General features: G+C 42.9%; 1 protein-coding gene and 1 long non-coding RNA gene across 2 annotated transcripts; both read right to left on the reverse strand.

The window, feature by feature from the left end:
- Positions 1–4113: 4113 nt before the first annotated feature.
- On the reverse strand, positions 4114–65376 carry LOC104913502 (mitotic spindle assembly checkpoint protein MAD1-like). The gene is made up of 4 exons (XM_031555878.1): positions 65311–65376; positions 62310–62454; positions 26633–26773; positions 4114–4245 (listed from the first exon to the last, which is right to left on the reverse strand). Exons 3-4 carry the CDS (start codon positions 26759–26761, stop codon positions 4129–4131), a joined length of 246 nt encoding a protein of 81 aa, XP_031411738.1. The 5' UTR covers positions 26762–26773; positions 62310–62454; positions 65311–65376; the 3' UTR covers positions 4114–4128.
- A 40663-nt stretch (positions 65377–106039) lies between these two features.
- Positions 106040–110296, reverse strand: LOC116217249. Its single transcript, XR_004161520.1, has 2 exons — positions 108309–110296; positions 106040–108077 (listed from the first exon to the last, which is right to left on the reverse strand). It is a non-coding gene; the product is annotated as an uncharacterized LOC116217249 (long non-coding RNA).
- Positions 110297–110590: the final 294 nt, after the last annotated feature.

Raw genomic sequence — 110590 nt, forward strand, 5'->3', positions numbered from 1 at the left:
AAGTTAAAAAAATTGAACCTCGTTTAATATTTCTCTTAAGTATCAAAAGTCACAGTTCTTGGTGCTCTGGAGGTCTGATGCAACCACTAGGAAGTGAAGTCTTTCAAATGCAACTCACATGGTCTACGACCAGTGTGCATTTCTTGTGCCTTGTGCATTTCTTCTGCTTTATGCATTGATGCCAGTTGTGATGTTCCCAAACTCTTTCTGCAGTCTCTCCATGCTGCCCTCCAGTTAGCAGCCTGTTCCCAGCCACATCACGCTGTGTCCTCTGAGCAGATTTATTCCATGTATCCTCCTTACAGTCTTCATTATTTCTCCTGATAAGCATCAATGTAGCTAGTCACTGACATTTAAGTTAATCCCAACACTACGATTTCAGACTGAACACACGATTTGGCTCCTTAACTGTTCCTGACCTGCTGCCCTTAAATAAAGGTCTCCTGTTCCTTGCAGAGGGTTAGCAAACACATTCACTGAAGGCAAGGGGAACTCGTTGTTTTCATTTTGAGAGGTCTTTATTTCTTCTGTAAGGACACTCAATTTATGTCATTCATTTTGTGATGACTACATCTTTGGACTTCAGATCTTCCCTCCCACCCCGCGAAGCAATTCTCATTCTTATAGCCATCCTTTTTAATCTGCTGGAGGATGAAATATCATTTGGTCCAATGAGCAGTCTATAGATTTCAGAGTCCACCTGAGTCAAGCTGCTTTTTGAAGATGAAAGCCAACGATAGCCAGATCACCTCTGGGCAATGAAAATACATGTGATACTTCTATAATACCAGGCTCGCTTCCCTCAGGGATTAATGACAGGAGAAAAAAATCTTGACATTAATGCCCTATGCTACAGAACCAGTCTGAAAGAAAGTGTGAGATCAGGGATCATAGTGGTAGCTCGGATGGTAAGCTTGAGCCAGTTTTCTCCTGGCCATAAGGAGAGATGAAAAAGGCAAACGAAAATTAGAAAAAGCAACTATCTTCTGCTTCCCTCCTCCGGGGCAAGAAAAAAAAAAACAATATAAAAGAGGAAAGCATTTTCCATAAATAATACTTGAGTACCAGTGGAGCTGGCCCCTAGCTCTGCACCCGTAGAGCACTAAACCAGCATGCCATAAGAACTAAGATCCTGTGACCACAGGTAGGCAGCCACAGGTACAGATGCTGCATGGAACCTCCCAGCGTGTCCTGCAGAGAAAGTTACCTGAGCACTACCCTTAGGAGAGAAAACTTCCAGTGCTGCTAACATTGTCAGAAAGTGCACGTATTTACACAAAATAAAGAAGTGAGCTTAGGGACCAAAACGGATTCACAATGGCAATAAATAAAAAACAAACATTATTTCAGCCAATAAGAAAAAGAGAATATACTCAAATCTGAGAGATATGAGCTACATCATGTGAGCAATGACCCTGATATGTACCAGCCCTCAGAAGAACACACAGGTACTGCTCCCTCCTAACAGGAAGGCACTGAAACTGAGCATAAAGAAAAATAAATAAGTGAAGGGTTGCAAGGAGAGAAAAATCAAAGTTTCATTCTTATAATTACACAGCACAATGATAAGGGTAATTTTTCTTAAATCAGAAAATGAATTTGAGGTTCAGATTCCCTGAAGGATATAAAATATTAGAGGATTTTTTATGGTTGTAATCACAAACTCATTTCTCCAGCCACTACTGGCCGTGTCTAATTAGGGTAAGGTATGTTAATGATAGAGCGGCACAGCCCAGAGACGGCTTCAGTTGCAATATTAATTGCATTTAGGGAAAGAAGCATGAATTGTGCTTATACAAGCTAATTAGTACGGGTTTGCTAATTAATACTGGAAAGTCAAACTGCCTTTGTCTTGTCAACTGCAATTAGCTGAAGACATTTAAATTTCTTTTCTTCCTTTTTTATTTTTCCTACTAGTAGTCAACTCATTTTCAGCAGCTAAGCAATGAAACTGTGTGCTGGAGTATTTCATGGCAATGAGCACAGCAAGGCCATCCCACCCCCCTGAGGCACTGCCCTGTCCTAGCACAGAGTCCCCTACAGCACACATTATATCGTCCCTATGGACACAATGACCTCAAACTGGGACCTCTTGTCCCATGGGCACAGACCACTCAGATCCCATCTTATTTAGGCCACAACCCTAACAGATTACGACGTATTTTACATCTAAATATAGCTGTGTGAAAAAAGATCTACCAGGGCATCGAAGATGCTCCCCGCTGCACAGGAGAATCCTCAACACTCATCAATGAGATTCAGCCAGAGTTCACCAGTCCTAGAACAAACTGCATCCTGTGCAGTGCTTTGGGGCAAGTAAGAAAGTCTTAGCACTCTTCAGCGTGGCAGCAGGGATGTCAGCTCTACGGAGCTTTATCCCCAAAGCATCCCAAAGACCGGACGATAGCACCTGACAGGTTTTTTTCTCTTTGCCTAGCAGCCGCAGGCCTGTTTGCAGAATGGCTCATGAAAAGCAATATTCAGCACCTGGAGCAGGCAGATTTCTCTGCATCCTCCTGGCCACGGAGGCTTAGCATCAACCTAACAAGAAATGGATCACGGGTGAAAACCTGGGGGAGAGGTGAAAAGAAAGGAGAAGAAACCAAATTAGGCAAATGATTGCTGAAGCACCAGCTTTAACTGAGCCTGAAAATAAGGCTGTCCAGGTGAGGGGCTGATCTGGAGGGAGGGGGGAAAAAAAAAGACAAAAAACAAGGGAAGAACTTCTTGTTCAGTGGCAGGGAGGAGAGTGGAACTGACGGGATAATTGCTGGAGCCTGTGGGCAGGTGGAGAGCAGGACAGCCCCATCCAAAGGGGACAGACCTCTGCCACCTCACACTGCAGGAAATAAGACGTGACATCTTCTCCTACCAGGAAGGTTTCACTGGGGGATGGAGGAGAACCATCTACCCTCAGTGAAAAGGAGGAACAAGACTGTCAGGTTTTAGCTCTAAAGGGAAAAAGAGGAAACACGACAATTTTCTTACAATTGCTGAACAAAAATCAAAATGCAGAACAAAGTCCACACCCCCAAACCTGCAATCCATAGCTAAAGCACTACAGAATATAGCCTATTCATGTGAGATTGATGTAAGCTTTCCAAGGAAGATCGCAAGTCCTGAAGTTTTCCACCAAGTAGCCCTTGGGAATAGGTGCTGAACACTGACTGCTTCTTTCTTCTCTGCTGATGGATGATGCACAAGGCCAATTAACGCCTTAACACTGTAAGTTCCAGTCCCTCCAACTCTACCAGCTTGTTTAATGCTGCAAGCTTCTGAAGGCAAACAAGTAACTCAAAATCCAGGCTTTGCAAGTCAGAAAGAAAATCTTTAAAATGTTTTGTTTTTTTTTTAAATGCACATCAAACATAACAGCACATTTATCCTCTGGTACATCCAGTGAGGACAATACAAAGTTGACTGCACAGAATTTAGAAGTGCAACAAGGCAGCATGTAACGAGATCAGACGGTAAATAGGATTAATTCAGTCTTCTTTGGAAGTATCAGTTCTGAGCTATGTCACCACAGAGAGTGATGGAGCATGGAAAAACATAAATGTTTGCCCACAATAAAAGATCAACTCAGAATCTGAATCAATTACTGCTCCCATTATAGAAAAGGTGATGTTGAAACAGCAAGGAGGACCACAGCCAAATAAAAAAAGGAGAAAGTATGAGATGTATGACAATCTACTACTAGTGTGGAAGGGCACACCACTTGTGGCTTCTACTGCTTTTGGTCCTTGAGGGAGCTACCAATAAAACAGAGAAAACCAGCAGAAAATTAACACACGTTATAATAAACTAGTCTGTGGTAATTGCTGCATCTCGTCCTTTGCTCACTTGAGACCGAATCAGAGGTCCCCAAAGAAAGGAGTTAATTCAGTGTGAAATGAAATGCTTCCTTCTGATCTTAAATAGTAACCAAAGAAAAACTGCCAAAAGGTGGGTGGCAAATCAGCAGATCTCATGCAACACTTGTTCCAGGTAAACGAAGGACAAGCAGTGCCAAAACTAACAATAATACAAACTTTTTAAGAGTTCATTTGCTGTCCAAATCCAAATATTTGGAACCGATCCACAGTTCAAAGGCACTGAACTCTGCACACATTACTGCTCTGTGAAACATCAAGAAAATAATAATAATAAATGGGGAAAAAAAAAAAAAAACAAACAACCACCACTTACCATCTCTGCTCTTTGCTTCTGATTTCCCACTTCTTCCAGAACTTGAGACATCTGAACCTTCGAGACAAAAAATAAAAAGAAAACAAAGTTTAGGACATTAAAAGGAACTTTGATTTGACCATCCTCCTTCCCACTCCCAACCAAAAACGCCAAAGGCAATGTGGTTTTCACTGCATTGAAAAAGGAATTCTAAGTGGTAGGTCTTGATACACCCTCTCAGTATCCCATTATGAGAGGTCACTCTGCCCCAGAGAGCCTGCAGTACACCAGACAGAACGGGTTCACTGTGGAGAGGAAACCCACTGGGCTCTCCATCCCAGATTTTCACATTACAGCCAGGTCTGAGAGCTGAGCTTCCTCTCTGCTCCTTCCAAAGAAACTTTAGAGAAAGAAGATGCTCGCTGCACAACTGACAGGAGCGATGAGTGTAAAGATAACTTCACACAAAATACCTTGTTGAAGACTTTTGGGTCAAGTAGTTGATTTTAGCAGTCTCCAAAATTGTGGTAGAACACCAGAAAAAGCCTCTCTGCAACATAACCCAATGAACACCCATGAGAACACGTCCCAGTGCAAGGGTTTGTTTTTCCCTTTTTTAAAAGGAAGTTTGAAATTCAAAGGATGTCAAAACAGAGTAGAAACATCTTACATTATCTCTGTATTATTTCTAGAGAAATGGGAACATGACTCATAGGAGGAGCTTTCCAAGATTTTGTTTATGAGGAAGGATTTAGAAAGGAGATATTTCGGAGATGGCTGCGAGGAGCCGCGTTTCCTCCTTCAGTGCAAATTCTTCCCATGTCTTCTTCTTCACAGCGCTGCAATCTGCATTTCTCTGGTTAGCAGAAAGCCCAAAAAATAGACACAACCAATGACAGAGAAGCTAATTTAAACAACAGAAACAAACACAACAAGAGCGGGGGAAAAAAACAACTTTCCTGCAAACTAATTCATGTAATTTCAGGCAGATATTCATTAAAACCCTCCAGAGCCCCTCTAACAATCTCTCTCCACACACAAAATGGGTCTTTTGAGTACTACATCCAAACCAGAAGCAAACAGCACGCAGTTTATTACAACGAAAAGGAGAACACTGAGCTTTGCAGGCTAACGGCACTGAAATGCAGGCAAATAAAACACTGCATTCTCAGGGTTCAGCACAGCATAAGGTTAACTTTGCAAACAAACAACCCAGCAGTTCAAGACTGCTCTGGCCGCAGAGCTCAGTGGAAATGGGAAAAAAAACCCAACCATTTTCTTGCTGTGCGGGGCATGGGATGATGTGGTGTTACTTAAGAAACAGACACTCAAATAGGATGAAAGGGGTTTTAATAGAAGCCTGGGACCTGGCACAGGGAAATGAAACACACTCATTAAACACTGCAGGAGATGCCAGTCCCAACCAAACACGGAGTGCGTGTACGAGCAAGCAAGAAGGAAAAATGAAATTATCACAAGTTGGATGCTGAAACATCAAGAAACTGTACATTTGCAGACACCTGGGAAAGACCTTTTTTTTCCACTAATACTTAATCAGGCAGAATTACACCAGCAGGTTGGAGCCAGGAGAGAGTCACGTGGCAAAGAATTAGAAAACCTCCTCCCAGAGATGTTATTTATGAGAGAGGTTAGCATAGACTTTGTCCAACACTCTGGGACTGACAGAGTATTTTTGATTTAGAAAAAAATAAAAGGAATTTTTCTGTATTTTCATTAGCTTTATCTAAGTGAAGGTGTACATGACCTTCAAATGGAAAATGCAGCTCTGAATGAGATGCAGAGAAACATGAAGAATTACATATGTGCTTCCTGGAGCTATCACTCATATGACCCTCAGTGTGAGGGCCATTTCTCCATTCAATCTCCTGATGGGCAGCACAGGGGTCCATAATGCTGTGATTTAGAGTGGGAGAGGGCAGGTCAGTCAGCCTCCCCTCTGGAAGAAGGCTGCAAAAACTTTTGGACAGGAAAGAAATAATACAGACAGATGAGAGCCTAAGAAGGAAATATTCCATAATTTATCTGGTATAAGTCTTGGAGAAAACAACCAAATACAAACCTGTCACTTTGCTATGCCAGGAGAGACCTACAGGCAAACCTGGACAGCAAGTTCAAAGCTGCAGCTTGATAACAGCAGATCAATACAATTTGGAGAAGCGATCAGATAGGAATTAAATCAGAGTAGGTTCTCTTCATTGCATTCATGTCTAGGCAGCTCATCTCAAAGGGAGCAAGCAGCTGAACGAGTGGGAATCCAGAGAACAGCAACGAAGCTCACTAGATTGCCAGAAGAAATTATTTATGAAGATTAAAAGATTCTTAACTGTACGGTTTGGCTACGCTCTCACAGAAGAGCAAAAGGGACATATTTAATGGATTGTGAGCCATTACAGCGTGATGGAGGGCTGGAAACGAGGAGGCCCCTCCAGCAGAACTGCTCCTGAGAGCACAGGGCGCAGCCCCACGTCACTGGGGCCCCTGTGCTGCTCCCTTCTGGCTGTGCAACAGATGATCTGAATGCTTTATCACATCCAGTTTGTAAACATTAGCCCTACCCCAGACTTTTTATTAGCTTAAATCAAATATTGAACCTAGCTCAGCTGTTAGAGGACAGCTGCTTGCAAAGTGATTCACTGCCATATTCCTACTAGGCCACAAGAAAATACAACCTAATCACCAGCAGCATGACAGATGCACACATTTTTAATTATGAAGAAGAAATTAGGCTCTGAACTTCTCCCCACATCTCACTTAATCAGAGTGCTTTGGCGGAGCTGCCAGCAGTGCAGCACTGGGAGGCAGGAGCTGCAAAGGGCTCTGGCACAGCACACAGCGTTATCTCTTCGGATGTCTGCTGGGCAGCCTTGGAAAGGCCTGAAAGAAATATTGCTATACTGCATCTGATCATTTATATTTCCAGGAAGGGAGTGCTGGATTTCTTGTTTCCCTTCCATCCTCCCCGTCTGCTTGCAGCCAGGGTTGGTGTGAGTGGGGAGCTGCAGGTGGGTGGGAAGGGAGGTGGCACGTAGAGCCTCCCACTCCAGGAGCATCCCCTCCCCAGCAGGTATGGGGCTGGTAGCCACAGCAGTGCTGGAGCACTTTGCCAGCCCCATCTCAGAGCTTTTAGCTTGAACACATCCACCTCAGTGCCTTGGGAATCTCTCGGTAGGAAAGACTTGTGATGCATTTCCACAATATGCACAGAAGTTATCTTAAAGCTCTGAGGAAATTCTTATTACTTAATACCCATGTTAAATTCCCACAGACCGCTGAGCTCAAGCATTAAGAAATCTGATAAGCAAACAGATGCTGAGTTCAAGAATCAGATATACAAATACATGTAAAGTCCAATTTGCCCACTGAAGGCGGCATAAACAGGTAAAGAAAACCAAATAAGTAGCACAAGCAGAAAAAAACATCCTCTCAAGTGTTCAGTCAATTACTTTAAGCCCACGGAAAAAAGGGTTTGTCAACTCCAAACATTCATCTTACATGACAACGCCGTCTAATCTACTGTCAGCACTACTGTCATCCTTATAGGAGAGCAGTGGGGAAGGACAGATAACCCGTGCTCCCGCCTTGCTGTGATACAGAGCAGGGCTGCAAGGGGCAGGAGCAGTTTCCAAGGCGAGGAACTGATCTGGCTCCCAAGGAGACATTTCTGAATTGCTTGGCTTGCTTCCCTTCATCAATAATTAATCTCCTATACCTTCCCGCTGTAATTATTTCCATTGTATTTCGTAGCTCAAATGCAAACAGGAAGGCAGCACGACAGCAGGTGTGCAGGAGGGAGGCACGGGGTCGGGCCCAGCTCTCCCAGCTCCACCAATGCAGGAGGGGGGCGGGTTGGGAAGGAAATCCAAGCAATCTGGCCATGTTAGTGCAGCTGTTGGCCTCCTGCTTTGCTCCAGACCGAGCCGTGCGTCCTGCATGATGGGTGAGCAGCTCAAGGTGAGCCTCGCTGGTCAGAAAAATGAGCTGCTCAATCTGTAATGAGCAGCCTCTCTCTCCACAACAATACCCTCCGCTCTGTGAGCAATTAGCAAATCGAAGCGCTCGCTTTGTGGACTGCATTAATGCACTCCCCTGTGCTGCGTGTTAAATAGCTCGTGGGTACGGCACGGCACAGCAGCAGCAGCCAGAGACACAAAATTAAAGTTTGTTTCCAAAAGCTATGGAAGCAAAATTGTGCTGCATACGGGGAATAAATCAAAACAATCTTCATTAGGAGACATCATTTTAGCCTTATGCTTTCATCAGAAAACATGATTGCCTTTACAGTCTCGCTAATACAACGCGGGTGCTTTGTGAAGGAGAAAAACAAGCAGCGCTTTCACTAACTCAAATTAAACCCCGTCATTTTTATTCTTTTCCATGAAATGCCTGCAAATAGACAGAGCTGCCTGTGCCTGGGTTGTGTGCTCACAGCCAGCAACCCAAACCTCAGGGGATGGGCACTGGGGGGGCTCAGCCTGGCAAAGCTGCTCCAAACCTTTGCAGTGTGCCACAGCCCACGGTGTCCTTAGTGGTATTTTATATGCAACAGTTGTCTGCAAATTCAAGTCAGGTGTGATGACTGGCAAATTTAAGTATAATGTTAATTAATAGCTATTTCATATTAATTGACTTTGAAGATAAATTCTCGCCTCTCCTCCTCAACAAAATTAGCAGACAAATTTAGAAGGACATATTTGCTTCCAGTCACAGAAACATGGAATCCTGGGCATTCCAACATGCCCCATCACCTTGTGCTGCCTGTCCTCCATTCATTAGCAGGGTAATTTCCCAGTAACTTGTATCTGACTGCTTACAAAAGAAGATGCACGATGCAGATGGCCTTAGCGTGCAGCTAAAGAGCGATGTGATCCAAACCACGTGATCCAAGCCAGCAAATTTTATCTGGTGGCCTCAGCTAGGGGAAAAAAGTGCATCCCCATCTCTTTCCTTTAAGCCAAGGGATGAAGGTAATACACCGAGCATCAAAGCTGTGGTGAAGTGCAGAAGGAAACAGCTGCAATCCCAGGGAAACACTGATCATAATGCTCAGAATTCCACCATAAATTTAGAAACGTAGGGCTCTATGCACCACACTTATCAATTATATGGAACAATGGAGGAATGTCATGAGAACAGCTAGAAGAGATGTCTGGAATCACCAGTTCTCTCTCACACAGAGATAAGATTCTGATTTGTAGTGAAAACAGGGAGAAAACTTTGATTTGACAATAAATGCCACAGCCAGCTTACTCGTGGGGGTGGCAGACTGTGACAGACGTAACTCAGCCACTCACAGTCAGACTTGGGTTTATTTCCATACTGTGATCCTGCATATTAAAATACTGTGAGAGCTGAAATGAAATTTTCATTAGTGTTCATACTGAAATCTCACCCACAGGACCCAACTTTCAGCTGTTTGCCTGTTTTTCCTTCCAAGCTATACGCCCATTTAGGTGAGGCCAGTCTTCAAGCCATCGGCACAGCACTGCCGCAGACTGGGAGCAGCACAGCACTGTCTTTGCATCTCTGTGCACCCTAAAATTACATGGGTCATTCCCAATTTAAAATGATGTGCTGGCACTTTGTAGTAGAAACGTTGTGATGCTTAACAAAATCGCATCACTTGAGATCACAGTCAGTGAGACAGAGGGCTATCACACACTGCTAAGTAACTTCCTCGCTGCTTTACACATTCAAGACCCCTCACACCTCCAGGGATTCGGGCTCCTGGGTGCCTGGTAGCGAACTGCAGCAGCAAGGGACTGAAGGTTGCTGCCCTGTGCACGGTGAGGAAGCAGCAAACAGCAGGAGCTGCTACCTGCGTGAGAAGCGGGTTCCCAGGGACGGATTGGATGTGCAGCAGTGAAATGCCGCCCCCCAGTGAGAGACAAAAAGCAGCTGGTGAACAAAATGAAGTGTGAATAAAGCAAAGGCTCTTGGGTGCCAAACAAAAAGCGACGCTGCAAATTGAAAAATTGCTGAAGTCATGGTTATAATTACTGAAATGCAGGGAAAATGTCTGCAAGACACGAGCTCCTGTCAAACAGGCTATCAAGATTTACTGGGCAAAGAGATAATAACCAAATCTTTCTGTTGCTCTTAAGTCTCAAGGACAGACCAATCCCTCTTCCCATGTTCTGTTTTAGCAGAGTCAGTCACTTAGTAACGACAAGAATTCTTGACAGGAGCTTTATTGGAATGAAATGACACCAAATTCTCACTGGTTATGCTGTAAGAAAGGACTGCAAGCAAAGTTACTGCGGAGCAACTCATACAAGGAAGATACAACTCCAAGGAAAAAAAAATACCCACATTTTTATTCCTGGCAAGTCACTTGACCCAGCTCCAAACGAGCTGCATAGTTCTGCAGCAAAGATCCAGCTTCCGTTCTCCCTGTGCCTAACAATTCCTGCGAGGCCCCAAGCGAAGTATTGAACTCTGTGAAACTCCTTTCCTCCCCCTGACGACAAAGATAAACTCACTCTGCAAAGCCATCCAAGGTCTTTGCCCAGGAGGTCAGCTCTGAGCACAAGGTGCCCTTAGTGACACACAACACACAGGATGGTCTGCACCACTCCTGCAGCACAAGGACTGAGCTACAGGATAAGAGCTGAGGTAGCCATACCCTCATCTCCCTGATCCTCAACGCAAAGGTGACCTTCACAACTGCAATAAAAGGCACAGCTTGGAGAAACATTCTAAACTTCTTACTATCTACTCCATCAGCACTGCTCATGCTGTCTCCCATCGGTTAAGGACTCGGTACCAAGGCAAGCTGGGGAAGTGGCAAAATGTAGAGCCTGCTGTTCAGGAAAGGATGAGTCCGTGGAGGTCAGAGCATCCTAATCCAGACAGAAACATTTGTAAGAAAGCAGGTAGGTGCAGGTCGTGGGAAAATAAGGGGCTCAGGTGTTTCCTGATCTTTCACATGACAAGAACTGTCAGATCTGCATCTCAAAACACGAGCGACTGTTTGCTAGTTTCACTGTGAACTGCAGCAGAGGTTGAGGCAAAACCAGCATGCAACAGCTGAGCAGCTGCTCTCCTCCTGGCTTTCCTTGATGTTTTCATCGAACGCCTTTCTAAGGCCAAGCACAGAGACCAAAAGATTAGCACAGCTCTGCTGGGAATAATACAGTCTTGCGACAGGTCTGCCTCCCTCCATCCTAATCAAATGGTGCTGCAGCCCTCAGGGAGAGAACACTGCCAAATACAGGAGTTTGCAGCTGCTTCCTCAGCAGCACAGGGCAGTCTGACTGATGGAGCTCTGCCACACCAACTGCTCCCAGCAGGAGACTCCCAGACCCTGGTGGACTCTCCAGAGGAGTTATTCCATAGAATCATGGAATGGCCTGGGTTGAAAAGGACCACAATCATCATCTAGTTTCAACCCCCTGCTATGTGCAGGTCGCCAACCACCAGACCAGGCTGCCAGAGCCACATTCAGCCTGGCCTTGAATGCTTGCAGGGATGGGGCATCCACAGCCTCCTTGGGCAACCTGTTCCAGAGCCTCACCACTCTCTGAGTGAAAAACTTCCTCCTAATATTCAACTTAAACCTTCCCTGTCTCAGTTTAAAGCCATTCCCCCTTGTCCTATCGCTATCTACCCTCACAAACAGCCGTTCCCCCTCCCGTTTATACGCTCCCTTCAAATACTGGAAGGCCACAATGAGGTCTCCCCAGAGCCTTCTCTTCTCCAAGCTAAACAAGCCCAGCTCCCTCAGCCTTTCCTCATAGAAGAGCTGCTCCAGCCCTCTGATCACCTTAGTGGCCCTCCTCTGGAGCTCCAAGAGCTCACTACTACAACATCCATTAGAGAAGATGCTGCCACTAAGATTCTCTTTGTGGGCTCAAAACTATTCTTACCCAAGAAAAACAGCTGAATGTGCAACCCCAGCAGGGAGGCCCTTTTTTTTTTTTTGCTGCTCCCCCAACAATGTCTTTAAGAACAGAATCCCTTGTTGTTGGATGCAATGACAAAGGTGGCTGGAGAAGGGGATAACAGTTGTTTGTACATCTGCTGGTCACCTTCTGGCAAAATTCTGAGTTCAGCAACTTTCATTTGTTTGTCTTTCTTACAACTGACAGAATAATAAGCAAACATTAACACACACTAAACTGAAAGAAAAACCTCAGAAACTAAAAGTGCTGTCCATACAACAGCCAACATCTCTACCAAAACATGAACTCTTCTCCCATCCATCCTGCACGGTACGCTTTTCCCAGTGCCACCTCCCCGGATCCAGGTTCTCCCTCCCTCTGTCAGTTGCCTCCAGCTAGGTTTGATTGTCAGGGGAAAAGAAGCGACATTCAGTTGATGAAGTGTGTGAATTAGCCAACAAAAGTGTTCACTCTTATCCATTCATCAGAAAAAAAATGGTGGAATTACATCTCTACCTAAATAAACCCTTCTAATTTCAGCCGATGAGTCAGCACTGCTATATCTCATCACTAAGAATGATTCATTGTCAGTGCACTTCTCAAAGTCAAGAATAAGAGCATTCGCTCTGTCATCTCCTAACTGCTCTGTATCACAGCACTCGGTTTCCGTACAGTACTGTGACAATGATTTATGCGATTGTATCACTTTTAATTTAAATGTATAAAAGGAGATTGTCAGACTATCAACGTAACGCAGCGTTGTCTTCCCAGCATGCTGACAACTGAACACCTGGATGATCTTCTTGCTTGTCAAGGAGAGGTGTGTACACCCCCAAGAGCCTCAGGGTGCCAATGCTTCTGAATGGCCCATGTAGTTTGAGAGAAGTATCAATACCTGGAGAGGAGCTGAAATAAGGTTTTCAGAGAAATTTGAATCTGAGCAGAAATTCAGGTATGAGTGGTACAGTGGAACAGGCAGAAAGCTTCTGCCAAGAGGGGAAGCAGTGGATTGGAAGAAGAGGGCTTTGAGCACAGATTAGACCCCAGCCTGAAGGTCTGTATCTGGGTGAAACACAGCACAGTTGTTCTCACACTTCTCGTACACCACAGCCTCTCCAGTTGTGACAAATCTTTTAACCATTAAAACAAGGGAAGTCAACAGCTCCCCCTGACCCTAACACCCCTAAAGGTTGAGGAGCAGCACCTTCCCCTAAGCTCAAGGCCTTTTAGCAGCTGGTGACGCATGATGTCCCTTCCTAAAAGATGCCTTTCATGACACGTGTGCCATGTTCCCAACAACTTCTCCCTACTGACCCACCCCACGCCCTGCCCTCAGCACCCTCACACACAGAACACCCATCCCAGTGTGACCACCACGAGCCAGCTGGCAACCACCACCAGGGAAGCGAAGATCCACCCTTAGAACTTCCTTCTCCTGGGTTAGTTTTAATTTAGCTTGATGTCTTGTCCTGGCTCTCTGTACTGCCGCACAGGTTGTGCAAGCTCAAATGAAGGTCAGGGAAGGGTTGAAGCAAGCACTGCCCTTGAAAGAAAGGCTTGTGAAATTACAACCAGCGTATTTTTGGCATCCAGCAGAACAGTGGGTAAAGTGCCTAAATCTCAGAGGGTCTCCAACAATTTTGAAACACTCCTGGAAGTTGCTAGGAAACAACATTCATCCTCCAGACAGAATTGTGCAATGTTTGCTCTGACAGAGCAATGCTTCTGTTGCCCTTGTTTCCCCATCAGAATGTTTGTTTAGGACCTGTCTCCTCTGATACATATTTGCAGCTTCTAGTCTGAGTGCGTGGCTGGATTTTGCTTAATAAAGCAGACATTACAATTTAAACACAGCTATTATAATTAGCAGAAGCTTGCTGCTTGATTCCTCTTCTAGACAGGGTTTTCCAAATGTCAGGGTGAGCTCCACACAGCTGATGGGCTCCGATGGCTCTGGGTGCAACTGACTTAGGGAGGAACCGAGTGAGGGGGAGATGAGGAAATGAATGGAATGATTCTCTGCTTTTGTCCTGCACCTTGATTTTCATGTATTGTCTGTATGATGGGGAGAAAGGTGAGTTTACTGGAGGGATTCTCCTTTTCAAAGCAGAAAGTTCATTGCACTTGGAGGCCAAGCAGGAATTTCCCTTGGAATTTCATACCTGCTCTCTAGTCAGACCCCAGAAGAAGCTGGCTCTTTTTGGTTGCCTTGCCGGGATCCCACGGCACAAAAATAAACAGGGTTGGTGGGAGTTAAATAATAAATACATGTAAAAAAAACAAAGGAAAAAGCTCACTGGTACCGGCTGCTAAAACAACAAAATAAAAATCCAAGTCTCCATTCCCACCACACATCTACCCACAACAGACTACTTCTGCCCTGCAGAAGAACATCGGCGCTTACATTCCCAGGCGTTGCAACATCAATGGCCGCCAGGCTCCTTGCAGACAGGCTCCACTTCAAAAGCCCTGGCAACACTCCACACCTCAGCACGTCTCGTGGAGCCAACAGAAACCCAGCTGTGTTTATTAGTGTAGGTTTCATGCACCATCTCACCTGCCATGTATTTGTGTCTCACCCACCGCCCTGCCTCACTGCTTGGGATGCGCCGGTACACATTTCCTACACCTCTCAGTGAGGTGCAGAAGATTTGTGCAAACACTGTTCAGCAAAAGGAGAAAGCAAAGCCCAAGGACCCCGTGTCCTCTGCAAGGCCACAGAGACAGTCACAATTTGCAATTATAATATTATACCTCATCATTTTTGTACTATGAGCTGAACGGGGTTTAGAAGCAGAATTTACGTAAAGTCGTGTGACTGTGGTTCAGGGATACCAGTACTCCTAACAGACAGTCCTTCCATTAAAAAGGTTAAAAAAATCTTCCAAGATAAAAACCTGGAAGGCAAAAAAATGTGTAAAATACATTCTTACCACCCTCAGATAACATCAGCATCCCTGCAGAATGTGGTCATGCTCCTCTGACTTCCTTAAAGAGGAGCAAAACCTTTCCGCTTTCATTTGAGAACATATTCTAAGTAAACAAATCCCAAAGGAATTTGAGCACAGTGTAAAAGCTGCAGCAAAGAAACATTAAAAAAAAAAAAAAGCAAATGAACTGAAAGGATCCTCTCTTGGCACATTACTGAAAAAAGGATTCACCACACTTCTAATTAACTGCCACTGTGGCTCAAATGAATGACTTATAAACAGGCAGCAAATTCAAAGCAAACACTTGAAGGCTACAGCAAGTTTTGGGGTTGTTTTTTGTTATTGCTTAATCATTTGTTAGTAAGGTGGAGGCCAACAACACAGGACAAATGTGGTGAAGGAAGGAGGGATGAAAAGAAACGATGTTCAAGTGTTTCAAGTGCACAAACAAGTTTGTGACTGAGGTTTTCCCTACGTGCCCCCAATCCTAAGAGGGCTTTTGTGTTATCATTAAATTCTTATCTGAAAACTCAGTCTCCTGTGGGCCACCTTGGACCAACTTTGAGTCTTGTACTGTTCAGAGCTCTCATTAAAGTACAGCACTGGAAGTGCTCGTGCTGGTCTGCAGTGAGGGCCATCCAAAACAGGAGTGGAGTCAAAGCCACCAAGGCTAAGTTACAAATCACATCGTAAGTGATACGATCCGTGGCAGTGAACAGCAAAGCTAGAGCAACACAAGCCATTCCCAGAGAGGATCTGGTTTCTGAAAAGCATTTGCAGGAAGATTTCTCATAAACTATAACTGTTCCTCAAAATAACTGGAACTTCTATTCCCTGGCTCTCATTGCCACCTGTCTCCTACCCCCTCTTCTCTCCTCCACCTCGTCTGGCTGCCCACCACATTCCCAGGCTGCAGCTTTCCAGCATCCAACAAAGCAGCCAATTTAATTACCCTTTTTTAAATGCTCCTCTTAATCCTGTGCTCCTTCTTTCAGAGCCTTTAGGGGACTCTCACCCAACCCGAGGGTTCTTTTCCAGGCAGCCCAGTGGGCACACGGAGCTTTGTGCCTCCTGCACTGCCTGTCCTGCAGGGATCTTTAACATCTCCCATTCCTTAAAAAAAAAAGGGTTTAGAAAAGGGTACCAAAGGGTAAAAAATAATGGCAATAACAAGAACAGAAAGAGCAAACAGACCATCCTTGCACAGCACAGGTGTGATGTATATTCTGTGCTTGCCAAGCACCATTTAATTTGCGTTGCAGAAACTTGCACTTTCCTTCACAATAACTGTCTTGCAGGATTAACCAGTCTGAGACTGAAGTCCCTTGTTTATCTGTAAAATAGACAGAGCAAAAGGAACAGAAATGCCTATTTCCTTGTGTTGCCTCATCAATGTTTCTCAGTTTTGATCTGAAAGCATTAGCCCCTCAGGGAGCCCTGCAATTTCATCCTAAATGCAGTCCATTCAGTCCTCAGCCCTTCTGCTGAGCCTGCCAACAAAGATGCCAGACGGGATATTGTTGAGATGCAATTGTTTGTCTTCTCTGAGCGAAGCAAACAGCAACTCATTTCAGGAAAGCAATCCAGCAACTCACAATCACTTCTCACTCCAGCAGATGCAGACGGACAAGGCAAAAGGTGACAGGTCCTATTCGAAACCCTCGAGTTTCCTCACACCTGAATCTCTATCCAGCAAAGCCATGCTACAGAAACACTGAAGACCTCCATTTGGCAAGGCAAGGAGTCAGAACAGATGCTAAGATCATCTCAGAGATGAGCTCCCACCACAGAGCACATGTTCAGTGGTGGCTGGGCATTAGGCAGGGAGTGTGAGTGCACAGCTAATGCCACAGGCAAAATTAAATCAAGCAGTGGCACCAGGGTAAGGCAACAGATCTGTAAATGTGAGCACACTTTTTCCCACGCTTAAATGTTCCTTCTTCTTACCCGAGCAGATAACAGCACTGAAGTTTCCCCTTTGCCTAAATGTGAGGAGGGCTGACCTCAGGGGATCACCTGCTTGTTCGTCCACTGCAGGACAATATGCACAAACTGCTCTTTGTTGAACAGGCCCTGTAGAAGCCCCCAGAGGTTCTGCAAAATGTTCGTTTGTGGTAGGAGCAGCCAGATTTGTGCCATGCAGCAGCTCCACAGCGCTCATGACGCGACCTCTCCACTCCCACTTCCCCTCTGCTGTTCAGAAACAAGAGCTTTATCCAAAGAGCAAGTGGAATGCAACAGAAACCAGTATCAGCAACAATTACAATAACATCATCTGCAAAGTGTTAATAGGCTGTAAAAATCAGCTACAGCGAATTTGGCTTTTGTCTGGCCTAAATAAAAAGGTGCTCATTATCTTGAGAGGAAATGCCACTTATGAACGATAAGGTCATGCTGCACCGTGCAGATAAATGTCAGTTCTCTGTATAGCTGTGAGCCTCGTCTACTGCATTCAGAAACACACATAAACAACAAAGCAACAAAATGCCTTTAGAATTAGCCTGGGATGCTATGTTATTTTAAGAGAATAAAGCAAGTCATCTGCATTTCCTTAGACATGCTTTCCTGAACAAGCACTAGGAACATCTACGTACATACACCTATGGCTACACTGTGCCTTGTTGGTCACAAAATAAACCAAAGCCTGGTGCTTTCAAGCAAGCTTCTAACAAGTATGGAAAAAAACTGAAGACCAATGGTATTTTATATGCAACAAACATCCAGAGGAATTACATACACCTGCATCTGAGGTCAGTACAGACCCCGGCAGCCTGCACCAAGCTGGATGAGCAATGCTCCTTCAAGGAAATCCCACATACAACAACAGCTTCCCTCTTTGCAAGAGCTCTGCGTGCTGCCACGTAGCAGCTGAGGAACAATTAAGCACACTCAGATGATCTCTGAGTAAACAGAAGAAACAAACCAAGCAGCAATTAGTGGAAATGGCAGCGGCAGAGCCCTGGAACCTCCAGGCATGTATGGTAAAGGCCTTTGGGTTTTGGAGCATCTGTCAGTAAGCCCAGTCCCAGCTCTGCATGGCACAGCATGGGCTTTGGGAAACAGTCAAAGCATCAAGAGATGCTCCCATGAGTTAAAACTGATACAGACATTGATCACTTCTTTGCATAAATAAATAAAGTACGGTGACAGCCTCTACACAAATAAACCTCAACAAAAATCCCTCCTTACCCAATACATTCTACTTTAAATAACCTCTACAAAATTATTACTCTTTTCTCCATTCATAGCTACTGAATCCATCACTGTTTTTTCATACACCAATAATACAATTTAACACATCTTTCAAGCTTCTTGTTGCCATCCTTTAAAACTTAAAAATATTTAGGATTACCAACTTGTCCAAGAAGGTTGGGCTTCCAAGGGGAAAAGGAACCATCTCCCAAAACAAAGAGGTGCTGCAAAAACTCTAGGTCTGTAAGTCTGACATTTGAAACACAAGCAAGAAAAGGCAGAATAGATAAAAATCAATGCTTTAAAACACACATTGGTTCAGCTTTTAATGTGGTTTTGAATTGAACTGAAACATGAAGGCATCACTACAGCCATTATGGCCATTTAACCAAACTGAAAATATAAATCAGCACAGTGTGCCCAATCAATGTGCTGTGCACTTCATACCAGTATCCATCCCTGGACCACAAGGCATGAAGAATGCAATGCTGCTTTCCCCAGAACTTTCAGTTCGTCCTGCTGCAAAGCTTTTAGCAGAGCCAAAGCATGCTTGACATTAGCACCAGTTAAAACAAACAGATAAATTGCAAAGCCTCTGAAAATAGAGAATTGCTCCTTACAGTTTGCTTGGACCACTTCTAAACAGAGGGGATCTGTATTAACAGCTCCATTTTTATTCACAGCTTGGTGAATATCACTATCAGCTGTTTTTTTCACTTCTGTTCCCAGTCTTTTCCAAGACTCAGCTGGCTAGTCACAGTTAAGTAAAGCAGAAGGGAGAAAAGTGAAGACAGGCACTCCAGCCACCTTCTTCCAAATGCTGCAGAGGTGCCATACTCTAATTCACGACCTCAGTATGGAACCAAATTGAAGAAAAAGAAAAGCTGCAGTGCATGGACAAAGCAGTCTGCAGGGAAAGTCAGGGAGAAGATGTGGGAGCAACTACAATGTGTAACCTGGAGAAGAAAGCATGAAAGGTGAATAATTATGGATCTTCTGGAAGAAAACAACTGCAATCGCCCTTTGCATGTAGGCACCACACCATTCAGCTAACCATGCTGAACCAGGCACTGAGACTAATTAGCTCCCTGAAGAAACAACCCTTCCGCTCCTGCTGATTAAGATCATAACTGGAAATAATCAATGGGCTTCAAAAAGAAAATTAAGGCAGCAACTACTGTTGTTTTAATTGCTACAATAAACAAAGTTAAGAGCATTAAGAAGGATCTTGAGATTCTGGCAAATTGCAAAGAGCAGGAGCATGGGAATGCATGGGAACGAGTTTGTGCTGTTACTGTCTTCTCAAAGCACTTTTCCTAGTGCATGTTATGACTATGAGGCAGTGGGAGTTCAGCGGAGCTCCGAGCCCAGGAGCTCAAAGGCAGAGATCCACTGCAGAGCCCTGCAAGCTGCTCCAGTGCAGCAAGGTTTGGGCACTGCCAGCTCCAGGACAGGAAGAGCGAGGCACCCAGACGGGCCCTGCAGAGATGCCATTGCAAGAACTTGGCTATAGATAAAAGTTGATGGTGTGTTTTCAAATAGAAAACCGCTGTTAAAAACATTAATTCCTGTTTGTCACAAGAGGCCATCGCTGTGAATTAAAAGGTGACGTGAAAACACTTATAAATACATATTTTAAACTCTAAATTATGCGGAGATCGTGTAGTTATCCTGAAACGAAGCACTAGAAATCACAGAATTCAAATCCAATCATTATAAAAATCAACTCACCTCAACAAGTTCAAAACATCTCTCAAGATGCCCCGACAAGCACTGTTCCATGTCATTAATGCAAGGCAGAGGCAAGGAATAGATCAGATTTCTGTGATGTTTTGTGGATGCACAATTTTCAATTCTAATCTTTTCACCAGATGCTGCTTCCTTGCTTCTCTCAGAACTGCTTAATTTCCATGAGCTGCTGCAGCTTTCATCACTGCCAAAATGTAACTAAGTAGTAGTCCTAATAACTAGAGAACATTAAACATTAACTTTACTTTGCACTTTCTGCCAAAGAAATTAATTCACCAACACAGTTCCAATGAGGTGTGATGCAATGGTCAGAGCACCTCTGGGACACCCAAAAGAGACGATCCTGGCCTGGACAGTTATCTTATCCTGCCCCTAATGAGCCAAGCACCAAAATACTCCTCGGGCTGAGCTACATGTAGATGAACCACACGCTTAAGGCATCGTTGGGCTGGTTGCATGTGGGAGGCAGTTCAGAGATTGGATGGAGCAGTGCCTCCAGCAGGATGCCATCACTCTGCTGCAGGGAGGCCAGGCTGTGTCCTCACGTACCTCGGAAGCTGTTGAGGAAGCTCTGACCATTCCAAGGATCACTCAAGCACACCTGAACACAAACCCAGCCACCAGGGTCTGCCACGGCAGCGTGTGTGGGCCACGTAGATAACATCAACACTACATGAATTCACCATGCTTTCCAGCCTAGAATAGACCCACAGAAGTTAGATCTCAGGATCTAACACAGAATGCAATTCATGTAATTTCTATGAAATTGAAATAAAGTTGTAAGTCTGTAATTGTAGAATGTGACCTGGGGAAGTGGTGCAAGCACACTGTCAAAGCCTTCCTTAACATCAAGAACCAGCAGCTACATGTTCCCTTAAGACACTTAATCCGGCTCCTTCCTTCTGCCTGGTGGAGAAGAGGCATTGCACCTATTGCACCCAGGCTTCACCCCAGCAACACGTTGGCAGCAGGAGGCAAGATGAACCATACTGCTTCAAAACAGCTCCCCTGTGTGCCACCTCTGCCTGTGCCAGAGCCACCATTCCCACCCCAACTGTGTTTTTGCTTCCTCCTCCACCTGAAGACGTCTGAACGTAAAGCCTGTATCTCTGGGCACAGGCAAGCAGGTTTAAAGCATTCTAAAGCAGGTCTCTGGTTTAAAGCATTCTAAAGCTCTCAATGCCGTAAGAAACACTCTGCCCTGTTCTATTGTGGTGAATATGACTCATAACTTCACATCAGTTATCTTCTCTTTCCAAAACATCACTAGAAAATTAGGTAATTTTAAATCTACTGTGAGAATTTAGACCCAGTTCACCTGCTTCTCTCATCTCCTACATCCAGGTGCATTTGAAGGTGATACAAATTCCTCAGGTCAAGCCTTGTTTGTGCTTTGTTATTCAAAACATCATCAGAAGAGTCTACAGGAGGATCTACTCACACCGAGAGCATTTTTAGGGGAGCACATGCTGCTAGCATCTATCACGAGAGCCTCCAGAGGTGCCAATGTGATTTCCCCAGCTGGTGACAAAGGCTTTGGACACACAGAACAAAAGCAGACTGCTGTGCTCCAAGCATCCCACACAGCACCGCGGTCTCACCTCAGCTGGGCTGCTTCCTGCAGCCCCTGATATGTACCACAGGCTAAAAGGACAGATAACTTCATTAACGATTCAATTTACTCTCTACAAGTTGGTGTCAAGAATTCTCATTTCTTAAGAATGATGTCAGCCTGCTCCTCTTTAGCTGTGGTCCCGAGGAACTGCTGAGTTAAAGCCATTCTTAAACTGTCAGAGCCTCCACACTAAAACAAGCTGTAAAAATCCACCTTTACACCACTGCTCGGTGCAGGATACCCACAGCACAGGCATTGCCACACACCACCTGATTTTCAGTACACATCCAAAATGAGGATGCGTCTCCAAAAAATAAAAATAAAAATAATTAATAATAATTGGGCTTTAACATCTAGTTCAACCAATTAAAAAAGTGTTGGGTCCAAGGAGAAAGGCTCTGCTGCCGTGGCACCAGCCAGTTTTAAGGGCATTCCCACAGAGCAGGACTGTCACCTTTAACAAATCACTGCACCCCTCGTGATGCGACTTCCTCATTTATGTGACGGCTCTTTGCAAGGTGCTCTCCCCAAACACAGCCGCCAGCAGGTGTAAAAGGGAGAGAGGGAACTCAGGGCTCCCTGACTTGACAAGGGCACTCAGGTCTGGAGGAAGATGAAATGTGTGAGAGAAGAGAGAACCAAATCATCCGATTCGCAGCGGTGCTGGAGGACACAGAGCCTGAGCCACCTCTCCTCTAGAAAAGAAAAGAAAGGTGAAGGATGCAGCGGCCAGGAAGGCTCAGAACTGCTGAGAGATGCCAAAGTGCCCAGGTTCCAAATGCTATTCTGACAGGGAGTTTGTTGTGTCAGAATATGATGGCCTGCATTGCGCGTGTTTCAGCAATCAGTGCTAGCTGGTGCATGCAGCACGTGAGCATCATCTCCAGAGAGTCTCTTTTTTCCCTCCTGAGTTACAGATAAGATGCTACAGTGACAGCAGAAGTCTGGACAAGCAAACACATACCATGCTGGAGCGGGAAGAAAGCTCTAGTGACTCGGATTTGCTCCTTGTGGACATCCAAAAGGAGCAGGGCAATCTTCTCACTGCTTCTTACACTTGTCACTGAGATAAGTGGTGCAGAAAGGCTGGAAGGCAGCAGAGAGGCAGCGAGAGCAGGCAGGAGAAACCTGAACATGAAAACAAACTTCTCTGTGCATCGCACAGATAGAAGGAAATTTCTCTGTAAAGCTCCCATCATCACAGAAACCCCTTCTGCCATGTAAAGAAGCAATTTACCTTTGAGGGAGAGAGAGAACTCAGCAGAGGGATAAAGCACGACAAGCATAAAGTGCGGATCAAAGGGAGGAAAAAAAGGAGGTAAAACAAAGTGGAAAAGCACTGAGGGGGAAGCCAGGTGAGAGACGAGGAGGAACTGTTAACTGCTCAAATAAACATTCTATTGCATCCACATAAATTCCAAGCACTTTAAGCACCGGAGTGATTGCTAAGCAACTCACTTAGCGAGGAGCAGACTTGTGGCCATCACCACAGGTACCACCAGCAGACGAGCTGCAGTTATCACGCTCAGATAAGGTGACAATTTTTGGTCAACAAGTTTTGAGGTCACCAGTAATACCCACGATGAAAAAAGATAATCTGCAACAAAAACAGCACCACAAAAAGCACAGAGCATATGGCATTTCTCGTGCTGAAACTGTCAGACTCGTAATTATCTGATTAGAATACATATGGTGTTCACAGACAGTGTAAATCTCTCAATGTAAAAAATGCTAGAGATCATTGAAGGTGTCAGCGTGAGTCTTCCTTGCAAATCTCTCTTCATTAAAGTTTCATATGGAGCCAAGTGTGTTGTAATAAAATAGCTATTAATGGAGTTATATTTATGATGATTTCTCTTTTGTGCAGCTGGATTTAACTTTTCAAACACTAAACTCCACAACAGAGCTCTGTCACAAGCTGCCACACGCTCAGAGGCTTCTTGCTTTGTCACATTTATCTTGAGATTAGAGATAATGGGAGCAACGGTTGTAAAAGTTAATCAAGATTGGCACAAAAACTGCTAATATTGCTGACTGCAAGCTGAAAATTTATGTCATGATAAGCACACAACTGCAATTCTGTTAATTTTACGTATTGATTACATGCTGACCAGAGACAAACTCATTCCCTTTTCAGTTCCAAAACACACTTTTAAAAAGATGCTGAGTGACACTTCATTAACCACCCGAAATAGGCTGGCACAGCCTGCTTGCTTTTTCCAGCTTCCATTTCAGGTGGTGTTTTTCTTGGTCTCCTCCCTGTTTTACATGTAGTGCTCCATAAAGGGCTTTCTTGAACCTGACAGCCAGCTCAGCACTGTGGAACGGGGGGGCAGGCAGTCCTGGGCAGGAGATAGCAATCACTTTCAGCTCCCAGAACAGACTACGTGTTTGCATGCCCATGCATTAGAGATCCAGCTTGTATCATCAGTCATCAGTGAAGGGGATTTTAAAAGCTCCCCGTCAGCCTGTCTTCATCCTATGGTTCTCTGCCCCATCAGGCACAGGCAGGACCCATTCTTTGGCAGCATCACGGTGCTGCAAAGTGCAACAAAGCGAGCTGGGATGGAAGCATCACTCTGCATTTGAGCTCCTGGCAAGGTGCCTTTCTTCCCAACGAGGTTGATGCTGCAGACCCTGCAGTGTTCCCAGCAGCTGTCCTGCCAGTCACAGAGGGGCCCAACACAGCTCTGTACCACACCATCCATCCCTGCACTATGCACTAACAAACTACTCACACGCAGCCCTCGGGGCCTACACACCTCTCTCTTGTTCCCTGTGTTCTTTTAAGCTATTTCCCACCTCCACTTACACATCAAGCAGAAGCCTTATCAGAGGCCTCATCTCCCTAAATAAGTGAGAAGCTGTTGCCTCAGCACAAACTCTTCCTATGCTCCATCTTCAGCAGAGAGCCTCCTCACTCACATGGGGCTGCTGTTGGAATGAATGGGAAAAATCTCCATTTCCAGAGTACAAAAAATTCTGGTTAGAAACATTACTTGTTTCCTCTGTGGGTTGTTCAGAGATGGGGCTACTGGTAACAGACTGGGGCAGCCAGCAGGAACACACACACAGATGTGTCAGCTCTACGAGTACCAAAGGTTTCTCTGCTAGGGTACATGGGGAGAGACTTGAGTAAATGAAGTGTTCAATAGCAAAAAACAAAACAAACCATGGAAACAGCCCACAAGTCAGCTGCCTGCTGCCCTCCCAGCCCACCTACAGCAGGTGCTCCCGGCAGTCCTGACCCTTCTGCCACCAGGATGCAGATGTGCCCAAGTTCCCTTCTGCTCCCCCCGCAGCATCAGAGATAGTTTAACCCATATTTCAGAAATCAACCGAAGCTCCAAGGTGCCTCATTCCTGCTGTCTCCTCTGTTTGTTTGCGAGATGAGTCACACAGGTGTCAACAATTCTAAAATGTGCAGAGCTGGGAGGTGCAGAGCATTATGTGAGAAGTTATTAATAGCTGCTATCAACCACATCTTTGATCTGCAGGCCGTGACTTACAGCTGCTGCTCCTGATGACGAGATGCCAGCAGGCCCTCATGGACCTCCGTTTCCCTTTCTAGTTTTTGGATTTCTACTAGAACAAACTCCAAAATTTCAAAATTGATTGGATTTGGCAGCCAACGTTGCAGTCAGAAAGGCAAACACAAGCAAGTGAAGCATAAAATTTTACTTTACAAGGGGAATATAAGGACTTTGAATCCCGCTTCTAGCAAAGTCTTTGAAAGACTTAAAGGTTGACATCACACAAAACAAACCTCCAGAGAACACAGCTCCTTTCTGAAATTTTCCACGTAACCCTTAATCCATATCCATGAAGATAAACTTATCATTTGTTCCCTATAAATAATTAAAGGGATGCAGGAACTGGTTCCGACACCCCTCCACACTTCCACCTGAAAAGGAAAAGGTAATCTGCTACCATCCAGTGCAGATTCGACCCATATGGCAAAACAACTCGGGACATCTCCGTCCATCAACCCAGAGCCACCACAGGCAGCAACTCAGAGCACAGGATGAATCAGCCACCTGTCATGTTATGTCAGTGCCATCTAATCCTGCTGTTAAGCAATGCGGATATCAAACAAACACACGCAGATGAAAACATTCAGGCAAGTTTCCCTTTCCGCTAATTTCTGGCTCAACTTGCCCAAAACTGAGAAACAGGGAGGAAGAGGACCTGCAATGCAATACAGAGCTCACACCACACTGCTCGGCCTATAGGTGAGGCTCTAGAGGTCATTGGAGCCAGTACTTCCTGCCCTAAGCCTCTACCTACCAAAGCAGAAAAGAGTGTTTCCTGAAAATGACAGGAGTGACAAGGAGATGGATGCACAGCAGGGCAGTTCACTTCATTAGGAATCCCAGGAGCAGCAATTACTACAAGCTTTACTCCATTTGAATTACAGTGTCTGTAAATCTGTATGCTGGTAGAATTAGACATGAAGAAAGGAAAACTCACATACTTACAGTTATTGTGAAATCTATGGAATAAAAATGCCAAGATTTAAGATCACAGAGATATTTCCAAATATTTCTATTCAGGATCATTCCACTACCACCAAATACAGCAGGGAGGTAGGGAATAATTTGGCAAATGGATGTTATAATTTACCTCATTATAGTCCTGTTTCAGCCTGCAAATTTACATAAAGAGAATAATAACATAAGAATCCCTTTGAGAAACACTATCTTCAGAAAAAAAGAAAATGTTTTTCTTAGAGAAAACCCCAATATAAAAAAAGCAGTTAACGTAGTTACTGGTGCTCTGGGGCTCTCAGGCCCAATGCCACGAAGAGAAGAACAACAGCAGACAGGTACTTTACATCCTCCAAATGCTCCAAGTAAGGGCCTAATGAGCACACCCTTACTGACACAGCCTGCAGGAGAGCCTCGCTACACACACTGCAGGGAATCGCCGGCACCACGCGGTGGGTCTTACTGACGTTGCCATTCTGAAGTCTGCACGTTGCAAACCTGCCTTCTGCAGAGCACACTGCTAGGCAGCTCGGTCTTAAACGGCCTCAGCTGTTCCTTGACCGGGGTTAGAGAAGGATGCTGCTTTATTACCTCCAGCTCGGCGTTATGAGCGTGCAGCTTCTGCACCATCTCCTCGGCCTCCCGCATGCGCCGGCTCAGCTGTGGGGAGTGCTCTGCAGGGGTCAGCTCGCTGTCATACGACTCCAGGATCGCTCGCATCCCATCCCGCTCCTGCAGGGAAGAACAGAATTCATCGTTAGGGGTAAAGGCCCTCAACTCGCTCATACTCTCCAGGACAACGTGTTTTTCTCCATTGGAAAAAAAACAAAAAACCCAATGGATATATTCTCATGGTCTTTGTATGTGCATCGAGTCACAGGTGTGAGCACGCAGCTCTGATAAAATCGATGAAAAAACACAAGAAATGAATAATCAGGTTGTCTGGGGTATAAAAAAGCACACATCCCTTGCAGGACAGCAACACTCATTCACCCTAACAAGCAAACAACAACTGAAACCAGAGCCTTCCTTCTTTTTGGAGACACTGTTCTAATTCAACGGGCTGAACAGATTTCTTCAGCAAAATGTTGAGTGCAGTACTTGACATTTTTCCTGCCAAAGAATTCCAGCAGTGAATGAACAGAATTATGGCAACAGAAATGAAATAGATTTGATGATGAACAAAGTGACTAAGAGCAAATATCCTCCAAATGGTATGTGACTGATCACCTGTTGAGCACTGCAATATTCAGTGCTTATAATTAGTATCTTTTCAGAGGTTAATACCCTGCCGAGAATGTGCTTGGCTCACCTTCCTATTTGCTGATGGTTATAGACAGGAGGATCCCTCTCCATGCTCTGAGAGCTTTTACACTCCCAAGTACAAAGCTGGGCTTGAAAGCTAACTGTGTTAGGTAGCACCTTGTGGCCAAGACACTGGTGGGGACAAAAGGCTGAACCACATTCCAGAAAGCCAGGTATGTTTTAAAGAGATTGCTGGTTACAGTGCAGTGTGCATACAGGGATTAGAGAGCTGATGAAATGTTTCATATTTTGACTGTATTGAAGAGCCTTGATGTTTGCAAGGCTGCAGAACAGAGCCAAAGCAGTACATTCCCACTGCATAAATCAAAAGAGCAGAAACTCCTAGGAAATCTTACAGGGTTGCTTCCCTTTTATTGCTGAAATTTCTATCTCACCCTGCTGCAGCAATGCACAAACGTTCAGGGCAAATCCATTATCTCTGTGAATGCTGCGATCACAAACATCCAAACCGTTATTAGAGGATCACTCAGCTTTATAGCTGTGCCATTCCCAGGCCACTGCTGCCACAGAGAACTTGGAGCAGCTCACAAGCATTGCTTAGCCATGCTGAAACACTTGGCTGGGACCCTGCTCTCCTGTGGAAATCAAAAATTACCGGGATAGGAAAACCCTTTCCCCTCAATCCCAAGTGTTAAGGGCTGTATTTCAGATAGAGGAAGGGATGCCAACTGCTCAGTCAAGCAAGCCTGTACCTGAAGCCCATACCCTTCCCATTCAAACCTAAAGGTCAAACGCTGACTGCGGATAGCAGGTGTATGCATGGGGAAGGGAAGGAACATCCAAATTCAAGGTGTGAAAATAAGAAGGGGGCACTGCCACAGGAATGGTTTTTGTCCAGAGCATGTGATGATGCACTGAAAGGTCAGCCACGATGGTTGGGCTGGTCAGCAGGTAAAAGGATCTCAAGATCAAAGCCCAGCCGCGGGCTGCAAGAAGTGCGTTAATGAAGAAAATCAGGTTCCAACACAAAGTGTTGGAAGCTATTATTGGCTTCTTGCTCTGGCCTGAATGAAGAGAAATACTTTTCTAAGGAAAGAACAGCTTTCCAGTAAACTTTACAAAGAATTACTGATCTAACAGACACATGAAAAGAAAAACTTCCATTTACTGTGGGAGAAGAAAACCAGATGGAGTCACACCATACCTGCCTGGTAATGAACTTGTTAAGCAGAAAACCAGCAGTAAAGGATGGCTCCATCCTTCTCCCCCAGCAACACACACACGTCACCCAGTCTGCCAAATGTACTCTCCAGAAGGCAGCTGCTTTTGCTTAGAAAATGACTTTCATTCTCCGTTTACCCCAGAATCCCTGTCTAGGACACAGAAGAGTACACAATGATGGCATTTATTGAAGTTACTGGGTTTATCCTTGCACACTGTTGCAATTACAGCATCATCTCACTAGCTCTCTATGTACTCCAAGCTGCTCACAATCCTAATTTTCTGCAAAGCATCTTTCATCAATGTGATAATTTAACATGGCAATGTTCTCTCCATTACAGGAGGGCAGTTCCAAACCCCTGAGCATTTTTTCAGCAGCAAACAGGACCCGTGGCAATTCCCATCACACTTGGCTTCCAATTAACTGCTGAATATGAGGTCAGTCGAGTCCTTCCCAGTAAGATTCCAGCAGTTCCCCAAGCTGTTCAGCTGCAACAACAGCAACCATCCTAATGTGGAAGCAGACGATGTTGGATGAGAACAGGAGCAGGACATTCTTATGGGGTGTGTTTCCCCTGCAGCCAGCTACAGACCTTGCCCTTCAAAGCTGTACACTGAAAAGATGCAACTTGCCAGGAAAAGGCATGCACAGCAAACACAGCACAAGCTGCATTGAAAAAAAGGGGCTGAAAAACTGGAATAAAGGGCGGCACAATTAAACACTTGATCCTGGAGTCTAGTCCTCCTCCCTAATTATTTCTAAATATTAATACTGTAATGAAATCATTTCTCACCAACAAGTGGTCCCCAGCTCCATTTTCCAATTCGTCCCCCACCGAGAGCACTTACTGAGAGCTTTTCTCTCCCTCCTAAAGAACTTGTTCGTTTGGCAGGAAACTGAAGTTCTTGTTAAGAAGTTCTCTGTTTAGAAAGATTCTCAACAATTTCATCCTAGTTCTGTAATTGCTGCAGTATCCCCTCATCCCATTTGACAAGATACTCCACAAGCCCATCAAAGACCTCTGCAGTGACTTCAGTATCTTCTCTGACTTCTTCTTACGCTTCTGCTCTGTCAAGGCAGTATTCAGCAGAATTGCTAAAATGGGGTCCCATGGAGAATTTCCAAAACATACCCAGCACAAAGCATCTTTGCTAACCCATAACTCACACCCTGACTTTGCAATGGCAGTTCACCAAAAGCAGTTTCTGTAAAGTCCTCGGAGGAGCAGGAGAACGCAGCACACATTTGGGTGTTCTTCACTTTGGCCAGATTCTAATCAACACCAGAACAGAAATGCAGCTCGCTCTAACCATGTTCTGAAGGGCCTGGTTTGAGCCCTAGGATCAAACTTCTCTCCGGTTCTTCTGCCACCATCTCTATTCCTTCTCTTACCTAAAGCCAACATTTGACCCATTTGATAAGCAACTCGAAGACACAGAAAAGTTTATTGACACTGACACACCAAAGTGCGACAGGAGCAGCTTAGAAACGGCAGTAACATAAGAGAGTTCTTTTAGGAACCCCTCTTGGGGTTGTTTTTAGGGGAAGAGCTGATAAGCCTTCCAATAAGCATCCACTGGTTGCCACCATCCTTACAGCACAGCCACATCACCAAAGCAGCACTGCACACAGCTCCAGGGCAGCCCATGGCCTCCGACACGCAGGGAGGAGAACACACAGCTCCTTGCTGTACGTTGGAAGCAACTGGAGAAAAAGTAAGATATAGTAAAAGAATTAAAAATGCCATCGGACCCTTTATTTATATTATATATAGGTATGTATAAATAAAATCTCAGGCCCTATTCTCCTTGATGCTTGTTGGCCCCTCCTCAAACATAAACACAGAATTCACCGCAGACTTTCTAATTAGTTGGAGAAAAGAAAAATCAATAGGAAAGAAATTAAAGTTACAAATCTCACTGAAGTCAGTCACACACTCAGGGAAAATCTGCTCCTGGGGTAAAGTTTATCTAGTGTCATAATTTTATTGAAATCCTATATCTTCCTATTGACTTTTATCGTTTGAAGCTGGATACCACAGTTGTCATTATTAGAGCTTCAGTGTTGCTTGCAGACCCAAGGTTTTGGGTTGGTGTTTTTTTTCCCTTTTATAAACAAGCTGTAATTGTCTGTTTTATTGATCAATAAATCTTTGGGCTGCCTTTCCTCACCCAGCTTCTGCTCTGTTAAGACTCCTGCGCCATTCTCTGAAAGAAAATATAAGGTTGTTGTGTTTGAAAGAACAGATTGTTTTGTCATTAGCAATGAAAGAGCAGGAATTGTGCTGGTCGGTTCTGATAATGGCTTTTTAATGACAAATTCTAGTCAAAGTAAAATCTGCTTTATTTCCACATGAGTGAACTTCAACTATTAATCCAAAACCCAAACACAGCTCGCTTGCTTTCTCACTCCTGCACGGGTTCCAGCCTGGCAGAGGAGAGAGACTTTGTAAAGTGGAATCATAATGATATTTCCCACTCAGTGCCTTTTTGATGGTGCAGAAATATTCCTGCTCCTAGTGCTAGATGAGCTTTTTGTTTAATTAATGATAATTTTAGGAGAATGCTAATAGACTGCTTCATTATAGGAAATCAGTGGCAAGATTTCCCCTCCTCTTCCTCTCCAGACTCCTAACTCCAGATTAGTGGCAATAAGAGAGAGCTTCAAAACAAGACTGAAGAAAAAATACAGAGCTTCAACATCAAACAGATGCTTTTTGCAATCAGGTATAATTTAGCTAACTACTCCTCCTAAAAACACAAATAGAAGAGAAAGATGAATGGAGACGCGTGGTTTTTTGCTTTAAGCTATATAGGTATACACGTACTAAGTGTTTGAGGCTGGACCAACTGCTTAACAAGATAAAAATTAGCAGTATGAACTGTCATTGTGAAGGAAGACAGGACATACAGGCTCTGGCAATTATCAAGCACTTCATAATTGTGGTATCTCATAAAATACCTGAAGAAAATACCAACAAACAAACTGTAAGAAGATAGAGAAGAAAAGGAACAAGAAACAATCAACTGACACTCAATATGAATAATAACAAACCAGTCTATTTTCCTTCTTTGACAGGTAACTTGTCTGCTGAATAAAGGCAAATAAATCTCAACTTCAGTGATGTGTTTATCAAAGAGAATGGTTACAATTCAACATCATCTCTGTAATTGAGAGAAATGAATTTGCATCAAGGCGATGAAATTAATGACAGCAAGGCACTGAGCCCTGCATCTCGTGTAGCAACACAGCGATCTCCATAAGCTGCAGCATCAGATGTCATTATTCCACATCCTCAGCCTACAGGTGAAAGGAAGTTAGTCCAGTTTTACAAGTGGCTTGGTCCTCTCTAGCAAATATTTTTTTCAAAAAAATTGTTAATTATACCCATAGCTACATTGTTAAGCCCAACTTCATAATTAGGTGTTGGTCTTCAAAGGCTGTACACAAAACATCCCATTGCCTCACGGAAAATGGCTGGAAGGAAAGGTAAAAGAAGTGGCCACAGAAAGACCTAAGAGACAGAGGCCTGGAGATTGAAGGTACACTGGTTAAAAATGCCAATTCAATTAGACTTTGCTGCTATGGGAACCTAACTAAGAGGAGATGCATTTCCTCAGCTCCTGACCCTCCCAGAGCATTGCTAACAAGAGTTAATTGAGCCTGCCAGAACAAACACGTCAAGCAAGACTAGCAAAAATCAAATTACCAGAGACTTCTCAAATCCCCCTTGTCAACAGCAGTATCTACTGTCACCAGAAGGCAAACCCTTCCCATTTCTCTCAGCGTTCTTATCTTTGGCACTAATCACATTTAAACCAACGTTTTCTTTTCCCAAATGTCCCAACAGTTTCCTTCTCAGAAATAGCTATTTCCCAACACTTCTCTCTATGGCTGACCCTACTTCCACACTACTTTGCAAATTAGTACTGACTGCAGACACACATGTATACACACACCATTGACTTTCTACTCAAGGCCCCAATTAAAGCAGCATTTACCAAAAAGGCAGTTGACTCCATAAAACATCCAGCAGATTTCACTGAGACCACAACTGAGCGAAGAGGCCGAGACAGAGGGAAAGACAAATGGCAGCTGCTTTGGGATTCCCCAGAAAGCCCAATCACCATCTCTAAACTCCTGCACTCCAGCACAACTCTGCAGCACAACAGCTCGACTGGCAAACGTCCTGCAGGTAATTTTAAATGTGCAACTACAATTGCATGTGTAACTCATAGGCTCTTATATTCTGCAACTCCTCCTTCAGATTTACAGCTCTTCCTTTCTAGCTATTGTCCCTCAGCTTCAGCACTTCAGCAGAGAGGGCTTGGCTTTGCCTTACGACCTGGCAATGGACCAGTGCAAATAAAACCACTGTAACTCTTCTAATCTGTCTCTGATAAATCCCCTGCTTACCATCCTCTGGAAAATTGTTCATGGTCTCTAAAAGCCTCATCCTGCTTAAAGCACATACATATGCCAGATGACAAGCAATCATACAACTGACACTGCAGCAAACTAAATATTATCTGACTAAAATACCCCCGGGGTCCTCTTGCTTCACAGTGAGTTTAACATGTTTAGTTATGTTTCTTAACCTCCTGCTGGGAAATAATTTTATGGCTGTTCTGGTGAGGATTTTTTCCCCGTTTAACTCCCTTCCACTGGGATGTTTACCACCGCCTGTCTCGAGCACAAGCTCTGTTTTCTATCTGTCTCATCTATTCATCCAAAATCCCCTTTCTGCTGCTCCTCTCAGCCCCGCTGCTCAGACAGCAGCAATCCCACACGAGTGTGAAGCTGCCGTATCCACTTGGCTCAGAACAGAGCCACGCTGCTCTGACAGCTACATGGCACCATGAGTTCAGTTCACATTTGAAAAATGATCGTTTAAAAAAAAAAAAGAAAAGGAAACACCATACACTCCTTCCTCCTAGCCACTCCATTACCATCATTGGCAGGAAGAAGGCATGCAAACTGACAGAAAATGTATTCGTCCCTACTTACCACCAATAAATAACTTATATTTTATTCATCCATTCAGAAAGAAAAAAGGGGAAAAAAAGTGTTATTCAAACCTGAAAATAAAGTTTTTATGGCTGTGCATCAGATTCTTCTATTCCGACAGTGTCTACAGCACATAAAAATTCAGCCCTATACTTACTCCTTACCCTCTGATTTCTTTCTCCTTCTGCGCAGTAAGTAACCCATATTCTGGCCTCTAAATCTCTTAAAAGCCAATTTCCTGCAGGTTTAACCTCTTAAATATCATTAAGTTGAGAAAAGACTGAACCATGCTCTAAACCAGTGCAGTTATCTCTGCAAAAATAAATAAATAAATAAATAAATAAAATAAATCTGAGAACCAAGCTCATGCAATCAGTTCAATATATTAAATTGAACTTAGTAATTTCTTGGTCTTCTTATAGACTTATTTCTGTTCTAGAAATACAGCAAGTGTGGCTTTTTGAGACAGGCAAACAAAGCAGGGCTTCTAGCTAATGCTTCACCCAGCTGCGTTATTAGAAAATGTTCCTTTTCTAGATTTTACTTAATTCACAAAATATTCCCTCTACCTCATAACTTCAGGATATAAAACATCAAGAACTTCAATAAGATTCGGAAATCACAGGTCAGATCATCCCATAGGTCACCCCTGCTGAGTCTGGGCTGGCTTAAGAGAGCTGATTTTATCACATCCAGTGATTGATCTGAGACAAGTGATAATAAGCCATTACTTTGAACTGAAGTTCTACAGTTTACTGCAGTGTGGCCAAAACAGAGATTTCACATTACAGAAACCATGTGGGTTACATGTTTTAACTTGCATCACTTGAAAACACAAACGAATAACAAATTCAATGCTTCAAGCATATAAGCCAACTTTAGCTACTGAAAAGAAAAAGGAAAGAAAAGGTTAGAAGCATAAGCTGCACCAAACAGCACCTCCTTGGCCTTGTTAGATCAGTTTCTTCTCTCAGCCCTGACAATATACACAGAACACATCTCATTAGCACAACCAACAGCCCATATGCAGGGGTTGCCTCAGACGGTGAAGCAAAATACCCGAAGCTCAGCTCCTCTCCAGCTATTTCCTTCACTTTCTCTCCCTTGCATCAGAGTAGGAGGCTTGTTGAGTGGCTGTAAAAGAGCCTTCTGCTCCCTGAAAACACAACCTGCAGCCAAAGTTGGTGAAGCAAAAGAGATAAGAAGGGGCACTGATGATGGGAGGGAAGGCACCAAGCTGAGTTCTCCCAAGAGGTTCAGCCACACAGCATCTGATCACTAATGTCCATCAAGCTGCACTTTGAAAGAGGTCTGCCACCTCTCACTTCTGGATTCCTCAGCCCAGATTTGTAGCACGTTGGCACTGGAACTGGGTGCTGGCTGGCAGAGACCACGAGCTGTCCTGGGCGGTCCTTCCTCCCAGGCCCAGGAGTGCTGACGAACAACATCAGGTGCCCAAAAGGCACAGAGGCTCTGATGTCCAGGGTCTGCACCATGCAGGTATGGGATTGTGGTCCTCTGCCTCCATTCCAGTTCCAACTTCACCTTAGACTTCACAACCCAAAAAATCAGTATTTAGTAAATGTGTGTGAAAAACAATGTCTCACTGACAACTCCTCTGGATACTTTCATTGCTCACGTAAATATCCAGCCTCTTTCCGAACCCCGATGAATTCATGACCTTGCCAATTATATGGTGGAAATGAATCCCACAGCTTTTTCCACCGCTTGAAAATGTATTTTCTTTTATCAGTTTTTAATTTGCCACCTTTCAGCTTCATTGAACACCTTTGTTCTTGTGCTGCGCAGACAAGGAAAACAACAGCTCCCAAACAACTTCTCTAAACCATTCATTAGACTGCAAGCTATCAACTTGTCACCTCTTCTTCAACTACTTTTTAAGGTAAACAATCCCATCTTCACTTTTTTTTGGTTTTTTTTTCAGCCCAGCTCCAGAGCTGCAGGTGCTCTCACAAAAGCCCAGCCAGGGGATGCCAAGGTCCAGCTGTGAGCAGATGGATACACTGCAGGCAATCCCCTGCTCAAGAAGAGAAGGCACTCCTATACTTAAGAAAGAATCTTCAGCCCCTGTGACAACTGCCCACATACGCGGGTTTCTTCAAATTTCAAATGTTTCCAAAAGAAAATATTACCTTTAAATAACCTACAAGTTAGTTGGGCTAATGTTAATATTAGCTGCCACTCAGCAAATGCTTTCCTTCCAGAGAGTTGCTGGAGCGCTGCTTAATTCATGCAGACAAAAACGTTCCTCTCTTTGTTCTCCCTCCACTGGCTCTGCAATATTAAGTCAACAAAATCTATCCTCAGAACTGCACTGACATCAAGAATGTTATGCTCAAACCATTAGACAAAATGCAAAGCACTGAAGTCAAGCTTCATTAAAAACAAGTGGAAAAATCAGTTTACCAGAAGAAAACATTATTTAGGAAATATATTCATTATATACATCTGAAAAAGAATGATGATTAAATGTTTAAAACCAAAACATTCAGCAATCTTTTAATTAATATTTGATCACAACATTATGCACGCTCATATTTGTTTATGTTTTGTTTTCAGCCAAACCACACAGCAATAAAGACCACAGGCCCAGCATTCACCAGATCTGCTTTGTTACAGACTAAAATCACGGTTTTGTTTCCATACTAAACATCTGCTGTGTATTATTGAAGAAAATGGACTATCAGCATTTCTACTTCTGGGCATAACTCCTTCACAGCGAGTAGAACTGACTGTCAAGAAGAAAGATGCAGGAGCAGAGGGCTGAGGTCTCTCCCTGGCACCTGATACGGGGAGCTGGAAAGCAGTAGTTAGCAGTGAACGTGAGCTCCTACCTCCACACCACAACAGATCCAAGATGCAGAACTGTCTGGATAACTCACACAGACTTTAGCTCAAATTTGGCCTCTCCTATACTCCGCGTACCAGAAGGACAGGATGAACCATACCCACTGCTTGATGCCAGGAGATGGGCAGATAAAAGGCAACAAGAGCCGATCATTCAGCAGGAGCTCATGATGGCAATCCCTCTCCTCAACTTTCTCCAAAAAGCCGTTCTTACTCCACTCACAGCTCTTATTTTTCAGGCTTGTCCTTGCCTCTTCACTTCTAGTAACAACACACACGAGATCATGTTAAGACACAGTGAGAATAGAAGGTGAGAACAGAAGTGCCCAAGAAGCAGTGAGCTGCTTGTCTCTGCCACTGCCTTGTGCACACCAAGGATGCTAAACACACAAAGTCAAAAATCAACGCTATGCAGAAGACTCCTTGTGCAAAACATCTGCCTCGAGTCCAGCAAGCAGCAGTAGGAGCTCTACAGCAGGACGTGGCACAGCAGCCCTGCCTGCACCCTGAGCCGCCGCAGCATTACCTGCTAGAAGTGATCCCACTAAGTCTGAGAGTACAAGCCTCAGCAAAAGTTCATCTGTTCCCCTACAGCAGTTTGTTACATATGTGAAGATACGTCCCCTCCAGACTTCCCCAGAATAAGTTTTCAGCTCCCTCTCACTTTCTGCCATTTGCTGGACTGTAGTTTCACTGAAGTTTCCATGCCTATAGGAATGACAGGCACGCTAACCACATGCTTCTACAAAGACCTAGCTATTCAGACTTCTTGTTTCCCCCTTTACCAACAGTTCAGGACGATAAACAAAGAAACAGCAGCATTAAAAAAAACCAAAAAACTTTTTGGACAGAGCTTCTCCCTACCTCCTCCCTCAGCAACAAACAGCCATCACTTTGTGCATCACACACTCACCCCGTCCCGCACGCAGGCTGCCTGACAAGGCAAACTCTAATATTAGATCCCACTCTTATTAGCTGAGATCAGAGAGCGTGCCGCTGCGCCCCGCAGGCACCGCACTCCGCACAGGTTGCTCTCTTTCACAAATCACACGTAATTGCCTCTTTAGCATCAGCCACCAAATCGAGTTGAACGTGATCATTATTCTCTAAATTCAACGTTCTTGCACTTCAAACACATATTTCATACTTAAGGAATACTTTTTAAAATAAAAATGCTTCGAAAGGCTTAGAATTAAAGTCATTAGACAATTTGACCCACTGATACAAACAGCAAAGAGAAAAGAAAAGCAACTCCCCCTATGCTCTAAACAGCAATTTCTTTCCCACTATCCACACAAAGAAACAGGGGGTCTCTGAAGTGGTTTTAAATCCTAATATTGGAATGAATGGAAGGCGATTGATACGGCTGTTATTGGTACCACCACAGGAGGTGTTACACACAGCCCAGCAGCACTGACGGCACTGTGCTGATCTCACAGCAGAGCGGAGCCAGGGGCACACATCAGACAGACTGCAGGGGAAGCTCTGCACCACGTTGGGCACACGGGTGATCTCTATACTGGGGGCTGGCAGGAGGCAGGGGGATGGGCAGTGCCATCGCACATACATCATAGCACGCAGCAAATGCAAGCTTGCAGGAAGAGCGCAGGGGTGGCAGGAGATGGGAAACAAAACTCAGCTTGGCTGATTTCACTGTTCAAAATTAAGATGATTCACATGGTCCCTATTTTGTCTGCTACCAGAATGCTTTAAACAGGAGCAAGGCTGCTGACCAAGAGACGAGGACCTGTTTACTGGGTGATTAAAGCATGCACAAAGGACTGGCTAGTGTGGACTTGCAGCAGGCTGGAAGGGGAGGACAGCTACTCATCACTAATGCTTGCTTTCACATTGCTCTCCTACTCAGCTTGCTGACAGTCTGGCATGCTAATGGGTATTCAGGATTTTTTCTTCCCTTTCTTTGCATCTATCATCTTTCCCTCTACATTTAAAACCTGTTTAGTTACTTCTGGATCATCTCTGATAAGGCTGGATGCCCAGCCTTTGATTTCTGATTTCATCCCTAAGCTTCCTCTGCTTTTCATTCACTGGGGGAACAGTTAAACTGCATTTTTCCAGTTTGCTTTTTAAATGGATAAGAACTGCCAAGAAGGGCAAATCTCACATTTCCCTGCCACTTACAGGTCAGTCTCCTCCTTGTTTGCTCCTACTGGAACAGTGCTGTCTCCTGACATATCAACCCTACACATGAATGCAACTGAAGTGTCACCACGGGCTCACAAAGAAATCTGCTATGGTATCATCAATTCCTCTTCAGATTTCACTGGTTAACAGAAATAATGAAATTTGCTGCCTTTAAGAAAAAAATAAAAATCAAAATTGTTCACATATTCCTTTATAGTTCTGAGTTGAATGCACTCTTTGCTTTCATCCTCAGTCTCATTTTGTAAAACTTTTAACTTCAGTTCACCAATCTAGCACAAGCAAGAGACTCTCCCTTCTGGGCAAAACTGGAGCAGACACAATTAAGACAGGCAAGGAGCTGAAAAATGCCAAGGGAATATACGCAAAAGCAGGTGTCTTATGAGGACACGTTTCAACTAACTTGGTTCCTGGAAAGCTTCCCCTTAACAGGACAGATATGTAGCACTACCTCTAGGCTTTCACGCCGCCCTTGTTATTAGTCAATGTTAGAAGCAGCACATTAGGGAAGTTCAGCAGCAGCACCTCTGCTTTATGGAAGCGAAGACTGATGCCCAGCAAGACGAGGGGGCTGTGGCCATTCAGCATCTCAGCAGAATGGGATGAACGGGTCTCTGTCAAACCTTTGGTCAGGGGTCTTCCAGTTAATTCACTCTTATCAAAACCTATAAAATCTGCGTTTTATCAGCTATGCTCCAGCTCTGTTTAGGAAGGGATCACTGCTTTTGTGCAACTACTTCTGCTACAAAAAGAAACAGAGAAAGAAGGCAGAGATGTTAACAAGCGTTGACATTTCTGAAGTGTTCCTGTTGAGGTTTTGGGGCACGTGTAACAGCCCAGCTACGCTGAGCACAACTTTTAGGTCTCGCAAACCCAGAAAGGACCTCTGGTAACAAAAACCCAGACAGCTCCCCATAACCTGCACTTAGCACATAGGTGAGGAAGGACATCACAGCCCAACGGGCCCACGCTGCAGCAGGCTGAGCAGAGCTGTAGGTGCAGGCTAGCTCGTCAAGCCGCTCAATTTACATGCAGCAACAAAGCCATGTAAGGATCAAATGAAATTAATTCTGTCTAATGACAAATTAATTGTCCATGCCAACCCTTAACGTCTCCATCCTCAAATGAATTTCCGTGTTATTTACCCTCCGCAACTTCCCACGGGGAAGGAGAAAGACAGCTGCTCAGATTAAAGAACCAAACAGAAGAGCCTCTGAGACAAAGGATCTTTTCATTTTCTGAATGATTGCTCCACTCCAAAACATCTTATGAGAAATAATGTTTGGGTTTTGTTGTGGTTTTGTGTTTCGTTTTGTTTTTTTTAAACAAAAACAAGATGCAAACTGCCTGATTTGATGCTATTTCATCACCTCAGCACCGAACGCACCAACTTTTAATGGTATGGAAAGCCAGGCTTAGGCAGAAATAATGTTCCTGTTATAAGAAAAATAAATTGCCAACAGACCTAAGAATGTGTATTTTTCTCATTTCATATTCTTTAAGGCACGAATCGCTGTAGTTCTCATTTATTGAGAACAGGAACATTTTTAAAGGCATTTTTAAGATGACAACAAAGCCGTGTCACTGTAACACCAGGCTGCAAATTCCTTCAGGCCACCACAAAAATGACACATGCTGCAAGATCCCCACTGCTCTGATTTCACAACCTTATTTTAATGCCTCTGAAACATCCCAAATCATCTGGTTTGACCACACCAAATAATATCTCTCAAAACCACCATCTAATGGACCAATTTTTCTGGGAAATAAAAGCTTTCTCTAGCAGAAATGTCAGTGCTACATCCCACTTAAACAATCTGCTTTTGTGCCTAAGGACTGCCCAAGCTTAGGGAATGGGCTCGTAGCAAAGAACTGCTCCGTTCAGCCCTGGAGTTCTGGACAGAGAGAGGCAAAATGGAGAAGAGACACACACAGATCCCAAGAAACTCAGAGAAATTCATGTCTTCAGCCTGATCACTCCATCAGTTCAATGGTTTTACTGGATAAGCATTGCTGAAGGATGTGGGGCAGCTCTTACATAGACAGAGGTCCAAGTGCTTTGTCACACAACCTAAAACAGGGCTTTTAAAGGTTATTAACTGTAGAGTTGATGCAGTAACCTCCCAACTTCTTCCAGTTGCGCTGGCCAACAGCAGAATTTTACATGGTTTCAACTTGTCAGACTTACAGCAAGCATGAATTAACCATATAGTACAGCTCTGCTATACTACCAGAATTCTGGCCCAAACATCCCTGCAACCTCAGAGGAAAGCAAAACTTGGACACTGCAAAACTACGAGGCGTGACCTGGAAAAAAAACTGACAAAAATGAGCACAATCTATCAAAGTAAGATTTAATTTATCCTAGCCGCAATGCTTTTCTAAACAGAGGAGATTAGGAGCAACAGATTCGCTCTTGCAAAGCAGAAACAAAACAACTTTTAGTTAAGAAATAAAGCAGATGGCCCATGCAGATTAAAGAGTAGGTGCACCACAATGAAACAGCATACTGCTGTGCACAAATCCCACAGTAATTACAGCAGCGGCGTTGTTCCACTAATGATGCTATGCCTGTGAACTGGGACAAATTAACACAAAGACACACATGCGGGTGACTTGCAGCCCAAGGGAAGGTGAATATGATGGAGAAACAGACATTTAAGACAATCACCACAAATTAAATGCTGTAAGGTACTGGCGAACAATTTGCATCCCCAACAAAAAGCAGAATATAGGCAAGGATGTGTTCCCCATCTGTCCTAGATCTGTATGAAAATTGATGCTTTCTCTAGGGATTGTGCAACCAATCTTTCTCATCTTAGATGTATTTGAGCATCTTTATTGCTAGTCTACATTCTGTAAGTTCTGTACGGCTGCAAAAGAGAATTGCTATCACTGGGGCTGTCCTCAGCCAGGCTACATCACCTCTAACCAGCCCTTGGTCCAACACAAGCTTCCTTAAAGCAAAGCCCCATCTAACTGCAGTGCCTGCACTGACTCTCCAAAACACCTTCAGCTGCTGGAGCAGCTATTCCACAGCTTTATGTCCAACAAGCAGAGTCACTGTGCAACATTCCACCCTGAAGAGCAGAACACTGTACTGCCTGCTATTGATGCTGCCTACTTCTGGGCATCAAGAGCTGGAAGGTCTAAGAGCTCTCCCAGCCTGGACCACTGGAAAGCAATTCTATATTATTTTGTGCTTTGGATGATGCTAAGCTAATGAAGGTCCTGCAGCCAGAGGAATGCTGAGCCTGGCCATGACCCAACTATAAGTTGCTGCTGCTGCACACAACACAGAGCTCGTTACGTATCTGTGCTCCAGACCTCACAACCAATTCAAAATAATGACGCTTAATTACATGAATGGGAAAAAGTCTGCTACGTATCGTTTTCAAACCTGTTGAAGTCTCTTTGAATCTGCAACCCCGTGGCCTCGTGCTTTATTCCATCAGAAGTTAATTACAGGAGAGGCAGTTTCCAAATGTATTAAGAGCTATCATATATCGAGGGGTCATCTGTGCTGGAGATGGGAAAACACATTAACAAGAAAGGTTGTCAGCATCTGAGTTTTCTTAGCAACATTCATGAATGCAAGCACAGAATCCATGACCTCTTTTCTATCAGAGCCATTCACAAAGCTAACATACAGAAACCATCCAATGAACCAGACCTCTCCAGTGCTTTAATTTGCTAATTTCTGCTCAGCATCACTTTTCCCCCCACATTACTGTGACTGTCAGCAACTGTGTTCAGCCAGGATAGAGAGCTTTCCATCATGGGTCAACACAAGTCTGGAGAGATCCCAAAGATCATCCTGGTGCTTTACAGCTTTCTTAAAATGCAACACTGGGAGATGAATCTTTCAGCCAGGAAAACCATCCTTTTCTGTACAGAGGTCTTCAGCAGAGGTCTGCATATAGGAAAAGTGATTCTTCTGAAATATTCATGTTGTTTACTGCTCCTGGTTGCTCCTTTGCTGCCTATCTTCAGGGACGGCCAAAAATTAAAAACAAGAATCTAATTTCAGTTTTAGGAGTCCTGCTATGCCTCCTGACTTGCTCTACTTAAGTTTCAGAAATCAAACTAACATAAAATTTTAATTAAAAAAAAAAAAGACTAATGAAACGACAGAAAAAAAAAAAATACATTATTTCAAACTTTTCCTTTCATCTGTATCCGATACATCACTTTCTGCTCCCAACATCCACCTACATCAACAACAACCAGAAGGTTGGAAGGAAAGGATGCAGAACCAAGGACTTGTGACCCACAAATCAGACAAACACCGGCGCTGAAGAGTTTTAAAGATTTATGCTCTCCTCCCAGTGGCAAAACAACAGAGGCACCGCCACCAAATATCTCACAGAGGCCCATATATTTATAGGTCCCAGAAAAGGTCTATTGCAAAAAGTAGCAAAATATGCAGGTAATACCTGAAAACAAAATCCTCCAATTTTTCACCAGTAAACTGCATTGTCTACAGAAAAACATTCAGCCTTAACTGCTGAAAATAGATGTCTTCTCAAACACATATAACAAACATTACAATCATCCTTTTTGGCTGCAATAGTCTTATTGAGTTTCTAATTTTTCCCACTTTTTGAATAATTTTGCTTCTTAATTGCAGTAAAATCTCTCAGTTGTATTATAAAAATATCAGTAGTCTGATGGAAGACTGAACTTCACCCCAAAAAACACTAAATCTCCTCTAGACAGAACTGAAGTCAGAGCCTTTGTTTGAGCTCAGATCTCAGGAAAGTGGTAACCACTAATGCTTATGAACAAAACACATTTGTATTTTATGGTGCAAACTGGGTTTGTGTCAGATTTGAAAACCTCCCATCTTCTCCCACATGTTAAGAGGAGTGCAGCTACACATCCGTGTGACATCCTCCATAGCACCCATCCTCCATAGCACCCATCCTCCACCAGCCCCACTGGCTGGGAAAGGCAGCACACACACACATCAGTGCTTACCAGGGGGTACCTAAAGGGGACGTGTCCCAAAGGCTGCGAGTTCACTGCTTTTTTGAAAAGCAGCTCCTTTTAGGTTTCTTAGCTTAATAACGCTAGTGGTAACCAAAGCCACAGCCAAAGGCCAAAGTTCCCTTTACATCTTTCCCCTCCATCCCTTCTCTTTGAAACCAGCCAAGAAACTTCCCATTTTTTTTCCCCATTTTTTCAAGCTTCGTCTCTCAAGTGCTTGGAGAACACTTTTGTAATACAACACAAATAAAAGAAAAAGATACATACATCATCTACCTGCACACACACACGTACTTACACCAGTGCTAAGAAAAGCTTGAAAGTAGTTCCCTGCTTTTGTTAAATGCTTTCATGTTTGCCCCAAACCAATACTGTATGCACAAAACCCACAAGTTGAACAGCTTGCGTAAGAGATAAGCTTTACAAATCACTATATTTTTTTCTTTCTTTCTTTTTTTCCACAGCAGAGCTTCTCTCTTCCACTTGTCAGAGCTCCATCAGCCCCCCACAGCACACACTGTCTGCTCCACACGTTGCCCCCCTTCTCTTCTACTACCACAGATGTATTTCCCACCCCTAATGAATTCGGAGGGCTCCCTGCCTTCCTGCTGGCAGCTCTATCACACTCCCCAGCTGCACTTCACAATAGGATTTAGGCAGCGATACTGACATTATATCGGCTTTCTCCACCATAGGGAACAGGCACGACGCGTGGCTCGGAGTTACTCAGCCGACCCCAGCTCACGGAGCAAACCTTGAGCAGCACCCAGCAGCTCCAGGAGCACGTGGATGATGCTACAGAAGCACACGGGAACAAATCCCAGGCAAGGGCTGTCACACGGAGCATTTCATCTGCTCAGCGCCGCTGGGCTGGCTCAGGAGCGGCTGTGGAATATCAACTATGAGAACTCAGACACCAAATTCCCGGGGCATCTCTCGGCACCTGCCCAGAAAGCTGAGGTTTGGAAGCATGCAGGAGATGACTTATGACTGCTCAGCACGGATGAAGCTTCCCACTCCCGTCCCCAGCAAAAGCTCTTCTCTCTCCCTTCTCTTTAACTCTTTCTCAGAACGTCCCACTGTCTCCCACGGCCAAGTGACAGCCACTTGATATGTTCAAGCACTGTGTTTCACACCAGGAAAACCACAAGAGGCTGAAGTGGAGAAAAAGAAGGATGCTGAGCAGATGTTTTACAGCAATCACACCAAGCCAAGGGATGCAGATCTGAGTCCGTGGAGCCGCCTCACTTGGGCAGTCACTTCACATCACAGATAGCACTGCAGGAAACAAATGTGCCCCCAGCTGCCTTTGGTGCCTGGAAACTTAATTACCCTCAGTGCCCTCAAAACACCTCAGACATCCTCAGCAGCTGGAAGACCTCCGTGCCCGTGCTCAACAAAGTGGATGTTTTGCATCTTTTCCTTGAGAAGCGCAGACAGTGAGGCTTCTCATTTTGCTGAAGCATTAAACTCCCTCTTGAAATGCAACCTGGGATCAATTCTATTTCAGCTGTTGTGTAGCAATTTTAATCAAGTGTTAAAACGGAAGATATTGAAAAACTACCTGAAAATATAATCCTCTGAAACAATGTGAAAATGGAATAGGCGAGCAATAATGCAACTGGAGCAGAAAACGATTACATTCACTCTCAGTTTGCTCACACACTGAGCACCTGGTCTGCTTAATGCTGCTGCAAGGAGGCAACAGGAGATGCCATTCCACACCCAAAGCTGTGCTCCCAGCTCCCTGCTACCCACAGAAGTGCTCCTTCCTTCTGCAGAGATTTCCTCTTTCGAACAAGACAGATTTAAAAAAGTGCTTAAAGCTCTCTATTTATAAAATTGCTTATGTAAAGATACTATTGTGAATGAAGTATTAAATTATGCAGTGCAAGATGTAATAGAGTGAATTATATTCAGTAAGATCACACACTACTGAAAATATGCAAAAAGCAGTGCTACAGGCTTTGAGTTGTCAAGCTACACACACACACACACACACACACAGACATATATATATATATATATATATTGCTCAGCTCATTATTTTCTACTGTTTCCATGTGTGATAACATGCCCTGTGCTGACACTTCTCCTATTCTCCTGGCAGACCCTACATTAGCATGTAAATAGCTGGCAGATAGGAGGAAATGAAAGCGAGGAAGAGCTCTTTAATTAACTTTAATCCTCTGAAAATCCATACAGCAATCTGTTCTGACAGTTTTCTACACGGGATCTTCTTAGGAGGTCCCTAAATGCTGCCTGCAGATCACTGCCAGGCTAAACTGGGGAAAAAGAATGAAAAAAACAAATCGTGGAGACATTATTTAGACATATTTCTGCTGTTCAGTGATGATGGTGACTGCCATCTGGCATCACCACAGCCGTCATTAGTCCCACTCGGGATGGGGAACAGAAAGATGCTGTAAGGAAAAGGACTGCATGCCTCCCATCCGTGCGACAGCCAGGGGCCAGCTCTGGGCTCAGCACACAGACCTCACACACACATACAGGGCAGCCTCCTCTGCCTCTCAGTGCTGCATGTGCTGCCCATGTTTGCCCTCTGCCCCGTATTCCCACAGCCTGCAGTAAGCACAAAACTCTCAAGGTTGAAGAGCAAAGCAATTCTGTTGTTAGAAAACCTGATGGAACAGCTATAGAGTGGCACACAGTCCTTCAGATCTCAAACAGCAAAATGGGCGATGGATGATAAGATGTAATCATTGCTCCATGACTTCCTTTTTCCAAATGGAAGTGACAAGTTTTATGAATGGCCCTCAATTACATGAAATTTCAAACAAATTTCAGTGGCTGAAAAATCTGAGGGTAAATGGAAGGAGACGCAGTGCCTCAGCCTTTGGCTAGAGAAAACTACTGCAGTGTTACTGGGTGGGTTGGATCCAGCTGCAAAGCAGCATCCTGCTCCTGATGGGAGTTGGTACAGGCATCACAGGGAGCAACTGCTGTTGAGGCCCCCAACAGCACAGAGCTGGCCATTTCTGTCATCACTGAAAGAAATGTTTCCCTGCAGGGCAGCTGGGAGCATCTAAAGGGCAGAAAGCCAAGGAGAGAGCTCTTAGTCCTCGGGTTTCCTCAGAGTTGAAAGAAGGACCAGGAGAATTTGCAGCACTGAGGTCCAACAGGTGAACTGGGGGAAGGCCTGGCTACAGCACGGGGCATCACATAACAAGCTGGAGAGCTCAGGGCTGTTTGCAGCCACCTTTTTGCTAAGACTGCACAGCAAATGCAAGAAAAATAGGAAGTAGTGCAAAGATGAGAGCCGTGAAAATCTACCCAGTGAAATGATACAAAAAGCAGATAAGGCTGTAAGAGGAGGAAACAGAATCATAGACTGGATGCTTCTTTGAGGCAAATGACCAGCTTTTATAACATCCACTCAAGACAGAGACCAAACCCCCACTGTTAGGGTCAGAGGGAGGAATTCCCACCTGCCACGCTGGGGGTCATGCTCATCCTTTCCGGCCCAGACTTGCAGGTATGGAGCTGTTTTAACAAATACAAATTGAAAGAGTGCAAAAGACAAATACAAACACATATCTCGCTACGTCTGCTGTTCTCCAAGGATTCAAAGAATAAAGCCACAGAAATAAGCAAAAAGGTGACCTAGAAAATTTGGCGTGTCAGATCACAGGCATATCATTAAGCAAAGAAACCTGACTTACACCATCAGTCTACAATCAGTCACCCACGCCCATCAACCAGCTGTCCCACTCCTATCATTTCATGGTCTCCCATCAGCTGAACCACACTGAGTACAAAAACCACATCGCTCCATTATCCCCTCTGTCTTTTTTTTTTACTATCTCTTATCAGGAGCAAACGTTTCACTTTATTCATCAACCCAGATTTCATAGCTAGAAGATACAGAAAATATCCAGCTTGGCAACTTCAAAAACACGGCGACTGCTAATGCTCAGAACAAAGCCTGCTCTTATGAATATGTAAGCATGAATTTCAATAAAATGACCTTTAACATAACAGGTTCTAGCTGAAGAAGCAAATCCCTACTGCCACATGAATTACCACAGATACAGGTGTTCCTTCTAGGATTCACCTTACACAGAATAGTCCTTACACCCGCTGATTGCTAATCCACTTTAAACCGTGCATTAGTTCGCAGCTTTGAGGAGTTATGTTGAAATCTAATCTGATTTTCTAGTACAAAGAAACATAATAAAAAGTGCACTTAACAGCTATGAGGACAAATAAAAGCTGGAAGTGGAATAAGTTTATAAAAACACTATAACCATATCCAAGGTTGCACTTAAGACATTTTCAGAGCTGGGTATTTGCACTCGATGGCCAAACTACAGCCTCACTTTATCTGCCATCTGCTCATCTCAAGTATGCCACCATCAACTGGGCGGCTTATTTTGAAAATACTAAGGGCAAAACAATCCACCAGGTAATTCCCCTCATGGTGCACAACATAAGATCCTACAGAGCAGCATCCTACAGAAGGGCAGCAGTGACTGTGGTGCAGGTATTTGTCTTTGCCTGCAAATAGAGAGCACTTTGCTCACCCACTGCAATGGTGTTGATCCAGTTCATGAGATATAAGGCACACAGGGAGTAGAAACCATAACCACGGTGAGTTCAGAAATGAGTAGATACAATACAGGGACTTTGAGCATCTCAAATTAAAATTAGAAAGAAAATAAACCTACCAATCTCCCACAGATTTTTTATTCTTTTTTTTTAAAAACCATTACCAGTTTCATAAAGATGAAGTCAAGCATCAAAACATGGAAAGCCTTGGTGTTTATGTCAAGTGAAGAAAGGTCACATCAATATAAAACATAATGGAGAACTTCCAGCAAATGAAAGCCGCAGCAACAATAATAATTTATACTTAAAGGCGGATGAGTTTCATCATAATGGAAACACACAGCAATAAAACTGAGCTGAGGTGGGCAGTTCCAAAGAACCCCAGCAGCCTCAGCAGAGGCAACTCAGCACATCAGGACCCCACAGTGCAGGAGGAGGAGGCACAATAAGAATAATCCCAGAGCCAGACGCTCACTCAAGACCAACATAACTGAAGTGGTAACAGACAAAAGGAATAAAATGATTTATCATTAAAAACGGCTGTAGTATGGGAGGCATTAGCAGACTTCCTCCTATCTGCTTTGAGAAAGGAGATAAGGTTGCTCTGGGAAATTGGAGTCATTGTCAGGGAAGTTTCACCTGAGCATTAAGAAAATTAGTCGAGAAGGTTCAGAATTACAAAGCATCTTCTTTAGTCGAGTGTAAGAGGATGAAATAGAGACAGATAAGCGTAAGCTTTCGTTCAAGTAATTTAAGCCTAACTGGTGAACAATTCACAAAAGAGCAAAGTAGGGAATATAGGGCTTGAAAGTCTATATAGATGACCCAGCACCCTCAGTTTTACTCACTGTGTGAGAGTCAAATACCCATCAGGGTAAAAGAGGAGCAGCCGACTCCGTCCGACCGTGGAAAGCAATTAGTGGAGGCTGAGCCATGGATCAGAGCAGAACTGTAATACTGATTAGCGCAAAAAACAGGGGCAAATAGCAAGATGTGTGCTGACAACATAAAATATTAATGTTAGCAGAGTCGAGAGACAAGAGTGAGGCATTCCAGAGCTAAAAAAAAAAATTAATAATGAGGGAAAAGCAAATGCAGATAAGCAGAGCAAACACACACAAATGCAATTTAATGCAAAGTGGAAGGAGAAATACTGGATTTCACGCAGTGTCCAAGCAAGTAGCTTTCAGACAATCATCTCCCAGCTGTGTGACTTGGATCCCCCGGGGATGTGACATCCTTGGGGACACACTGGCTAGGTGTGGTTTGTAGGAGAAGGAAGGGCTCCATCCTGTGCCTGTACAACAGCCTCCACAGCAAAACCACTCAAGCAGCATTGCTCCAAGAGAAAATCAGATCCTTACACTAGCACAGGTTCACCAAAATCATAAGATATGCTCCCAGGATATGGCGAGAGTCAGCAGATGTAGGGAACCAGTGCAAGGCTGACGCTAATGCTGTGGGACAGGAACACAGCCGTGCTGCAGCAAGGCACTCACTGTAGGAGGAAGGTCATTTTCACACATCTAAGACAAAAGTGCACCCATACTGTGTCCTCTGTGTACAGAGGGACCAAATATTCTGAGGAAGAGATGCAATGAATTAAGACCTAAAGCTCTCCCACAGAGCTGACTGACGTGGACTCAGGTTTGCAGCCACTCCATCCAAGTGTGGCAGTTCCCCTTCCCCAGCATAACTGAGAGAAGGGATGAAAGGAGGAAAAGTACAGCACCAAACACAGTGCTGCTAAAACACCGTGAGTGACAGTGTCATTCAGAGTCCCGAAATAGAGAGTGTTTAACCTTCATCAGTTGTTAACAGCTCTCAGAAGCCTACCAAGGATTGATGCTGAGATATTTATAACACACTGAACTCCAGACTAAGTTCCAAGATACAGAGGGAAAGGACAATGTAAGATTCCGCTCCTCTCCTGCAGTTTCTTGTCAGATGTGACTCTTCCAGAGTTACTTCCATGAACAAAGAGGCGTGCGAGGAAAAGCCCGTTGGTCTGGGTGAGAACATCTTGTAATCCCAACAGCTCTTTCCAAGGAGAGCAGCAATCTTACTTTCCCAATGCAACAGCGTAGATAGAGCACTTTTCTTAATTTATACTGGTATGAAAGATGTGAATTCTCTAATCTATATTTAATTTGATTAGTTTCCTTTTAACCGTATTAAAAGCCAATTACAAACCCAAAGTTGGGAAGCAGATCTCTGGTATCCGTTCCCTTGCACAGAGGCACATCCCTGTGCAGAACTGCAGCTGAGCAACAGCCTGCAGGTTCTGCAAGCTGAGGAGTGTCCTGAGTACAGCAAATCCTCTGCTGAGCAAACAAGGTAAGACCCACGCCTACCAGGCTGGGGTCAGCAATAAGTGCTTTATCCTCTGCTACTGCTTATTCAATTGGAAATAGGTAATTCGATGTTTTGGCTGCAGCCCGGTTCCTCCAGCGGAGCAGGGTGACATTACACTAACCTGTGCAGCTGCTGGCTGACAAGGAGGAACAATTCCACCTCCCTGCTCCACCTTCTTGAAGAAAAACTAAGCAGATCAAAAAGGCCAACTGCCTCTGCAGAGAGAAAATCAGTGACTGAATAAACACTACCACAGAAAGCCCCAAACCCATCCTAGCCAAGAGAAGCTTAAGAAGACTTTCTCAGAAAGATGGGATGTTTCTGGCAGGAGACAGATTCAAGAGGAAGCAACTTTAACTGGCCCCTTAGAGGGATGAAGCTAAGGAACAAACTCCAAAACAGACTCAGCTGCAGAGGATGGGCCAACAGTGCAGAAGGACCCCGAGAAGCTCAGAACTCACCAACTTAGGGCAAGGAGGAAAGTGCTGCAGGAAGGCAAGCACACTGCATCGCTTCTGCCTCACTTCTGGTTTACTCGTGTTACCCATGGGGAAGCATCACATTTAGAAAGCATGTTTGAAGTCCATCAGCTTGCATATGGAGTTAAACTAGGGACCTGGCTATTAGTCACTGCTCTTCAGCATCCGACTCAGGATATTTTCAGTAGCTTTAGCAGCTTTCTTTCTTCTCTTTTATGCAAGTAAAAAGCCAGTTTTGGAACTCAAGGGCTACAGACACGGCCTGAGGCTAGCACCACACGTGACAGTTCACGTGCATAGTTGTTACATAAGAAACATCTTGGTTGGCATGAAAGGACAGGGTGGGTTCAACAACCTTTGTGGCTTTTTTAAATCATTTCTTTGGCAGAGAAGATTTCATTTAAAGCCTTTAACGTGTGATGAACGTGTTCTGTGACGAACAGTTCACTGAGCTACCTGTGACCTGCAGCTCCTTGACAACTGTGCCACAGCAGAGCACAGTGCTGAGCGGAACCAGCTGCTCACTGCCTCCTGTCACAGCTCACACCTTCAAAGAAGGGATGGCCACTGAATTCAGTGAACGTTTCTGCTCAGGAGCAGAGGGGATTGTTGAGAGCAGTGAAAGCGGGCAGCTCTCCTGCAGAAGGTGGCTGGGGCTGCGCCTGGATGGGACAGAGCAAAACTCGGGGAAACTGCAGCTGCTGTGGAGATGCCACTGTGACAAAAGCCTCTATGAGGGGAGAAAAAGTGCTCTAAATCAGGAGTGGAAGGGGTGGGGGGAAGAGAAAAAGGAAGAAAAAATATCACCCTGAGATGAGCTGCTTGCTGCATCCTTGTAGGAAATATTCAAGTTGAGATTTACTCACTGAATGAACTGGAGGCAGAAAAACCCTCCCGAGCACACAGGGCCAGAGGTTCCCCAGTGCCCTGCTGACAGAGAGCAGGGGAATGCATGGGGCTGCAGGGGAGGCCAGCACTGCTCCTGCTCACTTCATGCTAAAGGTCAAAAACTCCCTCAAGCTGTGTTCTTATTTTTAAACAACAACCTGGAGCGCGGATCACAAGCAGTTTTTCCCCCCAGCACCACACTCCAACAAATGCTATCTTAATAAACATCTCCACTTTAGAGGAGGATAAAAGGTATTTTGATTTGATTTTGCTACATTTCCCGAGATTGCTTTTTTCTTTCTGCATTTTTGTTCCTGGCCGTTCCATCGTGGCGGCCCTTGTGGAGGGATAATGCAATAATTGCCCTCACAAGGTCAGCTTCCCAATAACTTCACAAATGGCATTTCCCTACAACAAAACATGCATGAATTTTCTTTCTTTTTTTTTTTTAATTTTTTTCAAGCCTGAAAGTTGGTCTCCAAAGAAAGAACACTATCAAGGGAAAATTAGATTTTTTTTTTTTAAGCCAGAAAGTGTTTCCTTATCTGTAAAACTGAACATAATATTTACATAGAAGAACAACTGTTCACATGCAAAAGAGAAGATTTCTGCAGCTTACGTCACCGTCTGGGGAAAAAGAAAATAGTAAAAGCATAAATCCAACAGGGGAGGAGTTACTCTGGGACACGTGCTAATTCAGACGTGGGACTGTTGGGAGAACTGCACAGGAAGGAATTGCTGGCTCATTGTGCCCATGTCCCGTAGAAGCACACAGCACTCACAGAACAAAGCATTACTTCACAACTGTGCTTACCTTCAATTTAATCACGTGCTCGGTGCACAGAACTGGGCTTCCCAGCAGCTCAGGCCATCGCTGTGGTGGAAAGCACAGAATGCACAAAGCCATTCAAACACGGCTCTGGCTCTGCTTTCCTACACGTAAGAGCTGCCTGAACTCCCCAAGGGACTGTAGGACCTTCATATATATAACTCTGTAAATCATAAGGCTCAATCAAAATAGATCTCCTCTTCCTGACAGAAGAAAGCCCAACATCAACGTTCTATGGAGAGCTCATCTTCTCCCATCTCACATGCCTAGATGTCCCACACAACAGTGAAAGAAAAATGGCAGATCTCCCATTTATCAAGAAGCTTGTAATATAATAATCTCACAGCATCAGAATTCATTAACTGAAACTAGACCAATCCTTCACTCTTATTACAATTTCTATTAAAGAATGTTGTCTCCATCTAAAATTCTACTCCAGCCGATGTGCTCATAAAATAGGGAACAGTTCATTTCTCCTCACTGCAACAAATCATGGGTCAAAGACCATTTCCACAATACTTGGAAGAAAAAAAAAAACCTCATTCAACTTCTAATATATTCATCAATTTAAGCAACGCTTGACCTGAGATGATGTGAACACGCACTGAACAAAATAGTTAGCACTGCATGATGCTCTGCCAGAAGCAATCCGAAGCTCCTTCATTCCCCAGACAGTCCTTCGGGTTTATAGATTTTGGGTCTTCATTTGCAAGGGCACTCAGAGTGACTGGTGTCTGAGTAGTGCAGCTGTGCCTACCAGAGGCTCACATCACACGCTGCAATAAGCTACTGTGCAATTACTTAATTATCTCTCTCCCTCCTATCCCTTAAAAAAATCCACAGCGATTCAACTTGAAGCAAGCCCAGTTAATCCAGTTCTATGGCTGAGAATTAAAATAGAGAGAAGTCAGGGATTCAAAGTTCCTGTGGCAATACCACCCCTCTAAGAGGCACAGATATTAATGCCCTCAAACCGTAAGTATTTTAGGAACAAAGAAGTGCTGAAAGCCCTTTCCATGCAGCTTATCCGAGCTCGTAATTCAGTGGCAGATGTTCAGAAGTCCTAAGTCACTGCCCCCGTCCTTGCATGCTGCCTATGCCACCTCTTGTTGCCAGGAGCAGAGAAGTTTGTTCTGCCCAACACCCCTCAGCATTAAGTCCCTCACTGCACACATCCATCTTCCCTCTCGCTTTTCTGCCATATCCTTCATAATTCAGGGCTGAGAAGCAAAGGAATAAACGTTACAGCACACGCATCAAGGGAACTATAACTTTGAATTACCTGACCTTGGTGAGTTTAAATTCTCCGCCATAACATTGGATTAACCTAATTTCATTTTATTGAATATTTTACCTTTAGAAGTCGCACCGCCCGTTCTTTCAGAGAAATATGAGATCTGAAGGTCAAATAAATTCTTTTATGGGCATATTTCTAATTTTCATAGTCTAACCTCTTAGCTTCGAGCACTGATATCTCGTGCTGTCGGGACAAAGCACAAACCAGTCACTATTCTGGCAGAAAGGCAGAAAATGTATTATTGCTTTATGTATATATGTATGTATGTGTGTGTGTGTGTGTGTGTGTGTATATTCAAAAACGCCCCAAGCTAGCACATAACTTTTAATTTTGCTGTATATTCTGAATTGTTATAGTGCTAAAAAGTAGAAAGCCTCTAAATGCCTTGCTTACATAGAAATTGTCAGACATAAGAACAGAGTCTGTCCTCGTGTCTTCACTGCCAAAAGCACCTGATATAAAGGTAGCAATGACCTCTGTATTCTTCTAACTACACGGTTCATCAGATCCACAAAAAAGCAAAAAAAAAAAAAAAAAAAGAAAAAAAGAATTCTGGTCACTGAATATATTGCTAAGAATTGACAGTGCCCAAGCCCTGCTCTAACAAACCACACCTATGGCTCTGCAACCCACGCATTACAAAGAGATAGAATGCCCAGAGTCAGTTAAATGGGAAGACTGTCCACTCTTAGTGAAGAATGAGGCCAGTGCCAGATGATGAGCAGAACCCACTTGAGAGGATGCAGTGGAGAACACAGCATCACAGGTGAGCCAGCTTGATCATTTCAGACTCACTCAGCAGACACGGGCCCAAAAAGAGAAGGTAAGCCAGAAACAAAGGGAACCTCATAGGCTTTAAAAGCCATTCTGGGGCAGGATTAGCACATGATAACTCAACAACTCTGCTACTTTCCTATTAACTGAATAAAATGAGTGTTAAATATGTGGTCATATCTAACAAAGTAACGGAGCCAATGAAAAAGTACACAGCAAAAAAGCAAGCACTGGGCTGGGAGCTGTGCATTCCTCCTCTTTCTGAAATCTATAAATCTCTTCTGTTTTAACTTCCTTCCAAATGTGTTTAGCAAACTTCTTTAAAACTATCACAGACAACTTCTTCTCCAAAGGCATCGATCTCAGCTCTCTTTATTCATTCCTTGCAGCAAGATTCTGCAGTCGTATTAGCAAGCGGTGTTAGCAGGTCCCTGGAACAGACTGTTTCAAAGGAAAAGGGTTTGTGCTCACTTCATTCTGTAAGACAATTTCCATTTGCTTAATATAGTCATGATATTTTAGTGAGGTAATTATACTCTTAGCTATCAGTAACAATTAAACCCTTCTCAGACTAAGGTTGCTTAATAAAGGTCTCAAAATAAATAACACATTCCAAACACAATATTTTTAAATGTCAAGCATGCAAATAAGATCTTGTAATGAATATAACTAAGCATCAAGTACAAATCAGCACTAAGTTGGGCTGTGATTGTACAGAACTCTACTAAAATTGCCTCTGGAGTTACTGTGGAATGCTGATCACTGTGCCAGAAAGGCAGCACAGGCACTGTAGATGAAACCATTTCATTAAATATTATTATGGTTTAAGGGGATAGCAAGGGAGAAGCCATCGGTGCTGCAGTGTTTCCATAGCTGCAGAGCAGGGCTGGTCAAGGCTACAGTCAGGCTGACAACCGATATCTGTTCATTTGTATTTTGTGTAGCAATTTCCAGGAAAACCAGGTTCCTCTGCAGCCAGACCACTCAGTTATAAGCTAAGTAACACCCAGAAGCAGCTAAATTACAGGGTATAGACAAAGGAGGAAAGGAAAAAAAAACCATCACTCTCAATTTCAGACCTAGATAGACTTGAAATGAGGTCAAAAGATCCTAGAAAGCTGTTGCATTTGGAAGGGGACATCACAGTCTAAAGGTTCTTACAGTGCAGACAGCAAGATAAAATAGAATGGTGAAGTAAACGAACACAGACATTAAAGAAACAGAAAGGCAAAGAGTGGTTAGAATAAGTGTTTGCAGAATCTCCTTGTGGAGCATCCACTGAAGGCAGGAAGCAGCAGAGCAAATCATCTCTGACACAGCTACGTGTGGAGCCAGCTGCCCGAGCTCCAGAAGGTGGTTAGGTGGATTAGGACTGAAATTGGGCACAGGACGCCCACATTTCTGCCTTCTGCTTCTTATCTCAGCAGCGCCCTTTCCATACTTAGTAACTCTTGGCTTAGAAACGCCTTGCCATGTTCTCTGTCAAATCCCAACGTGACACAGCTAAGCAGAACAGAATGTCAGGATCTCAAAGCACAAACTGCTCCTGGTTTGTGCTCATCACGTGGCCTCCATCCCCGCAGGGCACCATGTCTGTAAGCTGTGAAACACCTGGATAATGCCCAACGAGAGTTTTCAGAGCAGGATTTTTCAGCTGAATGAATTTATAGTCTGCAAGGGCCCATCAGCAGAAATCAATTAACCCAGAGTGAGGGTTAGACCAACCCCAACCACGGACCATCTCAGCAAGGATAACAGACAACCCTCCAATTCAGAGCACTGCAGGAACCAGGACAGCTTGCTTTCACTTCAGATGAACTTACCCAAAATACTCATAGCAGGTTTGGATTTTACAGGAGACAGAAATCCCTCATATTAAACTCAGATCTCTCCTTCCCACGTCACATTGACACAAGGCTGTCAGAGACCATCAAAAGCAAACACACCACTTGGTATTTCCTCAACTTCACCAGAAGCCAAAGACCCTGAATCTCACTGTCTCATCACAAAAGTGCATGCCTCATAACACAGCTCCAGACACTCTTGAATAAACCATGAGCACAAAGCCAAATGGCTCCAGCTAACAGGGGAGGAGATTTTTCATAAAAGCCTCTGCTTCATCTGGCCTGTTAGCCCTCATTCTCAGGAAAAAAAGAAGAAAGAATCCTACAGAAGAGCAGTCTCAATTAAAATTCATGATGTTACTGGATACTAAAAATTACAATTCAGCAGAGACCCCATTCAGACCCCTCTTACACTGCAGACAGCAATTACCTCTTTTTCTCCCATCCCACACCAACTAATGATCTTCTCTCCCCTTGCTATCATTCCCACCCCATAACAACTAATCACCTTTTTTTCAGAAACTATTTAACTGATTAATATAATCAAATTGAAGGGTACGGTTCTCAATTTAAAGGGCTATTGAGTCCCTTGCAAACACAAGGCCTGTCCTGTCTCTCCCCTTCTCACAGATATGCAAGATGATCTAAAAGGTAATACCTCACCCAACAAAATTTGCCTTGCAGAACCACAGAAGAGGGAGCAGTGGAATTGCTTCAGAATGTATTTATTTCCAGGTACTAAAAAGAAGACAGCTTTCATGGTTTTATAAAAAACGAGGGAAGGAGAGACAAGGTGAGCAGAGGGTTGGCACAGGCTGGGCTGACAGCAGATAGCAATCATGTGGGGGCTGGCAGCACAGCTGGGGATGCATTGGTAATGGAACTGCTTAAATGATACACTTGGGGAAGAGGGGAAGAGGCATCACATCCTATCAGCCAGGGAAGGGCATTTGGTACTGCCTGCAGCATGGGGAGCAGCCGTGAGCCCACCCGTGTGCCATGGGTGCAGATCCCAAATGAAGGCTGCTGCAAGGCTTCTCTTTGCCTGCTTCATTGTTACCAGGTGCAGCATTTAAGGATAAATGCATATCCCACAAAAAAGATTAATTCATCTCCCGCTCCAAACTCCCTGCATCTTTCCTTGCACTTTCAGATCACTGACCTCCCACTAAAAAACAACGACACGGGGCCCAGTATGACAGAGAAACCAGCAACATTCATTTAAATCTTTACTGATTACAAAACAAAGCAGATGGCAAATCAAGTCATGAACTCTGCATCTGCCATGCTTAATGAACAGTTTAATTACCTTAGTCCCATTTCTGATGCATCTCTGCCATTCTCAGCTCTATCACATTGACTCCTGCAAAGATATCTCCAGGAACATGTGGTGTGTGAACAGTCAGCCGGAGTTGGTTAATCAATACATATTTAATCTCCAGCTTTTATGGTGATGGCCTGAAGTATGGCTCAACTGAAACAGATTTCCTATCAGATCACATGAATGGGTTGAAAGCTCAGAAAACAAAATGGGATTTCTCAGCCTCTTCTGTGGGCAGTGGAGCACTTGCAGGCAGACAAATACAGCAAAACAACAGCACACGCAGTCAGATTCATTCATGTGCTGCACTGTGCTTCACATGAGAGTGCTGGAAGCAATTAGGAACAGCATACATTCACAAAGCCTACAACCTGAAAAGCAAACTGGACTCATTTGGGATAAGTTACAAGGAGTCACTGAAACTGTGCTCCACATTTTGAGTTCCACTGTGTGCAGACAGGCAAGAGCTTCCCTTGAAGGACCAGGCACCTGCTGCAAGCAAGCAGGAGATTTGGTCCCAGGTCAAACACACTGCACGTGCCTGGGGTTCTTCTTGCTCTGTAGCCTAACGTGGTTATGTCCAACCCACTTTGTGCACAGAAGATAAAGCTAAGAATAAGAATAAATAACTGACTGCACACACACAAGAGAGGAGTGACACGGCTGAACCTTCACAGCAGTTAAGTAACAAATTCAGATTGGGATTGATCAGTGACCTGCTGGAAAGCACATGAGAGGAAGAGGTAATGGCCCTCCAGAGATCCACGCAAATCAACTTTCTACCCTTCACATCAGAAGGTTTGGGAATCCCTTTGCATGCCTTCACCGCTTTTTACCAGCTTTCCTTCTGCTGCACAAGGTCCATTTGTGACCCTGAAAGCTGTCTTCTGGGAACAAACACACCAGGCTCAATGAGCAGCTTGACCTCAGACAAGAATTTTCTGAAGGGGTTTTTCATCTCAGGATTGCTCCACGTCATAGGAAACTACCCAACGGATTCAAATTGTAGTCATTTAATAGCAACATTGATTACTTTTAATAGCTTACATCAGAAAGACCACGAGTTGAGCAGAAAGCTCCCTGAAAAGAGAAATACTCACAAGCTCAAATCAAATACAGAACTGTGGATAAACACAATACACAAAGCCAATATAGCAGCAGATCAAACAGGAAAAAAGGATAGGGATAGACCTGGTCCTTCCCCAGTGCTTCACATCTCCCACTATCGCTGTGTTGGACCGACATTGTGTAAAGATTTCTCTAAAACTGAGCAAAACCAAAGCAAAAAGACAGCACAACAGACAGCAAATCCAGCCAGGTGGACGTCTAGCAGGGTGAGTGAATACATCCCATCAAACATTAATTTCTTTTTCATTACCCTAAGTGAGCAGACTGACACTCTAGGAAATGCCTTCAAGCCATCAGCGTCTGAAAACCTCTCAGGTGTCCAAGCCTAGACTCTCATCTCACTGAAAACACATCTATCAGAAAGCTTCAAGCACTGCCCCGATCTACAAGATACACATGAGAAAGTGATCAACAAACACGCTCTAAACAGCAGTTTGTCAATAGTAATAACCAGGATGCACGTCCTGCCCCACTCCACTGTCAGAGGTAGAATTAATCAGGCTAGATCACTGAACAAGCATGTCAAAGGCTGGAGAATTCGAGACAGTCAGGGAAGAAAGAGTTGTAAAGCCTCACAGAAGTACGCTAGATTGACAACTGTGCCTATTCCAAACAGTAAACCAAGTGGAAATGCCCGAGAAAGGTCAAGAAAGCCCAAAAGAAGCAAATGAGGCAAGGAAGCAAGCAATGGAGGGAGAAGTTAAATGCGCCGAAATGAAAATATAAGAGCAACCAAGTAAAAGAGTCTGTGGCAAGTAGAAAATGAACCAGACTGAACAAGACGGGCAATCCACTAAAGTCAGAAAATATTGCTTGAATCTGGAGACAAAATTCAATAGCCATAAAATCTGAGAAGGAATCAGATCAGCAAAGCAAATGTCATCTGAAGAGAGAATGTTTATAACTAAAATATTAGGTATTGCTGTTATCAAATGAAGAACAGCTTATCGTTTTCTATTGATCTTTTAAAATGCATTCAAGACCTTGACTTCCAGATTACAATTTGATCCCAGAGAACAGATAGCTGTTGCTGGATTAAAACTTGCACTGTTAAATGTGTCTGAAGTCTTTCAATCCTTATTTGCACAGAACACAGGAGCACACTCACTGCCCTACCAGAGGGTCAAACATACACAAATGCAAAAACCACAGTATCAGAAGCAATAGTGATTCAATCATATATATAATAGTCTCTCCCAAATTAGATTTTCACGGTCCTATTTAACAAGACAAAGACTCAATTGAGAGAGCTCATCTTTTCCATTCTCCATTTACGTAGTCAGAAGCACACTGTACTACTGATGCCACTAATTAGATGATTAAATACCATTCTAGGTGATATGCTTTCAATGTAAAATAATTATTTTTAACAGGCAGTATATTTGCTCAATCTCATTTTAAATCAGAATATCGTACTTTTTTAATTAAATGAAATTCCTTCTTCTGATTTTGCATGAGAGAGCAACCAGTGGGAGAAGCAGTGCCAAGAGGAGATTGCCAAAGTACCAGAATGCACGTATTCCTTCACAAAGGATCCTAGCATTCCCTGGATGGAATATAAATTTTCAGAGAACAGCAAAGTCTTTATTCCTTTAAAGCAGGGCAGTGGAGGAATCACTCAGCATACTGAAAACTTTCACTGACAAAATACGAGTTTATTTGCAGTGGTTTGATCAAGGACATTTCCAACTTTTCCTCTATTTCTCCCCACGAGTGGGGCGAAGGGGATAGCAAACAAATTAAGGGCTCTATAGTACTGTATTGGAGTCCAATCCATTACACGACAAAGTATTATCGTGTTTTTGTCCAGTAATTAAAGTAATGATAGCAAAGTTATTTTGTATTCACTGAGAAAACAGATTTCTGATGATTACTGGAAATAAGTTAGCAAAGGGATTAGTTCAGGAGCCCATCTGAGAAACTCCCTTTAGATCTGAGCAGCCCAGGCCACACTGCACAGCTGAAAAGGCTGTAAAGGCTTTCTATCAGGTTCAGCATTCACCTGTGTCACAACCAGCCACACCATTATCAAACTAGAACAACATGGAGGGTCAGCTGCTGTTGAGATGAAACACCTTTTCTATTTCTACTGAGAAGGTTTTGCCCAACCACCGACTTCAGTGCCTGCCTTGGTGCAAAGGCAAAACTGCTGTCCTCTTCTTGCTTACGAGACTCTTCATGGCACCACATTCTGCAGTCAGAAGTGGTGAAAAAATATCCTCCTGTCAAACAGTTCCTTCCTGCTCCTAGAGGCCTTGTTTACCATCCACCACAGACTCCTTGGCTCGACGCTAACACAGAATTAAACAGAACGGAGCGCAGAGCAAATAAAATCAAACAAAATGCTTTACTCGACACTGAAAATTAAAGCCTAAAGCACTACCAACAGACGAGCTCCTTTTCTGCTTGCTCAGACACTCCCACAGCCAGCACCTTCCTCCCCATGCATGACGACGTGTCTGGCTTCTTCTCTCACCCCAACTTCTCCAGTCTGACCTTATGCACACACATAGGCTTACCTACGTGAGCAGTTTGATGATATCAGGCAGACTGCTTTAGATGAGTGAAGTTTTGTAAGAAATATTATTGAAACTGAAGTCTATATCATTCTTACTAGAAAGAATTATTATTCCCGTTGGGGAAAGAGCTCCCTCGGAATTTAATATAACATTTTTCAATGCTCTACAGACTTGAAAATTATGGTATAGAATTTCATCAGGGAAGCACACTCGATATAGGATAATGCAGACTTTTTGAATATCCTATAGAAAGAATCTTAAAATGTATTTTCAATTTGCTGGTCTAGTGCCTGCCATTATATCTGAACAGACTTTCAGCGTTAGAGGAAGGCGATTCTCTTACTCTGTAAATTGTTTTTCCACAGGAACAACTGACAAGGTGCAGTCATTTCGTTCTCTTTAGGAAAGGAGGTGAGGCAGCGAAAGCCTTTATAAATTCCCCTCAGCAGCTCAAAACACTCTGGAGACAACATGATTCAATTCCCTGCCCTCGCACAAATGTCATGCCTGAGACTAAGCCACAGACTGCCAACAGAGCAGGAGCCCAGATGGAGGAGCACACTAACAAAGCCTTACAATGTTCTCGTACTTTTATCCCACCGCAGCCCTGAAGACAAGTTTCACGTCACTTTTACAGCATCTGCTACTCAAAGTCCCCAGAGTAACTTAGCAGTACGGGAGCGAACAGAGAAGAAACACCTGGAGGAAAGAATAAGGACACGCTTCTACAGACGTCATCCGGACCCTCACCTTGGTGAGCAGCAGCACACGTTTCTGCAGACGCCTGACCAGGGCCTCGTGCTGCTCGCGCTTCTTCTTCTCATCCAAGAGCTGGCTCTGAACCTGTAGAACTTCCTCCTGCAGCTGCTGTCGGGCCTTCTCCACTATTCGGGCACTAGGGAAGAAAACACAGGCTAGTGAAACCCTGACCATTGCCTCTTAATCAGAGACCAGAAAGACCAGAGAGAAGCACCACACAGCAGTAGGACACCGGGGCTGCTGCCATGCCCTGCTACAGCTGCACTGCTGGAATCATTAGGAGTAGCTGCAGCCTCCTTATCAGCTTTTCTCAGAAAAAGATAGGAGAGAACCATGCCAGTGTCGGCCTTCTTGTTCAGCATAAGAGATTACTGGAACCTCACATATACCAGGCAATTAATTAATTGCGTATCCATCTCAGTTTGAGATAACAGCTCATCTTCAACAAACAACGCAAGATCTTGGTTCCTACTACACCTTTTGCTTTTTTTTTTCCCCCTCTCGTAACAAAGTAAAAGCAAAATGGAGGTTTATTATGATCTGCTTTGAGAGAAAAATAATATTCATCTTGTAATTATAGCCACCACCTGCACTCGCTCTTTCCAGCAACCTACGTTGAAAGATAAATGTCTTCTGAGGCAGTTAGCACTCAGTTTGCAATGCGGACATGACCCTCAATTAAACCAGAAGAGCTTGGCTCCCCATCATTTTAAGGCACTGCTTAGATAAATCTCAAAGAGAACACTGCCTTAAAAGACTCTCAGCTTAAATTAAGACCATCTTGAACTGCCAGGTCACTGAATTGTACCAGGGAAATTTATGTTGGAATTCAATAAAATCCCCAAGCAGCTATTTTGTAACCTCAAAACTCCTCTCCTTGAAGACAAACGTGCATAATAAAACACTAGGTGAATAAGGAAAACATGCAAGACTCCAGTTCAATTTGGACCCATTCAGAAATGGACTGTGGAAATCGACTCTTCCTTGCTGTATTCTAGTGGGAAAGTTTAACAATGCTAAAGCTGCATTTGAAAATGGATAATTTAATTAGCAAGGTACCATTACATCCTTGGTTCTGCTTTAATTGGTCAATTAAAAAGAGAATCTGTGCCCACAAACATTATCTCCAGCAATGGAACATGAGGCAACAGCATGCACTTGATACTCCTTACCCATCACAACTCAGCAGACACCTCAAGTTCAATCTTGTGGATACTCAGTGGAAATATCAGCCTTGATCTTGTTCAACAGTGCAAGAATTCCACAGGCTAATAGAGATAATTAATTGTTGACATATTCTATAGAATAAATCTATATTTAAAAGTTTCTAAGAAGTCAAAATCTAAAGATGACAAACAGATTGAGTCCTCATTTTGTGTACACTGGATAAAACTATGTGCTAGAATTAAGATGCCAAACGTCACAAGCACATATAAGTAGCTTAGGCAGTAACACACAGAAGGTTAAAGTGCTGAGCAAAATGGGTTAACATCATGCTGACATTCAGAAAGAAAAGTGAGACACAGGATGGGTTTCCTTCTTGAAATAGCAAATAATGTTTGAAGTTCAGAACTCATGGATAGCTCAGGCATTCAGTGACATTACTCTCAAACTGGCTTGGAAAAGAATTGCTTAAATATGTTAGGAAAATTAAGCAAAGGGAAACAAATGGGCAATTCCCTCAGCTATGGCATGGCACTTGGAAAGAACACCATCTTGTGTTTATATTTCAGGCTGAGCTAAATGTGATGTTAATGTAGATAGAATTTAAATGCCAGAGATGTCTGAAAGCAGTGACAATACTTAAACTCTCTGAACTGACTCTGCTACCATAGGCTTCCTTAATATGAGAAGTGTGAAATTCAGCTTCCTTACAACTCTTCACACCATGCCAAAGCAAATTATTGAGATCCTTTCTTCCTCTCTTGGGACAGATTGATAATCCTTCCAGAAACTGCACCAAACAAGACAAAAACCATCTTCTATGAAAAAAAAAAAAAAATCCAAAAGGAAAGTTCTATTCCTTAGTGACACAAAGCAGGCTTTGAATGCAGGTACCCAGCAGCAGCAAGTACCATTCCAGTCAGAACTGGGCACTTCTCTTCCACACTAGTGACACCTACGGCTTTTCGAAAGCAAATGCTTGCTCAAACCAAACATTTAGAAAAATGAAAAATAAGCTCAAACTTCTCCATTCAGTGTAAGTGTAGAGAACTGGCATTTTTTAAAACCTCTGCCAGTTCAAAGTAAACCTTTTAAGCTGTAAGGAGAAAAAGTCATTTCTGTTTATCAGCCTGTTAATGTTCCTTGCTCCGCATCCTAGTGAATGAGATGCCAACATCGTTCTGTTCCGAGCTCTTGAGACTCTTCATATTTTGTTTTCCCATCTGTAATCCACTTCAGTGTAATCTTAATGATAAAACTTCATTTTCCAGAACGTTCTTTGAAAGACTGAGAACAATGACAGCAGACAGTGAAAACCGAAGCTGCAAGATACATTTTAGTAATTTGCCTCCAAAAAAAAATTACAAGAGCAGCTCTCAGCTTCCCCCTGCCCCAGTGATACGTTAAACATTACTCGAACCACTCCATCCTTTCAGTAACCAACTCACCACCTCACAGGCCCTCAGAAAATAGCAGGAAAAGCCACAAACTGTCTGTTTGTCAGCCTGAAAAGAGAAGCAGACATCTATGTGCAGCAGCAAAGGACAGCTGGAAGAGGAAAAGTGCCTGGTCACACTGCAGCTGAGGAAGAGCACAGCACCTAGCAGGGACAAGTGCCAGAGAGGAGGATGGCACCAAAGAGAATATGCTGGGATTGGAGCATGGATGGGAAGAACAGCGGAGGAGCACAGGTGGAAAACAACAACAGTGCTGCTGCCCGTGTGTAACAGTCACACTGCAGCTATCAGCGTCACCACACAGAACAAAATAAAAAGCTCGGTGCACAAGCTAATGAGGCAAAAAAAGAGGAAGGGAGATTGCTTTGTACCAATATTTGAGGCCTGACAACTTGCATCCTTCTCTCCGTGCCCACGCGTTTACAGACAGCACACAAAGTCATACACCGCACTGGCAGCTGAGAAACAGAGGGATGGGAGAAAAATGTTACTTTTCATTCCAGTTCTCCTCAAGTTTCAAAAGCCAACGTGAAGGCACAGATAGCAAGGTAACTCCATGTGCCTTCCTGTTGTCCAGTGAGAAACAGAACAGTGTGCCCATGGCCTCCTGCAGGCAATGCCCTTTGCCTCCACTCCCAGAGTCTCACCCTCATAGGGTTTCCACGAATCAAAAACTCACTCAAAAACAAGCAGCTCCTACATCACGTTGCTGCTCTACCTACAAGTCCCGGGCCAGACTGTAATTACAATGAGGGAACAACATGAAGAATTATTTTGCTTGTGTGGAGAGATGAAATGAGTGAGGAGCAGGCTGATGTTGGAGCTTTATTGGTACACTGACAGCACGTTTTATCACTGAGGCAGTATTTAATTTTACTCCCCAACCAGCAGCATAAATATCAGGCTCAGAACTTCAGTTCCTTCAAAGTGAAGCTACAGAACAGAAATAAGACCAATTTTATGTCCTGGCAGCAGCTTTAATGGACTGTCAGGAGGTCGGACTGACTCAGAGGACACATCAGGGCCCTCTCCCTCCCCAGCCAGGTGGGCACACACAGCACAGCATCCCCACAGCTCTGCTGCCACAGCACTGCCTCACCTTGGGAGGATCTAATCAAGCCCTCAGCATGGGATTTACTATCATGCTAATAAACACGCTTTCTACATCCACCATCAAGATGAGAATGAAAGCAATGCCTTAATTTAACAATAAATGAGAGACTTCTCTGGCTTGTTTTGATCTTAAGCTGAAAAATGAATCGTTTGCCAAATACATACATCATTGATTTCTGGAAACTAAAATCTTTCAAGGGTGAGATAACTACAGGCATTACCGTCCTTTTTCCAAGCCTCTAAACCTCAAGTGTTCATAAGGCCAAAGCTTATGTTAATGACATTCATTTGGTAAATACAGCTTTTACTGATATTTAAAAACCATTGAACCCACGCTGCCTGTTGCGTGCTTACTAACTTGATAATGTTGCCATCTTCTGTAGAACTGGCTACAGGAAAAAACTGATAGCTGAATAGACAAAGTGATTTATAGCAGCTTACGTACGCAGATCTATTAAGGGCTTTTGCTACATCTAAATATTCACTGCTCCTGTTATGAAGCAACATTTGCATCCTGACCCAAACTTACCCTTCTGTTTGCAGTGTCTGGTAGAGGAATACATACCGAGTATCCTAAATGATGTGGAAGCAATTAAAGCAGAAGCTAGAAAACCAACAGTTCTCTACAACTATTAGCACGTCGTGCGTATCATCCATCTCTGGATCATGATTTTGCATATGGCATTTGGCAATTACAGACTGCCTGTTTTTAAAGAGCATTCACTGATAAGGATTTTCCACTCCTACTCTGAGATAAGAATAATCCCCACCTTACAAGTTTCAGAAGTTCACTGCAGAGAACTGGGAACATGCTACAACAACGCCTTACGACAACAGGCTGATACATTCAACCGAGCCAAGATTCACTGAATTGTTTGAACTGCAGTGAGCAGAACAGCTCCAGTCTGATTATTTCAGTAGGAGAGCTCTGCTCACTTGGTCCTTCTGCAGGTTCTACTTTTCACTTCTGCCATGGCAGGTCCAGCTTGTGCTGAAGGTCAGCCCCTGGGCAATAGGCCAAGCACCAAACAACAGCAGCGCCCACTCCCTTCCCCAGCAGACCATAATCTTGCTGGGAACAGCCAGAGCAGTCCCTGGAAGACAAGGAATGCAAGGCAGAAAACTACTGGAGAAAGAAAACTGCTGGGGAGAGAAGAAAAACAAAAGCACCAAGGAAGAATTTTGAAACAACCTTTTCTCCAGCCAGGATCCAAGCATCCTCTCTGCAGCTGGCTTTATTTACATCATCTAATTCAGATTCTACATGCTTTGAAGTGCTACTGCACTTTTTTCTTTGAAAACAAAAATCACAACAACTGAAACAAAACAGGGAATGAGAAAACCCAAAGATTGAAATAATTACTAATCAAAGGAGAGGCCTGTACATGGGACGGTGAAGTCACTGGCCAGCTCTACCCAGTAATTTCTCTTCCTGTCAGCTCTGATGAGTTTTATATTTCTAACATTTCATCAATTTGAATCACCAAATTCAATTTGCATTCACAGATAAACAGAGAGGGAATAATAAATACTCTCATCTGACCTTGAAGAGTGAGACAGAAAATTGCCCTCCATGATTTCATTTCAATCCGAATCATAATGAATAATGCAGTTGGCCCCATCAGTTACCAATCTATAATCATTTGTGGGCTGGATGAGCTCACATCCATGCCTAAATACGACAAAGAAAACAAAACTTCTCACGGTTTTTGTACCAATCTTTTCCTTCTTCCCCCTCCCTACTCAGACAACGCTTTGATCCCTGTGCTTCCCCACCAGCCCCACTCACACCCAGCTGTAAGAGCCTGAAGGATTCCAATTTCTTGCACCGTCAAAAGCGAGGTGAGTGCACTGCACAGTTCTCTGCTCAATCCAATTCAGTATTGTGTGCGTTGTAAAGATTTTCCCATGAACGCCCCGACTCAGGGAGGATCCTCCATCCCAGCGAGCTGTCAAGCTGTGGGCTTGATTCTGCAGCCTGGGCACGAGGAGCAGAAGCACGGCACAAAGCAAGAGTGACTACCAATACTTCAGGTGGCTGCTCTACAGCCACACCAACCCTTCCTGGGAGAGAAGAGTCATTTGGGAACAAGCAGCATGAGAGCTGTAAAGGATAAAGGATTAATAGAGAGGAGTGAAAAAAGGGAAATTTGCTTGAAGCAGGGAATGAAGTGAATTGGAGAATGGCTGTGCTGAGCAAACTTGTCAGCAAACAAAAATGCTGAAATTCTAGGCTCTTGACAGTTAGATAATAGCTTATCTTAATAAATAAAGAGGATCAAAGTGTTTAGATAAGAAAAACAAAACATTACACTCTCCATTGCAATATAGCAGTGAGACCTCACACTCATGACTCATTACAGCTTTGGGAAGCTTCTACAGATGTTTCCAATGACCTTTTCCAATGAGAGCTCGTTTCCAGTGTGCACTACCATACTCCACAGTGAAATGAGCAGAGTATATTATCATTCAGACACACTTTTTTTGTACAGGTGAATTTCAGAATACTTGAATGAACTTACGGAAGGCAAAATTGTTGGCAATATTTCTCACAGAGCAACCCAGTGCTGGACCCCAGCATAGGCCTCATTAAAATTCCAAGCTGTGGCTCAGCCTTTCAGCAGCACTTTTGGCAGTGAAAACCTGTCCAGGCTTTCACTGGGAACTCATGAGAGAATTCCTAATGGATACTTGTTGACAACAAATAAACCTAGAAAATTAAGAATTACCCCTGGCACGTACCCATGGGACATCGGTGCAGATAAAAGGAAAGGAAGGGCTGAGAAACTACTCAGCTGCCCCTAACAACTGCTCTGGCACTCCGCTGCTCTTGGCCTTTCTTTCCCACACGCACCAATGCAGCTTTACCTCCTATCTGCCTCCCACCCTCTTGGACTCAGCTTGCATCAAAGCAGTCTAGAATGATACAAGCTACACTAAGTAAAGCATTAGAAAAGACTTGGCAATTATTAAAAGTATATTGGATGCATATTAAGACTGCAAAGGTCTTAAAAGTCCCATGCCCAAATAACATGACCTGTAATCGTGACTCAGAACAAAAGCCACCAAGTCCCTGGGTGGATCTGTTCTGCCACACTCTCCCAAGAAACCAGGATTCACTGCAAACTGCCTCTTCTTTCTGCAGGGTCTCTGCCTCATTTGCTGCAGAATTAGGAAGATTGATGAAGAACAGAAATTGCTTGAAGAGACTGATCTCACATTAATGCAACCGAAAGCTTCTCCTCCAGAAATGACTCCTGTCCTCACCTATGCCAGAGCTCCTATCTGATGCCGCAGAGGCAGTTCTCAGGGCTTGGTCTTTAGGTTGTTCCTAACTTTGGGCTCGTGAAAGGCACTCACAGTGCAGCTGAAATCAACAGCAATCTTCCATGCAGCAATTTTCCACTGACTCAGGACATCCTGCTATCCCTAAAGCTTTCCATGGCTTTTCCCTACTGCCACCCAGAGACGCCCAGTGTGAATCTTCCATGAAACTGTTGACACTTTTACATCTTATCAGCACAGCACAGAGGCATCTTCCCTCTAATTTCCTCCCCCCAAATTAACTCAAAGAACTTTCATGCCAATATAAGGCAACAGGAATAAAGCTGTCACTGTGGAAAGAAGTGTCAAAATGATTAAATTTAGAGTTGGTTACATCAATTCTCCTGCATCAATATTTTTAAATGTTTAATAATACAATGCTACACGCCATGCAATCTCTTTGCAATGAATACTTTATACAGAAACCAGTCAGGTGGACAAGTAAATAGTCTTTATGTGGCAGTTCACGATTCAAAATCACTAGATGAGCATAAAGGTCAGATTTGTTATTTTGGGATGAAGCGGTTACAGGGAAATATATTTAAAGACACGGCAACCAGATTACTTTGGTTTTGTCTCACTCATAAAACAACAGTTATCAATTAAAGAACACAGGAGCATCACTTTTGTGACTCAGTTGACCCCTAAGACAACACAGGCACTCATCACTTTGTCTTACAACTTCAGCATGTGTAAGACACGTGCATACTGTCACCTCTGCTTGACTTACCTGCCTTTAGCAGACTGCCTTTCTCTAATCCCAGCTGTTAAAATAGCAAACCTCTGAGCGTTCTCCGTGGGTTTGCCACAGCTCACACTACAGCACCTGCACCTGGAGCACTGGGGCTGTACTCAAGGCAGCAGAACTCATCTCCTCCTTTCCAAGCCAAACGTTATCACTGAACTCACGCAGCAGCCATGGACTCAGCTTGTACCAACACTGGGTGCCAGGCTGCCTTGGTTCCCTGGGGAAGTGTGCAGGGGACATCTTGGGGCACTGTGGTTGCCTCAATGCTCTTTATTTCTCTCTCCTAGGATGTGGAGGAAGAAGCTTTTAAATACTCACTTCACCATACTAACATCATTCCTCCCCTCTCCACTGAATGTGGAATAACAATGACCAGCCCCGATAAATCTTTGCTGCCCAAGCTCTCACATCCCTGTCAGACGCTACTCAGTCCTGTTTCCCACAACTATGAAAAACTGATTTGATGCAGAAAATCAGATATTCAACTGCACTATACTCTGCTACAGCTGTCTGCAAAGAATGAAAACAATCATGAGTCTGCAAAATCACGAGTGGCAGGAGGTGAACAAGGAGCTATTGTTCACTGCCTCTTTCAATTGGAGAGCTAAACAAATTAACGGACAGAAATTCATCATGGGCTATTAGCTACAAAAAGATATCACCTTTGCCTCAAGAAATCCTTAAGCTTTCAACTGAGGAAAAATATGAGAAGTATCACTCTTCATTTGCTCTTTTATTTGACTTCTCCAAAGCTCTTGGCATTGGTTCAGGCTGATCTTGGCTCTGATTGCCAATCTGGGGAAGGGAGGTGGGAGGGGGCTGCTTACTCTGAATGCATACCAGCAGATCTCATCTAGCTCAAATTTTACTCTGGTGCGCTTTTTTATTGAATTTTCTTGGGTGAGTACGCAGTCATCTCATCTCTCTCATACATGAGTCATATTCAATTTCCAAACTATAAATTAGTAGCTGAAAAAAAGAATGTCTTTCCTCACAGATGCAGCGTGCTATGGCAGCAAGCAGTCCACCAGTTTGTGCTGTCACAAGGTTCCCATTAGAAACAGTATTCAAGAATAGCCAAAATCTCCTTGTACCAAAGAATTAGGGCTGTATCTGTCTATTCTATTGGAAGAGCTTTTGTCAGCCATTGGAATGGTAGCACGCTTCTGAAGAGAACTGTTCTCTCCCACCCTGCACAACAGCCACCAGCTCTCCTAGAGAGCAGGGACAGAGCCATGCCCAAAGCAGGAAGAGATCTGCATGGGACCTTTATCTAGAAAAGCTTTCAGAGATCCAAATTTTCTAAAGAGCTCTTCTTCAAGGAAAAGTAAGCAAGAAACGACATAAAAACTCAACAGGAATTAAAATAGTAACACCGTATGTGGTTTTGCATTGTGGCCACCTGCGTATAAAATATTCCTAGTTCAAAGCTATTTGGAAACACAACCCCTTATGCACCATCACCTCCATCTCCCACCACGCGACAGGCACGCAGAGCACAGCGTTCCCACTCTCATCTGTAGCTGTACCAGCCAAACCGAGAAGGTTAAGAACAGAGAACTGAAAAACAAAGAGATATTTGGCAAGGTTGATTGCCCTGGCGCTTTAAGAAATAGCACTGCGGGGGTTTTTTGGTGGTGTTTTTTCTGTGTTTTGCTTGTCTGGAGCCACCCAACACTGCAACCCACAGCACCAGGACCTCCACGGCCCACCTTCAGTGCAGGCACTTTGACAGCCAGCACATTGCCCATGCTCAACATGCCCTTCGCCTGCCACCTGCCTTCCGTTGCCTTACCCTACCTGGTTAATAAAGCTTATTTGTCCTGTTTATGTCCTTATTGATTCACCATCCCCTGCATGGGAAAAGGCGTCAATGCGGTTAAGGGCAAACACCTGCTTGGAGACCTCAGCTACTTTCTGAAAGTGCATTTTATTCTCACCAGATAATAAGATTCTGTGGTTAAAAAAGCTTTCAGGTACTGGCATTGTCATAAAACGTTTCTTGTGTCCTACTTCACCAGAGCTGACAAACTCTCCTCTTGCTGTCAGTGGAAAAGAAGCACTTCTAAAGAGCTTTGGATACTTTTGCATTGCAAAGTGAAAAGGAGAAAGTGAGATATTTCAACAATGTTCCATTTCATTCCAAAGCCCCATAAAGAAGAAAGAAAAAAGGTTTCTGTATAATCACTGTAACAAGCAAGCAGCTCTCTTATTAATCTCTCCTTCCTCCACATCCCCTGGCTTGGGGGCTTGGAAAGTTGACACTTGACTTGAAAAATGCCAACTCTAAGCAGTTTATTTCCTCTTGAACTTTAAAAGCTGACTGAGACAGAAATGACCTTTAAAAAGGCAGGGTTAGTTCCTGTATGAATTGATAGAAGGACTCTTTGCTTACACAGCATAGCAAGGTACTGAGCAAATCTCCTCCGCAAACAGCCCTTCCTCACCACAGCCAGAGGAACACCATGTTCCATCACAGGAGTGGAGAACACAGCATCTGCTGACCCAACTTCCCTCTGTCAAGAGGGGAAGACCCACCACGATAACGCCATGAGCCACAGCCTTACCCACGCACAGCACAGACACTGCAGGAATAACAGCTTGAAGATGCAATAGTAGCTACTAATAGTCCTTTCTGCCACACCAGTAGCCAGAAATCAGGCAGAATGTTCTAGTCTGAGATCCACCCCACAATCAATGCCATCAGATGTCCAAAGAAACACCATATCAAGATTTTGCAGCAGCAGCAGGATAACCTTAAGAGTTTTGAGAAAGGAAATGCACAAAGTAAATGCATAGGACAACAGTGGCATGGGAATGCACTGGAGAAATACAAGCGTACTTTATCCTCTGAGCTAAGAATGACTACTTTTTTTTTCTTTTTTTTAATTATCTTTTCTTTCTCCCTACTGTAGGTCTACCAAACCATGCTGACTCCAAGAAGCAGAGGAGTGACAGAGTTTGGGAATCTCCATCGAAGTATGAAGCATCTCTTTGCCATCAGCAGCAATGAAATGCTTCCAATTTACCATCAGCCCACTTACGCAGAAGCGCACATTTCATAAAGAGAAGCCCAGGGCTATTCTGTGCAGAATTTACTTTTCCTTTTTCTCTGGAAGGAAAGTACACATCAAACTCACCGAGGCAGAGAGAAAAAGTCAAGCCCTGTATAGTCTAGGTTAACTTATTAATAATGAATCACTTCTCTCATTATTCCTAACGTTGGGTATCAAGCAGCATGCCTTGAGAAAAATTAGCGGGGGGAGAAGAGATGGGGAGTGATACTCAGGTCTGCAGTGAAACTGAAGGCACAACAAAGAGCCACAGCTCTCAGGGGAAAACTGAGTGGAAACTTAAATGAGGGCTCAGCAGCTCACTGCTGGGGGACACTTAGAAAATTCCTGTCCCTGAAACACCCATATGCAGTATTGCAGGTAATTTTCTTTTCTTTTTTTTTTAAAAAAAAGATACTGATATTCTCCGATGGGCCTTTTCCCATACATATAATCACCAGAAGCCTCAGAAAAACCTGTACAGTGCTTGAGACAGACTCCCATATCCAACATCATTCTACCACTTCTTTTTAATGGCCATTTAATTTAACAATGGCTTTTAATTTAACATGGTTTAGTTTCCAACCACTGTTGTTTGTTATTTTTTGGTTTTTTTTTTGCACACATTGCACCAGAGAATCTAACCCTTGTACGTAAACAAGCCTTCAAATAGAAAACAGAAAACATGAATGTATATGTTAGGTCTAGAAGTACTGAAAAACAGATTTGCCCAACTAATACATATCAAACTCAACATTAAAAAGTGATAAGAAACTGCCATCTTATCTACATGGGAAGTACTTCAAGGCTTCTAACTTGTGCCTGAGGGTTTGAATTAAAGCAACTCGCTTCCCAGGGCATTTTTCTTGCAGTAAGTCGTCTTCATCTAGTTGCTTTGAGGACTCTGGTCCCCATGTTTTGGCACAGCCTAACAACTCCTATGGGAGCAAATGGTTACGCTAACACAGATCAGAAGAATATCTTTGAATGAACCAGGAAAGATGAAGAACTCGATGTAAAAGAAAATCTTCAGTTTATGATTTTATTGGATTTTTAGAAAGACAATAAAGGCAGGGGGAAAGGTGCTAGTGTGTAAAACTTGGGACTTCAGTCAATGGTTGTTCAAATACTTCTTGCAGTGGATGGGAAGCTGGACATGAGCCAGCAGTGCGCCCTCACAGCCCAGAAAGCCAACCGTACCCTGGGCTGCATCCAAAGAAGTGTGTGGTCAGCAGATTGAGGGAGGTGAGCCTGCCCTTCTACTCTGTTTTGCGGGGGCCTCACATGGAGTATTGCACCCACATGGGGAGCCCTCATTACGGGAGAGGCATGGAGATATTGGAGCACATCCAGAGGAGGGCCACAAAAGTGATCCAAGGGATGGAACAGCTCTCCTGTGAGGACAGGTTGACAGCCTGGAGAAGAGAAGGCTGCGAGGTGACCTGAGAGCAGCCTTCAGTATGTAAAGGGAAGCTACAGGAAAGAAGAGGACAGACTGTTTAGCAGGGTCTGTGGCAACAGAAAAAGGGAAAATGGCTTCAAGCTCAAAGAGGGGAGACTTAGGTTGGCTATAAGGAAAGTGTCTTTTATAGTGAGGGTGGTGAGGCACTGGAACAGGTTGCCTACTGATGTGCTTGATGCCCCGTCCTGGAGACTTTTGGATCAGGCCCTGGGCAACCTGATGGAGCTGTGGTGTCCCTGTGTGTTGCAGGGGAGTTGGACTAGATGACCTCTAAAGGTCCCTTCCAACTCTAAGGATTCTACAATTCTATCTTTAATCACAGTATTTAAAATATCTCCAAATGAACATAAATTGAGAAGTCTACTTGGAATCACTTAAATCAATCTAATGAACAGTCAATCAATTTCACTTGAATTCATGAATTCATTTACATTATTGATTTAATAGCTCCACCTATTACTTACTGATAGCATTCAACAACCTGAGAATTATTTGAAAATCCATAAGTGCATTTGCCTGTTATAAACTTCATACAGGTTTTTTTTTACTGCATTAAGTCAGCTCAGAGCCTAACCTTGTTGATCTCAGTGCTTCCCTGATATTTGTTCCTAAATCTAGACAACGATAGCCTATTAATTCCCAGTCTGCTTATACTCTCCTTTTCAGGATCTTGGTGTTCCAAGGGAACGTGCTTTAGGATGAGATGGACTAGATGATCTGCAGAGGTCCCTTTCAATCCCTATGATTCTGTGATTGTGAAATAACACTATTCCATAAAAAAATTGTACACTGTAAAATGTAAGGATTTTTTCAGGCACCTCACTAAAGCCAGTTCAGCACACACCTTATTCCTGGCACTTATGTTCTCCAAAGCCATAACACAGTGTAAACTGCTTTAACTGAGGGTACAAAGGAGAAATCACTCCAGCTGTAGCCAAAACTGAAGATAAAATAAACACTGAAGGCTTAGTCGAATGTTAAATACAGAACGTAGATAAACTTCACAGCTTTTATGGCATGTACATCCCCAAGTTCTATTTTTCCACGGTGGTTGCCTTTAAAAATGCTTTTTATTCCTTACAGAAAGCATTGGCAATTTGCTTAGAACAAACACATATAAGCTCTCTATGTGGTCTCATAACAAGTTGTTAAAAGAAGACCCCGAGTACAAAAATATTTCCAATATTTATTCCACTTTCTTTTAATTCCACTCTAAAAACGTTGTCAGCCATTACATTAAATAGCACTGAATCTATTTATGTAGAGCTAATTAACAGCGTCTGTTTTCGCTGACATCCCAAGACAAATCTTTCTGCCAGGAGAGAGCCCTGACAAGAGGAACCAACAGATCCATACGGCCGCCCCACAGGCACTGCTCGCCTTCCTGCAGCTCCCTGCTGAATCCTCAGCACCAACATCAATCTGACAGCAACTAATTGTGCTTATTCTCACCGCCTTCCCAAGCGAGAGGTCCCAGGAATCCTACGTGGCGCGTTAAGGAAGCTGCACACAGCACAGCTCTGACAACAGCGGGGAAAATCGGGATTTCGGAGAGGATTTTAAGTGCCAGACTCGCAGGGCGGGCAGTTTCATTAGGAGAAATTAGTGTGGTTCTGTACTAGATCTGGTGTGAGTCGATTAAACAAAACAACTCTGATATATCCGAGTGTGACCAACTACAAGGCACTGCTGGTAGTTCGGCATTTCTAGAAATCAATCTGAAAATTCAATGCCTCCAAAAAGTAAGGCAAAACAGCTAATGATTACATTTAATAGCATAGCAGTAGATGTAAATGCAAAGAAAAGCAGGCTACACATAAATACAGGACTGTAATAGCTGTGAACACCTCGCCTTTAGGAACACTTAATTTATTTGTAAAGGCAGCTTCTGAGCCTCCTGCCTGCTCCCCCCTGGGTCCCATAAATTGTAACTGCGTTAACATAAAGCTGAGTCTGCCTCCAAAGAGCAGCTGAGTGGCTCAGTTCCCATTCTGATCTCCACGTGGAGGTCATATCTCAAGCAGGCTTTGCCCACACTCCTCTGGGCTGAGCACAGTGAGCATGTTGCAGGCTTGCCTCTCCCAAACTCAGACACAGCTACAGTCCAAATCAGTACAAAAAAGCAGGCACTGTATTGCTCTGCCAGCACGGTGGATCTTCAAGTATTTTAAACTTATTAAATGCAGAGCTCATGCCTGGGCCACCTGTTGCACGTGTAATCTGTGCCTGGTTTTTATATATAGCATCACCATATTTTCAGCTGTTTCCTTTTGGTCCGCTCCAAAATGGCAAGGCTGCCATTGGATATTTCATGCTTGGACAAAAGCTGATGCGTGAAAGCAGAAAGCACACCCTCAAGCACGGGGCTGTAGGTGGCCACGTGGCTCAGCACATCCTGCACACCAGCCACAGCCATGCACAGGGTTCTGAAGAGCACATATATATTGACATAAACTTGTATCTCAACATATTGCACTTATGGATAACAGCACAGCTCAGGAAATAGGAAATTAGTGTTTCATATTCTATGTTCCCTGTAAGCCTGCAGCAGCACTTAGTTGAACATCACTGTTCTTACTGACAGCCTTCATCTACAGACACACGCAAACATTCCAAGAACTGTTTTTGCTTTGCTTCCACTTAAGATGCATTAAGCCTGCAAAGCAAAGGATGGCAGTGCAACATGCTAAGCAGGCCAGGTGCTTCTAGAACTGTTTCCAAGCCACAACAATTAAAAGAATTAGTGATCTTTTTAATCTGACCAGAGTGACATGATTCAGGAACGGAAGAACTGGCATAAAAGGAAGCAATACATTTTGTTTCACATCTATCATTCTTTTTCTCTCGCCTGGCTAGCAGTGAGGCTGCTGCTTCACACTCACTGTCTCTATGCACAGTAGCTCCCCTCTGAAAATGGGCAATGCCTTTCCCAAATAGATAAGCTGACAGAAAGGAGATCAGATGATCTGAAGCACATTTCTTACTGAACTGTCTCAAAGCTGTGCAGCTCACAACTAAAGGCTTTCTCAGACCTGGCAGGAGCGCTGCTAACCCCTGGTGTTTCTCCACCAACACAGGAAACCAAAGAGAATTTCTGGGAGAAAAAGAAAACTGCTGTGTCAAGAGCTGCTGTGGTTTGAGTGCTGTGGTCTCAGCTGTCAGCAGGCAGGGAAGGCACCAAGGTCTGCAAGCATCAGGATAAGGCCAAGAAGCATGACTGCAATTAGTTCAGACCTAGGGTCAAACTCTCTCTCCAGCCTTGATGTGGTTCACCTCTTTATTTCTTGGATTGTTTTCTCTTTAGATGAAAATTCTTGAAGAGATTGAAACTGAAGTTTAAAAAAAAAATTCAAAAAGCATTTGTTTTTAATCCCTGCCATGCATGTTTAATTGTGAGAAACAGACCAAGAACAATACTCAGCATTTTAAAGTAGACAATATTCATACTTTCCATATAAAAAAACCAGGTTTGAGATAATACTTCACAATGATTCAAGAATTCTCTTTTTAAATTTCTCAAGCCAAAACCAGCAGGCAATGCAGCAGCCCTACTGGAATGAAACAAAAAGCCACTCTGAAATCCCCAAAATCCTTCATACTCACACATCATCTCATTTTTAGGGAAAACCTCTCCTTGCAGAAGCATTACAACACTTCTTTCTTCCCCTTTCATCTATGTGAAACAGCACATCATTTCCATTCTATGAAGCTGAAGCACAAAGGCATTAAAATCCAAACAGAGCCACTATGATGACCAGCAGCAACCAGTTGCTTCTGAGAACCCAGCTGCAAATCTTGTTCCAGACCACAACAGCTCTGAAGCTCCCCAGACAGAGCATAGTATGAAATCCTTCAGCCTTCACCTAGACATAAGTAATAAGGTCTGCAATTCCACTGTAATTTCCTCAAAAGGGAAAAAACCAGCAGAAAGTCATGATGCTGAGAGAACAGAAAGGCTGGGCCAAGTTAAACTGCAGATTTTGTACCACATACAACAGTCTGAACAAATCAAGATGCTATACAGAAGTCTCCCAGGTGACTGCATATACGCCCTTAGAAGCAGGAACACCTTTGGCCTGAAGACTTAAGACTTGATAGCAATCTATTTTCTACTTTTCATAATACTTTATCTAGTCCTTAACATTAAATTCTATCTATAATGGATATAAGAACTTTCATACGCAGCCACTGGAATGTTTTGCATTTGTAGCTGTGATGACAAGTTGATTTCAAGGAGGAAAAGGAACAGGCTGTGGCTCTGGGCTGGCATTCAGTTGCTCCAAGCTGCCCTGAGCCTTCCAGCTGAACCTCGGGCAACCATTTAACCTCCTGTTATTTATCTGTACAGTGCTGTATGTAATTAGAACGTCACAACACTTACCTAAGTATTTATTTACATGATAAACATGCAATAAGTCCTAGCATTAGGATCACTGTGGTTATCTAGGGATGCAGAGAAGAAAAACTGTTCTCAATGGAACATTCAGGGCTCAAATATCTCCTCTCAGTATTAGAGGGGAAAAAACCATGCATACCCAAAGCCCAGAAATTGGCATAAAAGAACTGTTAGGAGAAACATGACAACATACTTCTCTCAGTATCAGTAGCCTCAGTGCCAGAGTATGGTAAAGAAAAGAGAGGTCTGAGATGCAGCCAGCCAGCTCAGAAGGAAAAGAATCACTTGAATTTCAGATAACAAAAGATAAACGAGGGGAGACAAAGCCAGTTAGCTCTGCACATCGGGATGGGGAAATAGGCCATTCCCTGCTGCTGCAGTGGGAGCTGTGCTCCGGGTGCCAATCACCTCCGAAAGGGAAACAGAGGCAGCAGCAAGACAGCAGCCAGCAGAGCCAGGCCCTCAGGAGGAGCACTTTTCACCTCTGCCTGCACATCTGGTGGGTGCCCTTCCAGGGTGAACTCTTCCCTCTGGGATACGGAGAAAAGGCAATTCTAAATGATGACCACAAACTACAAATGAAACTTTAGCACTCTCAGCAAGCTGAGGCCAAGGGTGGCAGGCAGTGACATGCAGCATATTTTATCATAGAGACATCCAGCTTACAACCCTGAGCCATTTGTTAGATTTCCTGACAGATCTGCTTTAGCAATCCGGTGGGGATGGGGAGGAAACCAAGCATAGTGCTGCTCCTGTGCTTCCTTCCCAGACCTTCCACAAAGCAACTTCAGTATAGATGATAAGCAGGGAAGGTGCTGATTAATGAACCAGCAGATGAAGTTCAGCCACATCGCTGGAAAGAAACTACTTTGAAGAAATGCAGCTCAGTTAAGTAAAGAGAGATACACAAATAGGAAGGTGTTTCTAAAGAACATCCTCAGAACAGACTCTCCATGGGCAGCAGCACAAGCAAGTTGGCTGATAAAGCAGATTCAGCTGCTAAAGCAAAAGGAATTCACATTCACATTTAGTTAGTGGAAATCTACTAGATACCCAAGGGTGATGAACATTAAACAGTGTGAAATTTTATTGCATTTTCCTTATCCCCTCCCGGGATTTTTATGATGATAACCATTTTTTGCATATAAACAGCGTCAGTTCCAAAAGCCTCATTTTAATCGAAGATGTTCCATGAAATTTTAACATGTGCAAAGGCTTTGAGTGCTGAGGTTTCTTCCTGAAGAATGACATATTTAAGGAGTTAGTGAATTAAATTCACATTCACATCGTGAATAGCGAGGTGACAAAGATTCAAACCCAGCAGGTTCTGATGTGGGGTGAATTTGCTCCATCTATAATTTGCAATTATCTGAGTATTCCTGGAGTACAGAAACTTGCTCAAACAGTCTTGTGCAGAAGATGGATTCCCTGAACACTTACCTACAGTATTATTACCATTCATACACTGTCAGGCTTTGCAATGAATCCACGTTTCACTTTTAAAGGCAGCCTTTGTCCCTCCAAACACCACTGCCAGCAGCACGCAGCTCACCACCACCACCTAACCCATCCCAGCGCTGCACCTCCACTGGCAGCTGAGGCTGATCACAGAATCATGCAGGTTGGAAAGAGCTCTAGGATCACCAAACTCAACCCCAACCAACCCCACCCCATGTTCCCCAGTGCCACATCTCCATGGCTCTGAACACATCCATGGCAGTGATTCCACTGCTCCCTGGGCAGCAGTCTCAGTGCTGCACCACTCCTGATGATGCTTTGGGATGAGCACAAGAGCAAAAGCAGCACTGAGGCACAGCCAAAGTTCTGCAGAACACCCTTCCAGTCTCCATCAACTTACAGCTCAGACACTTTCTCACCCAGGCGTGGTACCTTTACAATAACAGACTCAAATGTATTTTACTTTCTCTAAAGGTTTCATCCTTTTTGAACTTCTGCAACATCCCACACTGTATTATCCCAAAGCTTGATCACCTCTCATCGTGATCATGCTTGTTTAAGCCTGTCAGCTTCATTTGATTCTCTCTAGCTCCTGTACAGCAGACACGAACATTAGAGACTGCCGAGTTATCCTGAATACAAGACGACAGGAACAAGGAGGCGTGCACAGGATGCTGAGGCAACGAAGGTGCACATCCACATTGTGAAGGGACAGACAGCTCCTCACCCAGCAGACGCTCTGCCCTGCTGCAGGAACCACTGCATAGAAATGAACAAAAATTTCCAACAAATTAAATTGTTTCAACGCTGTTTTGTACTGGTAGCACGCAAATAACAAGTCTCAAAAGAAAATCCCAAACCAGATTACAAGTGGATTTTTTATAACCTGAAGCATCAGATAAGTTTTATGAGACAGAGGAAAGAGCAGCTGCAAAGAATACCTTTCATTTAAAAGACAAGATAATAAATGAATATAAAAACAATGAAAGGAACAAGGAAAATAAATACAGTCTTGTTGTCCTTACTCTGTTTACAGCATAAAACGCAGGCTCAAGTGTTGCCTCAAAGCAAGAGCACCCTGTGGGTCAGGGTATGGGTCCTTCTGAAACATTATGGATAAGGGAGAGCTGGGAGCACACTGTGGGGAGGGACTGTGCATCGGCAGTGTGCCCCAGCACATCTTGGCACCTGCTCCATTCCTTATTTTGAACCCCCAGCAAAGTACAGGACGTGGAGTTCGCAGGACATTCAGGGAAGCTTAAGCAGCCTTCATCCCAAAGGTTATTCTCTCTCTCCTTTATTTAATGAAGTAAGAACCCAAATAAAACACAAAGGAAGGCTGCATCCACTCAGACCCCTTTATTCGAAGGTATCTTTAATGCCTTCCATCTTGCAATTCACAAAAGCAAAGAAAAAGAAAAGCAAACAGAGACTGACTACTCTGTGTAAACTCAGAAGAAAAATGGAACAATGAGAAGCACGTATGAGCAAAGGAAGCTGGAAAGTTTCCATAGCAGAACAGGCAGTTTCCTCTCCCACTAAATCTCCCCCCCCCTTTTTTTTTTATTTATTTGAACATTTCAGCTACATCCATTGATTTTCCTCCTCCTCCTCCCTTCAGGGAATATTCACAGATGTGCAAAGCTACCTCTAACAGCAACATTAGCTGAAGCAAAAAATGAAATTTACACTTGACTGCCTTCCTCAACAATGTGCAATCACCATTTAATAGGAAAATGGAGCAGAGTGCAAACAGGAAAAGGAAAGGCCTGATTAAAACCCACCAGCGCCAGAGCTGACGATTCCCTCGCAGTGGAAAGCAGCAGAGGCACAGCCCCCAGCCCCACGCTCAGAGCAGAGCTCTCAGCACTGATAGATGCAGGGCACTGGAGCACCAAGTGGTTTGGGCTGATTTGGAGGGCACCAGAGCACCATGTGTTGGCTTGCTTTCCTTTCTCTTAAGCAGAGCAAAGCACCCCATGCTCCTCTTGCATCCCCCCCCCAGCAGCTGCTTGGGTGGGTTCTGAAGATGGTTCTGATGGCTGACAGCTCAGGCTGTGCTATCAGAGCATCCAGCTTACAGCACTGCTGAAGATTCACCCTCACACCACACTCGACAGGTTGATTTCTCATTGTAGTTTCAATGTTCATCATTTACATTACAGCTCTGTTATAAGCAGGCTCTCATTTACAGATGTCAGAGGATGAGGAACATCACCTAATTACCTGCGTTCCCCTCTGGTGAAGGAACAGGGGGTTACCAATTTGCTTTCCACTCCTTTCTCTTCTTTCTTTTCATATGTGCAAGATTTACCACTCCCTGTCACCTGTGAGCTGGAGGAATCATTTCCTAATTATCAGGATTTCTCACACTAACTCTGAATTGTGGCTTTTCTTTTCGAATCTTAAATTAAGCAAATATTCCTTTGAAACAATGTTTCATTTTCAATGGGTTCTGAGAGAAATCTGAATTCCTGCTTTGCTTTTAATCTATATTCACCATGCATAGTAACAAAACCAAACAAACATGGCTAGCAAGCAAACCTTACAGTAATCAGAACAAGACCATTAGAAGAAAACTTGTTTTTCTTTCCAGCCTAGGGGAATCTTTATCTCTTTATTTTGTTAACTATATATTTATTTGTAACACAAATGAATTTTTAAAAAAGCAGCTTTTTGCTTTGTTAGCCCACCACCTCGTACTTCAGATCACACGTTCACAACCAGGTTGGTGCAGCAATGCTATGCAGACAGACAACAGCAAGTGGATGTTATATTGCTCCAAGCAGAGCCTCATGGAAGTTGACACCAAGAACTCCAGTCACACTGGGATGCCTCACTTGTCTGGCTTCTAAACAGCACCACTGTGACAGTGAGAAATTCCACCATGCCCAAGCCAGGGAGATGCTGAGAAGTAATGGGCACTAATTTCAGCCTCACTCCTCTTTGCTCCTGTAGAATGACAGTACTGACAACATCTCACCTACGCACATCATGAAGCTGCAGTTCCAGCCGGAGCCCCGTCTGGCTGAACTCAAGCTGCAGATCCCTTCTAGGTCACTAGATTGATACAATGCAAGATTGAGGAACCACTATAGATCATTTTTAGAGCCAAAACTTCCCAGAGAAGTATCACTGATAACAGAGCACACTGCTAACATCTAGGAGACCAAGAGATAAAGAGAGGAATTTATCAAAACCAGCTGCCTGAAGCAAAACATCTCCACAGATAAGTAACGATCTGAGTCTCACGGCCTGATAGGCAGTCTGTTATTAAAGTCCCTGCAGTTTGATTACAGAAAAGCTGTATTGTAACAAATAGGGATCACTTCCCCTCTCCCAGTGACTGTGGAGCAGCTGCCCAAAGGCTCACGGAGTCTGAGCGCTCAGCAGCAGACTGCAGCTATAAGCTCTATGTCCAGCATGCAACAGCAAAAACAGATTGTGGAAAGATTCAATGTGCTAACGTTTCTCACCTGTTTAAAAAAATAAACAACTTTGCACTCCCGTAAAAATTCAGAAAGCAAAAAAAAGAGAGACATAATGAGTGCAGGGCCAATAAACAAGATGTGAGCAGCCAGTTACAGGCAAAGTCTGAACGAGGCAATGTTTTTGCAGGGGACAGGACAGTCCAACAGGCTGAACTGGGAGTCAGAAACATTTCTGCCAGAATCTGTTGAAACAGCTTTATATAAAATAAATAAATGAACATCAGGCAGAGAACTCCAGTGATACAGTTGATAATCTGTTGGCAGTTCTGTTAAGCCAACTGTCTCAGTAAATGACTGCATCTGGGTAATTTTTCAACTTAAAAATGACATCGTTTTGCTCTTAATGCATCTAATTCCAGTGTTCCCAATGCATTTAACATAAAAGACCTAAGTTACAAATCTCACGCATCCAAACCCAGCTGGCTGTGTACACCCTTCAAGTCAGACTCCCATCAGCAGCTCAGCAGTATAGCTTTTGGTTTACCGGACACAGGCACTGGAATCAACGTTCCAGCTCCAGGAGCACAACCAGGCCCCCTCCCTCCAGCCTGCTCCTGGTCTTGGCAGCAGCCACAAGCTGCAACACTTCGCTGCTTTGCTACCCAAATAGAAAAAGATTGAACCTAATCTGTAAGCAATGAAGTCAAAACGCCAGCATCCTGTAAGTGAAAAGATTAATCCTCCTTTGAATTAGATCCAGGGCAACGATAGAGTGGGCCAGCAAATTTTGCATTAGTGCATAAAGCACTGAGTAATGGATATGATTTCTCTCCACTGTAACATATTCCACTTGGGTTCTTGCACCTACACTATCACCATGGCACCATACTACGTTCCATTACAGCAGCAGCATTACAACTTTGACATATGATGCATAGCCCACCTTCCTTTCCTCCTTTCCATCCGTGAAGTATGTAGTCGTAATTCATTATCCATGTTTTAAACCTTTCCAATTGGTACTGTTGGTAAAGTTACTGCAATTATGGACAGTAATACTGAAATATACACCAAGCTGTGAAAGCAGGAGGTAGATGGTGGGTTTACAGCTTCAAGAATTTGCTGTAATCTCTTAACAGCCTGAAGAAAGCAGTACCTCTTCAGAAGCGATCCTAAGAAAGCTCTGTTCTACATAAAGAGCTGAGATAGCATTACAAGAAGGCTTTCAGATATCCCAGGCTCTGATAATTAGTGAACATAACCACTGGGACTTCAGGTTTCTCTGGGAAGTCATTGCAAAGACTTGACAGCAGATTTGATCTCTGCGCCACAGACCATGCAGATAAACCTGAAGCGTTCTATGATCTCAGCACAAAATCCCACATCAGTAAGTGGCTGTACACCCCATCCCAGTCAATAAATCAGAGGTACACATGAACAAGGACAGGTGCCAGCCAGCTGCTCACAATGCATGGCAGAACACAAACACTTAAAGGCTAACTGAGAATGTTGGCTTAACCAAACACACCAAGAAAATTGTTCTTTGCACAGCTCAGCCCTTACATTGACGGGAAGCAGTACAAGGGAGCTCCCAATTTCTCAAAATGCTTTAATTTGGAAAACCAGCATTAATAATTCATTATTATCTGTTAGCCCAAATATGAAGACAAGCGGTGCTGCCATAAGCTAACAAAAGTAGAAGAAAATAAGCTTAATGAAGACAATTCATCCTCTGAGAGACTCAATCCCAGATTCAGTAGTGAAAGTCAATATTTCTGTTTATTCAGGTGGACACGTCCATGTACACAGCTTCTGCAATCTGCAGAGATCAGCTAAACAGAAGCTGTCACAATAGGATAATTGTTACAGTGTTTAGCATTTCCAGAATTCTATCAAAAAGCTACAAATACACTCAAACAGACAAGAACTGTACTTGTTTTTATATGGGCTTGCTGCCACAAAGAGAATCGAGACTTTAATACACCTTATAAGACATAAAAAAAATGCCCCAAGGTCCTCCATCTATGAGTAATAGAGGAACAAATTGAACTGTACAGGAACAATAGAAAGGAATTTTCTCCTTTCTTTTCTCATATGTCTGTGAATCTTCACTTTATAAAACTACCCTGGGTGGCTGACATTATGGTAAGCCCTCAGTAATGCAGACAAAATTTCTACTTCTCTGACAGAGAAAATAAACCTGACATGGAACTGGATGTTACCACTCATCTGGAGAGACCAGGCAACACCATTCCAGAACGAGCTCCAGCACACAGCAATGGCCCATGCAGCACTTTCAGGGGACCTCCTCTATCTTCTTATTTAGGACCTAGACACCATAACCTGAATTTTCTCCATTTCATATCCTGGATAGGAAGCCAGATGTCCCCCACATACCTCCAGAGCTCTTGTTCTGACAGCAGAATTCATTCAGCAGAAACACAGAAATCAATGATGTGACATTTTATAACAAGACCTGATAAGAACCTGAAGAGATGGGTATATTGTGCTCCTGAAGCCCTACTCATCTATACTAGGATCCACCCAAGACTGAGTTTTCTGTATTACTAGCAGCTTCAAAACACAAGGATGTGAACAGATGAAGCACTGAGCTTTCTAGGAAAAGCTACAGAAAACTTTGTTGTAACAACCCATTTTTATTGATTTAAAGACGACCATCTTTAAACACAGCTCCACTTCTCCACCCATTGCAGCTCACCACCTCAGCTATTACAGTCAGCTGCCAGCTCTCTACCTGCTCACTCCTGCAGCTGTAGGCTGTGTCCTGCTTACCACCCAGCAGCCACCCACCTCCTGCCAACCTGCTGTTTGGAATGAGCCTCTGAACACCAAGAGGCAACGCTATAGGTGCTACACTGAGTCTTTATGAGACGAAAGCATCCATGTCTTGTTGTTCTCAGGCACGAGCAGTCACTATGATGTTAAATATCATTCTTCCCTGTGTTATTTCGTATACGCAAGCGTTTACACATTTATGCACACAGTCACATCATGAACTCCACAACTTCACCCCGCAAGGCTGAGAGAAGCACTAGCTTTGTATTGTAGGACTCACGATACAGGCATAGCATGAAAGTGCAAGAGAACTCAGAGCTGATGAAGTCAAACCCCACAGCGTTCTCCTTCCACCCAACATTAACATATAAAGCAAAACCAAGCTTACCCAACTGAGACCCAGACCACACACCTCCTTTAACCATATCCCCAAATCAAACACGTTTGGGGATTTTTTTGTTCTTATACTGTAGCTGAAAATTTTAATAGAAATGTTATTGTACATTTGAAAACAGAACAAACTTAAGGGATTATATGAAATCAATTCCACTGGGATTTGTGTCCGCTCTAATCCCCTATTCAGTCTCAATCTCATTAACATACCAGGCTTAATTGGCATTTCATCCCCGCATTGTGTCTCCAAAATGAACAAGGTGTAATTATGTTAAAAAGAGCACTTCAATGGTTTTAGTTGAATTCATGTCATTCATCCGCGTCAGAATGAGCGCAGATGTTCCATTGCGGGACACAGCAAGAGATGAGCAGCTTTGAAACCACACTTTTTTGTTGAAAACTTTATGTTAAAAAAGTTATTTAAGTGAAACGTAAAACACAGTATTTTCTTCCTTTGTTTCAGTTGCTATACAACATTAACTTTCAAAAGCGGGTTCTGCTTAATTTGATTTTTCATTTTCAAATGAACAGCTGTGTTTAAGTCTAAAAGGCCTTTGTTTAAGCATACAGAGCTCCAGAAAAGGTTTGAACAAAGCATCTTTCTGTAAACACTTGATTACCAGGAAAGGCCTGGCTTTCAAAGTAATCGAGGGGTGGTTTTGCTCGAGGTTCTCTTCTCACGGAAAGAAACCGCATCACTTCTCAGATGTCAAACAACAAAAGCAATAAACTTCACTAATTGCACAGGCTTCTTGTATTCAAGGTAAATACAGGAAGATAGAAAAGATAGAAGAGGGTTTTCCAAATGGCCATTTCCAAGCAATTTCACTCCTCCCCATTCCCACTTTCAGGCACAAACCAATAGACACAGAACTGTCACAGGCAGCAAAACAAACGTTTTTAAGTTTGAGGTCAGGTGGGTCCTCTCCAACACTGGTGGTTCCTGAACAAATGGAATGACATGTACAACATGCTATTTTAATCAACATTTAGGTTCAGCAAAGCTACTAAAAAACAGGGACATGAACCAAGAGCCATTTAATAGAGATTCCTTGCCTAAGCATCAGTGTGTGATAAGAAAAGGCTCAGTGAGGAGGCCAAAGCATCTACAGCAGTTCTCAGTTTTAGCATTCCTTTTGGTAGTGCTCCATTCCCCATTTAATGCCTCTGAAGAGGAAGCAAACCAACAAGTGACTTCGTGAAAGTCTTTTGGTAATTTTGATACACCCACTAAGGTGCTGCCTGTTACGTTTTCCCAACTAGAAAATACTTTAAAAAAAATCCATTATATAAATTCTGTAATTCCCTAATTACACAGCATTGGATAAATACGGGAGAATTTGTAGCAGCCAGTAAACGTGTAATTAGGGAATTAGGATGTATTATTCAGAATGCATAATAATGCTAACTGATTCAAAGGTGCATCCAGTCAAAGCAGCAAGCAGAGTGCCTCCGTGCAATGCCCTGAACAGTAGGTGCAACTCATTACAGGTGAGCATCCAAATGCACCCTGAGTATCTGCAAATTGATTTAAAAGATCACATAAAAAGGTTGTGGTCAGAGCCACCGTGCTGAAATAGCTTTAATAAAAGCAGAGATGAAGCATTCATAAACGTAACACTGGTGTCTTTTTAACACAGTAATAACCAGGTAAGGGTTCTTTATCAAAATATAGCAGATTGTGAAATGACACTGCAAATTCTTTCAGATATATGCATGTAAGCAGAACGCTGCCTTTTATAAATCATTTTTAAAAAAGAAAATATTGTTTAATGCTACTGTACCATTTTGCACCCAAGGGCTAGATGTATTTTCTAAACTTCTAATACAAAAAGAATGTAGCAATCCACATAGGGATGTGAACTCCAATCTTTCCAGTTTTTTTTTCATCATTATTATTTAAAATCAAAATTAGACAATCATTGTGCATATATATATATATATATATATATATGAGAAACTAATTAACTAAGATGAAGAAAATTATAGGAAATTAAGATGTTTTTTCCCCACCCCTCTTCACTGCTCATGAAACCGTTTGTTTGATCTTTCAGATACGAGTTGCTAAAAATGCCACTTTAATATTAGACATACTTAACTGTAAAAAGGACTTTTAAGGTCACCAGGGCCCCTAGCCTAGAGATGTATTTCAGCATACGCTCATTCACCTCATCCAGACAAAAAACTAATGCTCATGTATCCAATTCTTGTTTGACCTGAGAACCACACTACTTGTGTTACACATCCCTTGTCCTCCTTCCTCTACTGAAATCACACAAGAAAGCCATCAAAGAAACAGAAGCTGATCAAGGTAAAGCTCATTGCAGGTTATCTTGAAAGTTAATCAGATTTAATACAGAGCAAAATACATTCACTGCTAGCAATAGAAGTCTGTTTAGTTAATGCTACTGTAACTCAGAAGCTAGACCTTATCTCCAGCAATATCATTAAGATTAACATTCAAAACCTATAAACAACGAATTAGCCTCTACACTTGGAAACAAGTAAAAAATCTGACCTGTGTTTTTGCTTCAACATAACATACATAACCATATTAGAATATAAACAGTTTTACAACAAACGTGAGCTTCAGAAAATAATTATTTGCCGTAATTAAATATTTTCATATTAAAGTTCTACAGGTTACCTAAGAATATATATGTCCTCCTTCAAAACATATAAATCCAAAACAGCCCAAGGTATAAAATAAAACCATAAATTTAAAACCAGACTGAATAAAAACACGACTGAAATGTAATTATTGCAAGTCTCCTATCTCAGAAAGTCTCAAAGTTCATCACAAGGCAAAAAGGATCAGCTAAACTGTTCCTAAATGCCATACCTGGGGCACAAGCCCTAAGTTAGCCATCCATTTTAATACGAGATGCATTTCCATGAAAAACAAAAGCCACACAGTTTAGCTACCGAAGAGTTAATGAGCCTGCAATCAATAAGATGAACTAAGAGACAACACAGGTTGTACCAAAGAAAGTGCACAGAGAATTCATAAAAGAACGAACATAAGAGGAGTTATGCAAATATGGACTTCAAATAAGAGTTTCAAGTTTGCTCCTTGAATCTCTACCTCTTCATAGGCAATTTTTCTGGGACTCGTGGTAAAGCAAATATAAGTGCACCAGGAGTTTTTAGGATACATTTGAGGAGGGTAAAAAAAATCAAATTTCTTTCCTGTGGAATCAAACATCCTAAAACAGCACGATGAATCAATGATGCTAGACATGGAGATAAAGAGGCAAGAAGCTTGCTTAATACAAAGAAAAGGAAATGCAGAGGACTGGTAATGTTACCAAGTGCAGTCAAATAAAAGATACCATCAACAGCTATCTTCAGGGAGCACTGAAAGCATACAGGGACAGGATGAAAGAGAAAACCACGTGTGTAATGATAATTTTACTAGGGTTGAAAAAATGCTTCTTCCCATGGGTACGGTGCTCTGCACATACGTGGGGAAGATAAACTAGAATACCACCTGTGTGAGCAATCAATTTCCCAGCACCACCAGGGGGTAGAGCAGGGTGTGAGAGTAAGGAAAGTCAGCTGTACTGAAAACAGAGAACCACATTTAGATACTTTTCAACCACAGCTATTAAAAGCAATCCCACTCCTGCCCCTTTCACAGCACAGAAACTCTGACAAGTATTTCCCAAGAGCTCCAGAATCCTAAGCACATTTGTCTTTCAGCTCAATACCAGGACAGAAGAAGAATATATCATTAAATCATAAAGCAAAATATTTAGCATCAGATATTTTTAGCTGGATCAGCAAAAGGAGACCGAAGTAAATCACAGATAGCAGAACTAAGAAAAAAAAAATCTACAACTAAACAGAATTTATGTTAATACTGCCTAGGATAAAAATTGAAGTGCCTGGCAAAGGCCACCCTGTAGTTCAGAACTTGGCTACAGTACTGCGTATAACTTTTAAATAATTTAACTGAAGCTTTCATTATAGGTAATTAAATCAAATCAACATAGATAAACTTTTCTATAGCAGAAGAAAAGCATCTATAGCAGCTCGGAGAGAATGAACTGTTAAATGTACGGACTGTGACACAGCCACATTGGTCTTTCCCTCAGACACAGACCAGGGGATGGAAAACAGCATTTAGGAATCTCAAGAACTCAATTAAGAGGATATAGCACAATACCTACTAACCTGGAATCTGCTCAGGAATCCATGAGATTCCTTGCACTCCCTTCATTTCCACGACACCATCCTGACCAAGCTACTGGCTGCACCCACCCGCATATAACTATATAGCAATAAGCTGTAAAAACCCCCAGCTACAAAAAGGTAGACTATTCTCCTAGAAAACTGACAGTACAGGTGCAAAAATTTAACACAGAGAAGAACATTAAGACTACATCCACACGACAATGACTCTGGTCAGGTTTGCCTGCTGGCATCTGCAGCAGTTGCTACAGGAGTAGCAGCAGTTTGGTGCTGTGTTATAAAGCTGTGGTGTTGGGCTTTTGTGTTTGTTGTGGTGGTATTTTTTTTTTTTTTTAAAGCCACCCTTTGTGCATTTAGAAAAAAGTAAAGAAATCATTTCTAGAAATGCCAGGGAGAATTTCATCTAATTTTTCTTTAAAATTTAATGAAACTTCAAAATGTTTCCATTTTTTTTCTCCTGTATGGAAATCACACTACATTGTTGGGAAGCAAGCTTTCATGGTAGTTCTATTATTAAACCATCATGAAAAATGTATCAAAGACAGTTCAACAAAACCAGTATTTATTTTTTTCAAAAGTGAAAATACACAAAAAACAACTCTTCTACAATAAGCAATGCAAAAACACAATCTAACAAAGCATTAACAAAACAACCCAAATTGACATTTTTTTTCCCCCCCGAAACACATGTTCCTACAGTGTTTCCAAATCCTGACGTGTGTTCTTACAACATCAAAACCCACACACATCCCACCTGCTGTCTTTTCCAGGCAACTCCAGAGGTGTAGAAGCAAAGCTCAGGAGGAACTCACCCCCTATTCACAGCCCCTACCCCTATTCACAAGGTTCCCTGGAAGAAATGCCACCTGCCCATGTTGAAGACTAACAGTGAAAACTTGCTACCCCTGGATTAGGTCATGATGCTCTTTGTATACATGAAGACACTTAGCATCCTTTAACCACACACATCCTGGAGCAAATGGGCTTCGTGGAAGACATCAATCAGCTCTGAGGATGTTGCTAACTGGGCAGGAAAACTCAAGATCCATGTACTCTTAGCTGAACTACCTTCAGTATGACGCTTCAACATGCAGAGGTCAGAAAGACCCTGCCAAATCCCTGAGCACACATTGTAATAGAAGGATTGAGACAGCAGCATTATAGCTGTACATAAATTAATAACCAATCACTGGAAAGAGGATGGCTTTGGAAAATTACTAGCTTTGCAAATTTTGAATGTTAGTATACAGTGCATAGTTCTGTTTGGTGTGCTTGACTTGTGGGAAACAAGCAAGCACCCAGGTTCGTGCAATACTGAAATAAACGTCTCAGTGTGTATTACCAACCCATAGCACAGCAGGTAACAAATCCCACACCAACCCATGCCTGCAAGGAGGGAGCTGGGGCTTACCAAAGCCTCCTGACAGCAACAAGCTGCTCCCAAGGGGCTGCATCTCCTACAAACATCGCTACACTCTCATGAACTGCCTGCAAAACACAGGGTCTGAGAGAAGGTTGAAAGCACAGTGCCATACTAACAGCTCCTCCAGCTCGCTGTCTGAGTCTGAAATGGTGCTCTGGGGAAATATGACAGGCAGGCCGAGGCTGCTGGCACCAGACAGCTCTCAGAGACTCATGAGATTCCCCAGCCAAGGCGTACGTCGCAAAGCACATGCATAGGGAATTCTGATGCTTGTGAGAAATGTCAGATCTCCCCTACACGTGTCACACGATTGAAAAGCAGAGTGCTGTACCTGAGGCATGGGACATCACTGCATGAGAAGGTTGTGGTGCAGGTATGGGACCACAGCAAGTCAGCCACCACAAGTCAGGCTCTGAGGAGCTGCACTTACACAGCTTTCTTTTCCAGACATATCTCCCACACATGGTTTATTAATAAGCCAAGGAAACTTCTTTACAGAATATACTGACCACAGGAAATTTCCTGGATCTCCAGGCAGCCTCTGGGGTTTTACGTGTTTCATGTTACAAATGCCACATCTTAAAAATAAAGTAAGAGCCCTTGAAAGTCTTCATGCATTAGGGAAAAAAAGTAGGTTTTGATAACACACCAAGTTCCAGCTTTCTTGATTCTTAAGTTATTTTTTCCCCCATCAGTATTTCTGTCTCCGCCTTTGCCTGCAAGGAAGTATCAAAAAGGATTTCTTGGCACAGTGTGCACCCAGCTTAGATGTCCTTCTTTGCCATTTATAATCAAGAAGAAATAATAATAATAATAATAATAATAATACAGCTGGATCTATATTTCCCCTTCACAGACTTCATCCTCATACATTTTCTGTACCAAGAGGCAAACTCCAAATTCCTTGTGGCTCAGACCGAGCCCAGCTAGTCAGGTCACACTGCCAGATCCCTCCACAAATCAGAAAAAAGTCCGCAGCCACACAGAGTTCAGATACACTATATGAATGAATTATTCTTAAAGCAAGTTGTTTCTTGATTGCAAGATGAGAAATGGCTCTCAGCCTCGGTTCGCAACCCAACTCATACACCAAACCAATTCATTTCTTACACTGCTTGGGTTTTGATATTTTCCCTTTCTCCCTATTTCTTATCCCAATTAGCCTTTTCAGTTGTCAGCTTCATGGGCAGCAAACAGAAAACTCCGAATACTAATGCGTTTCCAAACCAGACAAAGTAGCAGGCTGTCTGAAAAAGCAGTATCTGTAGTGAGCATCAGCAGCCATTGCAACCCTGAAGACAATGTGAACTTCACATCCCTAAGCTCTTTGGATAACCTTGAACCAGTAGCTTAGTGACAGGGAATTAAGGGATTCAAAGCACAATGAAAAATTTGAGAAGAGCAGACAAACAAGTCCCCAAACAGTTCTCAGGATGGAGCAAACAACAGTGCTACTTTAACTTCAGTTGTTTTTTTACAGCTCAACAACTAAACTACACAACAGTCAAAGAAATCAGCGACTTGCCAGCTCACTTTCCCCAGGTCATTCACAAGCACTGAAATATTTGTATTGGGTAAAGGCGTATAGAAGAGTTCTGTATACGTAGAAAAACAAGATCTCAGCTCCCAATCATCGAAGCGTTTTCTTAGCAAGCTATTAGAAACAGTCCTGAAACATTTAATTACCAATGAATTCCTGTAGAACTTAAGTCTCTAAATTACTTTGATACTTAAAAAAAAACTTCCTAATGTTCACAATCTGCTCCAATTCAACTCACACATTACTCCAGGCTACAGCTCAATTTTAATCTCTTTCTAGTGAGGAACCTCTATTGACAGCAAAGCCTAAAGGAGAACAGAACTTGGCCTAAGGTCGTTCACAGTCTCTTTCCCTCAGGAAAAGCAATTACCATACCTACAGCCATTTAACCTCAGGTGTATTGCAGCCATGCCCATTGTTCCATGGGGCAGCTTCACTCAATACAGCAGCAGACAGTCACCATGTCACTGTACGTGGACAATTTTACTGCACATGAGTTCAGCAGGCATGAGTGTCAAGAACTGCAACCAATGGCAAAAGCCAGAGATCATAGCTTTCCATCAGATAATGCTTGGTAACACAAACACTGAGCTACATTTGGGCAGCAGCTCTACTGAAGACATTCAAGCTGGCCAGCAGGATCCTCTCAGGATAGCACTTAGACCTGTTGCTCAGCAAGCATCAATAATCTTACGTGTTGGTTTGGGGTAGTTGTCTGGTTGTGTTTTTTTGATTTGTTTTGGGCGAAGGCTGACAGTGCAAGTTCTTTTCACAACTTCCACAGCTTTCTGATAACAAACTCCACAAACTGTTGCCATCATTCCAAAGCTGCCCCGCTACGCTTCTCAGCGCATTTCCTCTTAAAATTAGTCACCATGCAGTTATCCCCACAGCATATTACAACACAACTGTGCAGTCAGAATGATGAATACCCCAGAAAACATGGAAGATTCCAAGATACACTGCTTAATTTTATTTGCTCCATAGCCTGAAGCCACTCTCGCCTCTGACAAGATACTCAATATTGGCTCAGAAACCTCGTGCTGCTCCAGGCCATCGCAGGGCCTCCTCCGCACCACAGACAGCAGGCCGACAGAAATCAAACTGGGGCTGCAAACAGAGCACGTCCCCTTTGTGACAGCACAGAACAGCCACTTCCCTCCGCTCAGAGCTTCCCAACATCACTTGGCATCTCCTCACCGCTTTGGGAAGAGAGCTCATTAGCAAACCCATTCTTTGCTAAGAAATTCTCCTCTTGGAGAATGTTACTGTGGGTGGGAAGCACTGAAATGGGGACTAAACATACCCAAGTGAGGATGCTGATGGAAGTTGTCAATTTTCCAGGCAGAAGAAATTAGATGTTTCCAAATAATCATGTTTCCACAAGAAAATAAATGGATAAGAATCTGCAGCTACTCACCGGCCTCTACCACAGCCTTCATTGCAGATGCTGGGCACTTAAAAGCAAAACAGGTCATTTCTAACTCAAGAACCTGCCTACAATGCATTTTAGCCTTACGACTATTAAAACACAGACAGCATAACTCAAGCCTAACCTCAGAACAGACTGTTAGAATGCCCTTGTACCAACCCCAGCTGAGGAGCCTTGGGACAGTGGAAGCACACATCATCTGGTTTTCCAAACTATTTTATCCATAATGCCCAAAGCTGGATTGAGTTTATCATTTAAAAAGTTGGAATTTTATATAATAAATTACCTTATTCCTTTCCCATCAATTCATGCCAGCACAAAGGATGCATACAGCCACAATAAATAGGCACCTGGGTCACACTGCACCTGCAGGCAGTAGGAAGCAGCTCATGGTCTCAGTCACAACAACCTGCTCTGTACTTGCCTACAGGTGATTTGAAATTGGAAAAATAACACTGGGCAAGTTCTTTAAGTAAGAAAAAGAAATGTACAGGTAACAAAAGCAGTTTCCAAGTTTGTTGAACATTTTGGAGCTTTTGTTTGTTATCCCTTTGTACTTCAGAAGCCCATTGTTAATACCCTGAAGGGCTTGAAGACTTGCAAGGAGTGAAGTTATGATGTGACATGAGAAAACAGACTATAAAGTCACTGCTGACACAGCAGGAATAGTTCTGGATGTTGTCCTATCAGAAGTGAGACAGTAAGGGAACAGCAGCAACACAGTTGACCCCACAAGGCACAGGACAGTCATCTGGCAAGCCTTTACAACAAGGCTTCTTATGAGCCATCTGTTGATAATATTATAAAATGAGACAATTATGTTGAGTGACTACAACAAAAATCACACTGTTTGAACTCCGGATACATTATTTCCCTCTGGCACAAAGCCATGTTCTTTGTTTTGGTAAGCATTCAGTACTTCAGCCTCGTAACACCATGTGCCACGCTAAACCCACAAACATTGTTTTTAAATGTAGAGTAAATGGCAGAGTGAGGATGATACCTAAATCAAGTAGCAGAAGAGTTACCATTATTTAGGCTGTCTTCAGACATTATTCACAAGTATCACACAAAGCTGGGGCTTTTTTCCAATCTTTTCAGGTAACTGTCAAACAAAATCCCAGCTCTAAGAGAAAAATGTACATATAACAAGCACTTACACAAATTAGATGAATTTCCATATGAGGTACCCTAGATCTCCATAGACGCAAAGAAGATAGTCCCAAATATCACCAACAACAGATTAAAAGTGCAGACCATGAATCTGGGACTTTGCCAAAGGTAGCATGATAAAAGTAGCCCAATTTGTAACAGCTGTAGGCACACAGATACCAAAAAAATCAAAGAACAAGAACAAACAGCAGCCTGCATAGAAGACATCAGTATGAGGAACGATCAGATCAGATGGAAAGGCCTGGGAAGGAGCCGTTCATAATCCACAGTCAGGAGATGGACAGACGGACTGCAGGGAGTCTTGGCACAGCCTTCGTATTGGCTGCACCCCACACACAGCATCTCTGTCACAGGGATATTGATGAGCCTGCTGTAACACACACATCTGAAATATGACTTCAAGTTCAGAGAATGTTCTTTCCAAAGTTGGATCGGGTAAAACGAAGTCTGTTAAAGAGCAATTAAGTATATTATAAACTGGGTTCAGCTGGCTGAGGGAAAATCGATTGATCCCCTGGTTCTGTGTCCCTGCAAGTAATGAATCGATCAGGTGAGCATATCACTCTGCTCCCACACAGGAAGCAAATCTGTTTACAACCCTTGAATAACTAAATGAAACTCTATGTCAGACAGCACCCTAAGTTTTCCCCAGCACACAATATTAACATCAGAAGACTGAACAGTCAATTGTAGCAGTTGCACTCCATTAAAGGAAAAAAATGTGGAGAGTATGATTGTTTTGTGTTGCAATAATATGCTAACAATGCACACAAGCAAGAAAGTGTCTGGTATAAACAAACATTATTCAAAGGCATGAGGACAAGCAGCAATACTGTGCATCTTACCTCTTAAAGGTCTGATTAAAAATACTTCATCACTGCAGAGAGGTTAACCAGAACCCATCTATTTCAAGTGCTGGACAACTACTGAATTGGAGAACTGATCAAATTTATTTAAAGCATAGTTGCAATCTGCATCTTTAGAAAAAAAGCATTTTAAATTGTTACAGAGCGAGAACCACATGTACATCCAGCTCCAACTTCTGCACTGTATTGATCTGATCTACACTGGACTCAGTTTGCTGAACACCACCTCCTGATGCAGTTGAGCAAACATCCAGGGAAATACACAAAGGCACTAAGCACGTGCCTCCTGTATCATTATTCACCCAGAAATGGACACAGAGGCTTGACTTTGTACAAGGCTTTATATCTGGCACAAACTCAGAGGGGAGAAGGAGAAATTCCAAATTGTTCATCTGTCATAAACCAACTTTAGAATCGTTTGGCAAGGCGTCAGTTCTGAACTTCTTTAATCCTGTGAAAGAGATTAAATACAAAAAAAAAAACAACCAAATTAACCACACAGGATTAGAGAAATCCAGCAATCTCTTGGAAGGTGAAACCCATGCTCAGAAGAGGTGTAACAAACTCAGATTAAGACACCAGTGTGAGGAAAAGTCTACTACAAAGCAAAAGACTCAAAATAACAGATCTTCAGAGGAGGACAATTTGAATTTAGCCTTTGTTTCTACTATCATCCATAGCACTCAACCAAAGAAAAGCAGACTTTGGTACAAAAAAATGTCAATGTTTATTGAACACTTAATAAAGAACTGTATTCTTCAGTGATGGAAAATGAAAACCAAATTAGTGTTGTTCGGTCAAAGCCGTCAACCCAGCTTATTTAGCCCTATTTAAACTTCAACTCAGCTTTCCAGTGTATAAAATAACTCTTCCAAATAAAGGATTTCAACACTCCAAACAATTACAACAACTCAAAACATACTGCAATCTGCTCTGCTAGGCTTACCACTCCTTCCTGTTTTCCCCACCACCTTTTTTTCTGTGCCTACTTGTTCCATTTTCAATTAAATTACAATCCAAACTAATTAAGATAGTAATCACTTTGTGTTCTTGCTAAGCAACAAGAATAAAGAGATCCTCCTCATCCCTAATGGACTTGGGGTAACAAAGGTAAAGTCAAACAGTAACTTGCCACTCCAGAGGTGAAGCTGAATGCTCTCAGATTTATAAAGCAGTACTAAAGATAAGTTGGAATGGAGAAGACATACAAGCAAGCATGAAAGATACAAGGCCTTTCCTCCTCTTGTGAGGCCAACTATTCTTCCAATGAAAGTAAAAGGTGATTGCTGCCCACAGGAATCTTCCAAGACATATAATGCACCCGTCATCGTCTCAGTAACCTCTTATGCAGAAATCCAGAAACCTCATCTTCATCATCTTTCATTTGTCCTCGGCATCAAGCACAACCAGCAGCTTTTAGAAGCTTTCAGCAGGAAGCGCTCGATGACTTTGGTGAAACAGCTTGAGTAAAACACGAACTCATTCCCACTTCCCTCCCAAAGAAAAAAAAAAATCAGATGCGAATCTTTAGATAAGGGCAAAGAAAATCCAGCTCACTAATGAGAGCACTGTTTGAATGTCAGTCTTACAGCCCAGCACGCCTACGGCAGTGACTGAATACTACAGCATTTTCACATTTAAAACAAAATTGTTTCGTAAGTGTGCTTTCCAAAAAAAAAATTATTTGGAAAAATCTCTCTTGCTACATTCTAAGAAACAAAGGCCTGCATGTGTGGACCTCAGCATCTTCCAGTAGATAAAGGAAAGATCAGGGCAAACTGCATTTATTTACCAGTTCCCAAGGATTCTGTGTGCCCTCAGCACTGCTGCAAGACATACAAGTTACTGTTTGGGGATTGATCTAATTTTAGTGTTTATTGCATTTTGTGAACTGCTGTTCTGGGTAGAAGTGATTAATAGAAAGAATTCTATGTATCCTCCTCCAGAAGTTTTCCAGCAGAATAATCAGAATAAGAACAAATGCATTTTCATGATTTTCCATTTTAGTGCATTTCCCCCAATGTAAAATAGTAGAAGTTAACTGCAAAAGTAACATTTCAATCTCTTCTGTAACACCCAGGTAAACACACTTTGGATTACTGCAGTTGTGCAACTTTTTTAAACAACAAAATTACATTTGACATCTAACAAAGCCTTAAATGCAAGAGTATACAACCATTTATCATGACTTGGCAGTATCCAACCCCTATTTTTAAGGAAGGAGATCGATTTTTAAAAGTCAACAGTTAAAACTGCTGTTTATTTTTGGTTGTTGGCACTCAGCTCAGTTCAGCTCCCCTCCCCATCACACAGGCAGGCAGGGCCTGATAGCAGCAGCACTTCTGAGGCTGTTATGCTAGGAAGGGACCCAGCAGCCCAACGTGCCCTGGGGAAGAGAGAGAAGCTCAAGGGCTGCAAAATACCAGGAGGTGAAGATGCCAATAATAAGAAAATATTGGCCAGAAATCAGACAGACGTAAGTTTAGGGGACAGAGGCAATGCAAAAAGCTTAAATCCATTCAAATCTAATTATAGGCATATCCAAAAGATCAAATATTTTCCCACTCAACGACTGAATTTTCTCCCTTTCAATCCTATCCATATATTAGTTCTTTTGACATTCTTTATGCTTTTTCTGGGGATAGCAAATACCATGATTTCCTATCAAGAATACAACCTAGATGCAGTGAAAGAAGCTGAGACATTTTGGTACATAGCTGCCCTCTGTCCACATGAAATTATCATACACATGTACAACATCAGATACTGACCAGAACAACTAGTAAAGCTGTATTTCCTTTGGATTTTTGTCGTATCTCCAGAACTCTCCCTGTCAAGTAATAAACCACATACCCTCCCACATCATCCTTGCCAGCCCAACATTGCCTGTGCTTCATCTTCTCTCACCCCCCCCACTCACTCTCCTCATCCTCTACTTATGAACGTGTGGGCAAAGAAAGCACATGCTCTTCTTGCCACTCTCCAACTAAATTGAGCAAGACAGCTGTCCTTGCATTTTGCTTAAGTGAAAGCAATACGCTTGCTTCTCTCTCTTGCTGCTTTGCTCAAAGCTTCAGAGCTTTAAAAGACCTCCCCAGCTCTCCGGGCTGACCAAGGTAGCCAAGAGGCTGACAAAGGCAGCTACAGCCCAACAAACAGAATAAACTTGATTCCCACAGGAAGCTAGTCCAAAAAGTGAATTTTCCTTCCTTTTTAAACAAAGAAGCTGGCATGACATCCTGGGAAAAAAAATAAAAATAAAAATCTACAATGCAGTCAGTGCAAAAGCCTCAAGACCTGTGCTAGTACAGCATTAAAACCAGAGCTTGCTGCCAGGCAGGCAGAGTGAAAAGAGCAACGTTTCCCCCAGGACTCCCAGGCTTGGCATGAAGCCTCAGCAGCTAGAGCACACGTACACCTGAGGTGTGATTCTCAGCACAGGGCAGGCTCAGAGAGAGCAAGCGTCAGCTCAGGGCAAGAGGAACAAGACCAGTGCTTAAATTTAGAAGTACTGACAAGTAAAAGCTTTGCTCTCATAGGGAATTTTCATGTGCAACAGATCAGCTGTTGGAATATGCTGTGGATATAACAGAAGTCTACTATAAATTTTCTTCTTCAATCATAGTAAAATTCAACAGCTACTTTCACCAAGGAAGGTGGGACATTTTGGCTACTGACTGACATTACTTTGAAAAGGATGCATCACTAACAGTGAACAAATAGAATCTGGAACACAATATCTTCTGAGAAGTGTGAAGAGGTTGGGATGTAGTGTTTTTCCAACATCTAGAGGTTGTACAGAAGCAGACAAGTACACCCTACTGCTGAGCATCATCAGCTGACAGCCTGCAAGAACACCTATGCTTTACCACAAACCACGTGTTGAATCTTTTGTGAAAAGAATTAGAACTACGAAGAAAATGCAGTATGAATCCTTGTAATTAGCACTACATGTATTCTGAATATATTTAGTAAAGGATCTTCTGATATAGCAGCAAAAATTAATATCTGGACAGAGACTGAGTGTGCAAAGAAAAAAGGGGCAAACAGAAACACTAGATAGTAATTGAAGATGAAACGAAATTTGACAGTAAGTTAGGATTTCACAGTGGCATTCCAAACTGCAGTGATATATCAAAATATGTCAGATCAACCCAAAATACATCAATCTTCCTCCAGAAAACATGAAAGACAATTTGCACACCAACAAGAGAAAAGAAACCACGGGATGTTTTAAGAGTCAGGATATTCAGTTTGCCATCTTGTGGCTGATGACTGAAGCTTTGATCTGCAGTTCCCCAGATCACAGAGAGCTCCAGAAAAATCTCATTAGCAAATGAACAATGCAGGCCCCCATTTCTTCATTTACATTTGTTTATCATTTTTATTTCTCAATTATTAATTGAATCAGATACATTAATTACTACAAAAGCAATTCCTACAGCTGGGAGGATTGCTGTCCAAGGGGATTTGTGTGCTTATTTCAAAACGTTTGTTATCTGGAGGAATCCTCCTTCTTAACTTCTTCACTTTTTTTTTTTTATAAACCCACACTATTTCCACATGCTGCTTCTCCAGCAGCAATAAATGTCTGCAGGAGACCAAAGGCAGCCCAAAAGGTGACTGCCACTAAAGCCTTTAGTTCAACCTGTCAAGATCTCATTTCAAAACCAGCATCAGACAGAGCCTCACCAAGATCCCCATGTACACAGCCATATACTTCATCAGTGGATTTCCTACCTCCACAACATCCAGGCAAAAACTCATACGCTGTATGTTTAATCACAAACATTTTAACAACAAAAAACATTCAAAAGTAGAAAGAATAAGAAGTTTCCTTTCTTTCCCTTCTCCCAAGAATGAAAATGTTATCTTCTCCGGTGAACTTTCCAGCTTATGTCACCAGTGTTCATAGCAGTTCTCCTGTTTTAGCCTGCTGTGCACTGAATGACAATTACTCCTTGCTCTGGTTCCACCCAGGCCCAGTGCAAAAACAGAAGAGCTTTATGAGCCCAGCTGGGCAGAGCTCCTTTAGAAATGTATGCAGTGCTCACTTTCCACAAACATCGAACTACAATGACACAAACATTAACAGGACAAAAATAACAGAACATCTCAAAAAAATACAAATAGTTCTCAAACAAAAGCTAACCGAAGGCTTGTCCAAGGAAATAGGTCTTTCCCTACAACCTTTTCAGTTTTTTTCCTGTCTCAAGAGCACACATCCACACATAATCTAACTTGGTCTAAACGCTCATTTATTTCTGCCTTCCCAACAGTTAACTAACCTACTCATTTCTTCATTGTCAAACCATGTAAATAACTTTGCCAGCAGCACATAATTGTAAGAGATACTAAGAGCTTCCTTTCATCTTCCAGCAAACATATATTTAGCTGGTTTCCAAATACCTGCTGCAATTTATTATCCGGGGCTGCTCCTTGCCCACGGCAGTAGCTTTTCTATAATTCAGCAACATGCTAAGCAAGGATCTGACAGTGCACCATGCAGCAGCAGTACATCACTTTCAAATTGTTTCCCGGAACCAATGAGAGTATTTATTTACCTGTTCAAACTACTGCTATATACTAGAATGCTTTTTTGAACCAATGAGCACAAGAACACCCAAAATATTTTTCTTTATCCAGGAATACAGCCAGAGTATCTTTCCAAGGGGCTTTGTGCTCAGTAATCTGTTTTAGCATGCACTCCATTTATTAAATACATTATATGAACTACATCATTCTGAGTCTCGGTGAACTCATAACTCAATCAGAATTTGTTCTGCCTTCCACTTCCAATCACCTTCAAGCCTAAATTTCACTTGGAACATTTGTTTTCACTTTTCATGTGGCCAAATCAACAGACCAGACAGACCCAGTGCTACCATTAGAAATGGAGGCTCTTTCCTTTAATAATATTATCAACCAATCAAGCAAAGACCTGTAAAGCTGATACTGTAAAACACTAACAGCACTACAGAAGACAACCACCCCAGAGTTCTAGCAATTTGACAGTACTGAGAAAAATCCAATGACCAGCATCCCAGAATGTCACAGGAAATAAGAAAACCTTTCTACCAAAAAATGGTTTATGGCTCTGGGTCACTGCCTTTCTCCTGCAGGCACACTGAGTGGTTTTGCCCAGCTTTTAGCTCTTTGAGGTCACCCTCAATACTGTATTTCTTATCTTACAATCCCTATTGACACAAAAATCTCTTTCCACTTTGTACACCGTCTGTCTTCTGCTTCTGCCCTATTAACTCATATCAATATAGCAAAGGGAGCAAAATAAAGCAGCAAAGTCAATACGCATCCATTACAGTTTTGTGCAACTGCTGCAGCGAAGAGGAACAAATAGGTCAAAATTGGACATGGCTCTGGGAGCTGCCTCAGCCACACTTGGCATCCGATGCGACCACAGCTTCACTTTCCTGTGGCTCACACAACAAAGGAAGTGGCTGCACTGGTCAGAAGTTCATCTCCCTAATTAACACAGACCATCCTGATTATTCTCAGCAGAGACCACAAGCTGAAGGAGAAATCGCTCTATCTCCAGTCTGCTTTTGAAAATAAAAGTCACTTGCTGAATACAAGTTGTCTCCATTAAGAAAACTACAAACGGTGGTGTGATTTAACAGACAGTGCCACCTTCTTCCCTATGCTTTTTCTGCCCTTCCCACAACTGCACTTTAACTAAATCTCAAAGTATCTCTGGGAATAAAGAAATGCATCATCACTGAACACTTAACTGGACAGGATGATCTCTTTTCTTCCCCAATCCCTGCAACAATAGGAACACTAGAAATCTGCAATTCATAACAAAGAAGAAAGCATTTATCAGACAGAATAGAAGAGATTAAAGCATTTCTAGCAGTGATTGAATGACCACAGTATCACATTACCTCTGCTCCTGCTGCTACAGAGGAAGTGATTGAGCCCTGGCACAGGGGCTTGCTGCAAGAGGAAGGGGGCAAATCCTCTGCCTAGAATTTTAATCTCCTGCTCCTGGAAGCAGGAAATCATTACCCAGCACAGCAGAGAAATGAATGCTACTTCTCATCCAATGGTCTCCCTGCTGGTAATTTCTATATGAGATATAGTTTATTTCAAAGAGATTGTATAAGGTACTGCAGCTACAAAAAAAAAAGGGGGGGGACCCAAAAAAAAAAAAAGAAGGAATGAGAAAAAGAGAAAGATGAAATTGTGAATACAAATTAAAGACAAAGAAGAAAAGAGCCTGAATGAAGTCTGTGACTGTGGAGCAGTAAAATACATACATACGAAAACACATTATTTTCGTGCCTTTTATACAAACCTGGGCTTAACTCAAGTCTCATCTCTCCTTTCTAGTTGGGTCTAAGAGAAAAAGGTAAGAATGAGTGCTGGACTGAGTTCCCAGATGGAGAGATGTGACTCCTCTCCAATTCCATGAGTTCTGCTTTGCAGAGCCCACCTTTGCACACAGAGGCATTCCAGAAGCACAGCTGTGTAAGGTAGGAAATGCACCAAACCCCACAGCTGGCTGGACAGGTCACTGCTCAAAATTCAAAACTCACCCAGCACCAGAAAAGGAGGTTCTGACTTCACTTTATCCTCATATCTGCAAGAACAAATTCTCAAAATAGAGGATTATTTTCTAAATAATGTAACTATTTGAAGACAGACCTACGCAGACACATGAGCCTACCATCCTCTATTTCAAAGTAATCTCTAACATAGGAATAGAAATCTTAACAATGCTTAAATGCATAAGAATGTCTGAAATACTATAAAAACATTCAATGTTTTTCCACGTAACAGTATTGTATTTACTTTAAAGCTACATAACACAGGTTGGCTGCCGTTTCCAAAGGTATAACAATATTTTTTCTAAATTACCAGAATCCTGGATGTGGATTTTCATAATCTCAGAACCAATCTGCATAATAAGTTCCTAGCTTTCATATTTATAAAGAAGAACCTTGATAAAACGGCACATTTTGGTTCCCAGAGTGATCAAACAGATGCAATAACACTATTAGAATAAGTGTACAACGTGAACAGAGAACAGTGTTAAATACGACCACTAAACCATTTGCACAAAACTGAAGCAGGCTTTTATTTAATCACAAAGATCAGTGGCAGCCTGTAAAGCCATTACATTTCACACTGAGGCCCGAGGTCTGCAGACAGGATTCTGACACATGAACTGTGCCTTCAAACACACCAGGCTGTAAGCAGTCCCAGGAACGACGGGCCAGAAAAACAGTAAAAGCTTTAATTGCCTATTCATTAACAACTTGCAAAATAATGAAGCGTCAGTTTTAAAACATGTTAACCAACTGCTACTGAAGGCATTGTTTCAGTACTGACAGACTTTTTTCTTGCTCTGTTTTTGTTTTTAAAGAAGCAGCAGCAAACCAAATAGTCCCTGTTCTAATATGCTGAAGGCTCCAAGAAGGGTTGGTCTGTCTCCAGCTCCCCTCTGTGGTTCTGTCTCTGTGCTGAATGCACAGCTTGGTACAGAGTCACTGCTAAGAGATAAAAGTTTGTGGCATCTATTAGCTGAAGTTAAGACTCACAGAAATCATCATAAATGTTTTACAGAAGCATTTAACATCCACTAAGCTGTGATGAAATCAGTGAATTAAACTAACAGGCAACACCACGAGCACCAGTTCTTAAACAGTTTTAACGTCAAGAGGTATTAAATGAAATTCTGACCCATATGGAGATCACAGAGACCAAGCTTTCCCCGCTCTGAGGGAAGTTTCAAAGCCATGTATTCAAGAGTTAAGAGGTGTCAAATACATCCGTGAAACCATACACCAATAACATCTCTCTTCAAGCTATTTTAGTTTTACAATGCAGAGGAGGTAACTGACTGCTTGAAACAGAGGGATGAAATCTTTGAAGTATGGATCACATATCATCACAGGAAAAGTAACCACAATTAATAGAAAGAGCAGAATTGCTCATAATTCCAACGTTTGTAACCCAGCCCTGGTTCGGGCAGAGCCCCTGATCTACTGACACTCACATGCTTCTCCCCTAAGAAAGGCCTTTGCTTCAGAAGTGAGGTAGGAAGGCACAGACAAGCAGTTGTCATCATTTGGCTCCACTAGGAAAAGCAATAAAACCCTCATCAATGGCTTAAAGCTTGCAGGAATAACACTGGCACACACACACACACATCTCTCACAGCTCAGAATTCAGTGACAGCTCCTTTACACGTTCCTGGTTACAAATGAGCAGTCAGTTCCAAAGGGTCTCAGCTATTACATATAATATCACACATGTAACTACATATTGCTACATACATAGAATTTGCTGAACCTTTTTAATGAAGCAGCCTCTCTTCTCCCTTCAGATTTGAGCTGATGTCTCAAAGCATAAACCAGCTATTCAGATGAAAGGAAAAGGAGGAATTTTAACAATGAAATTCATTCTCAGCCATGACAGGTTTCTTATTTCTGAACTGTCTTCCTAAGATGATGATCCTGGAGTTTCAGTTTAAGCCTTTCAGTGACTCCCAAGCATCTTCTCTGCACTAAAAACACCTGCAGTGGACACTACCTCTCGTTATTCAGGTTTTATGACCTACTACATTAAAACCAGTTTAAAGGTAATAAAGTCTGCAACATTTACAGCTGAAAAATATAGGAGAACACTAAAACCAGCCAAGCATAAAAATACAGGAGTTTTATTCTCTGCTCACTTCCCAGGGACAATATACACAGAACAGCAAGGACCGCAAATTGAAAAGGAATTTAAATCCATTCAAAATTCAAAGAACCTTTCCTCCTACCAGCTAGGGACTCGAGAGACATTAGCACACACTCTTCCGTGGTGTTTCCTCAGGTTTCCATTCTCACTTCCTAACATTTGTTTATAAAAGCAACGATCTGAAATATTGATGATTTACTCATTTCTTATATCAGGCTCTGCTCAGCTGCGGCTGGTTTTGCTGTAGTGCTTTCTCTCTTCCCTTCACACTCCACCCCTTTTCTGCTGAGGAAGATGGAGTTAGAACATGATTTTCAGGTTGCTCTGTATTTCACCCCATCTTACCTACTCTCTCATTCAGATTATTTGCCATCAAGGCACATGAGGCAAAACAGTAAATTAACAAGGATATAAAACTTAAGTTGTTGTGACAGATTCTTGTCAAGGTGCAAAAACAAAACTGTTCTCACAACTGTTCCTATCCTCTGCTGCTCCTACGTGCACAAAGCATGCAGAAGCCCATGGCAGGGCATCAGTCATCTATCCCAGAGCCATATAACACTGCTGAGTTCTTCCACATCAGGACTCCCACAACTTTCATAATGGGATGCTGTTTCATCAATGGAACACAGAGCTGATGGAAACAAAAAAAAAGTATCTGCTTCATAACACGTTAACACTAAGCAGAATGACAACATTTGAACAGCCTGTTTGAGGTATAGGCAAAAACATTTTAGGAGCTGCCAATGTTAAGAATAGCACTTTTGGGAAAGCCCTGCACAAGCAGCAACACAGACAGGTTTTAGTAAATTTGAGCACAAGCCTTGTTCATTATCACTTCCACAAGCCAGGACAGATCACTTACTTGCTCAATGCCATACAAGTTTTGTGCTTCAGCTGCTTTGAAGGCACGCTGAGTTTTGAACACTTCTGCAACCCAGTCTTAACAGTGGCTCCTCAGCTCCAATCCCATCCTGGTCCTGTTTCCCTTAAATAGCTGCAATGCTTTACAAAAGTACCACATCAGACATCATAAGCAGCACAAGTAGCAGTTTATCAGGCTTCAGAGAGGATCTCCTCTGGGCCAGGTGGAAACATGCAGCTACTCAAGCAGCCACCTCCTAGAAAAAAAAAGGATTTAAGAAATCCTGTTTTGTCTGCCCTGCCCTACCTCCTTTTCCTCTCTCCAATTTCCTGCACCCCACCTGACCTGCATGTAAGCCTCTCCTGACACAGCCAGGAGCACACAGTTCTATAAATCCCAGAATGAGAATACATAAATGGCTTCTTTATCAGTTTAAGTCAAGAGTAGTGTCTTCCCTCTTAAATAATAAAAACCTTTTTGTAGGCAGGTGGTGATTTGGATGGTTGGTTAGAAAGATTGATGTCTGAACCAAACAAAACGAAGTGGACTGGATACAGTCAGCTTTAATTGTCTCTGCTACAATCAATTTCTGCATTGGGAGGCATAGTTAATAAAGGACACCTCATTTTGGGATTCAAATCCACGAGGCCCCAAGCACTATTCTAAACAGGGCACGTTCCTAGAACATAGGTTAATGTCTTGCAGCAGAGACAATGCTGCTCTTATCTCTATTCAGAGCAGGAACTTTGAAGGACCTTTGGAACTGTGGAAACAAAAAACAAAAAAGTAGCCTGACTGATCAAATGTGGTAGCACCTGCACTGACTCCTTGACTCGATTTAGTTCTTTACTGACATGAGGAACTTCTTTGAGGTCCGTACACACTAACAAAAGATGTCAATCAAAGCCACTCAGTTTATTTTTAAAACATCAAAACCAATGAAATCTGATGACATCTGAGCAGGACTGCTGGGTTTACAAGGAGAAGGACACTAACTTCTGCCAGCCTTAATGACAGCCGCAGCATCCATGAGAGCTGCTCCTATCCTCTCTTTCATTTCTCATTCAAGAGCTGGACTAAAGTCTCCAAGGAGAAAGAAAAACTACTGAAGCTTCAGCCTCTCTCCTGTATTCTATTCAAGAGCAGCTGCATTAATTTAAGGAAGCAGTGAGTTATCTTAAGACAAAGGAAAAAAATTCCAAATTAAAATCTTGCAAGAACCGAGAGATGTCTGCTTTATACTTGCAGGAACATTTGAAACAAGGCTCACATTCTCATTCACAGGTTTGCCACCGAGCCACAAATTTCCCAAGGGATCTGGCATGAATTTCAAGTTTTCTCTGACTTAAAATATTAATGAATACTTGTTCTATAAGTTCAAAAATGTCCCCGTGCCACAATTTATACACAGAACTCCCACCTTCAAGAAGAACTCCTGTAAGACAACCCAATCTAAGTGTTCCTCTTCTGTCAGAGACAGCTCTCCAGCCATTCAGAATAGCCACTGTGCAAAGTTCTTTCAGAAAGCAGCACGTTCTACGCAGTAGAACTGTGTTCTGGTTTGAGGAGATGACTGGAATGCATTTTCTCTATGTAGAAAGGCATTTCCTTTGGAGGCATCTGCAACCCGCGCAAATAAGAGGCTTCCAAAAGGTCACTGGCAATATAAAATGTAATTAGCTCAAAAACATGAAGAATTTTTTAGGCAACACTTTGCCCGTGGTTATCTTACTGCTGCTTTTTTTTTGTTACAACCACAGTTCTTATTATCAGCATTTTTTTTTTCCTTTTGGATATCATCAGGGTGCTGGGGAGGAAGAACAAATGGACTGCTAGAAGAAATTAAGCTATTGTAAAATAGGCCACTTAAAGATTTACCACCATTCTACATAAAGGTAACCAGCAGGTACACTTTAAAATCTACATTTTATTTTTATATATGTGTGTGTCTTATTTAATAAAATAAACAAACCACTTTATTCTGTCCTATTAAGTTTGAGCAGTTATTTAAAACAACAAATTTTGCCACAAAAACCAACAGCCCATCCCACTAGGTATCAATAACTGGACCTTCCCAGCACCAGCACAGCCTGTAGTGCCCACAAGAACCAGAAGCAGAAATACTGCATCTCAGGAAACATGCTTCATTCTAGAACACATTTGAACAAATGAAGTTAAACTCATTCAACAGTCATTGTAACAGCAGGTTCAGACCTGCTGCTGCAGCCGAGTGCCCAGGGGAGATAAGTCAACAATATGATAGAAAAATTTTATTGACAGTA

Source organism: Meleagris gallopavo, chromosome 16, assembly GCF_000146605.3.
Source record: "Meleagris gallopavo isolate NT-WF06-2002-E0010 breed Aviagen turkey brand Nicholas breeding stock chromosome 16, Turkey_5.1, whole genome shotgun sequence".
Classification (NCBI taxonomy): domain Eukaryota; kingdom Metazoa; phylum Chordata; class Aves; order Galliformes; family Phasianidae; genus Meleagris; species Meleagris gallopavo.

Bases quoted from the DNA above. Each gene is read 5' to 3' on its own strand.
- LOC104913502 (XM_031555878.1), bottom strand. From the start codon at position 26,761: ATGCGAGCGATCCTGGAGTCGTATGACAGCGAGCTGACCCCTGCAGAG. The intron at 4,246-26,632 runs GTAATAAAGCAG...TTTGTCTCGAAG, and splicing joins CTCATAACGCCGAGCTGGAG to GTTCAGATGTCTCAAGTTCT.